This window comes from Callorhinus ursinus, unplaced genomic scaffold (assembly GCF_003265705.2).
Source record: "Callorhinus ursinus isolate GAN/ISIS: 27379988/994484 unplaced genomic scaffold, GSC_fseal_2.0 scaffold61, whole genome shotgun sequence".
Classification (NCBI taxonomy): Eukaryota; Metazoa; Chordata; class Mammalia; order Carnivora; family Otariidae; genus Callorhinus; species Callorhinus ursinus.
This window is the reverse complement of record NW_027397123.1, coordinates 3,425,314-3,554,496: the sequence shown is the minus strand read 5'-3', so window position 1 is coordinate 3,554,496 and position 129,183 is coordinate 3,425,314. Positions and strand designations below refer to the sequence as shown.

Below are 129,183 nucleotides of genomic sequence, written 5' to 3'. Positions count from 1 at the left end.
AAAATCTGGAAAAAAAAAAAAAGACCTGAGCTGAAGGCAGACACTCAACTGACAGAGCCACCCAGGTACCCAGGGTAGCTGGACTTCTTACCTGATAGCTGGCTTTCTACAGAGTGAATGTTCTAAGAGAACCAGGCAAAGCTGCAAGGCCTTTTCTGACCCAGCCTCAGAAGTCACATAGTATCACTCCTGTTGCTGTCTCTCTCTCTCTTTTATTTTTAAAGATTACTTATTTACTTATTTGTCAGAGAGAGAGAGAGCCCGTACACGAGAGAGCATGTACACAAGCTAGAGGAGCAGCAGGCAGAGGGAGAAGCAGGCTTCCCGCGGAGTGGGGAGCCCGACACGGGGCTTGATCCCAGGACCCTGGGATCATGACCTGAGCCAAAGGCAGACGCTCAACTGACTGAGCCACCCAGGCACCCCTCTTTTTCTTTTTTTTAAGTAATGTCTACACCCAACATGGGGCTTGAACTCACAACTCTGAGATTAAGAGTCACATGCTCTTCTGACCGAGTCAGCCAGGCGCCCCAATACAGAATGTTCCTTATGGCACTAACTTGGGTCCTTTTACTCTCCCCATTATACACATTCTCCTCTAATTATTCTTGTGACTTTAATTGCCATCTACCTGCAATTCCCAGGTCTATCTCTAGCCTAGATCCTTTCCCGATTTACAGAGTGGTTGCCAAGAGGACAGCTCCCTGCTTCTGCCTTAGGTGTTGCTTAAGGTACCTCAAAAACCAGGCTGTGCCAATTTAAATTTCTGAACCACAGAATCATGAAGAATAATAAAAATTATTGTTGCTTTAAGCTACTAATTTTGGGATAATTTGTTATGCAGTAAAAGCTAACTGATACAGGATTAAGGAAATGTTTTCTGGCTACCTACAGGCTTTGCAGAAGGGACTATATGTTTCTCACAACATAAATAATCACAATGCCTGATATGATACTGTATGTGGAAAACCCAAAAGACTCCACCCCAAAACTGCTAGAACTCATACAGGAATTCAGTAAAGTAGCAGGATATAAAATCAATGCACAGAAATCAGTGGCATTCCTATACACCAACAACAAGACAGAAGAGAGAGAAATTAAGGAGTCAATCCCATTTACAATTGCACCCAAAACCATTAGATACCTAGGAATAAATTTAACCAAAGAGGCAAAGGATCTGTACTCAGAAAACTATAAAATACTCATGAAAGAAATTGAAGAAGACACAAAGAAATGGAAAAATGTTCCATGCTCATGGATTGGAAGAACAAACGTGAAGATGTCAATGCTACCTAGAGCAATCTACACATTCAATGCAATCCCCATCAAAATACCATCCACTTTTTTCAAAGAAATGGAACAAATAATCCTAAAATTTGTATGGAACCAGAAGAGACCCCGAATAGCCAGAGGAATATTGAAAAAGAAAAGCAAAGCTGGTGGCATCACAATTCCAGACTTCCAGCTCTATTACAAAGCTGTCATCATCAAGACAGTATGGTACTGGCACAAAAACAGACACATAGATCAATGGAACAGAGTCGAGAGCCCAGAAATGGACCCTCAACTCTATGGTCAACTCATCTTTGACAAAGCAGGAAAGAATGTCCAATGGAAAAAAGACCATCTCTTCAACAAATGGTGTTGGGAAAATTGGACAGCCACATGCAGAAGAATGAAACTGGACCATTTCCTTACACCACACACAAAAATAAACTCCAAATGGTTGAAAGACCTAAACGTGAGACAGGAGTCCATCAAAATCCTAAAGGAGAACACAGGCAGCAACCTCTTCGACCTCAGCCGCAGCAACTTCTTCCTAGAAACATCGCCAAAAGCAAAGGAAGCCAGGGCAAAAATGAACTATTGGGATATCATCAAGATAAAAAGCTTTTGCACAGCAAAAGAAACGGTCCACAAAACCAAAAGACAACCGACAGAATGGGAGAAAATATTTGCAAATGACATATCAGATAAAGGGCTAGTATCCAAAATCTATAAAGAACTTATCAAACTCAACACCCAAAGAACAAATAATCCAATCAAGAAATGGGCAGAAGACATGAACAGACATTTTTCCAAAGAAGACATCCAAATGGCCAACAGACACATGAAAAAGTGCTCAACATCGCTCGGCATCAGGGAAATCCAAATCAAAACCTCAATGAGATACCACCTCACACCAGTCAGAATGGCTAAAATTAACAAGTCAGGAAACGACAGATGTTGGCGGGGATGTGGAGAAAGGGGAACCCTCCTACACTGTTGGTGGGAATGCAAGCTGGTACAGCCACTCTGGAAAACAGTATGGAGGTTCCTCAAACACTTGAAAATAGAGCTACCATACGATCCAGCAATTGCACTACTGGGTATTTACCACAAAGATACAAATGTAGGGATCCGAAGGGGTACGTGCACCCCAATGTTTATAGCAGCAATGTCCACAATAGCCAAACTGTGGAAAGAGCCAAGATGTCCATCGACAGATGAATGGATAAAGAAGATGTGGTATATATACACAATGGAATATTACGCAGCCATCAAAAGGAATGAGATCTTGCCATTTGCAACCACGTGGATTAAACTGGAGGGTGTTATGCTGAGTGAAATAAGTCAATCAGAGAAAGACATGTATCATATGACCTCACTGATATGAGGAATTCTTAATCTCAGGAAACAAACTGAGTGTTGCTGGAGTGGTGGGGGTGGGAGGGATGGGGTGGCTGGGTGATAGACATTGGGGAGGGAATGTGCTATGGTGAGCGCTGTGAATTGTGCAAGACTGTTGAATCACAGATCTGTACTTCTGCAACAAATAATGCAAGATATGTTAAGAAAAAAGAAAAAGAAGAAGATAGCAGGAGGGGGAGAATGAAGGGGAGTAAGTCGGAGGGGGAGACGAACCATGAGAGACGATGGACTCTGAAAAACAAACTGAGGGTTCTAGAGGGGAGGGGGGTGGGGGGATGGGTTAGCCTGGTGATGGGTATTCAAGAGGGCACGTTCTGCGTGGAGCACTGGGTGTTATGCACAAACAATGAATCATGGAACACTACATCAAGAACTAATGATGTGATGTATGGTGATTAACATAACAATAAAAAATTAAAAAAAATAAATAATCACAATGCCAGCACAGGGCCTGGCATATTGTATTCATTCACCCATCCATCCACTCATTCAATCACGTGTTCATTTACTCATTCATCCCATAGATATTTATTGAGATCCTGCCATGTTCTAGGAACCTTACTAGGTACTGTTGCTACTGCAGTAACAAACAAAATCCCTGTCCTCATACAATCTAAAGTGTGGTGTTAGTGTAAGAACAATGTACTGGATAATGTAACAGAATGGTTGGCCAGACTAGAGAACATAAGAATTTATAAGGTAGGGGCACCTGGGTGGCTCAGTCATTAAGTGTCTGCCTTTGGCTCAGGTCATGGTCCCAGGGTCCTGGGATCGAGCCCCACATCAGGCTCCCTGCTCAGCGGGAAGCCCGCGTCTCCCTCTCCCACTCCCCCTGCTTGTGTTCCCTCTCTCGCTGTGTCTCTGTCAAATAAATAAATAAAATCTTAAAAAAAAAAGAATTTATAAGATAGAAGCATTGTGTCTCATCAGTTGGATTGATCTCTCATTTATTTGGAGAAAAATATCAGTTTGGAATCGCATCTTACATGATAAAACAAAATAAATTCCAGCTGGATTTGAATAATATGTGTGTGGGGGAATTGCACAGTGAAAATCTAATGGATGTTTTTACCAACAAATACTGAATAACTTCTGGAGGGGGAAAGACATTCTGAACTTCAACATAGTGAGGGGAACAAATCATCAAGGAAAAGACTGATGAATTAGGCTGTACAAAGAACTGAATCTTCTATTTTTTTTAAAGATTATATTTATAAGAGAGAGAGAGAGAGAGAGAGAGAGAGTGGGGGAAGGGGCAGAGGGAGAGGGAGAAGGAGACTCTTCGCTGAGCAGGGAAGCCCGATGTGGGGCTCCATCCTTGGGATCATGATCTGAGCCCCAGGCAGACACTTAACTGACTGAGCCACCCAGGCACCTCAGAGCTGAATATTTTATATGTCCAAAAAGGGCATAGGCAAAATTGAAGTAAATATGCATTAGAGAAGTATATTTGCAACAAAAATGATAGACAATTGGTTAACATCCTCAATGAATGAAGATATTAACAAAATAATGTGAAATTAACATTAAAAACCGACAAATAAAAATGGGCATGGACTATGAATAAACAATTTGTAGAAGAAATATCAATGGCCAAAAAAACATGAAAGCCACATTCACCGAAGAATGTTACTTAAAATACTGGGACACCTCCTTTTGTCTGGCAAATCAGCAAAGATCTTAAACTATGGTTCCCCAAGGCTGAGGACAGTTCGGGGCAATGAGAGACTCCATCCACCACAGTTGGGATGTGAATGGCAATGACCTTTCTGGAGACTTTGTAGCTTGAGTCCAAAGCCTGAAAATATGCCCATCTATTGATCCATCACTGACATTGCTAGGAATTTAGCCCCTGGAAATAATCAAGGAAGTGGGTAAATATTTTACTAAAAGGATTTTCAAGACACCATTTTTTTTTATTATTAAAAAAAAGGAAGGAAGGAAGGAAAGGAGGGAGGGAGGGTAAGGAGGGATTGAGGAAGGAAGGACCAAATGTCCAAGCAGAATTTAACAACATTTCAGGAAGTGTTAAGAATACTCAAAGATTGGGATGCCTGGGTGGCTAAGTTGGTTAAGTATCTGCCTTCAGCTCAGGTCGTGATCCCAGGGTCCTGGGATCAAGCCCTGCATTGGGCTTCCTGCTCGGCGGGGAGCCTGCTTCTCCCTCTCCCCGCTGCTCATGCTCTCTCAAATAAATAAAATCTTAAAAAAAATTAAATAGGCTTTACGCCCCACGTGGGGCTCGAACTCCCACAACCCCGAGATCAAGAGTCACGTTCTCTACCAAGTGAGCCAGCCAGGCCCCCCACTGAGTTTAAATCTCGACTCTGGTACTTACCAGCTGTGTGATCTTGGACAAGTAATCCCATCTCTCCTCTCATTGGCTTGATAGTAATAACTTCTACCTGCATCAGTCAGAATACGCTAGGTTATGCTGTAGTAACAAATGAGCCCTAGACCTTAGTAGACTAACTCCTCAAATTTTATTTCTTGCTCATAGAAACAACCAGATGTCCTCCATGCCATGGCTCCAGCTAGCTTCCTTCATGTGGCACCTTTGTGCTTGTCCAGCTCCCAAAGTTGCCTAGGCAGGGGATGAAAGCATAGAGCATCCTGCACTGGCTTTTGAATGCTACATTTAAAAGTGACGCTCTGGGAGTGCCTGGTTGGCTAAGTCGGTTAAGTATCTGCTCTCAGCTCAGGTCATGATCTTTGGGTCCTGGGATCAAGCCCCACATCGGGCTCCCTGCTCAGCGGGGAGTCTGTTTCTCCCTCTTCCTGCTGCTTCCCATGCTTGTTCTCTCTCTCTCTTAAATAAATAAATAAAATCTTTTTTCTTTTTTTTTAAGTGACACTCCCACCAGCACCTGGCTGGCTTAGTCTGTAGAGCATACAACTCTTGATCTCTGGGTTGTAAGTATAAGCTCCACATTGGGCATAAAGATTACTTAAAAATAAAACAAGGGGCACCTAGCTGGCTCAGTTGGTGTAGCATGTAACTCTTGATCATCGGGTCGTAAGTTCGAGCCCCACGTTTAGTGCAGAGATTACTTAAAAATAAAATCTTTAAAAAACTAAATAAAATAAATTTTAAAATATTAAAAGTGACACTCCCAATATTTCTGTTCACATTTTATTGGCCAAAACAAGTCAGATAACCAAGCCTGAGTTCAAAGGAGTCTGGAAGTTGGTGGAGGGCTTTAGTAAGGCTTTTGCTGTACTATCTCATCGATGGTGCTGACATTCAATGAGAAACTTCACTCAAAACATTTTATTCATTCCACAAATATTTACTGAGTACCTAAGATGTGCCAGGCATGTTCTAGGAAGTAGGTACACAGCAGTGAACAAGACAGGGAGCAGCCCCTTGAGGAGCTAATATTCTAGTGGGGGAGAAAGACAAAGAACTGGATAAATAAACTATACATTATGTTAATAGGTGATAAATGATAAAGGCAGTGTAGGGGTGGGGTGGGGTGGGGAGTGTGGGCCTTAAATCAAAGATCTAAACGGACCTTCGTGAGGCGACTAATATGCAGATTTGAGACACTAAGAGGTGAGGCACTAAGGTGTGGCTAGAGAGGGCCTTGGTAACGGGGTAGCAGCCCTCAAGGGCACCAGGAAATGGGCTGGTTGGGTATTGCTGCACTTGCAGAGCCTTCTTGTCAGTGTTCAGCTGGGAACATCCAGGTTAAGCTGCCAGTAGGGTGGGTTTCTTCTCACTTTCTTAAGAGGGAGGAGGTGAGGTCAAAGAGGTGACAGGACAGATCCCTAGCTTAGTGACCATGGTGAGGACTTTGACTTCTTAAGAGGAGAGAGGTGCAGCCAAGGGACGGCCCTGACCTGACTCAGGGTGTCACAGGCTCCCTCTGGCTGCAGATGGGGAGAGATCATGAGGGCAGGCAGGGGAGCAGGGAGCCCAGGGAGGAGCTGCTGTGGTGTCCAGGACTGGGAGGATGGAGTCTGGACCAGTGCTGGTGGAGGTAGTGGCTGGGCCAGTGCAGGTTTCCTGACAGGTTGGAGTAGGTGTGGAAGAGAGGTCAGGGATGATCCTGGACAGAGGTGCCATCAACCTAGATGGGGAAGTGGGGGAGGGAGCAGGTTTGGAAGTCAGAAGCTCAGTTTAGGATGTGTGAAGTTTGAGACACTTCTAAGATCCCCACGGAGAAGGTGAGGAGAACGCAGTTTGTAGGAGCCTGGAGGTGTCTGGGTGGAAGACAGAAATCTGGTTATTAACAGCCTAGAGATGGAATTTAACCATGTATTTGGTGGAGATCCTCTACGGCATGAGTGGGGTACAGAGGATCCCACTGAGGCTTGGAACTGGCCAGGGCTAAGGGGTCAGGGAGACTGATCTAGGTGACAGTAAGTGGCATGAGATGGCAGCGTGTGTTACGAGAGAGTATAAGTTACAAGCAAGCAACTGCAAGCCTCACCCAGTCTCGGGTGGGGGAGGAGACAGGGAGTGCTTCCTAGAAGTGACTCCTGAGCTGACACCCAAGCCTGAGTACCTACATCACCAGGTAAAAAAGTCAGGAGTGTTCCAGGTCGAGGACACAGCCCAGGCAAAGGCCTGGCAGCCAAGTGAGTCCTGGAGAGGGCAGACAGCGGACGCTTTCCAGTGTGGCAGGGAAGGGTGTGGTGAGAAGGGAATTTGGATGAGTCATCACCAAAAGTTTTGGCATCAGCCATGCCCAGGTTTACACCTGGTTCTGCCATCCTGTGTGACCTCGGGCAAGTGACCCGGCCTCCAGGTTTCTCTCCTGTAAGATCCTGCCTCATAGGCAAGGCTTGTGTAGCAATTCCTTGGCCTGGCTGCTAATGCAGTTTTGTCTGTGGTGATCTTGTTAAATGAGCTATTATCATATTAATTATATTATTTTTTAAGTTCATTGTTTTTAGTAATCTCTACACCCAATGTGGGGCTCAAACTCATGACCCCGAGATCAAGAGTTTCATGCTCTTCCCACTCAGCTAGCCAGGTGCCCCAATACTAATTATATTACTGAAAAGTCAATGCATTAGGGTAGTGGTTAAGGTTACAGGCTAGGGAGTTTACCCTGAGTCAGTTTATTTGTAAAATGGAAATGCTGCATACATCCATTCCATAGGACTGTTATAAGGGCATATGAGGTTATATGTAAAGTGCTCAGGAGAGTGCTTGGCAGTTATTTTTATCAGTATTATCTAAGGGTGAGTCAGTCAACCACCTGAGGAATCCAGGTGGGCTGCAGGAGGAGGGAACATGGGTACAGGCACACAAAATGATTCCTCTCTACTAAGCGTTTACCACTTAATTCTGCAGGGGAATGGGAACCCCTGTTCTCATTTTACAGATTATTAAGTCCTTGCTTAAACAAACCAAAACAAAAAACAGCCTTGCTCGGAGCCCAAAGGATCCCACTTATTAAATAGCAGAGCCAGGATTCAGACTCGAGCTAAGCCAGCCTCCAGGGGAGATTCTAAGGGCCAGACATCCAGAATGCCTGGGAACCAGATTTAACTCCCTCTGAGGAGCCCTGAAGTTTGGAGACTGGAGCCCGAGAGCGAACGATCTCCAAAGGAGGTTTCAGTCGCCATTTTCCCTGCCCGCTCCTGCATTCCCCAGCCCCTACTCCTCCACCAGATCTCGGGAACATCTAGCCTCAGAAACCAGGCCGTGGCCAGAGGGACTCTTCCTGTGCCCAGGCCCCTCTATAGAGATGGGAAGAAGGAGGCGACACTTGGCGACCCTGACTCGGGGTGAAAAGGTGCGGGTGGAGGAGGCACAGGCAACTTTTGTAGGCGGCAAAGTCCCTCCCGCAGTTTGACCGCCATGCGGGTTGCTGCAGGGTCCCGGGAAATCTAGTCTAGCCTTAGCCCCCGCCCCAAATGCGGGCGCTTGTCCCCGGGCTGTGGGCCAAACAAAATTCGGGTCTCCAGATGCTTTGTCGCGACAAGGCTAGGACAGGGGCCGCGTGCCAGGAGTCCCTTTTCCAGCGGACCGAAAACCGCACCCGTGGCCGCATGGAAGCGAATCCACACTGCAACAGTAGGGGGTGACCTGGGCCGTGGCGACTGAACTTCCCCGGGGATTCATTCACCTGACCTGGACAACAGGGGACGAACTCAGACCTCTGGAGTCTGGGCGGGGTCGGAACCCACAGCTCAGGAAACGAGCGGGGCGGAGCCGCGGCGGCCGCATCCCGTTACGTGAGGCGGGCCCGGCGCACGCAGGCGCAGCTTCAGTGCAGGCTCTAGGACCGCGCGGATGCTTGGTGGGCCGCCCCGCAGAGCCTAACCCGGTCCAGGCGGCCTGAGTCACCGGCCCCGCCCTACGGAGCCGGACGCGGCCAGAGGCCCGGGAGCAGCTCGGACGAACGGACCGGAGGACGTGTGAGCGAGGCGGTGAGCGCCCGATCTGGGTTACCCCTGTACTCCGTAATCCCGGTCCTTGCGGCCCCCATATCCCACGAAACCCTTAAGTCCTGATCTCAGGGGTCGCCCAGACCCATGATCTCAGATTTGAAGCCCCAGTCTGTCCGGCACCGAGTTATCCCTCCGCGGGGACTCTTCTACCCTCTGCCTCAGGATCTAAAATTCGAGCCCATGGATTTGAGAGATCCCACAAATTTCTGCCCAGGGTGGGGTCCCCAGAGCCACGATCCTTAGATCCGTTTTCTAAATTATAATGGGAACCCCGTTATCCCGGGCCCCGGAATTCATACCAACAGTCTTAGACCCGAGCCCACAGAACCAGCGGTGACATTGTAATCCCGCTGCTGGGAGTACTCGAAACCCTCAGGCTCACATTCTGGGATTTCCTAAACCGTGCCCCAGAGGCCTCCAGGTGGAGAATCTCTGATCGGCGCCCCTGACCCGCCCAAGACCCCAAAGTCCAGTTCTGGGGCTCGATCTCAGATTCGTGTGCCCAGACACGTCAAAGATGCCTCACACCAACTTGGGCCCCCATCTTGAGAACCCCACCAGACCGGGACCCTTACCCTTAATGATGCCTATGCATAGACTGAGTCCAGGGTCCCTCTAGCTAGACGGAGATCCTTTGGACCCAGAGGGGATTTCAAACCCGATCTTCCGTCCCTATCCCACCCATCCGAGAACTACACTACTCCAGAAGCCCCGACCCCATCCCAAATGGACCCTCAAGCCCCAGCCGGAGGATAGGTTCCCGCCCGGAGGCCACATATTACTCCCCCGAAGTCCAGCTGCCAGAAAGGCGTATTTTTGTGTGGAGGGAGCGGGCTCAATGGCGATGCGGCCTTTTGACCCCTTTTTTCCCCCCTCAGGAATCTTAATTTGCAGCCATGTTCCTGGTTAACTCGTTCTTGAAGGGAGGCGGCGGCGGGGGAGGCGGGGGCCTGGGCGGGGGCCTGGGGAATGTGATCGGAGGCCTGATCAGCGGAGCGGGAGGAGGCGGAGGCGGCGGCGGCGGCGGCGGCGGCGGAGGCGGCGGCGGTGGCGGAACTGCCATGCGCATCCTGGGCGGGGTCATTAGTGCCATCAGGTAAGGCGGGGCCCGAAGAGGGGAGGGGCCTGGCGGAGGAGCATGTCCCGCCCGCATAGATTGAGGTAACCTGGCGGCTGACCTGCAGTCTTAATTAGGCTGGGCTGGGCCTGGGCTGCGGGACCCGCCTGGAGGGGGCTGACCGTAAGGAGGCTGATGGCAGTTCAGGAGGCGGGGCTTGACATGGGCGGAGTCTGACTGTTGAGGGGACGATCTGATGGGGCGCGGCTGGGGTTTCGGTAGGTGGGGCTTAATGCCTGCTTCCAGCTACCCGGGCGACGAACGTTAGGGGGCGGAGCCGATGAGGCTTGGGGTCTCTTCATGCGGGCAAGACTTGCCTTATGGGGGCACCCGCATGGCCGTCGTGGTGGGTCGGTGAGGGGGTGGACCCAGAAGAGGCCGAGGCCTAATGGGATAGGGGAAATGATCTTGAAGGGGCTGGGTCTGTCTGGGAACTGTCTGGATTAAAATAGAAATATGACCTGGTGGAGGTGGAGCAGGTTGTCGTTAGGGGCCTAATTAACCATGGCCACCCCTCGAAGGGGTGGGAACTCATGGAGCTGGGGTGGGGTGTTGGGAAGACACAGGCGTTTAGGAAGCCATAGGATGGAGTCGGTTCCTAGACAGAAGGGACCTGAGGAGGGTGAAGCCCCAGGAAGCTGGGTCAGAGCTTCTATGAAGCTGAGCTGTCGAAGGGGCTGGATCTGTTGAGGAATCTGCCATTGGGCAGGTGTGCCCTGGCAGGAGTGGCGCCTACTGTGGGGTCGGGGCTCTGAGTTTCCTGCCAGGTGCAGCCAGAGCAGCAAAGATAGGAACAGGTGAGGACAAGGACAGATAAGTCAAGCAGAGGGAGAGGTAGGGAGGGTGGTGGGCTGGGGTTTGGGGGGTTGGGGCGCGGGGGCTGCGGTGGTCTTTGGAGGCCCCGCCCACTGGCGCTAACTCCCTTATTTGTCTCCCCTCAGTGAGGCAGCTGCACAGTACAACCCAGAGCCTCCGGTAAGCACCCCCCTCCATAATCAGAGACCCTGCTTCTCACTCCGAGGCCTTTTTCAGCATCCATCATTGTCACTTTGTCCCTCTTACGAAATTCCTCTCATTAAGTCTCTCCCTTGCCATGTCCCCAAACATAGTCATGGATCTTAGCTATAGCCACTGTCCACTGACCATCTCTCATTCCTTTGATCACCCAGCCACCAAGCCCACTCTGACTTTCCCACCTAGGGCTGTCCTGGCCAGGGCACCCCTACCCCACTCGCTCTGAGATCCTCTCCCTCTGTAGCCTCCACGCACCCATTACTCCAACATTGAGGCCAATGAGAGCGAGGAGGTCCGGCAGTTCCGGAGGCTGTTTGCCCAGCTGGCTGGAGATGTAAGTAACCCTGGGCCCCCATCCTTGTCCTAACTTCTCCATGCCTTCCTTTGGGCTGCCCTTGCACACACACTCAACAATGGCAATCCCCAAAGAATCCCCATTCTCCCTCATGACACTCTTCCCTTTTAACCATCCCTGACTTTTCTCCACAGGACATGGAGGTCAGTGCCACAGAACTCATGAACATTCTCAACAAGGTCGTAACCCGACGTGAGTTATTGCGCTCAACATATAGGGCAGGTTTAGAGTCTTGGGCGCTGGGGTAGCTGTGACCTCTGGCCTCTGACTTTCAACCTGTCCCCCACAGACCCTGATCTGAAAACTGATGGCTTTGGCATTGACACATGTCGCAGCATGGTGGCCGTGATGGATGTATCCTTGGGGGCAATCTGACTGCAGCCCTGGGTGAAGGAGTTTTGTGAGAGCACGGTTGGGACAGCCAGGGTGTAGCTTGCACACCCACAAACGTGGACATGCATATATCAGAACACACACCCACTACCACACACCAGGACTTGTGGCAATAAATAGTAACATCAGCTGGCGCGTCACAGCCATGATGTTAAATAGGCAGATTTTTTTTTTTTTTTTTTTTAAGATTTTGTCTATTTGTGAGAGAGAGAGCACAAGCAGGGGGAGAGCCAGACAGAGGGAGAAGCAGGCTCCTTGCTCGGCAACTCGATCCCAGGACCCTAGGATCATGACCTGAGCTGAAGGCAGACACTTAACTTCCCGAGCCACCCAGGCATCCCAAAAAGGCAGAATTGTTAGAGTTCATTTTGTAGGCAAAGAAATTGAGACTCAGAGAGAGGCAATCATTTGTCTGAAGGTATATGAAAAGAGTAAGTGCCAGGATAGGAATTTGGACTCAGGTCTTTTAGGCTTGAGAGCCCAAGCTTATTTTCTTTCTTTCTTTCTTTCTTTTTTTTTTTTAAGTAAGTACTACACCCAACGTGGGGCTTGAACTCAGGACGGGGAGATCAAGAGTCGCATGCTCTACCGACTGAGCCAGCCAGGTGCCCCAAGAACCCAAGCTTATAACTGCTGTAGGTGTGGCCGTATACGTGCACATGTATACAAGGGCACACCGTATAAGTGAAGATACGTGAAGGCATGTTCACAGGAACACACATGCATGTTTGCACATGGGCCAGTCATTAGCTGATCTGGGATACGTGCACGCTCAGCACATAGAGAAAATGTAGACACGTGTGTTGTCATGTGATCACATACATCTGTTGCACAGAGTTCTACAAGCTTGGCTGTGCCGCTTAGCAAGGTTATTGAGCCTCTTTGTGCCTCATTTTGCCTGTCTGTAAAATGAAGTGAATGATAATGGTGAAACTGAATTGGAGCTGCATGCAAAAGGTTTAGCACAGCATGTAGCACATGGTAAGAGGTCTGTACGCATTAGCTGCTACTATGATCTTAGGTAGATGTTCATCTCTGAATCGGTTTCTTTTGCTGTGACTGGGGAATAATACTGGTGAGGCTGGTGTCTTAAGGATTTAGTGAGAAAAGTGATGTTTCTGAGAAGCTTAGCACTGCCTGGCATGTACTAGGTAACTTGATAAATCTTGGCCATCATTATTATTGAGAGTTTATCAAACATTAGCCCCTGAGCTAAGGGCTTTATCTCATTCTGCTTATATCACAAACCCAGCAGGTATGTACTGTCATCACCTGATTTCCTTAGAGTTCTAAGATACCCTTGTTTTTCACATGTCCTGACATTCATGAAATTGAATTGCTATTAAGAATTTTAGGGGTGCCTGGGTGGCTCAGTAGTTAAGCATCTGCCTTCTGCTCAGGTCAGGATCCCAGGGTTCTGGGATAGAGCCCCATATCCGGGTCCCTGCTCCACCTGGAGGCCTGCTTGTCCCTCTCCCCCTCCCCCTGCTTGTGTTCCCTCTCTTGCTGTGTCTCTCTCTGTCAAATAAATAAATAAAATCTTAAAAAAAAAGAATTTTATACATGAGGGCACCTAGGTGGCTCAGTCAGTTAAGCATCTGACTTTGGCTCAGGTCATGATCCTGGAGTCCTGGGATCAAGCCCCACGGGTGGGCTCCCTGCTCATCGGGCAGTCTGCTTCTCCCTTTTCCTCTGCCCCTCCCCCTGCTTCTTCTCTTTCTCGATCCCCCTCTCTCTCTCTCAGATAAATAAAATCTTTTTAAAAAATTTAAAAAAATGCTGGAACTTAAAAAAAATTTTTATAAATGAGAAGTTAGTTACTATTTTTAGGTGAGGAATTTATAGTTTAAAGAAGTTATGGTTATGGCTTATTTTTAATTTATTTTACTTAAAAATAAAATATATATTTATTTAGTAATCTCTACACCCAATGTGGGTCTCAAACTCACGACCCTGAGATCAAGAGTTGCATGTTCTTCCAACTGAGCCAGCCAGGAGCCCCCAAAATCTTAAAAAAAAAAGAAACATGAACTAAACTACGTATGGATAAAAAGAAAAGTCAAACCATATCCAAGGTTTTAGCCTAGACTCCCCTGCTTGGTCATGATCACAGTGCATACAGCGCATGCATCTGGGTATAGTCATTACACTATTCTTAACACCCCTCCACCAGAGTGACACCACTGGCAAGCTGGGCTTCCAAGAATTCAAGTACTTGTGGAACAACATCAAAAAGTGGCAGGTGCGTGGTGACCTCAAACTCAAAAGACCTCAAGCCATGAAGATGCCACGCCCTACGATGTTCAATTGAATCCTTACCTCCCTGTCCCCACAGGCCATATACAAACAGTTTGACCTTGACCATTCAGGTACCATCTGCAGCAGTGAACTCCCAGGGGCCTTTGAGGCAGCAGGTATGGCTGACAGGGATATGGTATGACTGGGGGTGGCATTGGTAAGGCAGCCCCCCATGAGCTGGTCTGAGCCTGAATCCTAGGGGTGGGAGTGGGTCGGGCCTTTTGGCCCCCACACCTGAGAAAGGAAACCATTCTCAGGGTTCCACCTGAATGAACATCTCTACAACATGATCATCCGACGCTACTCGGATGAAGGAGGGAACATGGATTTTGACAACTTCATCAGCTGCCTGGTCAGGCTGGACGCCATGTTCCGTGAGTGACACCCTAGCTCTCTTCCTGGGTGGGAATTTGTCCCACCTCCTTTGGCCAGGGTCTTCTCTGAGCCTGACCCCGAGGTAAGCAATTCCAGGGACAGCAACAGCCCAGTTCCTGCCTTCACGTCACTCACAGTCCACTGGAGGAGAGGCAAATCACCAGACGGTGACTGCTCAGAATGGTTACAGTTGGGATAGGGGAAGCTCAGGGCAGTGATCAGGCCTGGGAGGAGAAGCTCAGGGCCGAGTGGGTTTAGATTTGTTAATGGGAAAGCCCAGTGAGCTATCTGAACCTAGGAGGCACTCGATGCAGACTCTGAGGTCAAGAAGGGCTTCCTGGAGGAGGACAGGTGTGACTTGAGGGATGAAGAGGAGTGACCCCAGGGAGAGAGTGGAGACAAGTGTTGCTGTGGGAACAGCCTGTGCAAAGGGAAAGAGAAGGCAGTGCTTTTGGTGTTTTTTGTTGAACTCAATTCTGAATGCTGGAGAGGGGTTGGGATGCAGAGACATAAGGCTGGGAGGGGTTAGTAGGGGCTGGATTGTGAGGGCTCTCATGAACATGAATGCACTGAATCTTTAAGACCACGGTCAAGTGGGAATTATTGTCCCCATTTTCTGGAGGAGGAACCTAGGGTTCAAGGAGGCAAAACTGCTTGCTCCCAGCCACTCAGCTAGGAAGTTGCAAAGCCAGAATTTGAACTTGGATCTGAGAGAACTGAGTAAAAGGAAGCAGGAGCAATCGGCACGGTCAGGCCATGCAGGGCTGTGAGTGCCATGTTCAGGGGTGCTCCAACATTACTGGGGGCAATGGAGAGCCATAGCAGGTTCTAGGCAGAGGAAGGATGGGGTCAGGTTTGGCTTTAGGAAGATCTCAGCCTCTGGAAGAGCCCAGGGAGGGCAAAGCATTTAAACCGTGGGTAGAGGGGCGCCTGGGTGGCTCAGTCGTTAAGCGCCTGCCTTCGGCTTAGGTCATGATCCCAGCGTCCTGGGATCGAGCCCCACATCGGGCTCTCTGCTCTGCGGGAAACCTGCTTCTCCCTCTCCCACTCCCCCTGCTTGTGTTCCTGCTCTCTCTCTCTCTCTGTGTCAAATAAATAAAATCTTTAAAAAATAAACCAACCAACCAACCATGGGTAGAGAAAAAGGGGCAGGTATGTCAGGGACATGAAGGGAAGGGGGAATGGACAATAAGGGCAGATGATTCCAAAAGTCACTTATGAGAAGGCCTAAGAAATGGCCATTAGATTTACCAGCAAGAGGGCCAGGAGGAACTGCAGTGAGTGCAGTGTCCAGGACACCACATGTGTGGATACTTGAGGGCGGTAACTGAGTTGTTAGAGAGGGAGCAAAGACAGTGTAGACCCTGGTTTGCCTAGGTTTCGCTTTGGGTGGGGAACATGGAGTCAGGTTTCAGGACATGAGTGGGGACTACACCAGACAGTAGGAGCAGGAAGTGGGTGCCCCTATTTTATTATTTTTTTCATATAGATACATAGATAGATAGATTTTTTTTTTTTAATTAAGTAAACTCTACATGCAATGTGGGGCTTTAACTCATGACCCGGAGATCAAGGGTTGCATGCTCCACCAACTGAACGAGACAGGTGCTCCAAGTGCTAGCCACTATTACCATCATCCCATATGTTAGTATATTTTTATCTTTTTTTTTTTTCTTTTTAAGATTTTATTTTTAAGTTACCTCCACACCCGATTTGGGGCTCAAACTCACAACCCTGAGATCAGGAGTCGCATGCTCTACTGACTGCGCCAGCCAGGTGCCCCTGTATATTTTTATCCTAAAAGCCAAATCCCCCAACCCTTTCCCTCTCTAGGTGCCTTCAAATCTCTTGACAAGGATGGCACTGGACAAATTCAGGTGAACATCCAGGAGGTAAGAACTCCCGTTCTGGGATGTGGGTGCCCAGGAGGGGAGCCCTTCCCCTCAGCTCCTTGTACCAACTCAGAGCTTGGGCTCCCTCCCTCCTGTTTTCCCAAAAACCCCTGGGGGGAGAGCAGAGAAAGGTGTCTGCTATTCTTTGGTTCCCTGCTCCTCACCCTGTGCCCTTCCTCTCCCCAGTGGCTGCAGCTGACCATGTATTCCTGAATGGGAACCCCAGACCTGCCCCCTCATCACCTCACTATAGGAGTCACCTTGGATTCTTCCGTCTCTCCCAGGGTTGAGCCAGGCTGCAGTCTCGTCTTCATGGGTCCTACTGACCTTGGTTCCCCCAACCCTTGGCACTCAGCTTCTTAGTCAACAGCCGGGGCCCAACATGTCCCCACATGCCATGCCCTGAGTTACCTGTGGCTCTGAGACACTCCCAACACACCCTGTCCCGAGGGTCACCCCACCCCCGGTACACCCATCCCACACCCACTCCACAACCTGCCTCATGCACCTGTGCCAAACCCAACAGTTACATGGTTTCCACACCCCAAGGGCCCTTCTCTTGGTTCCCGGAGGGTCACTCCAGTCCCTACACACTCTGGCACACCTGTTCACACTTACCACCCTGGCAGCCAAACTCTAGGCCCTAACAGGCCCAGGTGCCCCTGTGCCTTTGTCTGCCTCTGCTCTCAGCCTGCCAGGCCCAGGAGGAAATAAAAGCACCCCGGTTGCTGCTCGGAGATCTGCTTCCTGTTCTGAGCGTCGAGGGGTGGCTCTGTCTCTGTCAGGGGCAGAGGGAAGTCTAGGTCCTAGAGTACGGGGGTGGTTTGGTCTGTCTCATGTCTATCCCTCTTCTTGTCTTTGTCCTTTTTCTCATACTGGATTCTAGCTGAGCTGCAGTCTCATTCTTGCTGAGATCCCTTACAGATCCTGTGGAGGCTGAGACTGGGACCCAGAAGCCTGGGCAATCTGTGCTTCTGCTGTAAGAGCCAGGCCCTTGGGAGGTCTCAGTATTGCACCCCCTCTCCCCGCTCTGTTCCCCAAGGCCATGCTTGCTCCCTCTTGGCTCTGTCCTGAGTGAGTCTGTCCTCACTTACCTCTCCCTCTGTTGTGTCATGGACCATGCTCAGTATCTTCCTTCCCGCCCTTGAGCCTCTGCAAGGAGAAGGGCTGCCTGATACCAGAATAGAGCCCCTCTCGAATTCCAGGACATGATCCCAGATCCCCAAGCCCTGCAAGGCAGCCCAGGGGTACTGTTTGGGCTCCCCAGCCCCTCAGGAGGGCTGAGAGGCAGCAATATCCTATGAGTAGCCTTGTAGTAGCAGTCATTCTCCAGCATGAGGGACTCAGGGCTGGGGCAATGGGCTGTCCTAGTGTGGCGATTCCTTGGTGGTGGGAAGATGGGCGGGGTACAAACAAATGGAGGCCACAGCTGGACTGGGTTCCCCAAAGAGCCAGCGTATTTATTGATGCTTGTTCAGGTTCTGCAAGCTTCTTGGTCTCACTTCTTGTGAGGGAAGGAGGCCCAGCCAAGGCAGTACAGGCTATAGGCGGTACCTAGGGAGGGAGGAGGGTGACAGCGTGAGATCCTAATTGCCTCCCTGGACCCCATCTCAGCTTTTAAAGCCCCTCTGCAGGCTCCTCAATCATCAGTCTGGATCCCAGCTCCAGTTCAGACCCCAGCTCCCTTCCCAAACTGCACTTCAGGTGGAGAATCCCCTAGCCTTGATCCAAACCAGGCTGCCAACTTTCCTCACGGTTCCTGCCTGGGCCCCACACCCCCTCCTGGGACAGAAGCCCAAGCCCTAGGTGCTCCCTCCCTATCTGCTAGCCTGGGCTCCTGGACCATCCCCAAACCTGGCCAGCTCAGAATTCAGTCCCCTCCCTAAGCCCCTGCCCAGCCCCTAGCCCTCTCCCCAAACCTCAGCCTGGGAACCAGACCCTTCCTCACTCCAGCTCGAGCCCGCCACCTCCCCCAACAGCTCAGACGGTGGCTGTCCGGCACTCACCCCCTAGACAGAGCCCCATGGTCACTCGGTACAGGATGTTGTCGGTTCCCCCGCCCTTCAAGTGCACCGGAAGGTCATTGTCCGCCTGGGTGGTGGAGGCATCGGATGAGAAACGGGTACAGGTTGCTCTGTGGACTATATCCCTATATCCCGTCTCCCCCTACTCTGCTCCAGGACCGAGCCTGGGGTCTGGGTTCTTCCCCCTCTCCCCACCCCTGCTCCGCCTACCTGGAAGAGTTTCTGTTTCTCAGCCACTCGGTTCTGGAAGCGGTTCCGGGCGGTTGAGCTGAAAGAGCGAACCAGCGCCTGGGAGACCTGGCGGGGAGGAAGTGGATGGGTATCGGAGACACCTGAAAGGGTGTCCCCAGACGGCCTGGCTGTGCGGGGTGGGAAGAGGGTACGGGCTCTCTGAGGCCGGGACACCGGGACTGCCCTATTCCTTGCGTATGTCTCAAAGGCAAGATCCGAACTGCCAGTGCGAGGAGGGAAGGGCTTCTGCCGAGAAAGGCCCAGAAAAAGGGGACTCGCGCCTAGAGAGTCTGGCTTAGAGGTTTCCCGGTTGTCTAGAGGGTCCTGGAAGAGGAGCAGACCCAGAAGGGGCACTTGTTCTGCGGGTCCAAGTCCCGAGATGGTGGGGTTTTTTTTGTTTGTTTTTTGGTGGGGGGGTTTCCTAGATTAACGGGGGGAGCCCAAGTCCCGGGAATGATCTACTCCTGGATCCGGGTGCCTCGTGGGCTTTCCATACTGCCTAAGAAGTCCGGGGGACGGGAAGCGGTGTTAAGTTCCCAGGGCCTACGTCGCGAGATGTTAAAGGGGCCCTGGATGAAGGGAAGAAGCTCAAACCGGGCCGCTGGGCCATGTTAGGGGTCCCCGGCTGTCTCAGAAGCCCTTGGGTTAGGAGGCGGGCGTGGAGGGTCCCAGGCTGTTTAGGAGGGAGTCCCGAACCCTGAGAGGGGCTCACGTTCCAAGGCCCCAGATCTCGGGATGTTTAGTGAGTCTCGTATTGGGGCGAGGGCTTCCGGGTTAGGTTCCCCGGCCCGGCCCTTGGGGGCCCTCACCCGCAGGGCCCTCATTCTGCGTCCTCCTCCTCGGCCGGAGTCACCTCCCCTCTCGGCCCAAGGACACACAGCGCCCTCCCCTCCCCGGGAATCCCAGGCCACGCCTTCGGCGCGCCGCGTGACCGCCCTGGCCGGGGGGTCTGTGGTGGCGGGCGGGGTGTGGGGGAAGCCGGGCAAATCCGGCTGCCGGATTCGGATTCGTGCAATAGGCGTGCCGAGGGGACGCTCCAGTCCCGCCCCCCGCGCCAAGAGGTCCGAAGCATCCATCTGTTACTCGGAATTTCTGCTGGTGCAAGTGGAGAGAGGTAAATGGAGCCTGGGAATACATTTTTTGGTTTGTTTCTGCGGAGATACTCGTCTGGGGCAAGTGCAGTTCCTCTCCCGGGGTCTCTCAGATCTGTCCTTACCGGAGTTCGTATTGGAGAGCGAGTGAGGGAGCAGATAAAAGGATTCCAGCTTCCTGTTCTATGTACATAGACTGGGTGATTGCACCTCCGAGCCTTAGTTACCGTATCTGTAACGTGGAGGCTAAGTCAGGATCTTCTTCAGAGGTGTGTTGAGAGCATGAAATGAGCTCACAGAACGGCATAACTGAGTTAACAGTTATAATCATGGTAATAACCTGCAAAATTATTGCATAACTGAGCTAATCACAACTGCACAGAAACAAATAAGAGCCCTTATTTTTACTGCTTTCTAGCGGTAGGCTTGTTAAAAAACAAATTTAATTGAGTAAATGTGAATATCTGAAAGATTTTATTAAATGATTCATGAATTGGGCAGCATTTCATCTAGCGAATGTTAGGGAGCACCCTGCAGCTACAGAAAGGGAAAGGTTTTGAAAGGCCTGGGGGTGGGGGCAGGAATTAGCAAAGAATGCATTGTTTTAGGCTAGGTCTCCCTTCTAAGGGGAATGGTTGGGGTTTATGGGATTGCCTCCTAGTGTTGACCAGTAAATTCCCCTTACATTCCTGGGGGTATGGAAACTACAATTAGGTTAGGTATTAAGTCTCGGTTTACTGAAGTGGGGCCTTAGCACAAGTGACTCTCTTGGGCCTGTGATTTTTCTTTTTAACAGAGTTATATATCAAGTATTTTTATACTTAGTTAATTTTCCTTTTACTATGGAAGATTTCAAAACAGAAAAGCAGGGAGAAAGGACCCATCACCTGCTTCAACAATGACCACGATTACAGTGTTTTTCATGTATTTGCCCCATTCAACTCCTTTTTCCCCTTTATTGAAGTATTTTAAAGCAAATGCCAACATCATATTTCATATTTACATATGTATCTCTAACAGATAAGGGCTTAAACAAAGGAAAACCCTGATGATCCACAATTTATAGATTGAATCTTGGATTAGGAAAAATCACTTAAAACTTTTTATTTGTGGGACAGTGGGTGAATTTTTTTTTTTTAAAAGGTTTTATTTATTTATTCATGAGAGACAGAGAGAGAGAGAGAGAGGCAGAGGGAGAAGCAGGCTCCCAAGGAGCAGGGAGCCCGATGTGGGACTCGATCCCAGGACTCTGGGATCATGACCTGAGCCGAAGGCAGACGCTTAACCATCTGAGCCACCCAGGCGCCCAACAGTGGGTGAATTTTAAAAAAAGGTCTGTGGATTAGACAATAAAATCGTGTCAGTGTTAATTTCCTGATTTTGATGATTGTGCAGTGGTTATGTAACAGGATGTCCTTGTTTTGGGGAAATACAGGCTGAAGTATTTGGGAGTAAAAGGTATCGTATCTGTAACTTATTACCTTAAGATGGTTAAGAAACAAATTATATATCTATATTCATATCTATTTTTTTAAAATTTTATTTATTTGACAGGCAGCGAGGAAGGGAATGCAAAATCAGGAGAAATTAATAGATGCTTATTATTTGAAGTCACTAAATTTGGGGTAGTTTGCTACTGACATAGGGACATGCATTTCCACTTCACCCAAGTCCCCACCAACCCCTAATATCTTATACCTATTTCACGTAATTCATATTCCTTGCCCTGTCCTGGTAGGCATTTGAGTTGGCCTCTCATGGGACAGGGCTTGGTGTGGCCAACTGCTTCCAATTTTCAGCATTGTTCCCTACTTCCCCATTCCTAATTCCTGAGGAGGGATCCTGGGTCTCTCACTTCCGTTCACCTCTTTTCCCCGGCTCCTTCACCCTGGTCCAGGCCACCCTGTCTTCTCCGTCCTGGTTCACTGCACCAGTGTCTCTTCTGGTCTCCCCTCATAGATCTGTAGGCACAGAGCTGCCTCATTGTTAAGCAGAGAAAAATAATTTTTCATTGTCTCTTGCCCATGGGCCACCCAGCTACTCACATAGGACAATTGACCTGGCTTTCATCACATTGCCCTAAGAGTAAGGACTAGGGCAGAGAGAGCTGATGCACTTACTTACTTTGAGTTGTTTTTTTTTTTAAAGATTTTATTTATTTATTTGAGAGAGAGAGAGCACACATTTATCCAGGTGAGACATGGGAACCAAGGAAGTAGTAGATTATGCCCATATCTCATACTCACTGGGGAGCATATGCTGTTCACTCCTTGAGTGGAATGGAGGGCAGCATAATTTTCCTTGTTTGAATGGGTATTTTTGTGTGTGTGTGTGATGTCTTGGCTTCTTGTGAATCCATATTTGACTCTGCATTTGTTAAACATGCATACAAAATGACTTGGCTGCATAGCAACTGTCTTGGCTGCTTCCTGTCTTACCCCACCTCTGTGCTCAGTTTGTCACCCTGGAAAACTGTAGCTTTTCTATTTATCCATCTGTTGACTTAGACTCCATTGCATCCCCAGCATCTGGCACATGGGTGGATTTGATAAATATTTGTTGAAGGAAATGTAATCCAAATGTTCTCTCATTTGCTCACTCCCACACATTTTCTTTTAAAGATTTTGTTTATTTATTTGAGAGAGAGAGAATGAGAGATAGAGAGCACGAGAGGGGGGAGGGTCAGAGGGAGAAGCAGACTCCCTGCCGAGCAGGGAGCCCAATGCGGGACTCGATCCCGGGACTCCAGGATCATGACCTGAGCCGAAGGCAGTTGCTTAACCGACTGAGCCACCCAGGCGCCCTCCCACACATTTAATAAAGGAGGACCTCAGTGCTTGTCTTACTTCTATCTTCTAGATATTTCTGAGCGTCCTCAGGGAATGGCCGCCCTTGTGCCACTCATCCACTTGTACCCTGTTATCTGCAGCCGTAGCATCAGTGTTCAGGGAAGAAAATAGAAATCCATCTAGGGATTGAATGCCGGAAAGGTTGGAAAGACTGAAAGAGTGCCTTCTAATCAGGATTGCTACCTAATTTGTGGGGACTGTGCAAAATGAAAACATGGGACCCCTTCTTGAAACAGCAGGGAAAAAAGTGCCATTAAGAATACTAAAATATATTGGGGCGTCTGGGTAGCTCAGTCAGTTGGGTGTCTGCCTTCAGCTCAGGTCATGATCCCAGGGTCCTGGGATCCAGCCCCACATCAGGCTCCCTGTTCAGCGGGAAGCCTGCTTCTCCCTCTCCCACTACCCCTGCTTGTGTTCCCTCTCTCACTGTCTCTGTCAAATAAATAAATAAAATCTTTTTAAAAAATCTATTTAAGAATACTAAAATATAAAGCTTTTTCCTTTTTTTCTGTGATCTCTCTCAACCTGTCATAGTTTTTTGAATCTGCTATTTAATTCTGTGCTCCCTCGGGCAATGGATAACTTCTGGGGTGAGCAGGGAGAGGCATCTGGGGCACCTGCCCTGCAACTTTGTGTATGCCCACAAATGTGCCTAATGACAGCATGTGTCATTAACTAGACTGCCCACTGGCTGCTGGCTTCCCCTCTCCCCACTGGCCACTGCACCAACTCCTTGTGTCCTGGCCAGAGATGGGGATGTCAAACCAGGCATCTGCCCTTCCCATGGGCATGGTGCCTCGGGTAATGCAACTTCAGTGCCAAGAAAAGCCAGGGATCAAAGGTGGGCAAAACATTCTTTCCTGCTGGGTTATCTGTTGAATGTGCCATGGCATGGTGACTGAAGGGGCAGGGCTGACCCTCTGCCCTGCCCTCAGAGGTCATAGACAATGGATGCGTATTGGACCTTGACCCTCCTGATGCCCTTGCACAGGTCCCAGGCCCCAGGGAGGCAGAACAGGCAGCCAAGAGCTTGCCTCAGGGAGGGGCGCCTGGGTGGCTCAGTCGGTTAAGCGGCTCCCTTCTGCTCAGGTTCTGATTGAGTCCGGTGTCAGGCTCCCAACACACATCTTGCTTCTAGGCTAGCGATCCGGGAATGACTGGAAGCATCTAAAAGCTGACCTCAGAAAGCCGTTTGCTCAGAAGTGGCCCCTTCAGGGATGAGGCTGAGAACACACCCCCCCTGTGGCACTGACCTGGAGTCAGGAAGCCCGAATCAAGAAGCTGCTGCTGTCATTGCTCAGATCTCTTTTAGAAATGGTTTTGTCGACTTGCAGGACAAAAGAGCTCAAACTCTGGGTAAGGAGCCAGCTGGGGGATATAAACTATGCTGCCCTGTATTAGCTAGCTTGAAGACTTTGTTGCTGTAACAAAAAGGCGACAAAATACTGTGGTCTAAAGACCATGCCTATACCAACCAATGTCAATATGTAGACCTTTTTGAACAAACAGTCAAAGAAGAAATTGTGACATTTTTGAGACACTTGGAAACTTGAACAATAATGGACTTTTCCTTCAACATTTTAGTACAAAAAAAATTTTCAAAGTTACAGGGAAGGTGAAGACATCTTAGAGTGAACACTCATATACCTAACACCTAGATTTTATTTTACCGTAAACATTTGCTATATTTGCTTTATCATATAACTAGCCATCTATATCTGTATCAATCTATATCTTTTTTGATGTGTTTCAAAGTAAATTGCAGATATCTGTATTCTTCCTCTAGATACTTCCCCAAATGCCTGAATATTTCATTTTACAAATAATTTGAAAATTTTTATATGTGACATGGTTTTGGTGGTTGTGTTAAAAAAAAAAAGTCTATGTTTTAGAAATACATACTTAGGGGGAGCCTGGCTGGCTCGGTGGAGCCTGTAACTCTTGGCCTTGGGGTTAAGAGTTTAAGTCCCATGCTGGATGTAGAATTACTTTAAAAAAATAATTTTTTAAAGATTTTATTTATTTGAGAGAGAGACAAAGAGAGCACGAACCAGAGGAGGAGTAGAGGGAGAAAGGGAGAAGCAGACTCTCTGCTCAGAGGGGAGCCCACCATGGGGCTTGATCCCAGGACCTTGAGATCATGAGCTGAGCCAAAGTCAGATGCTGAACCAACTGAACCACCCAGCTGCCCCCCACCAAAATAAAAATCGTAAAACACACACCCCATATACCTAAATATTTTTTGGTATGATGTCCAGTGTATTAATTACTGCCAATTAACAGATTACCCCAAAATGTAGCAGCTTCAAACAACATTTATTATCTTATACAGTTTTTGTGGATCAGGAATCTGCGGATGGGGGTACCTGGGTGGCTCAGTGGGTTAAGCATCTGACTTTGGCTCAGGTCATGATCTCAGGGTCCTGGGATGGAGCCCTGCCTTGGGCTAACCCATTCAGCAGGGTGTCTGCTTGTCCCTCTCCCTGTCCCTTTGCCCTTCCCCCCACTCATGGGCTCTCTCTCTAATAAATAAAATCTTAAAAAAAAAAAAAAAGGAACCTGGGGATGGTTTAGCCCAGCCACAGTCAACAACTCAGGGCAAAAGTGGGCAGGGACCCACCAGGATTTGCCCTTTGTGGAGGTGGAGGGAGACTGACTCAGACACCCTTCCAGGGTCTAGAACCAAGCTTTGGTGTCACTCTGCTGCCATCTTGTGGCAGGCCTAGAACAGTCGCCCCTCCCACCTGGACCTTCCACACTGATCCTCTTCCATGATGTTTTAGGATTTGATTTTTACTTTTATTTTTTAAAGATTTATTTTAGAGAGAGCGGGAGGAGAGGCAGAGGGAAAGAGAGTCCTCAAGCTTATTCCCCGCTGAGTACGGAGCCCAACGCCTGGGTCCATCTCAGGCCCCTGAGATCATGACCCCAGCTGAAATCAAGAGTCCTACACTCAACCAACTGAGCCACCCAGGCACCCCAAGGACTTGATTTTTTTTTAAGATTTTATTTATTTATTCTGAGAGAGAGAAAGAGCGCACAAGCAGGGGAAGGGGCAGAGGGAGAGGAAGAGAATCTCAAGCAGACTCCATGCTGAGCGTGGAGCCGGACTCAGGGCTCCATCTCATAACTCTGAGATCATGACCTGAACTGAAATCAAGAGCCAGAGGCTCAACCGACTGAGCCACCCAGACTCCCCCTAGGACTTGATTTTTAAAACTTTTAACTTATGGGGCACCTGGGTGGCTCAGTCGTTAAGCGTCTGCCTGTGGCTCAGGTCATGATCCCAGGGCCCTGGGATGGAGCCCCACATCCGGCTCCCTGCTCAGCAGAGAGCCTGCTTCTCTCTCTCCCTCTGCTGCTCCCCCTGCTTGTGCTCTCTTTCTCTGTCAGATAAATAAATAAAATCTTAAAAATGTATATACAACGGGATATTACTCAGCCATCCAAAAAAATGAAATCTTGCCATTTGCAATGACATGGATGGAACTAGAGGGTATTCTGCTAAGCAAAATAAGTCAATCAGAGAGACAATTATCATATGATTTCACTCATATGTGGAATTTAAGAAACGAAACAGAGCAGCCTAGGAGAAGGGAGGGAGAAAGAAAACAGGATGAAATCGGAGAGGGAGACGAACCATAAGAGGCTCTTAACCATAGGAAACAAACAGGGTTGCTGGAGGGGAGGGGGTGGAGGGATGGGGTAACGGGGCGATGGGCATTGAGTACATGTGATGTAATGAGCCCTGGGTGTTACATACAACTGATGAATCACTGAACTCTACCTCTGAAACAGTAATACACTATGTGTTAATTAATTGAATTTAAATTAAATTAAATTTAATTTAAAAATAAAATTTGTAAGTGTGAATAGGGAGAGAAGTCTTATCCCCCTGAAGACTCCAGGGGAACAGTTCCATGTTATTTGTATCTTGTGTGTCCTTCCAGGGAAATTTTACGTGTACATAAAAAACAAAAGCAAAACCCAGCACCCCCCAAAAATATAACAACACCCCCAAAATATACTCAGCTTTCTCAGTCATAAAAGAATAATTAATTCCTGAAATCAGTAGATTCATTCAATAATATTGGTCCTGATTTGAACAAAAAATGTGCATATGTTTTGAACAAACAAAATATAAACATATATATGACCCAATGAGGAAATGTGAACACTGACTGGATATTTTATTGTTTTAATGAATTAATATTAATTGTTTAGGGGTAATAGGGAGTTATCACTTAAAAATGCAACTTTTAGTATTTATGGATGAAATGATAGGATGTCTTGGTTTGATTTGAAACCCATCATGGGGGAAAAGCGAGTGGGAGTGTAGATGAAGCAAGTTTGCTGAGGATGGGTCATAGAAATGAGGAAGTGGGGCTCCTGGGTGGCTCAGTCGTTAAGCGTCTGCCTTTGGCTCAGGTCATGGTCCCAGGGTCCTGGGATCGAGTCCCACATAGGGCTCCCTGCTCGGCGGGAGGCCTGCTTCTCCCTCTCCCACTCCCCCTGCTTATGTTCCTGCTCTCGCTCTCTCTCTGTCAAATAAATAAAATCTTAAAAAAAAATAAATAAAATCTTAAAAAAAAGAAAAAAGAAATGAGGAAGTGGTGTTCATTATTCTGTTTGCTCTACTTTTGTATATGTTTGAAATTTTCCATGATTAAAAATTGAAATATATTTCCTGAGCACCTACTGCGTGCTGGGCACTGTTCTAGACACTACGGATTAGCAGTGAAGGAAACTGAAAAGAACCCCATACATTCATGTAGCTTACATTCTGGTGGGATGATAATAGCTAACATTTACTGAGCACTTAACCAACACTAGACTCTGTTGTAAACTTGTTGGAGTACATATAAGTACATAAATACCTTCCTCACTCTCTCTATTTCTTTATAAGTTGTACTGTATTCCAGTGCATGGATTTTCCACGATTCATTTAACCGGTTAGTTTGCAAGGGTTAAATGGACAAATAGGATTTTATTTAATTTTAATTTTATTTATTTGAGAGAGAGAGCACGAGAGCACAAGCGGGGGTAGTGTCAGAGGGAGAATCAGATTCCCCGCCGAGCAGGGAACCGAATGGGACTCGAGGCTTGATCCCAGGACCCTGGTATCACAACCTGAGTTGAAGGCAGACACTTAACCAACTGATGAGCCACCCAGGTGCAGGATTTTAAACAATATTTGCTATTTTATTTCATTCAAACCACCTTAACATTGTTCTTTTCAATACATTGCAACAATGCTGGTGATTACTTTTGTTTTGCTTGTCTAATAATTTCCTTTGGAGTCCTTGAATATGTTCCACATGTTGAAACATATAATTCCCCCTGTACTTTCAATGCAATCCATTAAGAATGCGAAGAGTAACAGTTAAATGTGTCAGTTTTTGTTTGTTAAATAGCAGCTTTAAAAATATTTGCCAAATGAAATTACTTTTCAAGTAGGAAATGTGTATCTCATTACGGAGTTCAGTTCACCCTCAATTAAATTCAGGATGGTAGCTCCAATCTTTGAACAAAATATGTTATTTCAAAAATTCAGCTCTTTGGGGTGCCTGGGTGGCTGGGTCGGTTGGGTGGCCCACTCTTGATTTCGGTTTGGGTCATGATCTCGGGGTCCTGAGATCGAGCCCTGCACTGGGCTCCGTGCTTGGGATTCTCTCTCTTCCTCGCTCTCTGCCCCTCTCCCCGCCCCTCCCCCGACTCATGCTTTTTCTCTCTCTCTCTCTCAATTAATAAAATCTTTTAAAAAATCAGTTCTTTGATGAGCTTTATTTAAACAATTCTTGCTGCATTTTCAAAGCTACTTAATGAGATTCAGAAGAATCTCTTTGAGTGCCAGAGCTTTGTTATATGAAGAATTGTTCCTACAATTCTTCCAACAATTTAATAGCTCCCCTGGTTTTTCTGGTTATGCTTGTAGGTCCATCACTTGTAATTCCTTTTACAAATTTGCCAGTTTAATGTATACTGATTAACAGTGTCTCTTCCCAATCCTATTAGTGTATTCGGTCTTGTGCATATAAAGTTAAATTTAAATACAGTTAAACCTCCATAAAGGAGTTTTATGTATCTTGCCTGATATGTAACATTAGTGGAAAGTATTGTGCAGCGTGGAGTACTAGTGCTTTAAGGAAATAGACTATCAATTCCATGGCAGACTTAATTGCCTAAAAAAATTGTTTATATTTACAAGAATTGGGGTTCTGGGTTGTTCTCAAATAATAGCCTAGATTTGATAAGATACAGTCTTATCACTGAGAGGTAGAGTTCCTAATTTATCACAGTTGATTTGTCCCTGAAAAATTATATACTTCATTAAATATACCAAAATAAAATAAGAATATTGATTGATATCTTGTCATGCCAGATATAATTAAATACAATAAAAATAAGGGATGCCTGGGTGGCTCAGTCATTAAGTGTCTGCATTCGGCTCAGGTCATGATCCCAGGGTCCTGGGATCGAGCCCCACATCGGGCTCCCTGCTCAGCGGGAAGCCTGCTTCTCCCTCTCCCACTCCTCCTGCTTGTGTTCCCTCTCTCGCTGTCTCTCTCTCTCAAATAAATAAAATCTTTCTTCATTAACACTCATAGCACAATTAAAATATTGAGCTGAGAACTTTGATCTTTTTCTTGCTCTGAAAATATTAGAAAGGCTGAAGGTCCACAGGAAGCAGACTCTTAAGAGGTCTGCATTCAGGATGTTTGACACGTGGTGCTAGGGGATCAGCATCTGTTGGGAGATTGAAGGCAGCAGAGCTGGTTAGGGGCAGAAGTCCGGCTGCAAAGCAACAGCGACATGCCTTTGTCAACCCACCAGGAGCTGTGGAACTGGGATAGGCTGGCCCTACAGAGCTGCCCGGGGACAAAAGGGCTGAGCCATTGTATCTCGACCCTTGGTAGATGAAGGCCATTATTATAGGAAGGGCTGAATGGAAGTTCCTGAAACTTCTTTCCCCTTCAAAGACAGTAAATAGCAAGCAATACTGCATCCTTGAAGGAATTGCATAAAGTAGTTACTTGATAAATTGATACCTTCATTTAATTCACCGGTTTGGCTGCACTATTGTAAAGTTAACCTGATGGTGCTCCCATTGCAGCTCCTGTCCCATACGTAGTACTTCTACTAGAAAAAATCAACATATCCCCACCTACCTGGGCTGCAGCTACTGGCCTGGCCAATGCCTTTTTCTCGATACCAATTTGGAAGAACTACCAGAAGCAATTTTCTTTTACCCATGTACCTTCACGGTGTTGCCTCAGGGTTGTGTCAGCTCTCCTGTTCTTTGATGTAAAGCGGTTTGCAGAAGTCTTGATCAGAAGATCATCCTGGTGCATTACATCGGTGACATTATGCTGACTGGATCTGAGAAGCAGGAAGTAGGAAGGGCTTTACATACCTCAGTAAAACATATACACAAGTGGGTAAGAAACAAACTCCCCGAAAATCAGGGGCCATAACTTCAGTGAAATTTCTTGGGTCCCGTGGTCTGGAGGATGTCAACGTATCTCCTCCCAAGTACATCACCTACAATGAACAAAGAGGCACAAAGTTTGGCAGGTTTTTGGATTGTGGAGGCAACATGTGTGACATTGGAATGTGCTATAGTCACACGTACAACTGCAAGTTCCTAGTGGCAATCAGAACAAGAGAAGGCTCTGTGGAAAGTTGAGGCTGCAGTACAAGCCATTTGACCACTTGGCCTTAGGATCCAGAGGATCCCAAAATACTTGAGTGTTTATGGTAAATAGGGATGCTGTACGGAGGCTCTGGTAAGCACCAGTAGGAGAATCACAAAGCAGACCTCTAGAATTTTGGAGCAAATTACGCCATCTTCTGCAGCTAATCATTCTCCTTTTGAGAAACTGCTTTTGTCTTGCTACTGGGCCTTTGTAGAGACTGAAATCCTGACTGTGGGGCATGAGGTGACCATTCAGCCTGAGCTTTCCATCATAAGCTGTGTGTTGTCTGACCCATCCGGCCATAAGGTTGGGTGTGAGCAGCACCAATCTATCATCAGATAAGAATGGTACAGAAGAGACCAAACTTGGGCACGTCCAGAAGGTACCAGTGAGCTGCACCTGCACAAGCAGGTGGCTCAGATCCATATGGCACCAACTCCTATGGCATTGACTCCTCCATGCCTACGGTCCACATGGAATGTTCCTTACAATGGGCTGACTGAGGAAGTACAAACATGAGCCTGGAAAACAGATGGGTCTGCATGATACGCTGGTGCCGCCTGAGAAGTTGATAGCTATGGCATTACAACCCTACTCAGAGGTAATCCTAAAGGACAATGGTGAAGAATGATTCCTTTCAGTGGGCAGGACTTTGGGCAATATATTTGGTTTTTCTCATTTGGCTGGCTTAGAGAGAGAGCCAGAAGTATGAATCTGCATGGTTTCGTGGGCAGTTGCTAGCGTTGGTCAGGGACTTGGAACTAACAATATTGGAAAATTGGTGACAAGGAATTCTGGAGAAGAGGTATATGCATTGAGCTCTCTGATGAGCACAGGCTTTCAAGGAGGACTTCCATATGAATGCCCACTAAAGAACTCCCGCTGCAGAGGGAACTTCTTAATAATCAGGTAGACAAAAATGACACATTCTGTGGATGTCAGCCTTCTTCCCCAGCCAGCCAGTGCTTTCTTAATGGACCCATGAACAAAGTGGTCATGGTGGCATGGATGGAAGTTATGCATAGGCTCAACAATGTGGACTTCCCTCATCGAGGCTGACCTGGTTAATACTAGCCAGTTAACTGCCAAGTGCTTAATCTGCTAACAGAAGACACCAACATAGCGTCCCTGATAAGGAATCTTCCCTGTAAGGACCATCAACGTGGTGGCAGGTTGGTTGGGCAGAGATTTATTCTCATGAGAATAGACATATATTCTGGAAAAGGACTTGACTTCCCTGCCCATAATGCTTGTGCTGGAGCCATTATAGGTGGACTCACAGAATGTTTTATTCACCATCATGACATTCTTTACAGCATTGAATCTGGTCAAGGAAGTCATTTCACAGCAAAGGAAGTTCAATAATAGTTTCATGCCTGTGGAATTACTTGGTCTAACTACATACCCTATCATCTGGCACTGGCTAGCCCAATTGAAAGGTGGAATAACTTACTGAAGACTCAGTTATGGCACCAGTTGGGAGTCAACAACCTGGAAAGATGGAGTTCTGTTTTCACAGGATTTAGTATGTGCTTTGACTCAGAGACCCTCATATGGTGCCGTCTCCCCCATAGCCAAATACATGGACCTGGGAATCAAGGAGTGGAAGGAAGAGTGGCTCCTCTCATTGTTATACCCAATAACTGGCAGAATTTTTCCTTACCTTCCTGGAAACTTGGAACTCTGCTGATTTGAAGATCTTTGTCCCCAGAGAGAATGCTTCCACTGGGGACACATGAGGATAGAAAGTAGGAAGTTGACCAAGTAAACTGATGACCTTGACACCCTATCTTAGGAAGTCGAAGATCTTTTCTGTCAGGCAAACAATTATAAGTCATGATTAATTTTCACACTGAACTGCATGTTTCAAGAAACTCTGGTGACTAAATGGACTCTAAATGTTCCTTTATTTTCTAAATGTAATCTATTATGTTTATCAACACCGAAACAGTTCTTATCTTTACTTTGAGTACCCAAAACTAGAACAGTCATTACCCTGTACCTCAATGTTTTGTTATTTTTGTGGTTGCAGAGTATCCTTCTCTCTCATTTCAGATGAGATCACAGTGACCCTATCACATCACAGGAAATAATGGGCTGTGAGGATGAGCTGAAGCAGCTTGGGTACTTCCAGTGGGAGGGCTAAGAGATGGAGCTGGTGAGCCCAGCTCCAGTCACATAGGTCCAAGGTTGAGGGGCCAGGGGGCACTTTGTGCTAAATTAGGGAGCTTAGCCTCTATTCCTTAAGTGAGGAAAGACTATTGATGTGATGTGCTTATATTTAATTTTAGATCCAGCTCTTTGGTGGCAGATAAGAGATGATGAGGCCTGAATTAAGGCAATGATAAAAATGGTAATAATAAAAGATAATTATTGATTATACTGCATATTTAGCATAGTAATTATAAATAGTAACATTATTAATAAGAAACATGCACAATTAATGAATATAATTATTAGATAATGTGGTAATGATAATAAATCGTGATAACTGTCCTTGCACCTCCCTCATATTCCCAGTCTCCTTTACCTTGCCCTTTTTTCACCTTAGGACATACCATCTTCCAACACACTGCAGAATCTACTCACTATATGATTCTCTCTTCCCCCGTTGGAATACAACCTCCACAAAGGTGGGGCTTTCTGTCTGTTCTGTTCACTACTGTATCCCCAGTGCCTAGAAGAGTGCTTGGCGTATAGTAGTAGGTTCTCAATAAATATTGTTGAATTGAGTTGAACAAAAAGTAAATGTACTCAGCTTTTACTATGTTTCAGGCATGTCCTAGGCAATATTTACATCATTACAACAAAAGTACTGCCTAGTTACAAAGTATGAAACTAGTTCAAGGTCACACAGTAAGTAGCAGCCCTTGGATATAAACTCAAGAATTCTGGCTGCAGAGCCTATTACTCATTTTTTTTTTAAAGATTTTATTTTTATTTATTTGACAGAGAGAGAGCACAAGCAGGGGGAACTGCAGAGGGAGAGAGAGAAAAGCAGACTTCCTGCTGAGCAGGGAGCCCAATGCGGGGCTCAATCCCAGGAGCCCGGGATCATGACCTGAGCCCAAGGCAGATGCTTAACTGACTGAGCCACCCAGGCGCCCCATGGGCCTATTATTCTAAAGTACCTCTTTCTGATACTCAGAAAAGGGATGTGTGTGTTCCAGATGTATCCTAGAGGAAAAGCAAAGTAGATTTCAGAATTATCAGGGAGAGGGAGGCCAAGGATGGTCCCTGGGTGTCTGGCCTGGGGAACTGAATGGGCAATGCGGGCCACTCACTGAGAGGGAGGACAGTTAGAGGAAATTATGGGACTAGGAATGACTCAGTTTAGGTATGCCTGCAATTACTTAAGTAAGTTTGAGTGATTCCATAATATCAAACTTTCTTTTCTGATTTTAGGTTTTCTATGTGCTGGAAACACTGCTAGGTACACCTTAACATTTAAGTGTTCATGATAACTCCATGATGTACTACTATGAGCTACAAACTGAAGCTTAGTGGGGATAGACTATCCTCATCTAGCTAGTGACAGAGTCCAGACCTGGTTCTAAAACTACTATTTTAAACGTAGAAGATAAGGTACAAGAAGTCTTAGCTGACAGCCTGTTTCTGGCTTGAGAGACCAGGCAGACTATTTTTAAACTTTAAATACATTGTTACACAAGATGTATTAGAAATATGGAAGGAAAAGAGGATTTTTAGAGCTATATGGAAGGGAAAGCGGCATTATAAATATTGTTTTAGACATGACACTTGAGCTGTCTGGGGGATTTCTAGGTGGAGAAGTACTGCAAGCTGTTGCATCATTAATGTCGCTTATGAATCCAACAAAGGTGAACAATCAAACTTTATTTCCAAAATTAAAATATGTAAATTCTGGGGCACCTGGGTGGCTCAGCTGGTTAAGCATCTGCCTTCGGCTCAGGTCATGATCCCAGGGTCCTGGGATTGAGTCCCGTGTCGGGCTCCCTGCTCAGCATGGAGTCTGCTTCTCCCTTTCCCTCTGCCCCTCCCCCTGCTCATGCTCTGTCTCTCTCAAATAAATAAGTAAATAAATAAAATATGTATTTTTAAAGATTTTGTTTATTTATTTGTCAGAGAGAGAGAGAACAAGCAGGGGGAGCAGCAGGCAGAGGGAGAAGCAGGCTCCCCGCTGAGCAGGGAGCCTGATGCAGGGCTCCATCTAAGGACCCTGAGATCATGACCTGAGCCGAAGGCAGATATTTAACCAACTGAGCCACCCAGATGTCCCAAGTAAAATATTTTTTAAAAATATGTGAATTCTTTGGAATGACTTATGGAATTCTCCGTCAGCTAGAGTTTAAGGCATAGTGACTTCTAAGTGTGGAATTTCATATCTATATCTATCTAAAAAATTGTTTTTGGTAAAGGGAAGGTTTCCCACCTCCATCTTCTCCCCACAAAAATGTTCTATCATGTGCCTAATTTATTAACTCAGATTTACTACCTGTTATTACTTATTATTTATTAAACATATATCTGTCTCCTAGGAGCAAAGAAGCAAATACAATTCTCAACACATCAAGGATTTAGAATTATGGTAAGAGTTGTACCAATTCAGTCAATTTTTTTTTTAAGATTTTATTTTTTGACAGAGGGAGAGACAGCGAGAGAAGGAATACAAACAGGGGGAGTGGGAGAGGGAGAAGCAGGCTTCCAGCTGAGCAGGGAGCTCGATGCAGGGCTCAATCCCAAGACCCTGGGATCATGACCTGAGCCGAAGGCAGACGTTTAACGACTGAGCCACCCAAGCACCCCTAATTCAATTTTTTAAAATAAAAACAAACAACAAAGCAACCTTCACATCTCACAATTGCACCTGAAAATTTTCCTTTTTTGAAAAGGAAAGAGAGAACTTCTGGGTAAGAATGTTGTTCATAGGAAAACCTTTTCCTAAATTCCTGATTCTCCGAATACATGTGAGACAACTGTCTCTGCCATCACAGTGAGAATCATAAGTATAAGCTTAAGCCAGATTTAGTATAAAATTTTATTGTCCTCCCTACTAATGGCTCAAGATTATAAATTTCTACTGACATATAGGTATCTTTTTAAATTCTCTTTTAGAGATAATTACTGAAATATTTACAAATATCATATGTCCTAAGTTCTGCTTTCAAAAGGATGCACAAAAAAAAAAAAAAGAATCCAATGAAAGAGGAAGTGGGTGTGGATATGGACAAAGTAAGACTGGTCATGCATTGATGGTTTTTATAGCAGGGTGATGAGAATTATGAGAGTGCACTGTACTTTCTACTTTTGTGCATATTTGAAGTTTTCCATAATAAAGTATTAATTTTTTTTAAAGATTTTATTTATTTGATAGAGCACAAGCAGAGGGAGAGAGAGGGAGAAGCAGGCTCCCTGCTGAGCAAGGAGTCCGATATGGGACTCAATCCCAGGACCCCAGGATCATGACCCGGGCCAAAGGCAGTTGCTTAACCGACTGAGCCACCCAGGTGTCCCAAAGTATTAATTTTTTAAAAACATTTATTTATTTATTTTAGAGAGAGTGTGGTGTGTGCAAGTGGGGTGAGGGCCAGAGGGAGAGGGAGAGAATCCTCAAGCAGACTCCCTGCACAGAGCCTGCCTTGGGGCTCAATCCCAGGATCCTGAGATCATGACCTGAGCTGAAATCAAGAGCAGATACTTAACCTACTGAGCAACCCAGGCGCTCCATATAGTATGAATTTTTAAAAATTTAGAAGCTAGGAGGAAATACACAAAAATGATTAACATGCATATTTGAGTGAAGATACTCAAAATGTTTTCTTACAGTTTTCTATACTCTGTATTCTTCTATTTGAGCATTTTCACTTTTTGTAAGGACAAAGCAAAAAAAATATATAAAAAAAAAAAGATTCTTGGGGCACCTGGGTGGCTCAGTTGGTTAAGTGTCTGCCTTCAGCTCAGGTCATGATCTACAGGTGCTAGGATCTAGCCTCACATCAGGCTCCCTGCTCAGTGGGGAGTCGGCTTCTTTCTCTCTCTGCCCCTCCTCACCGCTCATTCTCACTCTCTTGAATAAATAAATAAATAAATAAATAAATAAAATATTTAAAAAAATATTTTTTTTTAAAGATTTTTTTTTTTTTTTTTTTTGACAGAGAGAGACAGCGAGAGAGGAACACAATCAGGGGGAGTGGGAGAGGGAGAAGCAGGCTTCCCGCTGAGCAGGGAGCCCGATGTGGGGCTTGATCCCAGGACCCTGGGATCATGACCTGAGCCGAAGGCAGATGCTAAATGGCTGAGCCACCCAGGTGCCCTTAAAAAAAAAAAGATTCTTATTAAGCTCTTTCATACCTTTGTTCCTAGCCTTGCCACTTTTTTTTTTTTAAGATTTTTATTTATTTAGAGAGAGAGAGAATGGTAGAGAGAGCATGAGATGGAAGGAGGTGAGAGGGAGAGGCAGACTCCCTGCTGAGCAGGGAGCCCGATGCGGGACTCGATCCCGGGACTCCAGGATCATGACCTGAGCCGAAGGCAATCGCTTAACCAACTGAGCCACCCAGGCACCCGCCTTGCCACTTTCTGTATTAGGACCATGCATTTTACAGATTACCTGAAGAAACACTGATTTTTCCTTTTCCCAGTCTCACATCTGTAAAGCTGTTTATGTACATGAAACTCTGCCCTATCTTGCCCTTGCCCTTGTAGTTTAGGATTCTCCACTTATGAGGCCTTGGGCAAGCTACTTAATCTTGTTGACTCTCAATTTCTTATCTTTTAAAATAGGGGGGAAAAAAGCCAAATCAGAGAGATAAATGACAATTATGCAAATAACAAGACAGAGAACACTGATGAATTCCAGGTACTGTGCTAGGAACTTTATACACATTTATTCCTCTCAAAAATAGCTCTTTTTTTTTTTTAAAGATTTTATTTATTCATGAAAGAGAGAGAGAGAGAGAGAGGCAGAGGGAGAAGCAGGCTCCCAAGGAGCAGGGAGCCCGACACGGGACTCGATCCCAGGACCCTGGGATCACGACCTGAGCCGAAGGCAGACGCTTAACCATCTGAGCCACCCAGGCGCCCTCAAAAATAGCTCTTTTAAGTAAGAAAAATATGACTAGTTCATTACTAATGAGCAAAGGATATGAACATACAATTAATTTATTCCATTAACAAATATTTATTCAGCAGCTACTACTGTTTTAGGCACCATGCTACAAGCAATACCAATGGTCAAGTATGTGAACAAATGGTCATCTATCATAATCATAGTCAAAGGAATGCAAGTGAAAACTAAAGTAACTTTTCCATTTTTCACCCATCGAATGGTCTACATTTAAAATAAGTGCTTTCTGCAGGATTAGATAAATGTGGTGTTTTGGGATCTCTCTGTGTGGGCAGATGCATAGATGCATAATCTTCCTGAGGGCACCTGAGCAATGTGATTAAAACAGCTATCTAAAAATCACCAACCAGAGAATGAAGCACTCCTTGTGATTTGTGGTTTCTTTTTTTTTTTTAAAGATTTTATTTATGTATTTGACAGAGAGAGACACAGCGAGAGAGGGAACACAAGCAGGGAGAGTGGGAGAGGGAGAAGCAGGCTTCCCACTGAGCAGGGAGCCTGATGTGGGGCTCGATCCCAGGACCCTGGGATCATGACCTGAGCCGAAGGCAGACGCTTAACGACCGAGCCACCCAGGCGCCCCGTGATTTGTGGTTTCTATACACCATTTGGGAATGTACTAAAATACCAAAAAAAGCCAAAACAAAAAAAAAAAAACAAAAAACCCACCACTCCTTGGAAAATGGCTACTTCAAGGTGGGAGGCAGGAAATGAACAAGGAGAGCCTGGCACATCTGGTGGCAGACAGCAAGCAAGTGATCAAAGACTAATGGCGTCACACCACAGGACAAAGAAGCCAGCTGGAAGAGGCTCCACCTCCCAAACATGGAACAATTTGAGCATCAGTGAGAGTATAACCAAATTGTATTTAAATAAATATGCTACACACCCCTAAACTTGTAAGTTATCATGGCTGAATGCGAGGGAACCAACTCATTATTTTGAAAACCAATAAAGAGAAAGAAAGAAGCGTTTATCCTGCCTTTCCTTACTATAACATGGGTAACCAAATGGTAGTTAAAGGGAAGTTCTTCTTCATAAAAATATTTTGGCTAATAAAGGAAGAAGAAATAGGGTATCATTTGTAATCCTTAATGGATCAATAGATCAATTGAACAATACTTGCTAACATCATAAAAAGACACCTCAATGTTTTGTCTCAATATCTCAACAAACAGAAACAAAAACAAAGACCTTCCTCAATCTGATCAAGCCTCTAGATACCAACTACCAATTTATAAGAAATACCAAGGATAGAGGAGCATGTTAAACAATGCCATGAGGGGGGCGCCTGGGTGGCTCAGTCGTTAAGCGTCTGCCTTCGGCTCAGGTCATGATCCCAGGGTCCTGGGATCGAGCCCCGCATCGGGCTCCCTGCTCGGTGGGAAGCCTGCTTCTCCCTCTCCCACTCCCCCTTCTTTGTGTTCCCTCTCTTGCTGTGTCTCCAACAAAACAACAACAACAAAAAAAAACAATGCCATGAGGGCACCTGGGTGGCTCAGTCCGTTAAGCATCTGCCTTCGGCTCAGGTCATGATTCCAAGGTAGTGTGACTGAGTCCCACGTCAGGCTCTTTGTTCAGTGGGGAGCCTGCTTCTCCCCCTGCTTGTACTCTGTCAAATAAATAAATAAAATCTTTAAAAAAAACAACCACCAACCAACCAACCAACCAACAAAAACAATGCCATGGGATGCAGTCAGCAAAAACCAGGCTCTGAGAAACCCTACAAGGCAAACAATCTAGTTTCTTCAGAAAATAAATGACCGGGGGAAAAAGGATGAGGAAGAATGGATAAACAGGCTTCAGAGATGTGACAACTGCAATTTCTGGACATAATTTGGATCGCAATGAACTTTTAAAAAAATCGACATTTATCAATTAGAAATTGGAACACTGACCATCAGATCTGGAATGACAGTATTGTTTTTTTTTTAATGTTTGTTTGTTTTTTAAGCAGGCTCCATGCCCAGGACAGAGCCCAAAACGGCCTGAACCCATGACTCCAAGATCAAGACCTGAGCTGCAAACAAGAGTTGGACACCTAACCGAATGAGCCAGCCAGGCACCCCGCCATTTTTTTTAAGGAGTGAAAATCTTTTCTCAAATTGTGATATATTTTAGAGATACATACTGAAATATTTATGGATGAAATTATGTAGCTGGGATTTACTTCCCACTGACATGAGGGTGGGGGAGTGGGTAGGAATACAGATAAAACAAGACTGGCCATTAGCTGATAATTACTGAAGCTAGTGATGGTGGGGCACTAGGGGTACACTGTAAGATTCTGTGTGAACAGAAAGTTTCAAAACTGTATATACATTTTGATCTAGCACTTCCCCTTTTAGGTATTTATCTTAAAGAGATATCACACATATACAAAATAATTTATGTGCAAGGATATTTATTATAGGATTGTTTGAAAGCAAAGAATAATGAAAAAAACTAAATCGACAGGATAAATAATGAAACACATATACTATGCAGCTGTTAAGAATAAGGCAACTATGTATGTATCGGTATGACCCAATTTCAAGGTTTATGGATAAGCAAAAATAGCAAGTATAGAAATTTGTTACCATTTATGTAAAAAAAACTTTTATAAAGACTGTTATGTACATGTCTACACTTAGGAGGCAAACATAAAAACAGGAAGTATATACAAGAACTTGATACAGTCATAAGTACATAGAATAACAGAGTGGGAAGGGTGTGGACATTGACTTATGTCTGTATACCAAATCGTAACTTTAAAATGTTTATCCTGTGCATGTGTTTTAACTATTCAAAGTAACACTTATTAATGTCATAGCTTTGAGCCCCTCCAAATGTACATCCTAATCATGAAACCACTTAAAAATGACACACAGAATACTACTTTCTAACCCTGTGTAGGCAGTGACACATGTAGAAAATACAGGTGCCTTAGTGAATACTCAGGATGACTGAGAAGATGGATGGCTTCGGGACACAACAGGCCTGTTGCCCCTGACACTGCCTGGACTGAGGGGATGCTTCTTGAGAGTCCCCAGATTCATTCACAAGCTCTGATCCAGGTATCACTGGGGTTGGATCAGGGCTCTTTTCCCTATCACTGTCATCTGGAGTGATACCAAAATTCTGAAAACATAACCGACAATAGGTGAAATTCTAGATATTCCATTTAGAATGAGGTTTTTTTTTTTTTTTTAAGATTTTATTATTTGACAGAGAGAGAGAGAGAACAAGCAGGAGGAGCAAGAGGGAGAGGGAGAAGCAGGCTCCCCACCGAGCAGGGAGCCTGATGCAGGGCTCGATCCCAGGACCCTGTGATCATGACCCAAGTCGAAGGCAGATGCTTAACTGACTGAGCCACCCAGGCGCCCCTGAGCTTCTAACTTTAAAGAGACTGGACTCAATTACCAGGGATTTTATTTATATTTATTTTCACAAATGATAATCATCTATGATTTCTTTCTTGGGAGCCATCCTTGTTGAATTTTTTTAAATCATAATTTTATTTAGCCTTGAAAATAAACTGGCAAGCTTCTCTCAGGTATTATCTATCTGTTCCTTGAAGTTTTAGTAGGTTAAACTACTTTGAAGGGGCAGGCTGACTTTTTATGTCCTTCTACAATCATTGATTTATTCAGGTATTCCATATTTTTGTGAACTGTGATATTTTTGTAAAAATCTATTTAAATTTCCAAATACATTAAAATTTTGCATAGTAGCTTTTTAAAAGGAATATTCACCCCTTCCTTATTCATAATGCTAAATATTTTCTTTTCCAGATCAGGGTTGTTAGTTGTCCATCTTATATCGTTAAATAAATAACTTTCATATTAAGTCTACTGTTGTTTTCTATTTTATTATTTTTTGTTTTTAATGATCATTCTTACCACTGATTTGGGTTTATTTCCCTCTAATGTTTAGAGTTGACCATTCATTCAATGTGCTTAGTATGTAACTGGCAACAAGTAGGTGCTGGAGATCCACATTTGGAGAACAAAGCCCTTACCTTCACTCCTTGGGTTGACAGGAACACAGCTTTGGCTATACTGAACTGGTTTTGATGTGTAGAACTTTTTGACTGCTTTTCAAGTTCTACCTGAAGGTGGCTTTAGACCTCCAAATGGGCAATTTCTTTTGGCTACTCTTCTGTTAACTTCTACTCTTGTGACTTTCTAGGTTTAAATATCATGATGACCTCATGATAGTTATACTTGACTGTTTTCTAGAATGAATTATCATTAACAAATGGTTATGAAGGCTTTTTAATACTTGACACATTCAGAAGGCCTCCTCTCACAAGAACTCCTTAACACTAATACTGTTACTAATTAACAATGGTAACTAATATTTATTAAACACAGGCTTTATATAAAATATCTGATAGGAAAACTCTATTGGGTAAGTATAATGATCACTGGGGCGCCTAGGTGGCTCAGTCGTTAAGTGTCTGCCTTCGGCTCAGGTCATGATCCCAGGGTCCTGGGATCGAGTCCCACGTCGGGCTCCCTGCTCTGCGGGAAAACCTGCTCTCCCATTCCCGCTGCTTCTGTTCCTGCTCTCGCTGTGTCTCTCTCTGTCAAATAGATAAATAAAATCTTAAAAAAAAAGTATAATGATCACTGCTTAAAAACAAGTAAGCTGAGGAACAGGAAGACTGCATTATTTGTCCAATGCTATACAGTCGGTAACTGGTGGAGCTGAGATAATGTTAAGTAAGATGTATGTCATGGTAAAAGGCACATTCACAAAATATCTTAATATTAGGAATTCTCAGAAATTTAACACATTTTGAGTGGTGATAGAAAGGTTTTCTATATTCATATTAATATTTTTTCAGCCTAAAATTTTCCGATGCTTGGTAAGCAGTGAGTGTGAGGCAAAAAGAATTCCCACATTTATTGAATTTTCTTCTGCTATGAGTTATCTGATGTTCCATAATGTTAGTGACAAGTGAAGGTTTTCACATTAATTACATTACATACACATTATCTAATATTGAGTCAGGTGTGAACGCCAGGTAAAAGCTCCTACACCCCTAACATTCAAGGCTTTCTAACCAGTATGGATTCTATAGTGTTCAATGAGCTGTGAGCCAAGAATAAAGGCCTGCCCACATTCTCTACATTCATAAGGTTTGATCCCAGGATGAATTCTCTGATGTTCAGTAAGTTGTGAACTACGAATAAAGGCCATTCCACATTCCCTACATTGATAGGGTTTCTCACAAGTATGAATTCGCTGATGATGGGTCAGTTGTGAAACACGAATAAAGGCTTTCCCACATTCCTTACATTCATAGGGTTTGTCACCTGTATGAATTCTCTGATGTTGAATAAGGTATGAACTACGACTAAATGCCTTCCCACAGTCCTTACATTCATAAGGTCTGTCACCAGTATGAACTCTCTGATGTCGTGTAAGCTGTGCGTGTTGTCTAAAGGCCTTCCCACATTCCTTACATTCGTAGGGTTTCTCCCCAGAATGAATTCTTTGATGTCGAGTAACTTCTGAGCTATGAATAAAGCCCTTCCCACATTCCTTACACTCATAGGGTTTCTCACCGGTATGAATCCTCTGGTGGACAGTAAGCTGTGAATGCTGTCTAAAGGCTTTCCCACATTCTTTACATTGATAGGGTCTAGCACCTGTATGAATTCTCCGATGAACAGTAAGTTGTGAGCCACGAATAAAAGCCTTCCCACAGTCTTTACATACATAGGGTTTCTCACCTGTGTGAGTTCTTTGATGCAGAATAAGTTGTGAATGCTGTCTAAAGGTCTTCCCACATTCTTTACATTCATAGGGTTTGACACCAGTATGAAGTCTTTGATGTAGAATAAGTTCTGAAGTACGGCCAAAAGCCTTCCCACATTCCTTACAGTCATAAGGTTTCTCACCTGTATGGATTCTCTGATGTTGAACAAGGTGTGAGGCACGACTAAAGGCCTTCCCACATTCCTTACATTCAAAGGGTTTTTCACCAGTGTGAGTTTTCTGATGCTGAATAAGGTGTGAGCCACGGCTAAATGCTTTTCCACATTGATTACATTCAGTCAGTTTCTCACCAATCTCATTGTTCTGATGTAAAGTGAGGGATGTACGGTGCTCAAAAGCGGGCATGTTTTCATACATGACTTTTACTTGCTTGAAACAGCATTCCTGAGTTACTTGTTGTCTTTCAAATTGGCCTTTGTATTCCCAGCCATCTCTCAAACTAGAGCCATCAAAATCACAGCATTTAAGGCTTTCCATTATCTCCCAACTGAATGACTCTATTTCAGAAATATCTTTTCGTGGAAATTTTTCACACCTGGACTCCAGCTCTGAAAAAGGAAAAAAAAATACAAGCAGTTTTATTCTTTTAAGAGAAAAAAAATTTTATAGCAGACCAGAGAGACAAAATGAAAATCACCTTAAAAAGTGAATGGCTTATGTAAGTCTCCAATATTGCTGTGCAATTTCTGAAGAGCACATGAAAGCACAAATATGATGAGGGCTCATATGGTGCCAGAAGGGAGCAAGAAAAGAAATTAAGCTGGGGTTTCTCAATTTTATAAAGATTAGAATCATCCAGGAAGCCTGTTAACAATATAAAGGTCTGAGACCACCCCAGACTGAATCAAAATCTACAGGAGTAGAGACAAGGCATATGTGTGCATATGCTTGCCTATATATATCTATACATACTTAAAAAGTATATACATATATTAAAGATATGGTATGAGGTTTCTTTTTTTTTTTAAGATTTTTATTCATTTATTTGTCAGAGAGAGAGAAAGAAAGCACAAGCAGGGGAAGTGGCAGGCAGAGGGAGAAGCAGGCTCCCCGCTGAGCAAGGAGCCCAATGTGGGGCTCGATCCCAGGACCCTGGGGTCACGACCTGAGCTGAAGGCAGACGCTTAACTGACTGAGCCACCCAGATGTCCCTATATATATTTAAATTGAGGTAAGATTCACAAAACATAAATCCCCCCATTTTTAAGAGTACAATTCAGTAGTTTGCAATACATTCTCAATATCATGAAACTATTGCCACTATCTAGTTCCAGAACATTCTCATCACCCCAGATAGAAACCTTGTGCCCGTTAAGGAGTAATTCATCATTTTGCATTCCCTCCAGCCCCCAGTAATCACTAATAGCAGAGAACCATTAATTCTGTCTCTATGAATTTTCCAGTTTCTGGGCACTTCATATAAATAAAGCATGTGTGTGTGTGTGTGTGTTTTAATTTTTTTTTAAAGATATTTATTTATTTGAGAGAGAGAGAATGAGAGACAGCACGAGAGGGAAGAGGGTCAGAGGGAGAAGCAGACTCCCTGATGAGCAGGGAGCCCGATGTGGGACTCGATCCCGGGACTCCAGGATCATGACCTGAGCTGAAGGCAGTTGCTCAACCAACTGAGCCACCCAGGCGCCGTGTGTGTGTGTTTTAAGATTTATTTATGTTAGAGAAAGAGAGAGAGAGAAAGTGGGGGGGAGGGGCAGAGGGAAAGAATCTCAAAGTAGACTCGCCATTGAGTGTAGAGCCTGATGCGGGGCTGGATTCCATGACCCTGAGATCATGACCTGAGCCAAAACCAAGAGTTGCATTGAGCTACCCTCATGCCCCAGCATCTATATTTTTAACAACATGATGCTGATGCCAATCAAAATGAAAATCCCTGTTTAAATTTTTCCATAGTCTTCTCATTGCATTTCCAAAGTCACTGGAAAAATTCCAATAAATTCCAAAGTCACTGCCCTGGTTCACAGGCTCTTGGCAAAGCGAGTCCCTGCCTACATTTGTTGTCATTCTCTTTCAACCAAGGATAATACATCTTCATATTGAACACTGTCTCCTTTCCTCTCTTAGGTACCATATCACAGGGCTTTCTAAAATAAATGTAGGTCTTTTCCATCTTAGATCTCTCATCAGGTTCTTCCATCTATCAGGAATCCTGTCCTGGGCTCTTTGTATGGCTGCTTTTCTCATCCTTCAAGTCTCAGATTAAAACTCACATTTTCAAAAATGTTTTCAGGCCTGATTCTCTCTTCCACATCTTGCCCTAGCATATAATAAATTTTTAATAATGGGTTGTTCAATGAATAAATATTGGATTCTAGAGACAGACCAATAGAACACAATAGAAAGGCCAGAAAAAGACTGAAGTTTATATGGAAATTGAATTTATTATAAAGGTGGTATTTCAAAGGGGAAAAGGATCATTTTTGTAATAAATAATGTCGGGGCAACTGGATACTCATTTGGAAAAATAAAAATGTATCCATATATTACACCACCATATACCAGAATAAACTCCAAATAGTTTTAATGTTAAAAGAAAATAGAAACCATACAAATACTAGGAGGAAACATGGTAGATTACTTTATAACATGGGGAAACCTAGCAATGAAACAATGACTCAAAATCCAAAAGCAGGGTGCCTGGGTGGCTCAGTTGTTAAGCGTCTGCCCTTGGTCCAGGTCATGATCCCGGGGTCCTGGGATTGAGCCCCACATTGGGCTCTCTGCTCGGCGGGAAGCCTGCTTCTCCCTTTCCCACTCCCCCTGCTTGTGTTCCCTCTCTCATTGTGTCTCTCTCTATCAAATAAATAAATAAAATCTTAAACAACAACAACAACAAAACAAAATCCAAAAGCAACCAAAGCAGATTGGTAAATTCCAGTATGTAAAGGTGCAAAGCAAAAAAAACCAAAAAAACTTGTACATGAACAAAAAACAACAAAAGTAAAATCAAAAGACAAATGACAGAGGAAAATACTTGAAATTTATATCACAGTTAATGGAATAATCTTCATGATTTACAAAAAGTTCTGAAAAGTTTGAGAAATACCCTCAAAAAATTAAACATACAATTACCATCTGATCCAGCAATTCCGCTCCTAGGATATACCCCAAAGAAGTGAAAACAGGCACTCAAAACACTTGTACACCATTGGTCACAATAGCATTATTCACAATAGCCAAAAGGTGGAAAGAACCCAAGTGTCCATCAACAGGTGAATGGATAAATGGAATGTGGTATGTACATACAATGGAATATTACTCAGCTTTTTTTCGTGAAATTCTGGTAAGTGCTATAACATGGATGAGCCTTGAAAACATTATGCTAAGTGAATTAAACCAGATACAAAAGGCCACATATTATTTGACTCCACTTACATGAAGTACTTAGAATAGTCAAATTTATAGAGATAGGAAGTAGAATAGAGGTAATCATGGGCTAGGAGAAAGGGAAAATGGAGAGTTATTGTTTAATGGATAGAGTTTCTATTTGGGATGATGAATAAATTCTGGAAATGGGTAGTGGCAATGGTTGCACAACACTGTGAATGTAATTAATGCCACTGGATTATATACTTTAAAAATGGCCAAATGGTAAGTTATATGTGATATTTATTAAAATAAAAACAAACTAAAAACCTAATTAAAAGCTTCCCAAGACCCCAAGAACTACAAGCACTTAGAAAATACACCAACTAAGAAAAGAAAAAGAAAAAAAAAAAAAAAAAGAAAACACACCAACTAAATATCCTGTATGGAATAAACAGTAATGGGCTTCCTAGCAATAGAATATAGAATTCCAGTGGAGTTATACCATATACACTTTTAATTTATGCATATTTAATTATCTGTGTTCAAAAAACATATACATCCACGGGGTGCCTGGGTGACTCAGTTAAATGTCTGACTCTTGATTTTGGCTCAGGTCGTGATCTCAGGGTTGTGAGATCAAACCCCGCATTGGGCTCTGTGATGGACATGGAGTCTGCTTAAGATTCTCTCTGTCTCAAAAAAAAAAAAAAGATTCTCTCTGTCTCCCTCTGCCCGCCCCCACTCCCCAACTCATGCTCACACTCTCTCTTTCTCAAAACAAAAAAACCATATACATCCACAGTGAAGGAAACAACAGAACTAAAAGGCAACTTATGGAATGGAAGAAGATATTTGCAGATGACATATCCAATAAAGGGTTAGTATCCAAAATCTATAAAGAACCGATACAACTCAATACCAAATAATCCAGTTAAAAATGGGCAGAAGGGGCGCCTGGGTGGTTCAGATGGTTAAGCATCTGCCTTTAGCTCAGGTCATGATCCCAGGGTCCTGGGATCGAGACCCACATCAGGCTCCCTGTTCAGCAAGGAGCCTGCTTCTCCCTTGCACTCTGTTTGTGCTCTATCGCTCTCTCTGTCAAATAAATAAATAAAATCTTTAAAAAAAATAAAAATAAAAATGGGCAGAAGACAAGACATTTCTCCAAAGAAGACATACAGATGGCCAACAGATACATAAAAAGATGCTCAATACCACTTATCACCAGAAAAATGCAAATCAAAACTACAATGAGAAATCACCTCACACCTGTCAGAATGGCTAAAATAAATAACACAAGAAACAACAAATATTAGCAAGGATGTGAAGGAAAAGGAACCCTTGTGCACTGTTGGTGGGAATACAAATTGGTGCAACCCTTGTGGAAAACAGTATGGAGGTTTCTCAAAAAATTAAAAATGGAACTACCCTATGATCCAGAAATTGCACTACTGCATATTTACCCCCAAAATACAAAAACACAAATTCAAAGGGATACATGTAAGTGAAATAAGTCAGAGAGAGACAGATACCATATGATCTCGATCTCACTCATATGTGGAATTTAAGAAAACAAATGAGCAAAAGGGAAAAAAAAAAGAGAGACAAACTAAGAAACAGACTCTTTTTTTTTAATAGATTTATTTTATTTTATTTTATTTTTATTTGACACAGAGAGAGAGTACAAGCAGGGGGAGCGACAGGCAGAGGCAGAGGGAGAGGGAGAAGCAGGCTCCCTGCCGAGCAGGGAGCCTGATGCAGGGCTCGATCCCAGGACGCTGGGATCATGACCTGAGCCGAAGGCAGACGCTTAACGGTCTGAGCCACCCAGGTGCCCCAGAAACAGACTCTTAATTGCAAAAAACAAGTACCAGAGGGGAAGGTGGGTGGGGAGATGGGAGCAATAGGGAATGGGGATCAAAGAGTACACTTACCATGACGAGGAAAAAAAAATGGTTAAAAAAAAAAGCCAGCCTCCCAAAAAACGCAAAAAAACCCTAAAGCAAACCCATATACAGAGTGGTAAGCAGAATAATGATTGCCCCCTCAGGCCCCAGCCAAAATGTCCTAATTGCGGGAACTGTGAATATGTTCTATTACACAGCAAGGGGGAATTAAGGCTGGAGATGGAATTAAGGTTGCTACTCCGCTGACAATGAGATGGGGATTACCGGGGTGGGCTCACTGTAATCACATGGGTCCTTATAAGTGAAAGAGGGAGGTAGGAGAGTCAGAATCAGAGAGGGAGATTTGAAGATGCTATCCTGTGGGCTTTGAAGATGGATATATATATGGTTCTCCTTCTAAAGAAAGGATGCAGAGGGCGCCTGGGTGGCTCAGTGGGTTAAGCGACTGCCTTCGGCTCAGGTCATGATCCTGGAGTCCCGGGATCAAGTCCCGCATCAGGCTTCCTGCTCGGCGGGGAGTCTGCTTCTCCCTATGACCCTCTTCCCTCTCGTGCTTTCTATCTCTCATTCTCTCTCTCTCTCAAATAAATAAATAAAATCTTTAAAAAAAAAAAAAGAAAGGATGCAGAAAGGAACACGGCCCTGTAGACACCTCAGTTTTAGTCCACTGAGATGCATTTTGGACTTCTAATCTCCACAAGTGTAAGATAATCCGTATTGTTGTAAGCCACCAAGTTTGTGGTACTTTGTTACAGAAGCCACAGGAAAACTAGTACACACAGAAAGAAAAACCTGAGTACTTTATTGATGTATCTATCACACCTGTTCAATCTTAACCCTGGAGTCTACGCTCCCATGGAAATGTAGGTTAAAGTACAAAGAAAAGCCAGAAGGTTGCTTCCTGGTTTTTGAGCTTTGAAGTGCAGATGTCTTGGTGATTTAAAGCTGGTATAGGTGCATGGCAAATATAATTTTGATTATTTCTCAAACATGGGTTTTCAGTTATATCTCTAAATCAGGGGTTGGCAAACTTTTTCTTTTTTTATGATTTTATTTTTTTTAATTTTAAGTAGGCTCCACACTCAACAAGGAGTTTGAACTCACAACCCTGAGATCAAGAGTTGCATGCTCTACCGACTGAGCCAGCCAGGGGCCCCATTTTTTTTTTTTTTTAAGTAAGCTCTACATTCAATGTGAGGTTTGAACTCAAGACCCTGAGATCAAGAGTTGAATGCTCTACCAACTGAGCCAGCCAAGACATCCTGGCAAACTCTTTAAAGGGCCAGATGGTAGGGATGCCTGAATGGCTTGGTTAGGCATCTGACTCTTGGTTTCGGCTCAGGTTGTGATCTCAGGGTCGTGAGATCGAGCCCTGCATTGGGCTCCACACTCAGCAGGATGTCTGATTGAGGATTTTCTCTCCCCCTCTCCCTCTGCCCCTCCCCCTGCTCACACTCTCTCTCTCAAATAAATAAATAAAATCTTTTTAAAAAAAATCTTAAAAAAATAGAAGAATAGAATTCTTTCTGGGGAAGACAGCATTTCACTTAATTGGAGTTCAAGGCTAGTGTTTTCTAGCATCAAAATTGATGGTAAATGTTCATCTGTTGGTGCTGATCAGTAATGAGATTTTATGTGTTTATTTAATCTTTTGTAATGTTTCATACAGGTATCAATGCCAAATACCGATATCAATCCACAAACATCATTTTAATTTCGTATATGCAACCCTTAGAAGGCATTTACAGAATTCAATAGGCTCACAGGCCATATAAAAACAGGCGGCAGGCTGGATTTGGCTGACAGACCATATAGTGTGCAGATGACTGGTTTATATCTTTATTGTTAGTGAGGATTAATCCCTAATTTATGAAATATTGTTAAGAATAATAATGGTATGAAAGAAGAATTCAGGATCATTAAGACAACATTAAAACAAAATCAGAGTGGGTTAACCAACTGAGCCACCCAGGTGCCCCAAATCAAGATATTTTCATGTGGTCAAAACCAGAATTTGTTGGGGCGCCTGGGCGGCTCAGTCGTTAAATGTCTGCCTTCGGCTCAGGTCATGATCCCAGAGTCCTGGGATCGAGCCCTGCGTTGGGCTCCCCGTTCGGCGGGAAGCCTGCTTCTCCCTCTCCCACTCCCCCTGCTTATGTTCCCTCTCTTGCTGTTTTGTCTCTGTCAAATAAATAAATAAAATCTTTAAAAAAAAAAAACTTAAAATTTCCTTTTGTGTAGGTCTGCTCAACAAATGCTGTTTTTTGTTTTTTTCTGTAATGATTTTATTTATTTGACAGAGAGAGACACAGCGAGAGAGGGAACACAAGCAGGGGGAGTGGGAGAGGGAGAAGCAGGCTTCCCGCCGAACGGGGAGCCCAAGGCAGGGCTCGATCCCAGGACTCTGGGATCATGACCTGAGCCAAAGGCAGACGCTTAATGACTGAGCCGCCCAGGCGCCCCAAGGGTGTTCTTTAGAGAGAGAAAAAAATAATCCCAGATGAAAGTAAATAATAATGATAATAACAGAGAAGTTGTGGGGTATTCAAAGTATTCAAGGATTAAGTATTCAGTATTCAAAGATTCCAGTATCATCCAGCATGTGCTAATTAATAATACTTGATAATCTTTACTTAGTGGTCACTCCTGTGTGCCATTGTTCTGGGCAGTTTCACATGATTAATTCCTATAACAATCATAATAATAACTACATGAGGAAGGCTCTGTTTTTAACTCATTTGCAGAGGATAAAACTGAAGCACTCTAGAGAATTTAAGCAATTTACCTAAACTCACAGATCTAGTAATTGGCAGAGCCAAGATTTGAACTCAGTCTGATTCCCAAGTAGTGCCCTTAGCCACCACGTGACCCTCTCTCTCAAACATTTAGAGAATAAATGAACTGCTGAATTGGGTAAAGTGAGCTGTTTTAAGAAATTAAGTATTTTTTAAGGGATGAAGATACTTGTGGGAAAAAGGATCCACAGTACAGTTAAAAAGGCAGCCACTGAGGAAGAAGGGAGCATGTCCTTTTTTGAAATGGGAGGAATCCAAGCAAGAAGAAGAGAGGGATTAATGGGGGTAAGGGCAAGGTTCCCTGGGGATCGGATGCTGACAAGATCTTTGCTCTTCGTGTCTTCATGTGGCAGGCTGTTGATCGGCAATTTTCAGTATGGCTTGGAGGGAAGCTTCTCAACAATAACTCAAGCTACTGCTATCAGTTGACTCACCCAACAGCTATTATTCCCAATGACCTCTCCCAGTGGATCACCCCTCACTCACCTGGACACCATGGTCCTGTCATATCATTTGTAATCATCCAGGGTTCTCTCCCTTGCTCCAATAAGGAAATGACATCAGGCTTAGAAATGGAAAGTCCTGTTTACAGGAAAAGAAATGGAGCATGATTGTCCTGTTCCAAAATTCAAACCCAGTCCCTTGATCACCAAGGAAGAGAAACAATTATGAAGGAAGGAGTAAAGTTTGTCCAAAGGATAGGTGCCCATGGAACTACCCATTTCCACTTCCATAAAGCACAAACAATTCCCTTGGGAGCAGAGAGCAGAGCAGAAATTCAGCCAGAAACCTGTAAGTCTCCCTAGAAATTCACCATGAAGATACCAGAAATTCCAGAAGGCTAGTCCTGAATCATTTAGAGTAGATAACTATGGTGGTCATTCTCCATTTGCTCTCCTCCCTGCTCAATCCATTCCTCCCTGTTCTTGGTCCTGCCCCAGACAGTTTACCTGTAAGGACTGTATTATCCTGGCCCCATGGTTTCTCATTGGGTTTGGCATTATGGAAAGCATCAGCAGGAGGCCAGTGGGTAGGATGAGAGAGTTCAGAGTATTTATCCCTCTCCCTCCCTCCTCTGATCGGGGAGTTCTGGAAATGGCTACAGTTGCTGCTGGGCCCTTCTGCATGACTCCAGCTCTCACCATGGTCCAGTGGCAGTTTTCCCTCTATACCAGAGGTGATAACAACCTTCCATTGTTGTAGTCCCTGGGAGCCTTGTTTCCTGTCTGGCCCTGCATTACACAACATCCTTACCTAGTGAGACCAAGTTACTGAAGTTCTCCAGAGTCACATCCCTGTATAAGTCTCTCTGGGCAGGTTCTAGGCACTTCCATTCTTCCTGAGAGAACTCTATGGCCACATCCCTGAATGTTACGAATCCCTGAAATAATAAACCCATGCATTACTAGTAAATGAAAGGACTTTTATTTTTTTCATTTATTGTGAAAATTTTCAAAACATTTCACAAAAGTATACAGAGTAGGATAATGACCCCCATAAAACCATCGCTCTGCTTCAACAATTAACATGACTTTGCAAATCTTGTTTTATTTCTTCCCTTCTGTTTTTTTCACCCCTGTTGTATTTTGAGGCAGATCCTACATAGCAAATACCAAACATCAATGTATTTTACCTATAAATACTTTAGCAGCTAACAGATCAGTCTTTTTTTTTAAAGCATACCAACCAGAATACCATTATCATACTTAATAAAATTGACAATTATTTCCTAATAACCAGATCAAGTTTCAAATTGCCCCAATCTTCTCAAAAGTGATATTTTTTTACAGTTGGTTTGTTCAAATCAAGATTCAAATTAGATCTACACATTGCATTTAGTGGATAGGTTTCCTTAAGTCTAGAATCTATAAGAGCCCCCAGAAACCCTTCAGAAAGTTTTATTGCTATTTATTTATTAAATAAACATTTGAATCAGTAGAATCTCTCACATTGTTGGGTTATTGCATCTACATGGAATGGTTTAAGATGTTGCTTTACTTCCATACTTTGTGTGAAAGGGTAGTTAGATCTGGAGGCCTGATTCACATTTTTAGAGGGGCAGGAATATATCAGATGTGGTGCTATGTACTACCTATCGCATCCATCAGGAGGCACATAATAACTGGTTGTACCATTTTAAATGAAGTTAAAATTGATGAGTAGGTTTAGGTTTTGATAATCTGACTCATCCAGGAAAATGTCTGAAAGATGGAAAGAGAGGAGATGGAGAAGGGCATTGTAAGAAGGAGGTGATCAAGCAAGCAAGCAAGCGAGCGAGCTAGGGCGGGATGCCTATGCCATGAAGGTAGTATAATAAGTACATTTGACTAGAGGTTTACATACTTTTGAATATTCCTGTAGCTAGAGCTAAGACCTCTTTCATACAGCAGGACTCTTCTATTTCCTAGAAGGGTCTGGGAATGAACAAAATCTAGCTAAGTGGGATCTTACAAATAAACAAAATAGCATATACAAAATACACAGCAAACAAGGGCCTTGCAAATAATAAAGTCTTTTAAAAATTTCTCCATGGAGATAATGAAAAAGATAGAATCCAAAATGTCTTATAAATCTCTAACTTAAAATACAGGCCTTATAGAAATTTTAAAACTATCCTAAAGACCCAGGTGCATAATTAGTTGGAGGATCTCAATCAGGGTTTTCCCTTCCCCTTCAGGCATTTGGGATCATGCAGGGGATGGTCTGGTTGTTAAAATGTTGGGGGAGGTTGGCTGGGATTGGGACTTTGCATCAGGAATGTTGTGTCCTGGTTTATCTGGGCCATGTACCCAGGACAGTCCCATACAATAAAGAACCATACTGCTGAGAATGCCAACAGTGTCTCCACCAAGAAGCAGTTTGTTAGATATCATGAGCATATTTTTTATGATGGCAAATTTTATAGTAAACACAGGGATTTTTATTTGCTGTATAATGATGCACCTTATGTCCTGGAAGATGTAATCATCCCCTTATTTGGGAGCAACTAACTTAAAATCTTTAACGTTTATTATGTACCTGTTAATTATCTATCATTCTTCACTGTCCACTTTTCCTTATTCCTGAAATAAGAAAGCCGATGGAAGGTGTACCTCAGTCACAGAAATATGGCTCACAACTAACACACATTGGTCAACCTCAAAATGGACAATTTTATGGCTGTCTCTCATAAATTCCCTTGCAAGACCAAAGAACTTTCTGTAACCAAAGTTCCCACAGTGCCCAATCTGAAGGTCTCATAAAATAGGAGATGTCACCACACACTGAGACCAAGACCAATCACTCCAGCTCTGACCATGTGTACACGGCAAGGGTGGGGAGGCTTCTAGTGCAATCACCTAGGCTATAACACCTATTTAATGCTTCTCTAAGCTCTCGAGAAGGTAAGGAAAATTAAATCCCAGAGCTAACAACGATAAAAATACACACCACAAACACACGTGCATTGAACACAGAGAGATAAGCAAATATGTTAGCAGGGGCCACACTGAAGTCAAACAATTTGGGGATTAACCTTAGTATGGGGCCTAGGACACATACCAAATGGAATGAGAGCCCATGACCCTCACTTTAAAGCTGGGATCCTAGAAGAGCTACTCTCTCTGTGAAATGGTAGGCTCCAATGAAAACCTTGTTGGAAAAAAGTAACAAGGAACCTTCTGCACTCCAGGTGAGAAAAAAAGGATTATCATTAATGATACCACTATTACTACTAATAATCATTTCCCTTGCCCATCTACAACCCAGGGCCTACTTGCAAGGAAGCCTGGAATTTAAAGTAACATTATTCATGCAGTTGGAAGAAACCCCATGTGAAAAATTAGTGTGCCAAGTCTGAGAACACTCATAGGTGCAAAACCTTTCTGAAGATAGGCATTCTCTGCCCAGTTCCCTAAGGACTACCACATACTAAATTAAGTCAACTAAGACAATTCAAGAGGGAAAGATCAGTCTTTTTAACAAATAGTGCTGGGACAAGTAGATATTCATATGCAAAAAAAGAAGTTAGACCCCACCTCATACCATATATAAAAATTAACTCAAAATAGGTTGTAGAACTAAATGTAAGGTTGTAGAGCTAACACTACAACTCTTAGAAGAAAACATAGTATGACTTCATGACCTTGGTCAGGCAGTGGGTTCTTAGATATGGCATCAAACACAGTAACAAAAGGACAAACAGTTAAAATAAACTTAATCAAAACTAAAAACATTTGTGCTACAAATGATTCCATCAAGAAAGTAAAAATCCCAGGGCACTGGGTGGCTCAGTTGGTTCAGCATCTGAGTTTTGATTCTGGCTCAGGTCATGATCTCAGGGTTGTGAGATCAAGCCCCACTTCGAGCTCTGCGCTGGGTGGAGGAACTTGCTTAAGATTCTCTCCCTCGGGACGCCTGAGTGGCTCAGTCAGTTAAGTGTTTGCCTTTGGCTCAAGTCATGATCCCAGAGTCCTGGGATCAAGTCCCGCATCGGGCTCCTTGCTATTCGGGGAGCCTGCTTCTCCCTCTGCCTGCAGCTCCCCCTGCTTGTACTTGCTCTCTGTCTACATCTCTCTGACAAGTAAATAAATAAAATCTTATTAAAAAAAAAAGATTCTCTCCCTCTCCCGCTACCCTGCTCCACCCCCTCCATTAAAGAAAGAAAGAAAGAAAGAAAGAAAGAAAGAAAGAAAGAAAGAAAGAAAGAAAACATCCAAATCAAAAAACTAGGAGAAAATGCTTGCAAATCTTATATCTGATAAGGGACCCGTGTCCAGAATATATAAAGAACTCTTGCGATTCAACAACAAAAAAGACAAAACAATTAAAAACTAAGCAAAGAATCTGACTAGTGATTTCTCCAAAGATCTACAAATGGCCAAAAAGCATATGAAAAGATGTTCAATACCACTAATCATTAGGGAAATGCAAATCAAACCTATAAGAGGCCACTTCACATCCTTTAGGATGACTATTACCAAAAAAACAAAATAACACATGTTGGTGAGGATGTAGTGAAATCAGAACCCTTTTACATTGCTAGCAGGAATGTAAAATGGGGCAGCTACTTTGGAAAACAGCTTTGACAGTTTCTCCAAACATTAAACATAGAATTATGTAGGTACAGAGAAATGGAAACATATGTCCACCTCCAAACCCTGGTACACACCAATGTTCACAGTAGTGTTATTTGTGATAGCCTAAAAGCAGAAATAACCCAAATGCCCATAAACTGATGAACTGAAGAATAAAATGTGGAATATACATATCCATGGAATATTATTTGGTGTAAAAACAAACTACTGATAAATGCTACAACATGGATGAAGCTTGAAAACATACTATGTGAAAAAAGCCAGACATGAAAGAGCAAATATTGTAAGATTCTATTCATGAAATGTCCAGAATAGGCAAACCCACAGAGACAGAAAGTAAATGAGTGGCTGCCAGTGGATGAGGAGGAGACATTGAGAGAGACTGTTAATGTAAATGGGATTTCTTTTTGGGGTAATGAAAATGTTCTAAAATGGGTTGTGCTGACGGTTGTATAACTCTATAGTAAAAACCACTGAACTTTACACTTACGTGGGTGAACTTCATCATATGTAAATTATATATATAATAAAGCTGTTAGAAAAATTTATTGAGGACCTCAAAGAACTGTTAATGCTGGGTATATCTATCAATAGTTACATTAGAAATTAAAAGTGAGAGATTTAAAAATACTAATTAATTTATTAAAATAACCAATAATAAACCTGTTACATGTTAAGTAATATACATTTTAAGAAAAATAACTATTGTCAAAAAATTTAATAGCTTTGTTTTATGTTTTTGCAATCTCTTTTATGACTGGCTGAATAAAAAGTTGGATTTTCACATCTACTTCTACATTCAATCTGTTGGGATAACACTTATTATATAGCTTCTAGGAAACTCCACTGTACACTCATTGGAGAATGTGACTAAAAAAGGCAAGTAACATTTTAGTATTAACTCCTGAAAGGATGTCAAAGTCTTCCTGGACCATGCTTTGAGAACTGCTAATCTAGTGCTACACAACTTAACATGAATGATTTGTAAACACATGTGTTGAATGAAAAAATCTGGTAAAAAATATAGAGTATGATAACTACAAAAATTTAAAAACAAAAAACTCAATAGTATGTTGCTTAGTAGCATTCATTCATGGTAAAACTATTATAAAAAATCAAAGGACTGATTGACACAAAATTGAAAGCAGTGATTACCATTGGTGGGAACAGTAATGCAATGTGGGAAGGGATATGATCTGGGAAGGGAATGCAGGCTGCTCAGATGGTATATTAATCTGGGTAATGAGTACATTGATACTTTATTATTTTTTACACCATATACATGTTATAGATATTTTTTTAAAAAACATTTTATTTATTTATTTGACAGAGACACAGAGAGAGAGGGAACACAAGCAGGGGGAGTGGGAAAGGGAGAAGGAGGCTTCCCGTGGAGCAGGGAGCCCAATGTGGGGCTCGAACCCAAGACCCTGGGATCATGACCTGAGCAGAAGGCAGACGCTTAACGACTGAGCCACCCAGGCGCCCCTATAGATGTTTTTTTATATATTCTTTGGTAGTATGAAATGTTTTATGATTTTTAACGAGGGAGTAACATTTAAAAATAGAACAGAAACCACCTAGATTAATGGAAAAGATCAAAGTTATCTCATCTCTGGCCCCACTCAACCGTGGTTCTGATAAGAGGGGAACTCTCATATTTCTCTTAAGGGAATATATTTCTGCTCCACTGGTAAGAGCACTGTGTGCCTATGTCTATACTGCTGGAGAAGAGAGAGCCACTCATCTCTGGAATGGAGGAACTGGGAGCAAGAATGGGGCTCAGTGAGACAGGGAAGTTCCAGGATGAAGAACACACATGTTCATATGATTTGAAAGGAAGAGAGATTATTTCAAGTATAGAGGAAATTCAACTTACCTGTGCCATGGCTTTTAGAACTACCTGAGCTGCTCTGATTTCTTTAGATTCTTCTCTTGGACAAAGGCAGAGTCCTAAAAAAGCAGAGTAGGGGGAAAAAGGGGAAATCTCTCATAAACTGAACTTACCTGAGCACTCCTAAACAGAGGACCTTAAAATAACTGTACCCAATGTCCCTGCTTTGCTTCCCTTGCCCTCCCCCTTGTCCCACCACCCAACACTCATATCAATAACTAAAGAGTTAACAAAACCCAGCCCCTCCTGAAACTCTAGGGAAACAAAGATAGTCAACAAAGATAGGCTCCAGCAGTCACGTAGAATCTAACCGCCTCAGCAGGAGGGATTCCAGTCTGAACAGTTCTCCAACTTGCTGATGCTAATTTAAACTCTATATGGGGCCTAGATGGCTCCCACCTATTCCAAGCTGATCTTCCTCTGCAACTGCTGCAAGGAGAATCAAAACTCAGACTTGCTCACTTTACCCGCTAAGGCTGAGGACAATACCCACAGGCTAGCAGCATAGCATACCTGTGGAGGTCAAACCTTGAGAAAAAGATATCCCTAAACAGTCTTCCAGCTACTCTGGGCTCAACAGGCAAAACCTCTTGGGTACTTCCCTGAATCTTTTTTTTTTTTTTTTTTTAAGATTTTATTTATTTATTTGACAGAGAGATAGAGAGCACAAGTAGGCAGAGTGGCAGGCAGAGGGAGAGGGAGAAGCAGGCTCTCCACTGAGCAGGGAGCCGGACATGGGGCTCGATCCCAGGACCCTGGGATCATGACCCGAGCTGAAGGCAGCCGCTTAACCGACTGAGCCACCCAGGCGCCCCGGTACTTCCCTGAATCTACTTTCTCCTTTTTTTTTTTCTTTTTTTAAAGATTTTATTTATTTGACACACAGAGAGAGTGCACAAGCAGGGGGAGCAGCAGGGGCAGCAGGAGAAGCAGACTCCCTGCTGAGCAGGGAGCCCAATGTGGGACTGGATCCCAGGACCCTGGGATCATGACCTGAGCGGAAGGCAGATGCTCAATTGACTGAGCCACCCAGGTGCCCCTACTTCCTTCTTCTAAGTCCAGAAAGGAATACTACCTACACCAGAGGCTTAATCAGAGACTCCAAACGTGGCTGGACTTACCAGACAGGAGCAAGAAAATCACAGTAAATAGGTATCTTACAAGCATATCTGCATATCCAGAGTATTGACTTGAATGGGAACTTAATTTCTAGAAGCCTCTTGGGCCATCACTCCTAATTTTCCATCTAAGCCTCCCTTTCTGCTTTCCTGCAGAACATCACTTCCTCACTGGCTGGTGTTTGCTAAGGCTGGAGTTCTGTGGAAAATTGCTTCAGAGTAATGAGAACTCAGGGGTTTTAAGGAGGGTGGTAAGGCTGGTTCTAAAGAGGTGCAAGAAGCTTCCTATGGTTTTTGGGTTGGTGGGTCAGAAGGAAGACTAACTGGGCGCCTGGGTGGCTCAGTTGGTTAAGCGACTGCCTTCGGCTCAGGTCATGATCCCGGAGTCCCGGGATTGAGTCCTGCATCGGGCTCCCTGCTTGGCGGGGAGCCTGCTTCTCCCTGTCACCCTCCCCCCTCTCATGTACTCTCTCTCTCTCATTCTCACTCTCTCAAATAAATAAATCTTTAAAAAAAAAAAAAAAGAAGGAAGACTAACTTACTCAATGGCAGTGGTGTCAAGGAAAATGTCCTCTAAGTTGTAGAATATGAATTGGGACTTAAAAATCAGAGAATTTTATTAGGCAGAAAAGGTACAGAAGAGTATTCTGATTGATGAAGAGCAGTGACAAAAACAGTGGACCAAAAGTATATGGTGTATTTGTGGAGGAGAGAATAATTTGGAATGACTTGTACAGTTTGGGGAAAGGTCTAGACCAGTGCTGTCCAACAAATCTTTCTGCGATGATGGAAATCTTTGTATCTGTACCATCAATAATGTAGCCATCAGGGGCGCCTGGGTGGCTCAGTTGGTTGGGCGACTGCCTTCGGCTCAGGTCATGATCCTGGAGTCCCGGGATCGAGTCCTGCATCGGGCTCCCTGCTTGGTGGGGAGTCTGCTTCTCCCTCTGACCCTCCCCCCTCTCACGTGCTCTCTCTCTCTCTCATTCTCTCTCTTTCAAGTAAATAAATAAATCTTTAAAAAAAAATAATGTAGCCATCAGCCACATGCACTAAGCACTTAAAAAATGCCTAGTATGATTTTTCCTGAATTTTTAATTAAATTTAAATTTAATTAGTTCTAGAATCTAGAGGAAGATAATGCTAGAGATGGTATCAGGGGTAGGCGAATGAATGAAATAAGATAATAATGAGGGCAAAGACCAGGTCTCATCATCACTGTGACTGGCACTTGCCATGGTGTCTGGAGAAGGGTCCAGTGAATACTAACTTAAATATAATTTATAATATATATAATATATAATATATATAATATATATAATATAAATATAAATGTTTGTTTTTCACCCAGTAAGGAATGGAAGGCCACTGAAGAATTTACAGAGGGAAGTTATAGGGCCAATATGGCCAGATTCTTTTATTGGAGAGAAGCAAAATTGGAGTCAGAGAAATCAATTGGAAGGTGCTTATACTTTTTTTCAAGTAAAGAACCTGACCCAGGATAATGAGGGTGGAAATAAGGAGGAAGGGTATAATTTCAAGATAAAGAGAAGTAAAATCCACAGGCTCTGGCACCTGATCAGATATGGAGGCAAAGAAAGAGAGAGGAATCAAAAGTTCTTTCAGATTTACTGAGCTCCTACCTCAATTGGCATGGTTCTAGGTGTGAGGAAGATAATAAATCCAGTCCCTGTCCCAGTGGATCTCACATTATAATGGAAAGAGACAACAACAAATACTGATATACTGACACTGATATTCCTATTTTTATGTCAGATGGCCAAAGTCCTGTGGAGAAAAATTAAGTAGGGAGCTTCGGGGGAATGAAGGTGGCCGAAGAAGGCTTTTCATTGAGAAGGTGATATATAAGCACAGACTGAATAGAGTGAAAAATGCAGATATCTAAGAGGAGTGCATTCCTAGTATAGGGAACAGCAATGCAAAGGCCTCCAGGTAGAAGCAGGCTTTCTTTGATTAATAAAGACTGGGGTGGCTGGAATGGAGTGTGCAAAAGAAAGAGGGTCAGAAGGTCATTTGGGTGAGAGACGTAGCTGGAAGATGAATCACATGGGGCTTGGGCGCCATTGTAAGTACTTTGGTTTTTTTTACTCTTGAGTAAGACAGGAAGCCACTAAAATGTTTTAAGACAAGGGATGGCATAATCTGATTTACACTGAAAAGGATCACTCACAGAAAGTGAACTAAGAAGACAAGGGAGGAAGCAGGGAGACAAGTGGAAGGTTACTGCAATAATCCAGGCAAGGAGTGAGGGGGGCTTATACTAGGGTGGTGGTGATAACTGACCAGATTAAATATTCTCTGAAGGGAGAGCTGGCAGGATTTGCTGATTTTAGGTATAAAAGCAAATAAAAAAAAAAAAAGCCATGATGACACTAAGCTGTTTGGCTTGAGTAACTGGAAGTATGAAGTTGTCAATAAACCAATTATGAGTTCTGTTTTAGACTTCAGTACTTGAGATTACTACTACACATCACCCACGCAGTGGGCTGTAGTTTTGTAAACGTCCAACAAGGCGATGTTAGCAGAAATTAAACCAGGTGTGTTCTCCGATGAAGCAATTCCATAGCTGAGACTATCCAAAAGATGTGTGGGGGCTACAGGATGGACACACTGCTGACATTGGAAACAACTTGGAGAGAACTTAAAAGGAGGATTGGTTAAATAAATGAATTACAGTATATGAACACAATGGAAACAGTTGCCATAAAATGAACAACACATACATTTGTTGATGTTAAGATGTCAAACAATGGTGGGCGGATAAGGTAGCTAATGAAACAGTATGAAAAAAAAAGAAACAGTATGTATAGTGTAATCCTATTTTTTTTAAAGATTTTATTTATTTATTTCACAGTGAGATAGACAGCACAAGTAGGCAGAGGGAGAGGGAGAAGCAGGCTCTCCGCTGAGCAGGGAGCTGGACGTGGGGCTCGATCCCAGGACCCCAGGATCATGACCCGAGCCGAAGGCAGCCGCTTAACCGACTGAGCCACCCAGGCGCCCCAGTGTAATCCTATTTTTATAGGAAAAATATACATATGTTCTATATATGCATGTGTGTGTACACATAAGATAGACTGAAAGGATTTTCAATTACATTTTTCAACATTTGTCTCTAGGTGTATATCTATGAAAAGAATCTTTGTTTTCTCTATATTTTCAAGTTTTCCCTTAAGCATATGTTTTATAATCATAAGTAATAGAATGTATACCTTCCTCTTCATTGGGGGGGTTAACTATAAAAGGAAATACGAATGGAGTGATTCATGAATGACAGTGAGGTGCTTTTGGGAACTTATATGCTGAAGGAGCTTTATTTCCTCCATTTGTTCTAGAGCCTTTGGGAGGCTTGTTCCCAAACAGTAACTTAAAGCTCCTGACTTTGCACAGAGAAAGTGAGCTTTCACATGAAAATCTTCCATTTTCCTTAGTCTCCTCACTCACCTGTGCACAGACTTCTTTGTCAACCCTCAATCCAGGATATCCTCCTTGCTCCAAAAAGAAGTCACACTTAATTTACAGAAGCAACTTCCTACACACAGAAAAAGAAATGGGTCTTACCAAGTGTGGTAGACATTAACTGAATTACTACTGTTTCACCATTATCCTGTTTTCCTCTCCTTTGGGGCATATAGATGGCATTTTCCTGACCCTTGCAGTCAGGTAGGGCCATAAACTGGTTTTGGCCAATGGAATCTGAGCTAAGGTGATGTGTGTTCCTTCAGTCTGAGGCACTGGCAAGACTGCACAATTCTCCAGTCTTTCTATTCCCTGATGTGGTGGCCAAGGGGACTATGTGTCAGATGGTACAGCTATAGGTTGATTGAGTCTGCTTTGGTCTGGGACCCTGCCTATACTGATGCACATTAGACATGTAGCATGATCAAGTTAATAAGTTATTTTGTTAGCCACTGAGATTTGGGGGTTGTTTGCTACTACAGCATAACAGCCTGTCCTAACTAATAATCTAATTCAGCTATATTCTGACGATATAAAAATTCAGATTCTGGCCTGTGGTTGATGCGAGAAAGAACAATTTTTTAAAAAGTCAGAGGAAGCTTCAGAAATAATAGAACAGAACTGGTTCATTTCCAACTCTATACACCTCAAAGGGATTTTTCACATTGTGTGAAATCTTTCATGTTGTACTAAATTTTAAGGATGTAAACATACATTTTTCCAGTATAAACATCAACCAAAATCATTACAAGGAGAGATACATACATTCTTAGGCAATATTCAGCATCCTAAGTAAGACAAGAGCAGATAGGTTAAACAAATGAAAGATTTCTATAGAACAGTAATTCTAAGTACTCACAAATTTAGTAATTAATACTTAATAACATAAAAATGTTTAAGATATGATTAAATGAAAAAAAAGCAGGTTACAAAACAGTTGGGCATCATGTGATCCTATTTGTAAAATATAAAGATATATCAATACAAACAATATAGACAAATCAGATGAAAAAGGTCTAGGAAGTTTTATCCTTAAAGATTACTTTGGTTATCTCTGGGTTGTGAACTTCAATGTTGCTAGTTTTACTTAAGTGTATGTTTTTCAATAACTATGCATTATTTTTTAAATTTTTTTCATTTTTTTAAAGTTTTATTTATTTAAGTGATCTATACACCCAAGATGGGGCTCAAACTCACAGCCCTGAGATCAAGAGGCATGTGCTCTCCCAACTGAGCCAGCCAGGAGCCCCAATTTTTAAATGATTTTTAGGTTCTCTTAAATGTAAGCTATTCCCAAATAGCAGATGAAAAAGAAAATACTTACTTTTTTTTTTAAAACAATCTTCCCTTGAACATGAAATAATAGCTTAGAATATTCTAAAAACAGTTATAGTTTCACAGAATGGCTTTTGTTTTTGCTTTGTCAGCTCCTAATAGTTGCAAACTTCTTGATTTGGTAACTATATTCACGTGTGCTGTAGTCGAGCCTGGAAAAAAATGAAAAGTCATTAGGGCCATGTCCTAGTATAAGTGGTGCTTCGTTTTAGCTCTTCTTGTCAGATGGGTCTGTTATGTTTCCGTACTTGCTCCACTATTCTCCAAACAGCTACAAACTCATTTTGCCCAATTGGATACACTTTGGATTTCTGATGATTAGAATGAAAACTGCAAGTCCTGTATAGGACTCAAGAAAACTAATTTCCCTCCACAGAGCTCTTATGAGATCAGTTTGACTTAGACATGACATGACAATGACTGCTCTGGTCATACAAGTTATCTCCCTCTTACGAATTCTCATAGCATACTGTCAGGGTAAATAGTGCCCTATATCATCCTTTATTTTGAACATTTGTATACTAGTATTATCTCACCTATTACATCATTTGCACTTTAAAAGTAAATACAGAGGTGCCTGGGTGGCTCAGTTGGTTAAGCTCCAACTCTTGATTTCAGCTCAGGTCATGATCACAGGCTAGTGAGCCTGCTTAAGACTCTCTCCCTCTCTCCCTCTCAAAAAAAAAAAAAAGGTAAATAGAGACTATAACTTTTATTTTTAAAAAATTTTTTCCCTTACATAATCTCATCCTCTAATGTGGGGCTTGAACTCACAACCCTGAGGTCAAGAATCACATGCTTCACTGACTGGGCCAGCCAGGTACCCCAAGACTACAAATTTTATCTTATTTATTTATTTTTAACTTATTTTTTTAAAGATTTTATTTATTTATTTGACAGAGAGAGGGAACACAAGTAGGAGGAGTGGGGGAGGGAGAAGCAGGCATCCCGCCGAGCAGGGAGCCCGACGCGGAGCTTGATCCCAGGACCCTGGGACCATGACCTGAGCCGAAGGCAGATGCTCAACGACTGAGGCACCCCCATTTTTAACTTTTAAAAAAGATTTTATTTATTCATTTGAGAGAGAGACACAGAGAGCATGAGTGGGGGGAGGGGCAGAAGGAGAGGGAGAGGGACAAGCATACTCTCAGCTGGGCCCAGAGCCCGATGCAGAGCTTAATCCTAGGACCCCAAGATCATGACCTAAGCCAAAGTCAGATGCTCAACTGACTGAGCCACCCAGGTGCCCTTCAAGACCATAACTTTTAAATAGCATTTTGTCTCCTTGAGTTCTAGATCAGGATTTTGCATCTCTGCAAATTCTCTTTTCTTAAAGATTTTATTTATTTATTTGACAGAGAGAGAGATAGTGAGAGCAGGAACACAAGCAGGGCGAGTGGGAGAGGGAGAAGCAGGCTTCCCGAGGAGCAGGGAGCCCGATGCAGGGCTCGATCCCAGGACCCTGGGATCATGACCTGAGCTGAAGGCAGATGCTTAACCGACTGAGCCACCCAGGAGCCCCGCATCTTTGCAAATTCTTAGTAAATGTCTAATTCCCAAAGGAATTCATTATAAAAAATATATGAAGTGGTATGCACAAAAATAGCTCATAACTGAATTACAGAAATATAAATACTCTTTAATAGACAATAAAATGAATAAATTAATATTTATTAATATTATTATTTATATTATAAATTAATCTTGATAATGAAATACTATATAGAGATTTTAAAATACAACAGTACTGGGGAGGCTGGGTGGCTCAGTAAGTAAAGCATCTGACTTCAGCTCAGGTCGTGATCTCAGGGTCCAGGATTGAGCCCCGTGACTGGCTCAGTGCTCAGCAGGGAGTTTGCTGTCTCTCTCTCCCTCTTCCTTTGTCCCTCCCCACCACTCGTGCTCTCTCCCCCCCACCCCTCTCTCAAATGAATAAATAAAATCTTTAAAAAAATGCAACAGTACTATGGTCAATGCATTATTAAATGAGGCAAGCAGGTTACAGAATTTATATATTATGTGATATCCCTCTATAAAATCATACAGAAAAAATATTTGAATTATATCCATCAAAATATTAAGAATATTTCTGGATGAAGGAATTTTTAGCAAGTTTCTATTTTTGCATTGTTTATGTTTTTCATAATAAAAATCGTAACAATATTGTTTCCATTTAAAAATAAATAACCATAATGGTAGTTGGTATTTATTTTCCTGGCAGTAGGAAAATTATGAGCAACTGAGAAAATGTCTATGACACGAATAGGGACAAAAAAGGAAATTAGTGTGACTGAAAACCAATAATAACTAAAAGTTCTTTAACAGTCTTTTAAATGTTGACTCATATTCCCTGGTACATTGATATAGCCTCATTATCAAAAACATTCTATGAATGACCAATTTTTAGGAGAGTTCAAATTAATAAGGCAGTGTATGCAAAGCAGAAAGCATTGTTGTCAGATATAAAGGGAATTTCTTCTCTGTTCAATCACTAATCAGATTTTTGGGTGGGGTCTTTGCAAAATTTGAGCCCTTTTTAATTTATCATTTTGTTTATGACATCCTTTTCATTGTTCTGATTAACATTTTGTAAGCATATTTTTTATTAGCTGGATATGAATGTAATATGAATGCAATAGATGATGGAACATTTCTTCTGCTTCTCTATTGTTGGTTGCAAATTTTGGACATCTCAAAGGCTATTAATAGGTATCACTGTCTTAGATTTTAGACCTGTGGTTCTAAATTTTCAGGGGTCTTGAATCTCTTTGAAAATCTTATGGAATCTTAAACCTTCTTCAAAGAAAAAAATCAAATGAATAAATACCTGCAAAAATTGTGCATAAAATTTCATAGAGTCTGCAGAGCCCTGACGTCTAAGGGTGGGGACGAAGACCTTATTTAAAACTCTGCTATAATGACTAACTCACAAACATCAAGTACTACTAACTATATTTTTTTATTTCTCATAATTTATCAAAAGCACAATAAGAATTTGGCTTGAAGCAAATTTAAGACTACCCAAAACCCAAAATGCCCCCAAATCAAATTAGATCTAGTCACTGCAACAAACTTTTTTTTTTCTTGAGAGTGAGCAGGAGTGTGGGGGTGGGGCAAAGGGAGAAGGAGAGAGAGACTCTTAAGTAGGCTGCACTCCCAGTGCAGAGGCCAGTGTGGGGCTTCGATCTCACAACCCTGAGATCATGACCTGAGCCAAAACTGAGTTGGACACTTAATCGACAGAGCCACCCAAGCACCCCCACTGCAACAAACTTCTATCCTATCCAGACTTCTGGGATGTGGCTGTACCAGACATTAAAATATACTGCAAGGCCTCTATAATTAAAACAGTAGTAGTGCATAAATAGATGGTAGTAGTGCATAAATAGATGAACAGACCAGTGGAGCAGAAGAGAAGGCCTAGAAATAGTACCAAGCATATTTGGAAATTTAGTATATAATGGAGATTGATGGCATCACAAGTTTTTAATAAATGGTGTTGGGAAAACTGGGTAGCCATTTGAAAAATATAAAATTAAATCCATTCCTCATACCATATACAAAATTAAGCTCCAAATGTATCAGAGATCTAAATGGAAAAAGATGAAACCATACAGGTATTAGAAAAGAACACAGGTAAATTCCTCTTTAATCCTGGGGTTGAGAAAGTCTTTCAAAGTCCAGAAGTAATGAAAAAAATATTGGTAAATTTGACTACATAACATTAAAAAAAAATTGAATGGCAAAAAAAAAACAAACCCAAAAAACCAAAAAACCCACCATAAACAAAGTTAAAAGACAACTGACAAACTAAAAGAAAATACATGCCCCATACACCACCATGAAGGACTAATATCCCTCATATGTAATGAATTCTTAAACATTGAGACAAAATACTGAAAGAAAAATAGGAAAAAGATATGAACAGATAAATCACAAAATATATGTAAAAATGGCCCTTAAGCATATGAAAAGATGTTCATCAACATACTGGAAGTCCTAGCCAGAGCAGCTTTAGGCAAGAAAAAAGAAGTAAACGGCATCCAAGTTGGAAAGGAAGAAGTAAAGTTATTTCTGTTCTTAGATGACATGATCGTACATGTAGAAAACCCTAGAGATTCCACACATACACACACACACATCTGTTAGAACTAATAAATTCAGCAATGTTGTAGGATACAAAATCAACTCACAAAAATCAGTTGCATTTCTACACAGTAATAATGAAATAGATCTCTATTTTTTTTTAAAGATTTTATTTATTTATTTGAGAGAGAGAAAGAGAGATAGAGAGCACGAGAGGGAAGAGGGTCGGAGGGAGAAGCAGACTCCCTGCTGAGCAGGGAGCCCAATGTGGAACTCGATCCCGGGACTCCAGGATCATGACCTGAGCTGAAGGCAGTCGCTTAACCAACTGAGCCACCCAGGCACCCAAAAACAATTCCACTTATGATAGTATCAAAAAAGGACAAAATATTTCGGACTAAACTTAACCAAGAAAGGAAATGACTTACACATTGAAAACTACAAAACACTGCTGAAAGAAACGGAAGAAGACATAAATAAGATATCCTGTGCCCAAGGACTGGAAGACAAATTCCTATGTTGAAGCCTGAACACCTACTGTCACTGTATTTGAAGACAGGAGCATTGTGGAAGTAATTAAGATCAAATGAGTTTGTAAGGGTAGAAGTAATTAAGATTAAATGAGTTTTTAAGGTGGGGGGTCCTATTAGTCCTATTAGTATGCCTATAAAAAGAGACACTAGAGAGAACTTGCTTTCTCTCTCTCTCTTTTCCTGTGAAGATACAGCAAGAATGTGGGCATCTGCAAGCCAGGAAGAGAGCCCTAACTAGAAACCAACTATGCTGGCACCCTGGTCTCAGACTTCCAGCCTCCATAACTCTGAGCAGCCTCAGCTGACCAAGACAGTTATCAATACTACCTAAAGGGATATACAGATTCAATGCAATCCTTATCAAAACCCAATGATGTTTTTTGTAGAAATAGAAAAGTTCATCCTAAAATACACACAAAATCTGAAGGAACAGTCTTGAAAAAGAACAAAGTTGGAACACTGAACACTGTTCATTGGAACAAAGAACACTGATTTCAAAACTTATTACAAAGCTACAGTAATCAAAACAGTGTGGTACTGCCATAAAGTCAGATATCTAGACCAATAGCATAGAATGGAAACCCTCACATACGTGGTCAAATACTTTTCAACAGGAATAGACAAGACCATTTAATGGGGAAAAGGACAGTCTTTTCAACAAATAGTGTTGGGAAAACTGGATATCCATATGCAAAAGAATGAAGATGGACCACTACCTAATACCATATACAAAAATTAACTCAAAATGTATCACAGATCCAAACATAAGAGCTAAAACTATAAAACTCTTAGAAGAAACCATAGGGGAAAATTTTCACAATATTGGATTTATTAATCTAATGATTTCGTGGATACGACAAAGAAAGCAAAGGCAACAAAAAGAAAAAATAGGTATGTTGTGGACTTTATTAAAATTAAAAAACTCGCGGGCACCTGGGTGGCTCAGATGGTTAAGGGTCTGCCTTCAGCTCAGATCGTGATTCCAGGGTCCTGGGATCGAGCCCCACGTTGGGCTCCCAGCTCAGCGGGGAGTCTGCTTCTCCCTCTGCCTCTCTCCCCTGCTCATGTTCTCTGTCTGTCTCAAATGAATAAATAAAATCTTTTTAAAAAATTAAAAAACTTGTGCATTAAAGGACACTATCAACAGAGTAAAAAGACAATCCATGGACCGGGAACAAATATTTGTAAATAATGTGTGTAATAAGGGACTGATATTTATAATACATAGAAAACTCTTATAACTCAGCAACAAAACACAACCCAATTAAAAAATGGGCAAAGGACTTTTCTCAAACATATTCAAATGGCCAAAAAGTACATGAAAAGATCCCCAACATCACTAATCATCAGGGAAATGCACATCAAAACCACAATGAGGGGTGCCTGGCTGGCTCAGTCAGCAGAGCATGTAACTCTGATCTCAGGGTTGGGAGTTTGAGCCCCATGTGGGGTACAGAGATTACTAAAAAAATAAACTTAAAAAAATTCACGAGATACCATTTTACACTCATTAGGATAGCTATCATAAAAATATTTTAAAATATAAATATTTATGTGTGTGTATATATATATGTGTGTAACAAGTGTTGGCAAGGATGTGGAGAAACTGGAATCTTTGTGCTTTACTGGTTGGAAAGTAAAATGGTTTAGCATCTGTGGAAAATGGTATGGTGATTCCTCAAAAAATTAAACATAGAATTACTATGTGACCCAGCAATTCCACTTCTGGGTATATGCCCCCAAGAAGAGAAAGCAGGAATTTGAACAGATATTTGTTAACCAATGTTAGTAGCACTATTATCCACAATAGCCAAAAGGTGGAAGCTAGAGGGAAGGGAAATGGGGAGTTATTGTTTAATGGGAGCACAATTTTAGTTTTGGAAGATGAAAAAAGTTTTGGAGATGGATAATGGTGATGGCTGCACAACAATGTAAATGTACTCAATGTCACTGAATGGTACATTTAAAAATAGAGTGTCCAATTTTATGTATGTTTAAATTTTCTGTATATTTTAATGTATATTCAAACATAAAAAACCCCAACAAACTAATGAAATTGGTTACCTACAATGAGTGGGAACAGTGTGGAAAGAATGGGGTAATAGAATTGGGAGAGAAGGAATGGTGGAGGAGTGATTGGGTAGATCTCTTGTCTAATTATGGGTTTTAGGGGTGCCTGCGCGGCACAGTTGGTTAAGCATCTGACTCTTGGTTTCAGCTCAGGTCGTGATCTCAGGTTTATGAGATCAAGCCCTGAGCTGGGCTCCAGCTCAGCATGGAGTCTACTTGGGTTTCTCTCTCTCCCTTTCCCTCTGCCCCTCCCACCCCACCGTGTGTGTGTGCTCTCTCTCTCTTTCTCAAATAAATAAATAAATAAATAAATCTTAACAAAAATAATTAAGGCTTTTAGAAACATAGAAATGTTTCCTGTACTCAAAAAATAATTAAAATCAACCAGGATGTATTGTGTAAATCGAAAATAAAATACAAATAGTAACAAATGAACGAACTATATTACAAATGAGTAACATTGCCATACAGGAGGGTGTGAGGAAAACTGTATTTTCACTAAGACTAAAAATAAAAATAACTGTATGATGTATGAGAGTGTAGGTTAGCAATTTTTTTTAATTTAAAATCAGTTAACATATAGTGTATTAGTTTCAGAAGTAGAGTTTAGTGATTCATTAGTTGCATATAACACCCAGTGCTCATTACATCAAGTGCTCTCTTTAAAGCCCATCACCCAGTTACCCCATCCCCCCACCCACCTAGCAACCCTCTGTTTGTTTCCTATAGTTAAGAGTCTCTTATGGTTTGTCTCCCTCTCTGATTTCGTTTTATTTTAGGTCAGCAAATCTTAAACTACTTTCTACTTAGGACTGAGCAAATAGATAAATAAATATATTGTGGTTAATAAGAGTCAACTTTTTCTTTAAAAAAGATTTCATTTATTTATTTGAGAGAGAGACACTGGGGAAGGGCAGAGGGAGAGGGAGAAGCAGGCTCCCTGCTGAGCAGGAAGCCTCGCACAGACTGATGCCAGGCCCCTGGGATCATGACCCAAAGGCAGACGCTTAGCCACCCAGGCATCCCAACAGTCAACTTTTTTCATTTTCTCAGTCAGAGAAAGGAGTTACCAAAAAATAAAAGGAAATGGAGAAGGCTGGAATAAACCCCCTGGTATTAAACTGGAATTAGAGATAGCATATGAAGCAACGGATTATCAGTATATTCATACCAATAGATACAGACGTGTGTGTGCGTGTGTGTGTGTATAGATATGTATACTTCATAGCTGAGAGTACCTAGAAGCAATGAGTGTATCTTAATTTGGTTTCTTTTTTTTTTTAAGATTTTATTTATTTATTTGACAGAGAGAGACACAGCAGAGGGAGGCAACACAAGCAGGGGGAGTGGGAGAGGGAGAAGCAGGCTTCCCGCGGAGCAGGGAGCCCGATGTGGGGCTTGATTCCAGGACTCTGGGATCATGACCTGAGCCAAAGGCAGACGCTTAAGAACTGAGCCACCCAGGCGTCCCCTAATCTTGGTTTCTAAATATCATTTTCTACTAAAAGGAGCCAGTGTTCCCTGGGAAATGTACATGTTCCAGAACTGGGGCTGGGAAAGTGTAAACAGAAAGAGTTAGGGGTCCTTGCGGGGGGGGGAAAAAAAACAGACACACAGCTTTCTTGATATAAGAAAAGTCATTTTAGGCCTCTGGCCATCTTGTGAAAGAATGTTAAGAACAAATGGCCACTATCAGGCCAGGAGATAACCTAATCATACCAGGAATGACAAATCAGCAGTAAAATTCAGAGCTGATTAAAAAATGAAGACTGACCTGATGTACATTGTTGAATTATATTTGCAGGATCTAAACCCCTTTGAGCACTCAGATACCAGACCAATTGGGGCCAGACAATTGATGATGCTGTCCTTTACTGGCCCTCATGACTTTGACACGGAGTCAGTCATTTTAAGATGACTTTTGCCTCTGTTCCACGCTGAATTCCCCATTGTACAAGCCCCTTTGTTAATACATATGTACCCTTAGCTTAAAACTTCCCCAATTCTTTTGTTCAGGGAGACACTGCTTTAGGGAAGATCCCTGGTGTCCTCCCTTACTTAGTGCAAGAAAAACTCTTCCTATTCTTTGGCTGGTTTTGTCTTTTGGCTCCACACCCACCAAGAGATAAACCCAGTTTTGGGTAACAAAAGTACAGTATCAGCTTGGAACATCTCATGGTGCCAGAAAATATGGCAGTACTAAAAAAAATAATAAAGGGGGCACATTGAAAGTATACAGGAGTCAACTTAAAGGAGTTCCCAATGGCCAAATCTGGGGTAATCTGAGCAAAGACAGAGGGACAGTAATGAATTGTAACCTACAGAAAAAAAAATCCAATTTATATATACATAATTTAGTAAATAAGTGGGGGAGAAGGAAAATCTCCTAACAGTAGGATCCTATTTAATAAATGTAGAAGGAAGGATGGAAATTTAAAAATCACCATTTGGCCAATAGCCTGTAATAACATTTTCAGGCAAAAATTAATGAATGTTAAGATTTGCAGGTGGAAGATGAGAAGTTTAAGGTATTTCTCCACAAGACACATGTTAATTATAATGGGAAAAATAGTGACTTTGCAGTGGAGAAATTGGAAGACACCACTTTAACCAAGTGATTAAAGTTACCACTAATAATGAGGCAAATTGACCTCTTGGATCTCCTGATATGATGTACTGAGAAGAACACATCACTTTAGGGATATTCTTGTCCCAAAAGCATACTCTGAATTTAATCACAAGGCAGCATCAGACAACCTCAAATTGGGGAACATTCTACAATGCAGAATTTACAAAATAAATGGCTAGTACTCTTTACAAGTGTCAAGGTCAAGTAAGACAAAGACTGAGGAACTGTGCCAGATCAAAGAAGGCTAAGAAGACTTACTAACTGCAACATATGATCCTGGATTGGATCCTCGTGCAGAAAAAGGACACTACGGGACATTGATGAAATTTGAATAAAGTTTGTATATTAGTTAGTAGTAGTGTATCAATGTTAATCTCCTGGTTTTGATCATGTACTGTGATTATTGAAAATGGAAACATAACCATAAAATGGTAAAATGGGGCAACAGGTTAAGAATATATGGGAATTCTGGAGTGTTTGGCTGGCTCAGTCAGTGGAGTGTGCAACTCTTGATTCTGGGTTTGTGAGTTCGAGCCCCATGCTGGGTATAGAGATTACTTAAAAATAAAATCTTGAAAAAACAGTATATGGGAATTCTATTTTTGCAAGAGTTTTAAGTCTAAAACTAATTCAAAATGAAAAATTTTAAAAAATCTATTTTTTAAAAGATTTTATTTGAGAGAGAGAATGAGCTAGAGAGAGAAAGAGAGAGAGAGCATGAGGGGGGGAGGGTCAGAGGGAGAAGCAGACTCCCTGCTGAGCAGGGAGCCCAATGCGGGACTCGATCCGTGTGGGACTCGATCCCAGACTCCAGGATCAAGACCTGAGCCGAAGGCAAGTGCTTAACCAACTGAGCCACCCAGGCATCCTGAAAAGTTAAAAAAATTTTATTGAACATTAGGTGTGCAGGAAGTAGGGGGTATATGGACCTTTCAGTTCACCTAAAGGGCTCTCAATAATTTACTCCAATGGCAATATACTGCAGACCAGGTCCTTTGGGGGAAGAGAAGTTAGGCAAGAAGTTTCAGAAAAAGAAAAGAAAAGCACATCCTGAAAAACAAGAAGGGTCTCAGGGAAAGAAGAAAAACTGATATATCTTGAGCTTAGCTTTTGGATGTTCAATAGCAATTCTTTCCTTTTCCTCTCAACATCTTCTTGGAGAAGACTTTTAAAAAAAGGAATTGTGAGTAAGCAGAACATTTTGATCTCCACACAGGAGACAGAAGTCAAGAGAAGACTGGACATTATGACCAATCCCAGTGTCACAGGTAAAGGTTGAGGCTATCACTATCCAGGGCCACAGTCTGTTCTAACTTCACAGATTCTGCAACGGTCAGTATACTGGAGTCACAGGCACCTCACATCAGCACACTGGGTGGGACACAAATGGTCAGTGTCACACAAATACAACCACACATCCACTCTTGAAACACACAAGGACAAAACTACACAATCACAGACATCTCCAGGCCCTTATACACAGTCACAATCTCACACCCACTAAAAAGACATACACAGTTACTCAATTCTACTCACCACCATGATTCGCAGAGTTACTCTCATATAATCACAGCCTTTCCAAACCAATATCCACAAATGTCTCACACAATCACAATCACATACCCACTTGGGGGACACACATAATGGCTGGCACTCCGGCCCACCCAACACCAACCAGTCATAACTGAACATTCACTCTGAGACAGTCACACTCACACAGGCAAAGAAAGACACGTTACACTTAAAAACAGCACCACACACAGCCACCGTTTCACAGACACACTCCAAGGGACACAAGAGGGATACACACGCATTGTCACCACACAGTCACAGACACACAACTGCACACAATACCACACGCGGCTACAATATTGTGCAACCAAAACCATACGCTCACCTTGGAGACATGGAATCATAACCGCACAGACACCCGCACTCCCAAGAACAAGGCGTACAGTCACACATACACAACAGAGACACAGTCACAGTAGCAAGGACCTCACACCCCAACACACAGTATCACACATGGTTACACAAACACAACCAGACTTACACCCTGGAGCCAGGCGGGCACAACCGCACACCCAGTCACCCACACCTGGTCACGCAGCCACAAAGACTCATTCACAACCCGGCATCCTCAGCCGGCTCCCGCCAGCGCTCACAGACCGGAGGCTCTGGACACGCCCCGTCCCCGCCCCGGACTCCCAGACCCCTCACCTTCTGCCTCCCCTTGGTCGCGTCCGGGTCCCTGTGGAGCTAACGATCTCGCCACGACGTCAAGAAAGACGTAACGTCGGGCCACGGTGGCCTCTGGGAAACGTAGTCCAGAGCCAGACCAGACACAGATAAGATGGCGTCCTCGTACCTCCGAGCCTGAGTTTGGCCGTTTGACACTGCGCCCGGGGGAGCTTCAAAGACGAAGTCCCTGCTCCAAACCTCCCACCAGGCTTGAGCTGATTTTCTTCTAAAGCAGGACGACTCACCCTGAGAGCCCCATAATCACTGGAAGAGGCAGCCAAGTTCGTGTGGGACAGAGAGCTGACCAGCAAAGCCTTAAGGGAAATGTAGTTCAAGGCCGGAAAAGCGGCGTTGCTGTTGACAGAAGGTAATCAAATACCAGCCTGGGCCGGGCCACGGTGACCGTGCGGGCCGCGTCGCGGAGACTTCTGGGAGTGCTCGCTCGCCCTCGGAGTGCGCAGGCGCAGCGCGCCGAGTGGACATTTTGGTCTTTGTCCGCGGGTCAGTCCGGCCCCTGGGTCCACGTGGCGCGAAAGTAGGAGGTGGGATGTGGGCGTCTTGGGCCGGTCGGGTCGGGGAGGTTGAAGGGGAGGATTCTGGATCTGTTGGGGCGCGGTGCGGGGATGAGGAGTGGGTTTAAGAGCTTCTGGCCTACATGTGGGGTGGGGGTGGGGGTTTCTGAGGAGGGTTCGAGCGTGTGTGACCCTGAGTTTGTACGTAAGTTTGGATGTCGGAATTATTGAGTGAGAAACTGTGGGTGCAGGATTGTGTATGGCTGCATCTGAGAGGAAGATGTAGGAGACTAGCATTGAGGTAATAATATCTGAGCCGCACTTCCCTTGTCGAAAGTGCTGATAATAACGGTGCCATCTTCGTGGAGTGTTTTTTATTTGACTATTTGAAGGGGGAAAAAGCTACGTGATAAATGATTTAAAAGTGAATTTTTATATCAAAACATTTACTTTTAATTGGAGTAGAATGCAGATCACCGTGGTTTCTTCTTTTTTAAGCAAGCAAGACTATTTCGAAGGCACTTTTTGTTCGTGGGGGAGCTTGAGACGATCTCAGATCTCCTGATCTTCAGGGTATTTTAATAGGGCTGCTGCTAAGTCCTAGATTAAATGCCGACGTTGCACTTTGAGCAACAGCGTCATATAGCACAGAAAACCCAGGATTAGAGTCAAGGGTTTGGAGTTCTAGGTTAGGCACGGTTATCCTCGTTCTTTGAAGAAAATTTAGTTGTTGCAATGTTTATTTATTAGTCTGACCTAGTTTCTAGATGTCTGACTCCTAAATGAATCGAGGTATTTCCAAGCTGAATGGATTTTGTGAAGTAATAAAGACCGTTACTCCTGTCTACAAAGATGCTTTTTTTAAGGAATCCCACAGTCATCCCAACAGAATCTTAAATAATAAGAGTTAGAGTAATTGGGTACCAATTTAATATTTACAAATCAACAGTCTCCAAATAAACAACAGCCAGTTAGAACACATAATAGAAGAAAACTATTTACAATAGCAATAAAAAAATGAGAAACAGTATGCAAAACTATTAGAAAAGAAATTTAAAACGTGCTGAGTGTTATTCACATATTAATTAGATACACCATGTTTTTAATAGGAATACGTCATAAAGAAGCGTGTGCAAATAAATTTATTAATTCAGTGTGATCGTAATAAAAGTACAGTTTTTGGGGGAGAGCGGGGTAATTAGATAAACTGATTATGCACTTCATATGGAAGAATAAGCTAGAATAGCCAGTAAAACTGTGAAAAAGAAAAGCAGTTGGGTGTTGGGAGGTGGGAGGCCAGCGCTAATGTTTTTTTGTTTGTTTAGTTTTTTGTTTTTCAATTCCAGTATAGTTAACATACAGCATTATATGTTTCAGGTGTACAATATAGTAATTTAACAACTGTATATATTATTCAGTGCTCATCAAGACAAGTGTACTCTTAATCCCTTTCAGTTGTTTCACCCATCCCCCTACCCACCCACTTCCCCTCTGGTAACCATCTGTTTGTTCGCTGTAGTTAAGTCTGTTTTTTTTGGTTTGTGTCTTTTTTTTTTCCTTTGTTCGTTTGTTTTGTTTCTTAAATTCCACATCAGTGAAATCATATGGTATTCTGTCTTTGACTTATTCGCTTAGCATTATACTCTCTAGATCCATCCATCTAGTGGTAACGTATTTTAAAATATAAATACTTAGAAATTAAAATTGTATTGGTGTTAGCATGAAGCAGGCAACATCTATAATTACAAATGTATTTTCTTTTTGGTGTGGCTATTTCACATCTGGTTATTAATCCTGCAAATGTACCTGCATTTGCATGAAATGATACAGGTATGAGGTTGCTCATTGCAGGTATAGGTAAAGATTAGCCATCACTAGGAGATTCGTTGAATAAAATTAGGTCCATCTATACACAGAATAATACACAAGTCTACAAAAGAATGAGGAGGAAGCTTTTTGTATATTGACTCTGAAATAATTCTAAAATGTATTGTTCAGTGAAAAAAGCAAGATGCCAAATGTATGGTATGCTTCATTTGAAGTAAGAAGAGGCAGAAATAATATATGTTTGAGTACAAAAGATAGGCAAGAAACTGATAAAAGTGGCTATCTGTTTGGGGTGGTGGTACCGGGATAGGTAGGGCAAAGGCAGATAGCTTTTTTTTTTTTTTAAAGATTTTATTTATTTGAGAGAGAGTGATTCATGCGTGGGGGTTGGGGGGCAGAGGGAGAGGGAGAAGCAGACTCCCTGCTGAGCAGGGAGCTCAATGGGGGGGAGGGGGGGCTCCATCCCAGGACCCTGGGATCATGACCTGAGCCACCCAGGTGCCCGGACAAATAACTTTTTATGTTGGTTTTCTAAGTATATGAATTTAGTATTTAAAAGTTAAAGGTTTTTTTTGTTTGTTTGTTTGTTTTTAAGGAGGACATAGGCCATGGAGCCAGACTACCGTTAACTCAGAAGTCTGCCACGTTGTACCTGGATGTACTTAAACCTATGCCTGTTTCTCATTTACTAATAGAGAGAAAATAATAGTATCTAATTCATGGGGTGGTTGGTTGTGCAGATTAAGGAGTTCTAAGTTCTAAAGAATAGTGCCTGGTATGTAGTAAGTACTTGATAAATGATAAATAGCAGTATTATTAGTATCTGCAAAATAATAGTTCCTTAGAAATAGTACAGCCATTTGTACTATTTCTGGTAGATATTTCTGAAAGATTCATATATATATAGATGTTCTTTTTTTATTTCCATGTTTAAACTTTTTTTTTGACATTTCCTTTTATAACTGGAATGAGGAAGTTAGATTTCTGTGTTCAAGTTACATTCATCTTTAGAAACCCATCATTATCTTTTTCATGAAAATGTTCTTTGATTTCTGTGGTTACTTTCTCATGGTTGTAATTCAGAACCTCTGATCATGTTTTTTAAAAATCCCAATTGTTTTTTTTGTTGTTGTTTTTTTCTTTCAAAGATTTTATTTATTTATTTGACAGAGACAAAGCAAGAGAAGGAACATAAGCAGGGGGAGTGGGAGAGAGAGAAGCAGGCCTCCCGCTGAGCATAAAAATCCCAATTGTGACTGACTTTTGGCCAGAGTACATCAGAGATGATCTTCAAATTGCATAACATCAGGAGAGACATCAGTAGTGATTATATTTTTCCCTTTTTGACCAAAATGAAATCTTTATGATTTACTTTGGTACCATATGAATGTTCATTCCCCATTGATTTAATGGATGGTTTCAACACTGATAAATAATCCTTGGCTAAATCAGCTTCTTTAAGGGTTGGAAAGTGGTGATTTCCTAGTTTTTAAAATTCCTTTTACATTTATTTGATTGCAAACCTCAGATTGTTTCAAATTTTTCTGACTTGTAAGCATCATTATAAAGTTGTGTTCTAGTAACTAAAACTAATTTTCTTTCTGATACTCATATTACCACAGTTTTAGCTGGTGGACATTCCTCCAGTCTGACTCCTAGTTCATTTTGACTTGCTGCTGTTTAATTTGAAAACTTTCTTGCACTCCAGGCCCATCTTCTGTCTTCCCTCTTAGCCTTCGAATTTGCCATTTCTCCCAAGGAGCTCTGGTTCCTTTTATTGGAGAATGGTATTAGAGCCTAAGATCTGGGTGCTGATGTTCTCTCATTGCTGCCCCAGTAATTTTGTTTCAAGGCATTTTGGTGATAGAGCTAGAAAATCCATTTTAAAAAAATCATGAGGTCATATAAGTATTTCTAATTTGATTTAAATTTTATGATATTTTTATCTAATTATTAGCTCCTAATTGTATTTCATAGTAAAAATTTTGAAACATGTTCACATAAATGCTTATTTTCTTTGTTTTATCTTTCAATATAAGGAAAGTGGTTTCACAGTAACATTACTGGTATTAATAGTAACCATGAACATACTTTATCATAGGAAAAATTTGTTTGTAGCTATTTTGTCCTTAGAGTGCATCCCACTAAAGATGTATAGTCAATTCTCTGTTCTAAAGTCTAAATCCTTTCTTTAGGGAACTTTGTTACTCAAGTTAATGTACAGTTGGGAATCCAACTATACATTGTGTGTGTGTATATTTATATATAAACAATATTTGTTTCAATTTGTTTTCAAGTTCAGGGACTGCTTGTTAAAAAATGAATTTGATTCTTTAAAGACTAACTAATGGGGGCACCTGGCTGGCTCAGTTGGTAGAGCATGCAGGTCTTTATCTCGGGGTTGTGAGTTCAAGCCCCACATTGAGTATCGTGATCACTTTTAAAAAATTTAAAAATCTTAAAAAAAACAAAAACAACACATTTTTAAAAATGAAAAGAAACTATATATTTATGTGATACAACAACAAAAGAAATAAAACTCACAGTGATACCTCATCTCATTCTGCTTCCCTCACCCAAACCATTCTTTGTCCCAACCAAGTATAGTTTCTTTCCATGTGTCCTGGAGATCTCCTTAATCAATATTACTATTTTTTTCTTTTTAACTGCTATATAAATAAGATGCCATTGTGTGTGTTTACCATAGTTGATTCAGTTGTTGGACTTCTGTTGTTGGACATTTGGGTTGTTTTCAATCTTTTGCTGTTACTAATTGCAGTAATGAATAATTTTTTACCTTTGTCATTTTGGACTTACGCAGGAGTATCTCTAAAGTAGATTGCCGTAAGTGGAATTGCCCATATAGCTAGGTACTTAACACTCTACTAGCAGTGTACAAGAGCACCTTCTCTGCTAGAATCTTACCATTAGAGTATAGTGTTACTATTTTTTTTTTTTTTGCCAAAGGCATAAGTGAAAATTAGTATCTCAATGTAGGTGTTATTTACATCTCTTATGAGGGAGGTTGATTATCTTCCATATGTTTAAGGGCTTCATGTATTTATCTGGGAACTATCTGTTCATATCCTTCTCATTTTTCTGTGGGGTTCCCATTTTCTTCTAGTAGCTGTACATTAGAAAAGTTAGCCCAAGTGAAATGAGTTGCAATTTTTTTTCAAGTTTAAAAAATTTGTTTTGACGTTCATTTTTCTTTTTTATATTTAAAAATTTGTTTAAATTTGACCCTGAGATCATGACCTGAGCCAAAATCAAGAGTCAGACACTCAACTGACTGAGCCACCCAGGGGCCCCCTTGCTTATTTTCCTTTTTTTAAAAAGATTTTATTTATTTATTTGAGAGAAAGAGAGACCATGGTTAGGCAAAGAGGCAGGCAGAGGGAGAGGGAGAAGTAGGCTCTCCGCTGAGCAAGGAGCCTGATGCGGGGCTTGATCCCAGGACCCTGGGTTCATGACCTGAGCCGAAGGCAGCCGCTTCACCGACTGAGCCACCCAGGTGCCCCGCTTACTTATTTTTCTATGTAAACTTTAGAGTTAACCTGTCTGGTTCTCGGGGGAAAAAGCTTATTTTTATTGGTATTGCACTAAATTTATACAATAACTTAGGAGAAAGGGACATTAGATCTTTATGATGTTAAATACTGTCCATGTACATGATATGTATTTTATTTATATGTTCCAGTTTCCTTTTGGGTCCTCTGGAGTGGTTAAATTTTTTTTCATACAGGTTTTAGACCTTCTTACTAAGTTTATTTCTAGGTACTTTATCTTTTGTATTGCTGTTTTACAACAGTGTCATTTGTTGTGGTATATGAGAAAGTCGTTGATTATCTATAAATTAATTTTATTTCCAGCTTAACTTACTGAATTATTGCTTATAATTATATAATACTTGAGACAGCATCCTTATTTTTATTAGAATGTTTTGTTTTTGCATTGGATAAGATGTTGACTTCTGTGGTCAGATATAGATTATGATTACCTATATATACATGCTGCCTGCAACTCTGGGCATGTGAGTAGAAACAAAAAGTTTAAGGCTGAAGCTACCACTGTGCCTCAGATGAAACAACCAGGAAAGATCACATTAATCAAGGAAAACAAAAATCCCCCCAAACTCTAACACTGCAGTCTTTAAAAAAAAAATCAGGCAGAACAAAATAAGATGTCCATTCTTGTTTTTTTTTTTTTTTAAGATTTATTTCTAAGTAATTTCTACACCCAGCATGGGGCTCGAACTCAGAACCTTGAAATCAAGAGTCACATGCTCTACCGACTGAGCTAGCCGGGCACCCCAAGATGTCCATTCTTACTTTGTTTTCTTTTCATTCCCTCCTTTTGAGTGACCTTTTTTTCACTCAGTTTCTCTATCATTGTATTCTTTTTTTTGTAATTTCAAGTTTTTATTTAAATTCCACTTAACATATAATATAATATTAGTTTCAGAAGTAGAATTTAGTGGGCACCTGGGTGGCTCAGTTGGTTAAGCGACTGCCTTCGGCTCAGGTCATGATCCTGGAGTCCCGGGATCGAGTCCCACATCGGGATCCCTGCTCAGCAGGGAGTCTGCCTTTCCCTCTGACCCTCTTCCCTCTCGTGCTCTCTATCTCTCATTCTCTCTCTCTCAAATAAATAAATAAAATCTTTAAAAAAAAAAAAAGAAGTAGAATTTAGTGATTCATCACTTAACCTATAACACCCAGTGCACATCACAACAAATGCCCTCCTTAATACCCATTTAACCCACCTCCCCTCTAGCGACCCTCAGTTTATTCTCTATAGTTAAGAGTCTGTTTTTATCATTGTGTTCTTTATATTGCTTTCCTTGCTTCTTAAAGTTCTAAAAATTCATTTTGTTTTCATTTCTTTCTTTGTTGCAGTATTTTTCATGTGAGTTTACTCAGCTGTTTGAAAGTTGTGCCGTTTGCTTTCACTGTTTTTCTTGTAGTATCTTTGTATGGATACAGACAAATTATTTTGTTTACTCATATTTGCATGAGATAGATTTTTTGAGACCATTTTCAGGAAAAAGGAAACATAATAGCATTCTGTGCTTCAGAGTTCATGTGCCTCTTCTAGAGTTTAAAGCAAAGGAGTTGAAGCCGACTTCTATCTCCATCTCCCTGTTTTCCCCTAATTCTTCACAGTACTTGGCCTTCCAGAATGATACATTCACTTTTAGAAGTTACTGAATCTGGGGACACCCTACTCCCAAGTACTTTTTAAGCATACTCCTGCTTTCCCCTCAGTTCTTTTCTGTTTAATCTAGGTCTTGTTTTATTAGATCCCTTTTAGGTGAGGCCTACTCATTCAGTAAAGAAATATTAGCTGCACGAATCTGAGCTTTTTAAGTTCTTGGAATCCTTCAAAGCATTCCCAGTTCTTCCTGGGCTTCTTTGCAACTTCCTGTTTAGGCCACTTGTGGGTCTGCCTTTGGTACCTGGAGTTTGGGAGGGATTTTTTGGTCCTAGTTTTGTTGTTCATTATTAGACTCAGTTGCAACAGTTCTCACTCACTGTCATTCTGAGAATGAATATTTGCTAATTATTTCTGAGACCTGTTATTTCAAAGACTGCTCACCATTATGTGGCCTTTCTTGTTGTGCCTGCCATACGGTTGTGGTCCCTGCACCATGTCTACTATTTTGGGTGTTTGGGGCTACACTTAATATAATTTAGAGTGAATGTATTCTCTCTGCTAGTTTTACAAAAGATAATAGAGTGTGTATTAGCTGCCCACCACCCCCATTATTCTTGATATTTTGTATAGTTTTCAGAAGAAGTACTTGAAAGATTCAAAACTAAGCAGCCACCATGCTCCTTTGAAACCTTTCCTTGCCTCTTTGACTGTTGGGTGTTCCTAGGATTCTGTCCTTGATTATCTTCTTCATTACTGTGTATATTCTCTAAGCAGCCACAGGCACATTCCACCTATGTCTTCAGCAGCACTGATATTCTCACAGCTGATAAATTCCCATTTCCTTCCTGGGCTTCCTAGGCCTATTCTGAGCTTCTTACGTATATGTGCAGTTGCCTAATGGATATATCTGCCTGCATGTTACTCAGAAACCTGACACTCTGGATGTCCAGAATATCAAACTTGATCTCCTTTCCCCTGCAGAGTGTCTTCAGCCAACTCACTTTCTCCTATTTCTGTGTACATTACTGTTTAAATTATGTTCTAAGCCCTCCATCTCTGCCACACCCCAGCACAAAAATTGGTGACCAAGCTTTTTCAACATACATAGTAGATAGTGTATATATGTATAAGTAGTAACTCAAGTTTTTAGGATTTTGCTTTTTTTTATATGATTTCAACTTTATAGAAAAGTTGGATTAGTTCAGAAAGTCCCATATATCCGTTACCCAAATTTACCATTTACGTTTTGGTTTTTTGCTTTATTTTTCCTTCTTTCTTTGTCCAAATATTTGTGTGCATAATTTTTTTTAACCATTTGAGACTAAGTTGAATACATTCTTCCTTTATAAGTATTTCAGCATGAATTTTCTAAGAACAAGGACATTGTTTTTCATAACCATAGTGTAACCAGAATCAGAAAAAATTTTTTTTTAAAGGTTTTATTTATTTATTTGACAGAGAGACAGCAAGAGCAGGAACACAAGCGTGGAACACATCATGACCTGAGCCGAAGGCAGATGCTCAATGACTGAGCCACCCAGGCGCCCCAGAATAGGAAAGTTTTTAACATTGACACATTGGTATTATTTAATACAAAATCCATATTCAAATTTTGTCAGTTGTCCCAATAATGTCCTTAAAAAAATTTTTTTTTAAGGATTTTATTCATTTGTTTGACAGAGACACAGCGAGAGAGGGAATTCCACAAGCAGGGGGAGTGGGAGAGGGAGAAGCAGGTTTCCCATGGAGCAGGGAGCCTGATGCGGGGCTTGATCCCAGAACCGTGGGATCATGACCTGAGCCGAAGGCAGATGCTTAACGACTGAGCCACCCAGGCGCCCCTACAGGACATTTCTAATACATAGTTTAATCAGATTATAATACAAAGTAAATGTTAGTACTCCAGGAAAACTTTTTGCAACTTTATTCCTGAATACTGTGAGAACAATTTCTTATGCATTGTATCCTGGTGACTTAGTTCTGATAGGCCTCCACTACTCTTGTCATAGATGTGAGTATTAAATTCATCCAGGAATAAGGGCCATGGTTAAAATCCACTCAGGAACCTATGTAGGAATGTGGTGGTACAGAACAGTAGCAACCAGTAATGTAAGGTATGAACAGCTTTCCTATGTAAGTGAAATTCTGAGAAATAATTCTCTCTTTTTTACCCCATTTCTCGATGTGTGGAAACTTAAATGGTTTAATGGGTATGGCTTTGAAATTCAGGTTTCAGATAGTCTTAGTCCCTTTGCTTATTATAATTGTGTGTGATTTAATTTCTAAGGCAAAAGGTCATTACTTTGTTCTTTTTCACAGGACCGCTTCCTTGTGTACCTGGAAACTGCCCCTGCCTCATCATTCAGAAGGCCTGGAGGCCCCAGGGCTCAGCCTGAGTTCTAGGATGGTACTTCGGCCCCCAGCATTAACATTCTAGTGCTGTGTCATTTCCCCAAAAGCAGGTTATAAACTGACCAAACTGTATGTGATCCTCTGTTGAGTAAGAAGACAGTCTGGATGGTGGAGAACAAAGTGGAGAGGAAATTTGTTCAGGTGAGTGAATGGCAAGGCAGGTCACAGTTGTTCAGGCAGCACTGATACCTTTGAAATACTCAGGGATGTTTTCTTATAGTCCCTAGACTTGGAGTATTTACTTGGTATGAATTCTTTAGATACCTGAATTACATTTACAGTCATCATTTTTTCTGCTTCAGTACTGTATTATTTAATCAGATTTTTTAGATGCCCCTCTTATCTCCATTCTGGCTGTCAGCACTTCACACTTTATTTGTATTACCTCAGTGTGATTGTTCTCCGTTTCATTCATACCTTCAGTCTCATACCTCCCAATGTGTATAGACTTTTTTCCTCATGCATTGTCTTTTATAGGTCTTAAGTCTATATATTGTCTGACATTTAGGTTCCTTTTTATTACTTGCCACCTTCTTTCATTCTTTCAGTGGTTAAATGCCTCTGAGTTACGTTTTACATCTGTAATCATGCTTTCTCTTGTCTTCTTATCCCACCTTCTCCCCCATTACACATCAACCAAGCCTCCCTTTCTCTTCCACCCCCATATCCCTCTTTCAGAAGTTGTTGCCTTAGCAATCAGTTCTGCCCTTTTCTGCTGTATGTGCATATAAATGTTACAAGTCTGTGCTTGGTTTTTAATATAATAACATGAGCTTGTAAAATTGTTGAACATCGAGGTGTACAGTGAAAAAGTCTCTTAACTCTTACTTCAGTCCTATAGATTTTTTTTAAAGATGGCAGTCATTTTTAAGAGTTTCACATGTAGCCTTCTTGAGGTAGTCTGTGAATAAACCAGGATATGTTATATATCTATGCTGTAAATATGAATATATACGTATGTAAGCCCTCACTTTTCCTTTTCATATAAATGGTAGTATGTATTCTGTTGGGTCCATAGTTGTTTTTGGTTTTTTTTGTTTTCTGGGAGAGACTCTTATCAACACATTTTATTTGACCTGTCTCCTATTTATGGACATTTAGGTTGTTTCCAGATGTCTGCTTTTGAATACATAAGTGCATATATACTTATTTATATTGCTTCGCAGAGGTAGTGTAGATACAACTATATAGTAATTTATCCTAAGTGGAAATTCTGAGTCAAAGTTATGTTTATTTATAGACTTGACAGAAATAAGCATGTTCTCAAAAGTAGTAAACCAATTTACATTTCTCCCGACATGGTATATTCATATAGTTGACAAGCATTTATTGAATGATATTATTAGGTACCATTTCAGTTACTAAGGAGATGTCGTTGATTAAAGTTTTCAAAAATTCCTTCCTCCTGAGGAAGACGTGCTGTGAGTAAATAAGTAAAAATATATATTCTATCAGATGATGGTAGTGCTCTGGAGAAAAATTAAAGCAAGGAAAACCAGCATAGAGAAGGCCAGTTGGTGGTTATAATCTTAAGTCAGTTGATCAGGGAAGGGTCTCACTAAAAGCATGACATTTGAAAAAAAGATGTGAGGCATGTAGTATTTGATGGAAGAGCATTCAGCCAGAAGGAACAAAAAGTGTTAAAAGCCCTGAGGCTGGAGCTTGCTGTTTTAGAAATATTGATCAGGGCAGAGTAGGCTGGCGCACAGTGAGCACAAAGGACAAAGAACAGGTTTGGTTAGATAACAGGCCAAATCAGAGACTTTGGCCTTTATTTTGAGTGATTTGGGAGACCATCAAAGGGTTTTGAGCAGAGATATGATAAGATCAGAATTATATTTTGGCTGCTGTATAGAAAATAAGGTATAGGAGGCCAAGGCTAGGAGATTAATCAGAGGCTATTGCAGTAATCTAGGTAAGAAAATGGTAGTCGTTGAGCTAGTGACAAGTCAGATTCTTAAGATATTTTATTTTTTTAAAGATTTTATTTATTTGAGAGAGAAAGCAAGAGAGAGAGAGAGAGAGAGAGCACGAACGGGGGAGGGGCAGAGGGAGAGAGAGAAACAGGGAGCCTGATGTGGGGCTCCATCTCAGGACCCTGGGATCATGACCTGAGCTGGAGGCAGACACTGAGCCACCCAAGTGCCCCAGATTCTTAAGATATTTTGAAGAAATGGCTGACAGGATTGGCTGATAGATCGAGTTATTTTTATTTATTTATTTTAGGTTGTATTGTTTATAAGAGGAAGAGGAATCACACTGATAACTCCAGGGTTTTAACTAGAAGAGAAGGAGTTAACATTTCCTGAGATAGGAAGACTTCAGGGATTTTGGGAGATAGATCAAGAGGTTTGTTTTGGACTTGTTGATTGTGACATGTCTACTGATCATTTAAGTGCATATTCATATAGGCAGTTAGATATACAAGTCAGGAATTTAGGGAGATAGAGAGTTGTGACCTTCTGTTTTGCCGGACTAATAATAAGCTGCTTTATTTACTGATGGTGTCTCTGTATTTCCTTGCTCGGTCCTACTTTCCCTACCATTTAGGGATGCTGGTGGGTCCCCCGAGTCTTCTGTATCCAGCCTACATTCCTGGATTCTGTTATTAAAGACAAGAAGGTGATGATTTGGCCCCTGAGGCTGTGCCTTATGTTTTCGGAGCGCATTGTGCCTGAGAACTCTTCCTAAAAACAGCAATGGCAGCTGCCTGCTAACAATCCTCATAAGACGTTAGAATTATAGCTACTTCCTACTCTTCTCAACAATGCAGTTTTCCCTTTTTTTTCCCCTATTTTTCTTTATCCTTCACAGATGTGAAAAGTGGGCAGAGATGTTATTTTACCATTTTAGAAGAAAGAATCTATTTATGTCATGTGAGTCACCCCTGTAGGAATTCTTTTGCACTTCTGCTTGATTGGTGCCTTGACCTGAGATACTGCTCTATCTTTCTAAGTGTTTTCTTATCTTTTGCTTTTATTTTTTTTCTCTTTTTCCTCTTACTGGAGGTGGTTCCTAGAGCACTGCATTCTGCCTTTCCTCTTTTTCTTTATAAATTAAATCCCAGAGACTCATTTTTTAAAAAGATTTTATTTATTTGAGAGAGAGTATGTGTGCGCCTGCGTGCAAGTGGGGAGGAGCAGAGGGAGAGGGAGAAAGAATCTGAAGCGGACTCCATGCTCAGTGCGGAGCCTATCCCACAACCCGTGAGATCATGACCAGAGCTGAAACCAAGAGCTGGATGCTTAACCGACTGAGCCACCCAGGCCCCCCAACACCCATTTATTCTGAAGTTAGAAGTAACTCTATAGTATCAGTTTTTATTTTTCCGGCCTTTCTGTCTTGCCCACCATAATTTTACCTGTTTATAGGATACAACTGTCTGATTTGTTTCATTCTTTTTGTATCACTGAAGTCTTTAATATTACCCAAATTGGAGATTTCAGCTCATTATTTTCAGGTCCAGAGAGATTACCTAAAACCAATTTCATATTATGTCTGGATTATTTATTTTCTCATGATCCTTGAGATATGGTCAGCCAAGGCTTTAAAAATATATACTTTAATCTTATCAAGAGAAGACATATTAACTAACCATGAATATAAATGTGAACATATTTTCTTTATGAAATTCTTTGAATCTTGGCTTTTGATTACAAATTGTTCTACCTATTCAGGTCTACTTACCATTTAAACATGTTCCTCTTTTATTGATCTCCCCTTTGACCATCCTGTTTCACATTTTCATGGAAATTCAAAAGTCCTGAGTAAGTTGTCTTACATGTTTTTATATTTTGGTATCTGGAGTCTATATTATAACCTGTTGAAAAGAAGGCCCATGTTCTGTCTCCCGTTTTGATTAAATATGAGATACTTATTAACCTATGAATTGTGGAAGGATTGTTATTGATCAATTCTTCTTTTTCAGTTTTTTATCTATGAACATTTTCAGATTTAAAATCTGAAAGATTACACAGCATTCTCCCATATACCCACTATGTAGATTCAATACTTATTTTCCTATGTCTGTTTTATACGTGTCTGTCTCTCTGTATGCATATTTGTATGTGCTGAAACGTCATGACACCTCACCTCTAAAAAATTAAGTATGCATTGTCTAAAAATAATGGCATCACTCTACATAACCAAAATATCATTACTCCTTAGATGGATTAGCTATAATGCCCTAATATGTAATAATTAGTCCATATTTAGATTCCTCATTTATATCCAAAATACTTTTATAGCTTTAAAAAAAAATTAAAAAAAATTTTTTTAAACTATACCCAGTGTGGAGTACAGCTTTTTTGTAAAATTCCAGAATCCAGTCAAGGTTTAGACTTTGGATTTGGTTGTTGTCTTTTTAGTCTTTAAAATCTAAATTGTTCTCTCTCTTCCTTTTTTCTCCCATGGTATTGCCCTGGCATTTAAAAAATTTCTGCTGTCAGCCATTCAAAGAAAAGAGAAGAGTGACTAATACAATCCAGCTTCTCAGGTTATAGTTAGGATGTTAAGACAGCTATATACAAATTTGGTTTAAAGATCCTTAGTATGAAACATTTTAGGAAAAGTGAATCTGATTGTAATTTAGAAGTTCAGGGAAGGTTGTTCATAAGTAAGAGACAAGATTGGAGAAATCTTTTTAGGACCTTGTTATTGGAGCTGCTCTCAGGAGGTTCTGTAGATTCTAAGATGGTCAGAAAATTGGAGGGGTCAAGTTAAGCCAAAGAAGGACATGAGGAACATAATATGCATAATTCTGATTCACTGATTGCATAATTAATAAGCTTGACAGGCTCTTCTTCAGGTCTGGTGAATTTCTTTAAAATCTGTTCAGAATGCTCTTCTTCCAGATACCTGTAAGGATCACTTTCTTCTTTTATGTCTTGAATCTTGCCTTCTCAGAGGCCACTCTATCTAAAATTAAAACTCTACCCTTCTCTGATCTTTTTTCCATAGCACTTACAGCTTTTTAAGAAACCATCTCCTTTATTTATCTATCCACTAGAGTGTAATCTTGAGGACAGCTAATTTTGTCAGTTTTGGTCAATATTGTTTATCCCTAGAGCTTAGAAGTGTGCTATGCACAGGGTAAGGAAAGAAGGTATTTATTGAATGAGTAATGAGAAATGTTTTGAGTAGCAGTTCTCAGACTTCCACTTTTTTTTTATGATAGCTTTATTGAGATATAATTCACATAACATAAAATGCATCCTTTTAGAGTGTACAATTCAGTGGTTTTTAGTATATTCCCGAGTTGCACAACCATTACCACTAATTCCAGAACATTTTCATCCCCACAAAAGGAAACTTAGTACCCATTAGCAATCACCTTTATATTCTTAAAACTTGAGGACCACCTGGATTTTAAAAATTTTCATAACAAGTAAAAGATCTGTATGTATGGTGACAGATGTAAACTAGACTTGTGATCATTTTGCAGTATATACGAATAACGAATCCTTATGTCGTACACCTGAACCTAAAGAACGTATGATGTTATATCAATTATACCTCAATTTCAAAAGGTAAAAAGAAAAAATAGTTAATGGTAGGGGCCCCTGGATGGCTTTTTAAAAAAATAGTTAATGGTAAATTTTATGTTCTGTGTTTTACCACAATGGAATATATAAACAAACATGAGGACCTTTTGATTTATGTGGACTTTAGTGATATTTGCCTTATTTAAAAGAAAAATTGAGAAACTTTAAAAAATGTATTAAAAAATAATAATCCCATTACTTGTAAACTTAAATTATATATTTTTTAATTAAATATTTTATTTATCTGACAGAGAGTGGGAACAAAAGCAGGGGGAGTGAGAGAGGGAGAAGCAGGCTTCCCACTGAGCAGGGAGCCTGATGTGGGGCTCGATCCCAGGACCCTGGGATCATGACCTGAGCCGAAGGCAGATGCTTAACGACTGAGCCACCCAGGAGCCCCTTAAATTATATTTCATTCTTTTTTTTTTTTAAGATTTTATTTATTTATTTGACAGAGAGAGACACAGCGAGAGAGGGAACACAAGCAGGGGGAGTGGGAGAGGGAGAAGCAGGCTTCCCGCTGAGCAGGGAGCCCGATGTGGGGCTCGATCCCAGGACCCTGGGATCATGACCTGAGCCAAAGGCAGATGCTTAACGACTGAGTCATACAGGCTCCCCAAAATTATATTTCTTAATAAAAATAATTTTCCAGGGACACCTGGGTGGCTCAGTCAGTTAAGTGTCTGCCTTCGGCTCAGGTCATGATCTCAGGGTCCTGGGATCAAGTCCCACATCAGGCTTTTTGTTTGGTGAGGAACCTGCTTCTCCCTCTGCCTGCCGCTCCCCCTGTTCATGCGCTCTCTCCCTCTCTCTCTGTCTCTCTCTGACAAATTTAAAAAAATAATTTTTCAAAATGAGAAAGTTTAGTGAGAAGAGTGGCAGTGTTTGTCATATCTGTATCTTTAATGTCTGGTTTAATAGAAGACAGCTAGATTTCTCATTTCTGCTGTTGTAACGTTATTTTGGTTGAAGTATATGAAAAAATTGTGACTTCACACAGATGTAGTTAGAAAGGGAGAAATATTTCAGTAGCCTTTTCAGATAGTTGTGGATATTCTTTGGTACTACATTAACACCTGATAAATAATTTTTTCAAAATTAGCTGCAATATAGAATTTGAAACTCTGTATTTTTTTGTTTTCTTAGGTAAAATATGTTGGTCTGTCTTAAAATTTGAGTGGGTCTCTTGCCAATGCATGACTTTTGAAACATCATGTATTGGTCAATTGAGTTATACAGATCTTTCAAATATTAACATATCAAAGTCTTTTAAGTATTGGGACATATCAATCTCATGGTGAAGGATACAGATTTTCCAAAATTTTAATTTTTGTTTGAAAACTCAAATTTTATCATTGGCCACAGGTACTGTCAGTTGTTTTCCTTGAAATGATTCTCACTTAGGGGTTCTGTCTCAAGAAAGTACCTGCCAAATAATACCCAAGTCTGAATAACCATAATTTGTAAGGCAGTCATTTATTAATTTATTCAAGTAAATCAGTAGTGCTCCATGAAAAAAGTGAGTAGTTTAGCTCACAACTTAAATGATTTAAGACATCTTTTTTGAGACAACTATTATCCTTTCATGTACAACAGAAGTATTTGTGTGGATGTATAGAATTTTATTTATTATACTTGTTTTCTTTCATGGAATTTATATTTGTCATACTTTTGTTTGCTTGGTTTTCTGTATTTAGTGCAGACTCCATAGAATAGTTAAAAGCCCTCTAAATACTAGTTTCCACATGGTCAAAGGCATTGAGAAATTTTTTTCCCCAGGGAGATATACCTGCAGAATTTTTGTCCTTCTGCTCTAGTCAGAACTGGCTGTGCTTTGACCTGATGGCTCTTATCTTGTAGTTTTTCATCAACGTTATCAAAGACTTTTTTTCATTGTTTTCCCTATGTTATATCCCCTTTCTTGGATTCTGTATCACCTTCTCTGTCTACTAATTTGGTGGAGCTCATCTAGTAGTATCCTGAGAGGAAAGGTGCATTGAGATAAATTTTTTTTAACATTTGCATATCTGAAAAATGCCTTTGTCCTATTAGATTGGCAGGCTAAGCTTAGAATTTTTCCTCAGAGTTTTGTCTTTTAGCTTCTCATGTTTCTGTTGAGAAATTTGCGACATTCTGATTCCTGTTCCTTTCGGCGATACATATCTACGTGTAGTTGGGTGATATATATGTGTGTGTGTGTGTACATATATAATAGTTTTTTTTTTATTTATGGCCTCTTTTTTCTTTTGAAATGTCATGGTGATACATGTAGGTATGCATCTTGTTTTCATCATGCAAGGTACTAAGTGTGCCCTTTAAGTCTAGAGATTCATGGCTTACAGGAGAGGAAGCTTTTTTTTGTTTTGTTTTTCTTTGAGTATTTCCTCTAATCAGTGTTCTTCTTTTGTTTTCTGGAACTTAACTTCACTCAGCTAGTATGTTACCTGGTTTATGCTCTGAATTTGTCTTTTAAAAAAATTTATTGGGGCGCCTGGGTGGCTCAGTTGGTTAAGCGACTGCCTTCAGCTCAGGTCATGATCCTGGAGTCCCGGGATCGAGTCCCGCATCGGGCTCCCTCCTCGGCGGGGAGTCTGCTTCTCCCTCGGACCCTCCCCCCTCTCATGCTCTCTCTCTCTATCTCATTCTCTCTCAAATAAATAAATAAAATCTTAAAAAAAAATTTATTGAGGGGGCGCCTGGGTGGCTCAGTCGTTAAGCGTCTGCCTTCGGCTCAGGTCATGATCCCAGGGTCCTGGGATCGAGCCCCACATCGGGCTCCCCGCTCCGCGGGAAGCCTGCTTCTCCCTCTCCCACTACCCCTGCTTGTGTTCCCTCTCTCACTGTGTCTCTCACTGTCGGATAAATAAAATCTTTAAAAAAAAAAAATATTGAGGTCTAATTCACCTACAACATTATATTAGTTTTAGATGTACAATATAATATTTTTTTCCCTAAGACTATTTAAATTCAAGCTAGTTAATATATAGTATATTATTAGTTTCAGGGGTAGAATTTAGTGATTCATCAGTTGCAAATAACACCCAGTCCTCATTAATCAGGTCCCCTCCTTAATGCCCATCGCCCAATTACCCCATCCCCCCACCCACTGCAACATAACTGATGCTTGTATATATTATGAAATGATCACTACAGTAACTCTAGTTAGCATCTGTCAACACACATGGTTAAAGAACTTTTTTTTCTTCCAGTGAGAACATTTAAGAACTACTCTCTAACAGCTTTCAAATATGCAATACGGTATTCCTAACTGTAGTTTCCATGCTGTACATTACATCCTCATGAATTATTTTATAATTGGTAATTGTACCTTTGACCCCTTTCACCCATTTTGCCCACACCCCAACCCCACCTCTGGCAACCATCAGTATGTTCTCTATCTATGAGCTTGGTTTGTTTAAGATTCCACATAGAAGGGCGCCTGGGTGGCTCAGTTGTTAACCATCTGCCTTCGGCTCAGGTCATGATCCCAGGGCCCTGGGATCAAGCCCCGCATTGGGCTCCCTGCTCGGCCAGGAGCCTGCTTCTCCCTCTCCCACTCTCTCTGCTTGTGTTCCCTCTCGCTCTCTCTCTCTGTCAAATAAATAAAATCTTTAAAAAAAAAAGATTCCACATATAAGTGAGATCATACATTAGTTGTCTTTTTCCTACTTCTTTCACTTACTGTAATATCCTCAAGTTCCATCCATGTTGTTGCAAATGGCAAGATTTCATTCTTTTTAATGGCTGAATAATACTCCATTGTATGTATGTACCATATTTTCTCTATTCATCTGTTGATGGACATTTAGATTGTTTCCATATCTTGGCTGTTGTAAATAATGCTGCAGTGAACATGGGGGCACATATATCTTTTTGACTTAATGTTTTCATTTTCTTTGGATGTATAACCAGAAGTGAATATGGTTAGTTCTATTTTTAATTTTTTTTAAAAGATTTTATTTATTCATTTGACAGAGACACAGCGAGAGAAGGAACAGAAGCAGGGGCGTGGGAGAGGGAGGAGGCTTCCCGCGGAGCAGGGAGCCTGATTTAGGGCTCGATCCCAGGACCCTGGGATCATGACCTGAGCTGAAGGCAGATGCTTAACGACTGAGCCACCCAGGTGCCCCTATTTTTAATTTTTTGAGTAACTGGCATTGAATTTGTTATCTTTTTTTTTTAATTTTATTTTTATTTTTATTTATTTTTTAAAGATTTTATTTGAGAGAGAGTGAGCAAGAGAGAGCAGGGTCAGAGGGAGAGGGAGAAGCATACTTCCTACTGAGCAGGGAGCCCAACGTGGGGTTTGACCCCAGGACCCTGGAATCATGACCTGAGCCAAAGGTAGACACTTAACTGACTGAGCCACCCCGGCGCCCCTAAGATTTTATTTTTAAGTAATCTCTGTACCCAACATGGGGCTCAAACTCAGAACCCCAAGATCAAGAGTCTCATGCTCCACCGACTGTGCCATCCAGGTGTCCCTGAATTTGTCTTTTTTAAAGCTTCTTCCGGGTCGCCTGGGTGGCTCAGTTGGTTGGGCAACTGCCTTCGGCTCGGGTCAGGATCCTGGAGTCCCGTTATCAAGTCCCATGTCAGGCTCCCTGCTCGACGGGGAGTCTGCTTCTCCCTCTGACCCTCCCCCCTCTCATGCTCTCTCTCTCTCTCTCTCTCAAATAAATAAATAAATAAAATCTTAAAAAAAAAAATTCTTCCGGGAAATACTTGTCACTTGGGCTTATATTTCATTGGCCAAACAGGTTAGCTGGCCATGCCTGAGTTTGCTGGGTGAAGTACTATAATCCTTCTCCAGTAAGATGACCCTGTTAATTAGTGAATAATACAGTCTAACTTCCCACTCCCCATCTTAATTTCTGAGGAACTTTTTGTTTCTTGCTTACAGAACTGGATTATTGTTTCACTGATAAATATCATCTGTCTGATTGGTTTTAGGTTTTGTTGTTATCTATTGTTCCTTACCTATATTCCTCAGACATTCTTATTTTTTCTTTTGATGTTGATCTGTCTTATTGGTAGGGGTTCCTCAAATGTGTGTGAAATATTGGCTGCAACCATATTTTAGACTGATCCACTAAAAGGTGATCACAAGTTCTTTCATGCCTGGTTGCTTCTAGTTATCTGGTAGGTTTCAGTGAATCAAAAATAGAATGCCATGGGGTGGGGTGCCTGGGTGGCACAGTTGGTTAAGTGTTTGACTCTTGGTTTTGGCTCAGCTCATGATCTCAGGGTCGTTAGATCGAGCCCCGTGTCAGGCTCTGTGCTCAGCAGGGAGTCTGCTTGAGATTCTGTCCCTCTCCCTGGGCCCCTCCCACTCATTCTCTCTCTCAAATAAATCTTAAAAAAAAAAAAAATGCCTGGCTGGCTCAGTTGGTGGGCGTGTGACTTTTGATCTCGGGGTTGTGAGTTCAGGCCCCATGTTGGGTGTAGAGATTACTTAAAAATAAAATCTTAAAAAAAAAGTTGGGGGGGGAATGCCTTATGACCAGGGTCTCCACAGAATGATTATACTGCTTTACTCACACAAACCCTGGTGTGTCCAGGTCCTTTGTTTTGACCAAAAAAAAAGAGAGTACAGGTGGCAGATAACATCTTGGAGGGGTATCTACTGAGGTTTTTCATGGGCTTTTCAGGTTTTTCAGAGAAGGAGCCTTTCATACCTGGCTCACAGGTATATATACCTGATGGCCAACCCTTTTTGGCATGAGCTACAGACTGTCCTGGAGGGCTCACCATGTTATGTACAGATTTAATCCCATTGATTTCAGTGTAGCACCTCTCCCTTGTCATCTATTACTGGATGTCCCTGAGCCTGGAGTTTCTCTGATTAAATTTCTGCAAAGAATAATTTCCATTTCATACAAAGGAGTGGTCCTACTGGGAGGGTAGTGCTCCAACTGCACTTTATATAATCTTTTTTTCAGCTACCATCCTTTATTCCTTCTTTTGAGGTACTTGATTCTCTTCATTTCCTTAGTCTTTCTGATATTTTGTGGCATCAATTGGTTTGACATTGGCATGTTCTGCAGTATCTTTATGTACTTAAACTTCCTCAGCTCTGCTGTGTTGAAAATCTTTTGTGTGCTCTTATGTTATCAGGAAATTTGTTAATGTCTGTGTGTATTGATGTCTCCAGTCCTGCCCATTTTTTCTTGTGAACTTCTACCATTTTCCCTTTTCTTGTCTTTACTTGGAGTTTTGGAAGGAAGCAGTTGTTGGTTAATTCCTTTCCTTTTCTTAGACATCCTGGGAGACTTTCTCAATTTTATGTCATCTTTTTATCCTACTTGTTAATTCCTCATTGTTGGTTACATTCAATTTGCTGAACTAAGAAATGGGAAAGGTTACTTTTCAAGAGTAATCCTTAAGCTCTGTGTGCCCATGAATGTTAATTTTCTATGCAGATATCCTCCACAAGCATTTCCTTCTCGAAAGTTATTTGGTGACATTGGTCATGAGGATTTTTTCATACTGTGAGGCGGACTTCCAGAGTTCATCCCAAAAGCACAATCCAAAATTTTATTATTAGTAATGGGAAAACTCATAAATAATGGTAACATAAAGCTAATATTATCGAGTGTTTACCATTTGTCAGCCACAGTACTAACCACTTTATACCTTAACTCCTTTAAATGATGATTCTTTGTACTCCGTTTTAGAAGAAGCCTGAGAAGATGATGAGCAGATAGAGAGGCAACAAGACTTGGGAAGGAAGTTGCATCCATCTCCAGTAAAGACTGAGGAAAAAAAAAAAAGCAGTGAATATAAGAAAATTGGAAAAATACTTTCTTTGATCTCAGACATTATATCTTTTAAGGGCAACATCTTTTTCAACTTACCTAGAAAGAATTTGAAACACAGTTTAGCTTATAATCACAAGGGAAGTTGTGTAGGAAAGAATCATCAACTTAATTTAGTTTGGAAATCCTGCCACAGCTTATTCTTTATGGTAATAACCCCCTTTGAGTGTAAGTCAGTGTGGAAATGCCTTCAGTTAAAAAAGTTTGAACCCCTTCTGAAAACAGAGCATTCATACTGGCGAGAAACCCTATGAATTTACTGAGTGTGGGAAAACTTTCACTCACGTCACACCTCATTAAATGTAGAAGTCAGGCTGGAGAGAAACCCTGTTCTAAGGAATACTGAGGAGCCTTTAGCTAGATGACAGATCTCATTGAGCAGAAGAAAATTTTTACTGGAGAGAAACCAGTGATAACAAAACCTCATTGAGCATTAGAAAATTTATACTTGGAGACAAAGCTTGTAATGTACTGTGTATTATAAAGTTTTCTCTTGAATTTTATCCCTTTACATTTGAAAGGTCATACACACAGAGAAGCCCTTCAAATGTAAGAAATGTGGAAATACCTTCAGCCAAAAGTAAATCCTCATTCATCAAAAAATTCATACTCGAGAGAAACCTTGTGAATGTGGGAAAGCTTCCATTCAGATGTCACACCTCAGTCAGCAGAGAATTTGTAGTGGGGAAAACCCCTTTGCCTGTAAGGTATGTGGGAAAGTCTTCAGCCACAAATCAAATCTCACCGAGCATGAGCATTTTCATAATAGAGAGAAACCTTTTGAATGTAATGAATGTGGAAAAGCCTTTAGCCAAAAACAGTATGTCATTAAACATCAGAACACCCATACTGGAGAGAAGCTTTTTGAATGTAATGAATGTGGAAAATCCTTCAGCCAGAAGGAAAACCTCCTTACCCATCAGAAAATTCACACTGGAGAGAAACCTTTTGAGTGTAAGGATTGTGGGAAAGCTTTCATTCAGAAGTCAAACCTCATCAGACACCAGAGAACTCACACGGGAGAGAAGCCTTTTGTATGTAAGGAGTGTGGAAAAACCTTCAGTGGCAAGTCTAACCTTACTGAGCATGAGAAAATTCATATTGGAGAGAAACCATTTAAATGTAGTGAATGTGGAACAGCCTTTGGCCAGAAGAAGTACCTCATAAAACATCAAAACATTCACACTGGAGAGAAACCCTATGAATGTAATGAATGTGGAAAAGCCTTCTCTCAACGAACATCACTTATTGTACATGTGAGAATTCATTCAGGTGATAAACCTTATGAATGCAATGTATGTGGAAAAGCCTTCTCTCAAAGTTCATCTCTTACTGTGCATGTGAGAAGCCATACAGGTGAGAAGCCCTATGGTTGTAATGAGTGTGGGAAAGCTTTCTCTCAGTTCTCAACCCTTGCTCTGCATTTGAGAATACACACAGGTAAGAAGCCTTATCAATGTAGTGAATGTGGGAAAGCTTTTAGCCAGAAGTCACACCACATTAGACATCAGAAAATTCATACTCATTAAAAACCCTGTAAATATCTTAAAAATTGGAAAGCGTTCATCAAGAATTTAAGCCTCGTAGCACATCAGAAATAATCATGCTCAAGGGAAATATCACAAATGAGGAAAACAAAAGCGATAAACGTCCTGGACACCAGGGAATATATACTGAAGAGAAAGACATTTGTATGATAAAAATCCTGCACCCAACAAAAAAGCTGATGGTGCAGGTAAGGCTGAAACTTTAGATGCATTTCCGCTAAAATTGGGAATGGAAAACATGCTTCTTATTGCTGTCTGCATAGATCTGGAGATGTTCACCAATAAATAAGTTGTAAGTATTGGAAAGGAAGAGACTTTTATATTGATTTAGCAGAACAGAAGAGATTCTGGAAATACCTATGCATTTATTAGAATTTAGAATATGATAGAAATGACAATGGGAGGTGAGAAGATAATGAGACTATGTGAACAATGATTTGGAGGTAATCTGTTCTCCAGGGAAAAAAAAACATGAACTATATACACCAAGGTAAGATACAAGAGGATAAAAGCAGGAATATGAAAAAGCTATATACTGAAATGGTTATGACCTTGGGAGTAGGGAAACATTCCTTATAACAAGTTCAAGAATACCTAGCAATTCTGAGTTTGTATGCTTAGGAAATATATACCAGTCTATTTACTGTGGCATGATTTGTAGTAGCCATAAGGTGGAAACAACTTAAATGCCCATCGGGAATAAAATGGAAAATACTTAATGATGAAATACTGTATATCTGTAAAATTTAACAAGTGAGATCAACATGTATTACAGATAAAGATCTCAAAAATAATGTTGAAGGGGGAAAATGAAGTTGCAGAATAACATATATTACAATGACATTTTTGTAAATTTTGAAACTTTTCTCACAAAATTCAGTACTATGTATTGGTAATGGATACATATATGTATGTATGTTTTTAAAATGTTTTTGAAATGGATTGGAAGATACAGACCAAACTCTTGATAGTGGTTGCTTGTGAAGAGTGGAGAAGGGAAAGGGGATGAGTGTGGGAGGGATGGGGTGGGGACTGTTAGAGGGGACTTCAATTTTATATATAAACATCCATTTCTCTTAAAAACTAAAAAGACTGCAAGTAAATATATCAAAATACTGGATAATTCTGGATTGTGGTATATGGATATCTTGTCTTATTTTTTGTACTTTTCTGTATTTTTAAATTTTCTCAAAATTAATAAGAATGGGGGTGAGGATGGGAACACTGTACCTGTAGAAATCATGTTCTAATGGATTCATTCCCAATCAAGTACTAAACTTTTTATAGAAAATATTTCTAAAATTTTATCAATGATGAGTGGGTGGACTTGCTCTCTATGTAATATGAAATTATCTATTTTATTAAAATTAAAAATGACAGCATAATTCAAATCTGTTTTATTTTTACATGTTGTGGTGTGCACTGTATGGTCTGTCTTTACATTTCTAACATTACTTTGCAACATAACACTTGAGCTTAGAAATTTTTAAGAACTTTTAGTTAAATAAGTGTACATGCACATACTTGATATAACTTGTCTTTTTCAGATAGACTGATTTTGGAATACCAATTTTGCTGTCCTATACATTTTCATGAGAACAGCTTAAGTTTTGGGGGAACCTGGGTGGCTCAGTTGGTTAAGCTTCCAACAATGATCTCAGCTCAGGTCTCCCCTCCCCCCTTAAGATTTATTTATTTATTTTAAAGAGAGCGGTGGGGTGCAGAGGAAGAGGGAGAATATCTTCGAGCAGACTCCTAGGTGAGTGTAGAGCTCAATGCAGGGCTTGATCCCCAAACCCTGAGATTATATCCTGAGCTGAAATCAAGAGCCGGGTTCTTAACCACCCAGGCACCCCAAATCTTAGTCCTTTTTAATATGAAGTCCCCCACCCCCCTTTTTTTATTTTTTAAAGATTTTATTTATTTATTTGGCAGAGACAAAGCGAGAGAAGGAACACAAGCAGGGGGAGTTGGAGAGGGAGAAGCAGGCTTCCTGCTGAGCAGGGAGCGTGATGCGGGGCTCAGTCCCAGGGCCCGGGATCATGACCTGAGCCGAAGGCAGACACCTAATGACTGAGCCACCCAGGTGTCCCCCCCCACCCCCTTATTAAAAAGGATGTTCTATATTTATCTACTGAGGAATTATACCGCATGTTTGTACACCATTTTAAAGTTGCCTCCATTTTATCACCTGTCAGTTAAAAAAAAATTGTATATAAAGATTTTAGTCCTAAAACATTTTCCTAAAGTATTTTTTTCTCCGTAATCTGTCTTGCTTCACTTAACTCTTAACTCTGCTCCTATGTTTGTGCAGCTTTGGAGTCAACAGAGTAATTAAAGCCTGACCCTAAGACAAAACCAGGGGAATGCCTTATGTGTTCACTGGCTATGGCCTAGGACTCCTCCCCCACAGAGCAACACTGGTTGTATCGACCCATAGAGGAAAATTGAATCTGAAGTTCAGAATTGTTATTACTCAGCATGTCAGGAGGTGGGTGATCTGAACCCCCAAGTACGTCTGTCTGTCTTCATTCTAATTGATAAGTGACTTGACAGTTAGACACCTGAATCATTAGACAAGATTTGTAAGATAAATCTTGGTTAATCCCACATTGCCTGGATAAACAGTGCTACTGTCTGTAATACCCAAGCCATGTAATGGCCACAAAACAGTCTCCTTTATTTATATATTCAAGCACAACAAAAAACCTCTAAAATGTCCTAATTATCAGTCAACCTTATATCTACCATTTAAGGTATTCCTTAGTTGTGTCTGTTATGTAAGCAACACTTTCTTTGCTTTCCTTGATTGCATATGTGTTTCAAATTTAAGGTGTTCTGTGTCTAAAATACTAGCACCAACACAAGCTATTTTGTGAAAAAATCTGGCTTTGTGATGTTACTATTTTCCACCAATGAATAACAAATGTGATTTTGTCATACAAAGTAATGATAACATAAGCTGGCATTTAGCCTTACTTTTTTTCCCCATAGTGTTTTCATCAAAATCAGTGATTTTTTTTTTTTTAAGATTTTATTTATTTGACAGAGACACAGCAAGAGAGGGAACACAAGCAGGAAGAGTGGGAGAGGGAGAGGGAGAAGCAGGCTACCCGCCAAGCAGGGAACCCGATGCGGGGCTCGATCCCAGGACTCTGGGATCATGATCTGAGCCGAAGGCAGACGCTTAACCATCTGAGCCACCCAGGCGCCCCAAAGTCAGTGATTCTTAAACTTCAGTGTACATTAGAGTCACCGAAAGTGCTTGTTGCTTGAGCTTTACCTCCAGAGATGCTGATTCAGTAAATCTGAAGTGCGAGCTGAGAATTTGCATTTCTAACAAGTTCCCAAGTGATGCCGGTGCTATTGTGCCAGGGACCACACTTTTGAGAACTGATAATCTAAACCTTTTTATCTTCAGAACAGCTCTATTAAGTAGTATTCATATTTTTCCATGTCTTAAAAAAAAAGTGACAAGCTTAGTGTTTTACATCTTAGTGGGAGAGCTAAGACTATTTCAGTGTAATAGATCAGAGAGAAGGCTCTTGCAAACTTTTTTTTTTTTTAAGATTTTATTTATTTGACAGAGACACAGCGAGAGAGGGAACACAAGCAGGGGGAGTGGGAGAGGGAGAAGCAGGCTTCCCGCTGAGTAGGGGGCCCCATACGGGCTCGACCCCAGGACCCTGGGATCATGACCTGAGCCGAAGGCAGACTCTTAACGACTGAGCCACCCAGGTGCCCCTTTTGCAAACTTTTTTGACAAATACTTGCTTACCACCTATTACATGCTAGATATTAGATACACAGTATCAAGACAACATGCTGCCCTTTTGAGATTTTACTAGTGCTCCTGTCGGGGGTGAGGAGTTGTTACATTTTTCATTTTGTGATAAACAAGGAAAATAATGCACTAGTAGGAAGGGAAAGTTTTGTGGGATGTGGTTGAAGATACAGATATGGAGCATAAGATGTAAGGATCATAGGTCGTGTTGAACAAAGGCTTGGATTTTATTAAATGCAACGAGAAAATGAGTATGGCAGTGATATGACTAACATTTTGACACTTGCTCATTTGATGCTTTTGAAGAGTGGATTGAAATGGGAACGAGTAGAGGCAGGGTGACCATTTTAGAGTTGAATAACCACTGACATGAGGTGATAGAGGTTAGGACAGAGATGTTTCATTGGAGATAGAAAGGGATAAATCTGGGATTTTTTTTGGAGGTGAGCTAACAGGACTTACTGAGGTGCATGATAACAGGAAGACCTCAAGCACAATGCCAACTTTTTTTAAAAAATATTTTATTTATTTATTTGAGACAGAATGAGAGAGAGAGCACACATGAGAGGGGGGAGGGTCACAGGGAGAAGCAGACTCCCTACTGAGCAGGGAGCCCGATGTGGGGCTCGATCCCGGGACTCCAGGATCATGACCTGAGCCTAAGGCAGTTGCTTAACCAACTGAGCCACCCAGGCGCCCCACAATGCCAACTTCTTAAACGTATAACTGGTTAATTAAAGAATGTTGAAGGCTATGGAGAAGCATTTCAGGAGGGAAAATAATCATTATGGTACATTAGATTTGAAAAGCTTGTTTGATACTATGTGGAAATAAGAGACCACTCACTAACTTTGGAATCAACCTTTTAGATAGTGTTAGGTGATAGGATAAGATCACTCAGGGAAAGTATGTGTTTAAGAAAACAAGAAAGCTTAGTTTGGAGCCTTGGCACTCCGATGTTTAGGAGCCATGTAGAAAAAGGGAAAGTGGCCAATCTCCTGTGCTAAGGAGAAAGGATATCTATAGAGTTTGGTGTCTCAGAAGCCAAGAGAGAAAGATAATCGTTCTGTTGACAGCTTCTACAAAATTGAGTATGATGAGCACGTGATGTCCTTTAGGTTTGGCAATATGTAGGCCATTGTAGACCTTTTGAAAAGCCTGTTCGGTGGACTGCTGGGGTCCTAAACCAGACTGGAGCAGCACAAGATAAATTGGTAAGAGTTATAGCTCTGTTATCAGCCTACCTGCTATTATTTTTTATTATTACTATTTTTTTAAGATTTTACTTATTTGACAGAGACACAGCAAGAGAGGGAACACAAGCAGGGGGAGTGGGAAAGGGAGAAGCAGGCTTCTCGCAGAGCAGGGAGCCCGATGCGGGACTCCATCCCAGGACTCTGGGATCATGACCTGAGCCAAAGGCAGATGCCTAACGACTGAGCCACCCAGATGCCCGTGCTACTATTTTTGAGGCTTTCTGCAAGTTTTGTAACATTTGTGCCTCAGTTGCCTTTCCAATAGTGCATCATCATCTCATACAGTTGTAATTAAATAATTAACATTAAAGAAAATCTTAGTACTCTGTACATAATAAATGCTCAATAAAGGTTTATCACTATTAGACTGAGATAGTGAACAGAGATAGGAAGAGGTGACAGCAAGTATAGAGTACTTGAGATACCTTGCTGGAAGCCCAGAGTGAGTCAGGTTGAGGCAGATGTGAGATTAAGGAAGGGATTTTGGCTCTTTATTTTTGGTTTGATATTAAAGATAGAATATATAGAGTATATTTATAAACGGATGGCAACGACCCAGTAAGGTAACTCAGTACAAAATATTTGAGTGGCTAAGAGAAGATGAGCTATTGCGTAGCTGACCCAGCTGGTGGCTGATAGGAACTGGCTTATTTTATCTGAACAGGAAGGAAGAGAATATGAGCATCAGTGCAAGCACATCTGAAAATATGGGAAGAATAAAAGGAGATCTTATCTGATTGTATTTTCTCAATGAACTATCAGATAAAGTTGTTTAGTTAGAATGAAAGCTGGAATGTGTAAGATTTGAGGAGATAATAGGAGGTATGTTATACTTAAGGGTGAAACATGCTCATGGATCCCCAATAAAATGAAGGCTGTTAAATTTTTCATTAAAAATCCCCTTTTCGGGGCACCTAGGTGGCTCAGTCATGGGGCGTCTGCCTTTGGCTCAGGTCATGATCCCAGGGTTCTGGGATCGAGCCCCGCGTCGGGCTCCCTGCTCAGCGGGAAGCCTGCTTCTCCCTCTCCCACTCCCCCTGCTTGTGTTCCCTCTCTCACTATGTCTCTCTCTGTCAAATAGATAAATAAAACCTTTAAAAAAAATCCCCTTGGGGCGCCTGGGTGGCTCAGATGATTAAGTGTCTGCCTTCGGCTCAGGTCATGTTCCTGGGGTCCTGGGATCGAGCCCCGCATCAGGCTCCCTGCTAGGCAGGGAGCCTGCTTCTCCCTCTGCCTCTCTCTCTCTCTGACTGTCATGAATAAATAAATAAAACATTTTAAAAAATAAAAATAAATCCCCCTTTCCTCATCAAACAATCCTCATTTCATACATCCCTAAAATGTATCCAGTTTGAACCCTGGGTTTTATGGAGTTGACCAAGAACATACTAATGGTAACTTTTCTCCAATGATTTCAGATGTTACCGCATTTGAGAAACCTCAGATAACCTGCTAAATGAAAGGGAATTAATGAGAGTTTGTTATTGAATGAAAGTTCTATATAATTAGATTATTCTCCTACAGAACAAAAAGATAAAATGCAGATGGTTGGAGGAATGAACTTTTGGGCAAATCTTCATTAGCTGTAGAATTATATGGAGCCAGGGAATTTTTGGCAATGCTACATCAGGAATCTTGGAGGTAATAAGTTGATATGTGAGAAGAAGAAAATACTGGAGACCAGACACAATATACCAAGGGTTAAATATTTATGCAAAAAAAATTTTCAACATAAATATCTTAAGGAATAGTGACTATGCAACATGTTAATGTCCACTTTGTGGAGTTAACAAAAGAACTAAAATTTTGAGAAGCACGGGCACCTGGCTGACTCATTCAGTAGAGCCTGTGACTTTTTTTTTTTTAAGATTGAGAGAGCGCAGAGGGAGGGAGAGAGAGAATCCTCAAGCAGACTCCCCTTTGAGTACAGAGCCTGAAGTGGGACTCAACTTCACAACCCTGAGATCATGACCTGAGCTGAAATCAAGAGTCCATCGCTTAACTGACTGAACCACCCAGGTGTCCTGAGCATGTGACTTTTTTTTTTTTTAAGATTTTATTTATTTGTTTGAGAGAGAGAGAATGAGAGATAGCACGAGAGGGAAGAGGGTCAGAGGGAGAAGCAGACTCCCTGCTCCGAAGGCAGTCGCTTAACCAACTGAGCCCTCCAGGCGCCCCTGAGCATGTGACTCTTGATCTCAGGGTTGTGAGTTCAAGCTCCATGTTGCGTGTAGAGTTTACTTAAGAATAAAATTAGAGGGGCGCCTGGGTGGCTCAGTCAAGCGTCTGCCTTCGGCTCAGGTCATAATCCCAGGGTCCTGGGATCAAGTCCCACATCGGGCTCCCTGCTCGGCAGGAAGCCTGCTTCTCCCTCTCCCACTTCCCCTGCTTCTGTTCCCTCTCTCGCTGTGTCCCTCTCTGTCAAATAAATAAAATCTTCTAAAAAAAAAAAAGAATAAAATTAGGGGCACCTGGGTGGCACAGTCAGTTGAGAGTCTGCATTCAGCTCAGGTCATGATCCCAGGGTCCTGGGTTCAAGTCCTGCGTCGGGCTCCCTGCTTAGCGGGGAGGCTGCTTCTCCCTTTCCCTCTGCCCCTCCCCCCTGCTCCTGTCCTCTCTACCTCTCTCTCTCAAATAAAGTCTTAAAAAAAAAAAAAGAATAAAATTAAAAGGGAGCACCCGAGTGGCTAGTCAGTTAAGCGTCCGACTCTTGGTTTTGGCTCTGGTCATGGTCTCAGGTTGTGAGATTGAGCTCCGGAGCCCCGTGTCAACCTGCCTGAGATTCTCTCTGTCTCTCCTGCCCCTCCCACTTCTCGTGCTATCTCTCTCTAAAATAAGATCTTAAAAATAAAATTAAAAGGGCACCTGGGTGTCTCAGTCGTTTAAGCATCTGACTCTTGATTTCAGCTCAGGTCTTAATTTCAGAGTCATGAATTCAAGCCCTGTGTTGGGCTCCATGCTGGACGTGGTGCCTACTTAAATTTTTTAAAATCTAATTAAAAATAATGAAGTTTTGAGAAGCAAACTTTTATGAGCAAGTTATTAGGTTAAAGCACTCTAAGGTCCTTTTATTTCAAGAGGATGGCATACATATTGTCTTAAGTGTGCATGTTAAACTAGCCAGGGTAGCCACTAAGAGGGAGAGGCAGCAGGGAAAGAGAACTTCTAAAGTAGAAAAAAATGGAATGAGAAAAGAACCAACCCAAAGAAAGGCAGGAAGGTGGAAAAAAAAAATAAGTAGAAACCACAATGAATACTTGAAATAAATCTAAATGTATCATTAATCCCAATAAGTGTAAATGGGCTCAACTTCTCAGAATCAAAGATTGTGAAAGGATGGGTTTTGGGGTTTTGTTTTTTTTTTGCTTTTTGTTTTAAAGCAGCTATATGCTGGGGCGCCTGGGTGGCTCAAGAGTTAATCGTCTGCCTTCGGCTCAGGTCATGATCCCAGGGCTCAATCCCAGGACTCTGGGACCATGACCTGAGCCGAAGGCAGATGCTCAACCATCTGAGCCACCCATGCGCCCCTTAACTTAAGTTTGTAATCCACATGATATGTTCTCATTCATCACTGTTCCTTACCACTGTGAAAATATCTGTGAGAAGAGGACTGGCCAATTGGGTAAGTTTTCCATGCAGATGATGATGAACTAAAGATAGAGGAAATTGAAAAACGAATGTAAGGTTTTCAGCGAATGAGGAGTGTTTGTATTCTAGGGCTGCCAGAGTAAAATACCACAAAACTTAAAACAAGCCATCAAGTTTGTGGTATTTTGCTATTCTCGCCCCATTCTGGAGGCTAGAAGTTCAGAACCAGTAGGTGTGATCTGGGTCATGCCCCCTGTAGTAGGGAAGAATGCTTCCTTGCTTCTTGTGGCCCCAGGCATTCATGGTTTTGTAGTTTCATGGTCCCCTCCCCCTTGGCTCCTCTGTCTGTCTGCAAACCTCTCTCTCTTTATAAGGACATGAATTATTGCATTTAGGGCTTATTCTGATGCAGTATGATCTCAACTTTATTACCTCTGCAAAGACCCTGTTTCCAAATAAAGTCACATTCATGGATACTAGTGTTAGGACTTAAACATATCTTTTTGGAGACATAATCCAACCCACAACCTGGAAATCAGTAAACCTAACTGAAACAGCAGTTTCTGTGAAAATAAGCTTAGATACATAAGTCCTTAAAATTGCCAGCATGAGTTTGAGCAAATCTAGCTGGAAGGCATCAGTTTCTTTAAAAAAAAAAAAAACCTTAGATCCATGAGTTTTTCTCAAATCTATATTCCCAGAATGAGTTTTGAACATTACAATATTTCAAAACATAGGAAGGGGTGTTAACATGGGACATAGCTCTCACTGAAGGACCTTCATGGTGAGGATGAGGGATACAAGTGTGTAAGCAACAAGACAATGACAACTGGGATCCATGTGAGGCATGGGGAATGAGCAACATCAACTCTAGCAGACGATAGGGGAAGAGAAATCCTTAGGAAAAGCTTGGCTAAGTTAAGGCAGAAAGTGGAGGTAGAACTTTTAGTGTTGAGGTTTAGCACGTATGCAATGTTTGTGATATGGTTGGCAATTTTAAGGGCAAAATGAAACGATAGGTCCATACAGTCGTAGAGGGGAAGTGTGAGTTAGGAAAGTTGACTACAGTGGCTATGCTGACAGGTCTGAAAAGTGGGGGTGCAGGGGCTTCACAGCTCTGTTTGGTTGGCTTTCTTATGTAAAGTCTCTGAAACACTGCAGTCACACCCATCTTTTTCACCTGGAACCAGAACAAGTTTTAATTTTTCCTAACTTCATTTAAGTGTAAATGGTTAAATGTCTGGTTGCCTGGGTTACTGAGATAATTCATGGATTCCTGTCAGATACATAATCTAGGAAGGAAAGGGCAGGAGAAGCTAAATTGTCCTTAAAGATTTATTTATTTTAGACTACACGAGCAGGGGGTTAGGGCAGAGGGAGAGAGAAGGGGGGAAGCTGACTCCCCACTGAGCATGGAGCACGGAGCCCCTCAGGGGGGCCCTATCCCAGGAACTGAGATCATAACCTGAGGTAAACCAAGAGTCAGACATTTAACCGACTGAGCCACCCAGGTGCCCTGCAAAGTTTTTAAGATGATAGAGCCATATAGAATGTGGTCATTGGTAAATGCAATCTCCACGTATCTCCCAGAGAAATCTAAAAGATGGCTTTGGTTATCTCATTGCCATTCAAAGAATAAATGTTTATAATTCTTCAATTCTTTTTTTAAAAGATTTTATTTATTAGAGAGGGAGGGAGAGAGAGCACAAGCAGGGGGAGTGGCAGGCAGGGGGAGAACCAGTCTCCCCGCTGAGCAAGGAGCCTGATGTGGGACTCAATCCCAGGACCCTGGGATCATGATCTGAGCCGAAGGCAGATATTAACAGACTGAGCCACCCAGGTGCCCCTAATTCTTCAATTCTTATAAAGAAAAATCTGAATTCCTTATATCATTATTCAAGTTCTTTCATGTTTTGTTCACTTTCTACTTTTCCAGTTTTACCTATCACTAATTTAAAGCATGTGCTTTATATATTAACTAAAAATAGATTGCTGATGGTCCCAGATCTTGCTTTGCACTTTTCCACATTACCAACTTTTCTTAGCTTTTTCCTCTGCTTGGAATGTCCATCCATTATAATTCTTAATTACCAGCTATCAAAATGTATTTGCCATCAAAGGCAGAGTTTGTAATAAAGGCTGTTATTCTTTTTTTTTTTTTTAAGATTTTATTTATTTATTTGAGAGAGAGCACATGAGAGGGAGGAGGGTCAGAGGGAGAAGCAGACTCCCTGCTCAGCAGGGAGCCCAATGTGGGACTTGATCCAGGGACTCCAGGATCATGACCTGAGCCAAAGGCAGTCACTTAACCAACTGAGCCACCCAGGTGCCCTCAGCTGTTATTCTTCCATTGAGCCTTTCCTATTCCTGCTTTTGTACACTTAGAGCTCATAGGTGTCTAAATAGTAACTACCAATAATTGAGTCTTTAATATTTGCCAAACACTGTTCTAAAAACTTCTAATCTATCAAGTCTATGAAGTGTGGTCACTCATTTTCATTTTACAGATGAGGAAATAGAAATTTACATAGCTAGTAATTAACCATTAGTTCTTAAACCATTATTGTAAAAGAGCATCTTTAGAGATGAAAGGGAAACTCAAGACTATTCCAACCCCTTTATTTTATTTTTTTCCAACCCCTTTATTTTATAAGTGAACAAACTGAGACCAATACAATGAAGCAATTTGACTGAAGAACTATAATTAGCATAATGACTAGATAGGCAAAGTACCAAATTAATCTTAACAGCTTAGTAAGTTATCACAAGATCAAGAAAAATGACACTGAAATTATGAAAGGGAAAAATATAAAAATAGACCTAGAATGTCCTCTATATAATAGACACATAAAAGGGCAAGAAAAGGACAGATGTACAAGGTGGAAGTAATAAAGCAAAAATGGAAGATTCCCTGCCTCAGGGAGGATTGAGTAGAGGTAGTTTTCCCTGTTTCTCCTAAGTACAAATAAAAACCCTGGATGCTTAGAGAAAACAAACGTAAGATTTTGAAAGTGGAAAGAAGACAGAGGGTTGGGACCATGGGACCTAAGGAATAATATGGTGATGAGATTCTTGGAGGTTTTTTTTTTTTTTGCCTCATATGTCACACACTTGGAGCTGAAGAAGTTGGCAACTCTGAAATGCCAAGTGGTGTAGACAGGAAAAAAGCCCCAGCAAAAGCCTGCTCTCTAACCAAAGAACAAGGAAAGCGACAGCTTAGTAAGACAGGAAACTTTTTATTTATTTATTTATTTATTCATTTATTTGACAGAGAGAGACACAGCGAGAGAGGGAACACAAGCAGGGGGAGTGGGAGAGGGAGAAGCAGGCTTCCTGCTGAGCAGGGAACCTGATGCGGGGCTCGATCTCAGGACCCCGGGATCACAACCCGAGCCGAAGGCAGACGCCTAACGACTGAGCCACCCAGGCGCCCCAGACAGGAAACTTTTATATAGTGACTGCTCTACTCCAGGAAAACATCATAGGAAAAAATGGGCCCTGCCCATACCAGTGAGGACTGCATGGGGAGCGTAGATTTCCACACTTGCCAGGCTATAAAAAGGTTCTCCAACCCTACCTTCCCTTCACAGAGGTGGTGTCAGAAAAGGATACCACCCACACCGGGTGTGAGACAGTACCCCTCCCTTCCGTGATGTCAGTGTAAACCATTTGGAGAGGTGAGACTTCTCCCCCGCTCCGACTCAGCGGTAATGAGGTACCCAACCTCAACCTCCCTACTGGTAGTGTGAGAGAGGCCTACAGGGAAGTCAGGAGTTTCACCACTGCCCAGTGTTAATGAGGCAGCACACATCCCTATAGTGTCAGGTAGAGACCACCTGGGAACCAGTAATGATACAGTCCAATCTGTCCCAGCCAGGGAGGTTACCAGTGGATGCCTAATGGAGAGCTGGAACTTTTGTCCCTGTTCAGCAATAACTAGGAGCCCTTCCCCTTCTCAGGTATCAAAGAAGCCTGAGTGGAGAACCTAGACTTCTACCCACATTTGGCAGAGACAAGGTGGTATCTCTGCTCTCTCAGCCATAACAACGTCAGAGGAAGCCAGCTAAAACTGAAGGTTTAAATAAGATCTAGTCTCATAACATAATGCCCAAAATGTCCACATTTCAGTAAAAAATCATACCCAAACCAGAAAAATCTCAACTCGAATAAAAATCAATAGATGTTTTGTCATGAGCCTAAAACTGCTTTAAAAAATAGTCTATCAAAAATATTAATAGATGGGGCGCATGAGGTGGCTCAGTCGTTAAGCATCTGCCTTCAGCTCAGGTCGTGATCCCAGGATCCTGGGATAGAGCCCCGCATTGGGCTCCCTGCTCCGCTGGAAGCCTGCTTCTCCCTCTCCCGCTCCCCCTGCTTGTGTTCCCCCTCTCACTGTGTCTCTCTCTGTCAAATAAATAAATAAATAAAATCTTTTAAAAATATATTAATAGAGGGGTGTCTGGGTGGCTCAGTTGGTTAAGCGTCTGTCTTCGGCTCAGGTCATTATTCCGGGGTCCTGGGATTGAGTCCCACATCGGGCTCCCTGCTCAGCAGGGAGACTGCTTCTCCCTCTCCCTCTGCCTGCCGCTCCCCCTACCTGTGCTCTCTCTGTCAAATAAATAAAATCTTCAAAAATAAAAATAAAAAATACCTTAAAAATTAACAAAAAATATTAATAGATGCCAACACAGATGACAGAGATCTTACAATGATCTGAAAAAGCTTTTAAAGCAGCCATTATTGGGGTACCTGGGTGGCTCAGATGGTTAAGCGACTGCCTTTGGCTCAGGTCATGATCCCAGGGTCCTGGGATTGAGCCCCACATCGGGCTCCTGGCTCCTGGCTTGGCAGGGAGCCTGCTTCTCCCTCTCCCTCTGCCTCTCTCCCTGCTCATGCTCTCTCTCTCTGTATCTCTGTGTCTCAAATGAATAAATAAAATCTTTAAAAAATAAAAAAATAAAGCAGCCATTATTAACATGCCCTAATTAGCAATTGTAAAAACACTTGAAACAAATGAAAAATAGAAAGTAAAGTTCGGCAAAAAATGGAAGACATAAAGAGAAGTAAATGGAAATTTTAGAATTGAAATATACAATAACTGTTATAAAAAAAAGAAAACGATGGGCTCAACAGCAGTATGGAAAGTACAGAGGAAAGATTCATTAAATTTTTTTAAGATTCATTAAATTTGAAGACAGACAATAAAAATTATTCAGTCTGACAGCAGAGAGAAACTAGACTGAAAACAAAACCTCAGATAAACAAACGAAACAGAGCCTTAGAGACCTGTGAGATTATAAGAAAAAATATAATATTCCTGTCACAGGAGTCCCATAGAAGGAGAAAAGGAAGTCAGGGCTAACTAAGTAGTTGAAGAAATAATGGCTGGAAAATGTCCCAAATATGGCAAAATACATACATCTATAACCTACAGATTCAAGAAGCTGAGCAAAACCCAAACGGGGTAAGAAAAAAAAAAACCCAAAGAAATCCAAGCCAAGACACATTATAATCCAATTTCTGAAAACTAAATATAAAGAAAAAAAATCTCGAAAGCAGTGAGAGAAATGACACCTTACTTATAGAAGGAAAACAATTTGACAGCAGATGGCTCATCAGAAATCATGGAGAAAATGGCACAACATTTTTCAAATGATGGAAGAAAAAAACTGTTCAACCCAGAGTTTCCCTGTTACCAGCAGCAGTGAGCCACAGACCCCAGTTGGGCATGAGGGTAATCAATCAATTCACTTGGAACCATTCTGTTTTTCACTTTCAGTACAGTATTCAACAAATTATGAGATATTCAACATTTTGTTATAAAAATAGGCTTGTGTTTGATGACTTTGCCCAACTGTAAGTGTTCTGAGCATCTTTAAGGTAGGCTAGGCTAGGCTAGGGGCGCCTGGGTGGCTTGGTCATTAAGCGTCTGCCTTAAGTTCAGGTCATGATCCCAGGGTCCTGGGATCGAGCCCCATATGGGGCTCCCTGCTCCACAGGAGGCCTGCTTCTCCCTCTCCCACTCCCCCTGCTTGTGTTCCCTCTCTCTGCTGTGTCTCTCTCTGTCAAATAAATAAAATCTTAAAAAAAAAAAAGGGTAGGCTAGGCTAAGCTGTGTTTGATAGGTTAAGTGTATTAAATGCATTTTTGCCTTATGATGTTTTCAATTTATGATGAGATTATCTGGATGTAAACCCATCACAAGTCAAGGAAGATATCTAAGTTCTCCCAGTCCATGTAGAGTTGATATTTTACTACTTTAAGTAAAATGTAAGCCTCACAACCATAAAGTCCCTTTAAAATCTCTATGTTTAGTGTTATATCTATATACACTGACAACTCTTAAAGGGATGAATAATGTTTTTATATTTATCCAGGTATGTACCACTCTTGTTGGTCATCTTTTATTTCTTAAGTTCCAAGTTTCCCATTTATTTTTCTTCAGCCTGATGAACTTTAGCATTTCCTTCAAAGTAGGGATATTGGCAATGAATTCTCTTCCTTTTCCTTCCAAGAAGAAAATTCATCAAGGTATTCACCAAAGGTATTCTCCAAGAACACCTTTATTTCACCTTAATTCCTAAAGGATATTCTCACTAGAGAATTATTGATTGGCAGTTCTTTTTAAAAAATATTTCTCAGAGAATGAGAGAGGGGTGGGGAGGAGCAGAGGGAGAGAGAGAGAATATCAAACAGACTCCCTACTGAGTGCAGAGCCTGAAGCAGGGCTCAATCTCAGGAAACATGAAATCATGGCCTATGAGATCATGACCTGAGCCAAAATCACCAGTCAGTTACCTAACTGACTGAGACACCCCGGCGCCCTGGATTGGCAGTTCTTTTTTATTTTTATTTTATTTTATTTAAGATTTATTTATTTATTTGAGAGTGAGAGCACAAGCAGGGGGAGCAGCAGAGGGAGAGGGAGAAGCAGACTCCCCTTTGGGGCTTGATCCCAGGACCTGAGCTGAAGGCAGATGCTTAACCGACTGAGCCAGCCAGGTGCCCCTCTGATGGATATCTTTAGACAATATATAGTTGGGCATTTTTTTTTCAATATAATTAGAGAAAATCTGCCTTTTATTTGGTGTATTAGGATCCTTTACATTTTTTAAAAAAAGATTGAGAGAGGGAGAGCATATGCAGGGGGAGGGGCAGATGGAGAGGGAGAAACAGACTCCCTGCTGAGCTGGGAGCCAGACATGGGGCTCGATTCCAGGACCCCGAGATCATGACCTGAGCCAAAGGCAGACGCTTAATCGACTGAGCCATCTAGCTGCCCCAGGACCCTTTACATTTAATGTAATTATTGATAAGGTTAGATTTAGGTCTATCATTTTATTATTTGTTTTATGTTGGTCCCTCTGTGCATTGTTTTTCTATTCCCTCCATCCTGTTTTCTTTGGATTATGTGAATTGTGAGATAGTAAAAAATATCTATTTGGTCTCTGTCTGTAGTACCTACAGAGAGCTCCTAAAACCCTTGTAATTTCTTGAGTGACAGGGGTGCTAGAAGCATCTTTTGTTCTGATGAGGTGACTCTTGCTGGGCTTCTAGATAGCTGCAGAATGGGGGCTGCTTACTAGGAAGACCAAACCATGATTAGAATCTTGGAACTTTCAGTCCCACCCTCTCGTCCTCCAGGGAGGGGAGAGGGGCTAGAGACTGAATTAAGAATCCATCATGCTTCTATGATGAAGCCTCCATTAAATTCCCTAAACTAGGGGGTTTGAAGAGCTTCTGGGTTAGTGAACTGTCGGGTTTGGCCAGCAAACCCTGCGACGGCAAATGAAAGGGATTTCTCCCAACACCTTAGTAGGAGAAAGGAGAGGCCCGAGGGCCAGATGCTCTAGGGGCGAAAGGCCTTGAAGCCAACCTCTGTCTCTGCTTTTATTGTGAGTTTAATTAACACACCACGTGCAAGGCAAAGAGTTCGTGAAGTACGTGACCACTACAGGTGCCTGTATTTAAGCATTTACTCCCTGGATGAGACCCTTGAGCCGAAGTAAGAATCCGGCGCGTTCAGCCAAGAAACTTCAGAGGACGCCCAGTATTCTGGGCACTCCTCCTTTGCTTTTCAATTAGTCTCGTCCAGGGAGGCATATACAAGTCAGGTTTTATCTATCCAGGCACTGTGAATCCACTCAGTGAATATACCCATGTGCTGGGAGGGTAGTACACCCCAGCTCCACAGGAACAGAAGCTCTTGCACTCAGGACTCTTATAAACCTTGCCCTGTGTATATCTTCAACTGGCTGTTCATCTGTATCCTTTATAATAAACCTGGACACATAAGTAACATTTTTCTGAGTTTCCTGAGCCATTCCAGCAAATTATTGAAACTGAGGGGGGTGTATATGGAAACCCTGGACTTTGTAGCCAAGTTGGAGAGAAATGTGGGTACCCTGGGGACCCACTACTTGAAAATAGTGTCTGAAGTGAGGACACTCTTGTGGGATTCAGCCCTTAAACCTGTGGAGTCTGACCCTAAATTAGTGTCAAGGATTGGACTGAATTATACCAGTTGCTCTCCAGAGTTGGAAAATTGATTGATGTGCGTGGGGGGAAAACCCTACACATTTGGCATTAGTTGTGTTGTGAGTGGAGAAACAGTTTTGCATTAGAATACATTTTACATTTGAGTTTATGTATTGTCTGTTTGGCTTTATTTCTTTGTATTTTTAAAAGTGGTTCCTCTAGGTATTACAACATATATTCTTGTGTTGTCACAGTTTACTTAAAGTTAATATCTGACAACTTCAAGTACAATGTATAAGCTTTAAAACCTCCCCACTTCATTTTACAGCTGTCATTATGTACTACATCTACATATAATGAAAACCCTACTAGACAATGTAATACTTTTTTTTAAAAAAAAGATTTTGAGGGAGAGCACAGAGGGAGAGGGAGTGGGGGAAGCAGACGTTCCACTGAGCAGAGAGCCCGACGTGGGGCTCTGTCCCAGGACCCTGGGTATCATGACCTGAGCCGAAGGCAGACGCTTAACCGACTGAGCCACCCAGGTGCCCCATGTAATACTTTTTGAAGTTATACATATTTTAAATAATTTCAGAAGGGAAAAATAGTCTCACACTTTCCCAGGTATTTACCATTTATGTTGCTTTTTCTTTCTGAAGTTCCAAGTTTCCCCCTTCTTTCATTTCTCTTCCATTTTAAGAATTTCTTTAGCAATGCTTTTAGAGTAGGGTGCTGGCAATGAATTTTCTTAATATTCCTTCATCTAAGAATGTCTTTATTTCACCTTATTTCCCAAGATATTTCCACTGGTGTTATAGATTGGCACTTTTTTTTTTTTTAATCAGCACTTTAAGCATACTGCTTTCCTGTCTTCCGGTCTTTAAGGTTTCTGATGGGAAATCCACAACCATTTGAATCATTTTTCCCCTATTTGTAATGTGTTCTTTTTCTTTGGCTGCTTTCAAAATATTTTAAACAATTTGATGTGTCTGGGCATGATTTTGTGTTTATCCTGTTTGAGGTTTACTGAGCTCCTTGAACTTGTAAATTTATGTTTTCCACTAAATTTCAACCATTATTTTTTTACATATTTTTTTCTGCATCAATCTCTCCCTCCTCAATTTCTGGAACTCCAATGACACAAATTTTAGAGCATTTGCTCTTGTCTCTCAGGTTGCTAAAGGATCTGTTTTGTTATTGTTGTTTTTCAGTCTTTTTCTCTCTGTTCTTTGGATTGCATACTTTTTTTTTTTAAGATTTTATTTGTCAGAGAGAGAACACAAGCAGGGGGAGTGGCAGGTAGAGGGAGAAGCAGGCTCCCCACTGAGCAAGGAGCCCGATGCAGGACTCGAGCTCAGGACCCTGAGATCATGACCTGAGCCAAGAGCAGATGCTTAACTGACTGAGCCACCCAGGCATCCCAGATTGGATACTTTTTATTGATCTTCAAGTTCAAGTTCACTGACTCTCCTGTTATCTCCATTCTGCTATTGAGTCCATCTAATTTTTTTTGATTCCAGGTATTATATTTTTCAGTTTTAATATTTCCCTTCGGATCCTTTTATAGTGTTTGTCTTTTTTGAGAACTTCTGTATTTCCATTCAGTTAAAGAGTCAAATGTAGCATAGTGTTAACTGTCTTAAAGTCTTTATCTGATAATTTGTCTAATAATTCTAACATTTGAGTCATCTTATTTTTTTTTAAAGATTTTATTTATTTATTTGACAGAGACAGAGATAGTGAGAGCAGGAATACAAGCTCGGGAGTGCCGAGCAGGGAGCCCGATGTGGGGCTCGATCCCAGCACCCTGGGATCATGACCTGAGCCAAAGGCAGACACTTAATGACTGAGCCACTCAGGCACCCACATTTGAGTCATCTTGACTTTGGCATCTGTTGGTTTTTCTTTTCCCTTGATAATTGACCATATTTTCCTGGTTCTTTTTGTATCAAGTAATTTTTGGATTATATCCTGGACATTTTAAATATTATCTGGGACTCTGTATTCTGATAAAATCATATATATATGTGTGTGTGTGTATTATATATATATATTTAATATAATATAATATAAATTTAATATAATATATATATATTAAATTTAGCAGGCAGTATACCCAGTTAGGTTCACACTGAATGTTCCGTTTAACCTTCTGTGGGTCATGGATTCAATATCAGTTCAATTTTCAAAGGCTTTACTGTACTGCTTTGGGCATGCCCACACATATGCCACTCTAAGCTTAGTCTAGGACTTGTGTAGTGGTTTATATCACAGCTCACTTCTCAGAGCCTCTATTATGCTTCTTTGAGTCTGTTCCATTCCTGTACAGCTTGAGAGGGAGTATGGGTCTCCTACCAGTTCATTCAGAGTCAGGGGATCCCCTTCTCTAGGTCTCTCATCCAGGACTTCCCCCCCATCTATGACTGCCAGGGGCCACTTTTGCCAGTCCTCAGGTTAGGAAGAGTGGGTTTCTGTCAAAGTTTTGGTTGTCCCCCCTCCCCCAAGCTGTCATACAACTCACCTTGTGGTGAGGTGTCACAAGTAGAGAAAGAAAAGAATAACATACCCCTTTTGGACCCTGTGGGCCTCTTGGTTCTGCTGACAGCTACTGTAGTGGCCCTGCAGCCTCGGGACCCGCAGTGATGGTGTTGGTGCAAAGTCCGTAGAGAAAAAAAAGAAAAGAGAAAAAAAGGGGAAATTTCACCCCACTCCCATTCAGGAGCCTCTTTTTTTAGTCCTCTGCCTAGAGAGAAGGGATTTCGCTTACAGCTTTTGCTGTTTGCACCAATTATACAGTTCTGGGACATGCCCTCCTTCCAGGCAAAACCAGGAGATGGGGAAGAAAAATACCCCAGCTAACATACCTCTGCATTGTTCATTCTTCAAATTTTTATCCACCCCCCCTTCCACTTGCAATTATTTACATTTCTGAGTCCTTGGATGGTTGCTTTTTGTACCCTGTCCAGAGTGTTAAGTAGTTGAGTGTAGTTATTGGATACTCTGTAATGGCTTTATTTCACGTTGGGTAGTAGTGGAAGTCAGCCATCCCTGATGCTTTGATATTGTCTAATTACATGCCTTAGAACGGATCTTTTTCATTCACTAATGCTTGGTACTCCATGGACTTTCCTCTTATTGACTCATGTCTGTCAATTTTAGGACATTTTCTTGTATTGATAATTTTCAGTATTTTATTTCCTCTGTTCCCTTTTCTTAAATTCCTGTTATCCTGTTCGGTGGCTAGAAAACTGAAATTCTAATTCTCTTATTTGACTTTTTTTTTTTTAAGATTTTATTTTTAAGTCATCTCTACACCCAACCTGGGGCTCAAACTCATAATCCCGAGATCGAGTCCCCTGCTCCACCTTTGAGCCAGCCAGCCGCCCCTATTTTATTTCTTCTTATTTTTTGACCCAGTTTGAAATGGAGCCTCTCTCATTGCCCCCTACAGATGTAATGTATCAATATTTACGCAGAGTCATAGGGTCTGTCGCTAAGGATCGCACACTCTCCTTTGAATCCCTATGGCAGTTGCCTCCCTCCACTTCCCATGACCACAGCCTCGGTTTAGAGCTGCACGCGTTTTCCCCTTCCCTGGGAGTACCGCAAGTCTTCGCAGCGCACTGATTCGCTTCCAGGGGGCGTGAATTGTCCCAGCCGAGGGAAGAGGCTCAGTTCTGGGCGGAGGGGCCTGCTGGGCGCGGGGACAGCCACTGCAACGTGGCAGGTGCCGCGGAGAGGATAGCAGGCCAGGCGGGCGAGGCTGGCTCCACTCACGATTCCATTTCACAGGGTCCACCGCGCCTCTAAGTGACATCTAGCCCTGGCCTCCATTTCCTGGAACCTTCTCCTTCTCGAGGCCACCACCTGGCCCAGTTCGTGCTTTGGCTAAATCTCTGGTGCCCAGGATGAGTGAAGTCAGGGTCTCCTCACGCCCCGCAGTTCAGGGCAACTCCCGTCTCTGGGCCGAATCTACCGCCCAGCTTGGCGCGGTCCGCGGCTTTCGGGGCTCCGGGCTACGTTACCGAGAAGCCTCTGTGCCCAAGGCTACTCTCTGTCCCAGATCCCTCGCCTAGGAGCCAGGCTGCGGCCTCGCGGGAGCTTCGTTTGTGCAGTTTGAAGCCGGCCCAACAGATCCTGGAGAGGCGGTCTGTAAGGGAGCGCGGAGCCGGCGGCGGGGATGTGCGTGCGCGCGGGGGTCGGGTGGGGTGGGGAACTGGCTGGCTGTGTGACTCCTGCATGATTGTGACTGCAGGATTATGCGTGTGACCATTTGTGACGACGTGGACTGTGTGTGTCTCTTGTCTGTGTTATTGACTATGTATTGGAGGGGTTGCTTTATATCTGTACTGTTCCGCTAGTGGAAGTGTAGTGTGGTACGGCTGTGTGAATGGGATTGTATGTGACTGCATGCGACCATTTGTGTTATTTATTCTGGTAAGGGTTTGGAGGTGAAGGGCGGTGGAGATGGTATGAGCATAATCTCCATACCTGGGGTTTATTTTTGGTTTTTACGATTTTAAAGATTTTATTTATTTATTTGAGAGAGAATGAGATAGAGAGATCATGAGATGGGGGGAGGGTCAGAGGGAGAAGCAGACTCCCTGCTGAGCAGGGAGCCCGATTTGGGACTCGATCCCGGGATTCCAGGATCATGACCTGCGCCGAAGGCAGTTGCTTAACCAACTGAGCCACCCAGGCACCTGGTTTTTAAGATTTTAAAGTAATCTCTCTACATCTAATGTGGGGTTCGAACTTACAACGCCAAAACCAAGAGTCGCATGCTCCACTGACTGAGCCAGCCAGGTGCCCCATTTTTTTTTAAGATTTTATTTTTATAAATCATAATTGTGTCTCAGGGATATATGTTGGTTGGATTATGACAGCGTGATAGTGTTTCTGTGGATCTTTGAGAATGTGTGCAACGTCTATGTGGCTGTATGTCACCATTTGTGTTACTGAATGGGTAGAAATTTGGCTGGGAATGGACTGGGAATGAGGAGGCTGTCCTCATTTCATTGTTTCTAATAATGATGGGGGTTTGTGGCTGTGTGCTGATGCTTTTGCGTCTCTGTGAAGGCGACTATGAGTGTGGTTACCCTGTGTCACAATATAAGAGTTTGGCTGTGAGGCAAGTGGGTGTGGGACGTTTCTGTCTTCATTTCAGTGTTTCTGGGATCTCTATTGGCTGTGCAATGGTACTTTTGGGGATTTTGAAGACCGCGAGGGAAGTTGTGAGCATTTGACCATAGGAATGTAACTGGCAGGGGATGGGTACAAATTCTTATTTCTGTGTTTCTGGGATTGGTATTAGTGCCAATCCCCTGTTTTTCTCCCAGGCCTGTCCCCTCACATCACAACAGTGCCTCAGGCGAGCAGGACCTGTACAGTTTTCTCTTGGCATCTCCAAGCCGTATCCTATTAGGAACTGTCACAGTTTGGGCATTATGGGAGTGATGTGCACCCAGAGGCTAACTGTGAGTGTTAGATTTCTAGAAGGTTCTGACTGTGCGGTCTCTGCTGCCCCTCTACCCTCTCACCTTATAGTGACAGGAGAGTTTCATAGAAATCACCCCCAAGGAAGAACATGAGCCTAGAGTAAAATTTTCAGGTGAAGAGTCTCCATGCTCTATACCAGGTCTTAAAATGAAACTTAGAGTTGGAGGTTTCCACCAGTTTAACTCTGGAATAGGAGGAGGGGATCCCCTACAGCCTCTGAATTGCCCTACCTTGGACCACCTTGTAGAGGAATTTGGTTCTTGTCTAATCCTGGGAGGGCCTGCTTGCCCAGATTCCCTCTGTGGGTCTTTGACAAGTGGGGAAAGATTGAGGCTGTGATTTTTCTGGGTTACTGTGGGTTACAAGCAGGGGCCCATATTTCATGATTCCTTCTCCTATTTCTGCCCATTTCCAAGAAAGGTGCCCAGAGGACAAGGAAAAAAATGGTGATCTATAAACTCTGAGGTTAGTGGCTGTTTTCTTTCCTGAAAGTGACTTCTTATTTTTCAGAGCATGAGAGTGTTTGTTTTCCTTCTCCTGAGAATTCTTAATCAAGATCTATTCAGTAATTTTTTCCCTAGGTGTTCCTGTCAGAGTGAATGATGTGCTGTGCAATATGGTAGCCACTGGCCACAAATGGCTATTGAGCACTTGAAATGTAACTGATCAGAATTGAGATGGGCTATAAGTATAAAATACATTCAGATTTCAAAGACCTAGTAGGAAACAAAGAATGTAAAATATCCTATGAATAATTCTTTTATATTGATTGCATGATGAAATAATATTTGAAAATATTCGATTAAATGAAGTATATTATTAAAATTCATTTTATCGGGCGCCTGGGTGGCTCAGTTGGTTGGGCGACTGCCTTCGGCTCGGGTCGTGATCCTGGAGTCCTGGGATCGAGTCCCGCATCGGGCTCCCTGCTCGGTGGGGAGTCTGCTTCTCCCTCTGACCCTCTTCCCTCTCATGCTCTCTATCTCTCATTCTCTCTCAAATAAATAAACAAAATCTTTAAAAAAATTCATTTTATCTTCTGTTACTTTAAAAAATATGGCTATAAGAAAATTTAACATGTATGGCTTGTATTATGTTTTTATTGGACAGTGTTTAGGTGGACCCCAAAAGTCCAGTTCCATCTTAGGAGGAAAGAATCTATATTTTCATAATATCCACCAAAGGGAGTCTAACCTCAAAAGATTTAGAATGATTTGTTTAGAATCAAAAACTATGTAATACCTGGGAATGACCTTTAACTTTCAGTGATTTTACTTCTGGATATTTTTTTATGGATATACTTAGAGATAAGGAGAATTATGTAGTATAAAGACCTGGCCCAGAATTCACATACAATAATAGATAGAGTAAATCATTCTGCATCCACATAATGGAATAGCATGGGGCTCCTACTCATGACCCTGAGATCAAGAGTTGCTCTCCTCCAACTGAGCCAGCTAGGTGCCCCTCAATATCCTTTTAAGTAGGAAATAGTATTTAGGAGCCAGAACCTAAGCATCTTTACTTATTTCTATATTTAACTGTATATATTGGAAACCACGAGTTCACACTGATTCCTCTAATTTCATTCTAACACCACAGTATTTATTCTAGTTTTTCCCTTCTCAATATTTGTAACTCCCTTCTCCAACAGTGAGAAACCATGAATCCATACTGATATAAAAAATAAATATATTGAAAATTTGATGAATGGAATATTTACTTACATACTCTTAAGCTTTCTTCCTTAGCTAAGTCTGACAGACACCACCTTAATTTAATGATCTAAGTGAATATCATCAGTAATGGGACAAGTTGTGTATAACGTGATACAATACACTGAGAACGTAGTATTACTTCTGTGACCTTCCCACATAATCTGAATCTAATCATGAGGAAGTATCAGGCAATACTAAATTTAGGGTTATTCCACAAAGTAAGTGGCCCATAATCTTCAAAATTGTCAAATTCATGGAAGTCAAAGAGTACTGAAGAAGTGATTCAGATGGAATGAACTAAGGAGACATATGATATTGAACTCATTTTGCCATGAAGGACATTATTGGGACAATTGGCAAAATTCATATGGTATGTTTGAGGATAGGTAATAGTGTATCAATATTAATTTCCTGATTTTGATGGTGATGGTTGTATTGTGTCATATGTGAGAATGTCCTTGTTTGTGAGAAACACACTCTAAAGTATTCAGGTATGGGGCATGTCTTTCCACTGTACTTCCAACTATTCTGTAAGCTTGAGATTGTTTTTTAAAAATTACAGTAAAATGAAGGCCCAGCCTTCATCTTTCCAGTTCTGAAGTTCTCTTGTTCCCAGACCCAGCCATGTTTTTTTTTTTTTTTCTTAAGATTTTTATTTATTTGACAGAGACACAGCGAGAGAGGGAACACAGCAGGGGGAGTGGGAGAGGGAGAAGCAGGCTTCCCACCGAGCAGGGAGCCTGATCTGGGGCTCGATCCCAGGACCCTGGGATCATGACCTGAGCCGAAGGCAGACGCTTAATGACTGAGCCACCCAGATGCCCCCCCAGCCATGTTTTTATTCCTGGTTCTAATTCTGTTTTCCAAGAAGGAAATTTTTATTATTATAAGATGTTATGGAAAAATCCTTTTTCTTCTTTAGTTCTTCATGGGAGATGAGGAACTCATGTTTTTTTTTAATAATTTGTTTATTACCAAGCCTATAGTTTGCTTTGTATTTCATAAACATTGTTTTTTGTTTTTATTTATTTTTTTTAGAGAGAGAGCAGGTGCACAAGTGGGGGTGGAATGGGGTGGGGAGAGGGTGAGGGGGAGAGGGAGAGAGAGAATCTTTTTTTTTTTTAAAGATTTTATTTATTTATTTGACAGAGAGAGAGACAGCGAGAGAGGGAACACAAGCAGGGGGGTGGGAGAGGGAGAAGGAGGCCTCCCGCCGAGCCTGGGACATGGGGAGGAGATAAAATCTTTCAGCATGTCCTCTCTGTGTCCCGATGACTATTCTCTGTGCTACCTTACCTGTTTCTCTCTCATTTCAAAAAGGGAGGTGCCCTTGTTCTTCCCCAATGGACATCCTTTCCCAGTCCTTAAGTTCTTGTTCTTTTTTATTTGCTCTTTTGCATTTATTTATACTTATGTGTTTTCATCCCTCTCAAATACCTACTTTTTAAAAACACTTCTGGGGCACCTGGGTTGGTTAAGCGACTGCCTTCAACTCAGGTCATGATCCCGGAGTCCAGGGATCGAGTCCCACATCGGGTTTCCGGCTCAGCAGGGAACCTGCTTCTCCCTCTGATCCTCTCCCTTCTCATGCTGTTTCTCTCTCTCTCACAAATAAATAAATAAATAAAATCTTTAAAAGAAATAAAAACACTTCTGATCATTTTTCTTACGGTCCAGTGGCTTATTCTTTTTTTTTCATGAGTTAATTTTGATTCAGCAATCCATGTATTCATTTATTCACTCATTTTTTAAAGTATCCATTTATTGATTTTTCTAATTCATGAAAGTCTCTTCTAGGGTCTTGTATGAGAAGAAATAAAGCATAGTAAGAACCAGGCTGCTGGGGTTTGATTTCTAGCTCTTATCATTTGCTAGCTTACCTTGGACAACTTGCCTCAGTTTCCTTATCTGGAAAATTGTGATTATGATAATACCTGCATCATAAGGATCCAATGAATTAATATATAGAGAGTATCATTAAAATTTTTTTTGTATTTTTTCAGTTTTAAAAAGATTTTATTTATTTAGAGAGAATGAGCATGTGAGTGGGGGGAGGGGCAAAAAGAGAGGGGAGAGAGCATTTCAAGCAGACTCCATGCTGAGTGTAGAGCCCAACACAGGGCTTGATCTCATGACCCTGAGATCATGATCTAAGCCAAAATCAAGTGTCAGACATTTAACCAACTGAGCCACCCAGGTGCCCCTCTGATTTCAGTTTTAATAAATTAGTTGAGTAATTTTACATAATAAGCAGTTAGAAGTTTTCAGAAATATGTTCTATTAGAAAAAGATTTTTCTCCCCTACTAAAAAACAAAACTGCATATAACTGAATCTAACAATTTTGAGTAACTACCAAAACTTCACCACTATAAGAAGCATTGGTATAAGCAGCTAAGAGCTATAACTTAATTTTTAAAAAATTGACACTTCAGGGGCACCTGGGTGGCTCAGTTGCTTGTCGGCCTTTGGCTCAGGTCATGATCCCAGGATCCTTGTACGATATAAGGCCCTGCATCAGGGTCTCTGCTCAGCGGGGAGCCTGCTTCTCCCTTTCCCTCTGCCTGCTGCTCTGCCTGGTATGCTCTCTCCCTCTGTCAAGTGGATAAATAAAATCTTTAAAAAAAATTGACACTTCAAAAATCATATCACTGATGTCGAAGACAAAGTTCTTCCAGGATTCAGAAGAAAGGGACAAAAGAAAACCCATGGATACAAATTTTAAAACATAGGCATGAAAAATACAAATATAATCAGAGTTGGGTAAATCTTAGAATTTTTTAGAGAACAAAACACAACAAAGAAATGGTTTGGTGTAAAAACTGTGAATCAAAACATGGTACCTTAATCAGTTTCTGAGCAAATATTTAATGGTCATTAAATACAAATGATAATATAATTTAAAATCTTTGGGGTCACTAAACAAATACACGGTATGAATCTTCTTCCACCCCAACTAACATCACCACATCCACCACCCTGTTAGACCAGTTTTGGAAAATCAGAATTCTTTCAACCACAGCTGGTGTGAATGCTAGTCCATCCATCTGTCCCTCTGCTCCCCTTTGACATATGACTAATTAGAAAATGAATGTGTGGAATGGTCTTTGAGGGGCGGCTGCAGACTCTCTGGATTTCTTGAACACAGCCCCTCTGCCTGTCTTACTGCACTCTCCAGTGCTTGGCTGAGCTCCTGTGGCCACACCAGGGCATGGCAGTACGTGGTGGTAAACTCCTTCTCACACAGTTAAGTGTGAGGAGCGAGGAAGGAGGAGGTGCCAGACTAAAGAAGTTCCTGGGAAAGTGTTGTGTGGAGGAGGTGGCCTGAGAGGTCTGCTTTCTTTCTATGACAGAGCAGGAAGCTGCATATGTATCGAGGCCAACACACAGCTGGAAGACAGGATCACTTAATAAGGACTGGTATTTACTTATTTACTTAAAAAAAGATTTATTTATTTGAGGGAGAGAGAGCATGAGAAGGGGAAGGGTAGGAGAGACAAGCAGACTCCCCACTGGGCGTGGAGCCAATGCAGTGAGGCTCAATCCTAGGACCCTGGGATCATGACCCGAGCTGAAGGCAGATGCTTAACTGACTGAGCCACCCAGGCACCCCCCAAAATTCTTTCAAAGTTTATGGTTTGTGATGTTCAATAAACCTAACAGCTTACAAAAACTTATCAAAAAATACACCTTTAGTATCTGATTGGAAATGGAGACCACTGTTACATTATTTCTATTGGTAATATAAATCCACCTTTTCAACTATGAAGAACTTCACAAACACAAAAAATAGCAAGACAAATATGTGTATTACCACCATATAGAAGTAAAATATTTTATGTTTCTTTGTAGTTTTTATTTATTTATTTTTAAAGATTTTATTTATTTGAGAGAGAGAATGAGAGAGAGCACGAGAGGGAAGAGGGTCAGAGGGAGAAGCAGACTCCCTGCTGAGCAGGGAGCCCAACGCGGGACTCAATCCCGGGACTCCAGGATCATGACCTGAGCCGAAGGCAGTCGCTTAACCAACTGAGCCACCCAGGCGCCCTCTTTGTAGTTTTTAAATAACATATACATATTTAGATGTGAAGCCAAAATCTCTGTAACCATCACCCCATCCCATTCTTCTTCCTTGTCCCCAAATCACCATCACAAATTTAGCATACAATCATCCAATCCTTTTTTATACCTTTCCATACATATCTATACCCATAACCAATGCACAATCTAATGTTTTATTCCAGTTCCAGTTAGAGATATTATTATATTATGTGCATCATCTGCCCTTTGATTTGTTTTTCACTCAAGATTATGGTTTTTAGATCATCCTTATTAATCCATATAGATATGGTTTGTTGCAGTAAATTGCTGTACATTATTCTATCATATAAATATAACACATTTTATTCAACTTTTACCTAGTGACAGGCATTTCCAATTCCTTCCACCCCCAATATTTGGCTGCTAGAAATCATGCTAATAGTTTTGCTGCCAGAAATCACACTGCAAAGAACATTATGGTACACATCTCTCTCTATTGTATTGGAGTTTCTCTAAGGCATAATACTAAAAAAAGAAATTTTGGGGTGTTTTGAGGTATACTTTAGGAAAATCTATTCAGGTTTACTAAGTCATTTTCCTAAAGTTTCAGATTTTTTTTTTACAGCGGATTTTTCTTTTTTCAATGTACGATATAAGGTAGGAATCTTTTTTTCTACAGAGAAAGGCAATAATCACCCAAAACACTGTTTAATTAGGTCATAATTTCTTTACAGAATTGAATTGTATGTAGGGTTCATATTCCATTCTATTAACCTAATATCTATTAATGCATATCACAAAGTTTTAATAATCATAACTATATAAAATTATATATGAAAATATGTATTCCTTTTCAATCCTTATACTTCTTCATTTTATTGCATTGGCTCTGGTCTCTAGGATTATACTGACTTGTGATATCAGGCATCCATGCCTTGTCTCTGACTTTAATGGGAATGTTTCCAAAGGTTCAGCATTAACTATGATGTTTACTGGAAATTTTGTTGGACTCAGGATTTTCATTATATTAATGTTTCTCCTCATAAGAATGTTCTGATATCTCGTATTTTGAGCTCCTGCTAAAGGCTTTCCTACATTCATAATGTTTTACCCCACAATTAATTCTCTGATGTGTAGGAAGTGTAAGTTCCTACTGGAGGCTTTACTATCAAGGCATTAATATTATCATTAATGAGTATGAATTTTCTG

At 41.7% G+C, this 129,183-nt stretch overlaps 5 protein-coding genes and 2 pseudogenes across 16 annotated transcripts; 4 read left to right on the top strand and 3 right to left on the bottom strand.

Annotated features, from left to right (window-relative positions):
- Positions 1 to 8,924: 8,924 nt before the first annotated feature.
- On the top strand, positions 8,925 to 17,280 carry CAPNS1 (calpain small subunit 1). Its single transcript, XM_025854573.2, has 11 exons — positions 8,925 to 9,078; positions 9,978 to 10,195; positions 11,158 to 11,191; positions 11,475 to 11,564; positions 11,720 to 11,777; positions 11,875 to 11,939; positions 14,152 to 14,220; positions 14,314 to 14,392; positions 14,534 to 14,650; positions 16,485 to 16,543; positions 16,730 to 17,280. Exons 2-11 carry the CDS (start codon positions 9,996 to 9,998, stop codon positions 16,754 to 16,756), a joined length of 798 nt encoding a protein of 265 aa, XP_025710358.1. The 5' UTR covers positions 8,925 to 9,078; positions 9,978 to 9,995; the 3' UTR covers positions 16,757 to 17,280.
- A 698-nt stretch (positions 17,281 to 17,978) lies between these two features.
- Positions 17,979 to 19,761, bottom strand: COX7A1 (cytochrome c oxidase subunit 7A1). The gene is made up of 4 exons (XM_025854588.2): positions 19,608 to 19,761; positions 18,778 to 18,864; positions 18,550 to 18,634; positions 17,979 to 18,097 (listed from the first exon to the last, which is right to left on the bottom strand). Exons 1-4 carry the CDS (start codon positions 19,620 to 19,622, stop codon positions 18,042 to 18,044), a joined length of 243 nt encoding a protein of 80 aa, XP_025710373.2. The 5' UTR covers positions 19,623 to 19,761; the 3' UTR covers positions 17,979 to 18,041.
- On the top strand, positions 19,518 to 74,960 carry LOC141371223 (uncharacterized). Of its 5 annotated transcripts, none has more exons than XM_073885364.1 (2): positions 19,518 to 19,912; positions 74,772 to 74,960. In XM_073885364.1, the coding sequence occupies exons 1-2, from the start codon at positions 19,534 to 19,536 to the stop codon at positions 74,825 to 74,827; spliced, it is 435 nt and encodes a 144-aa protein (XP_073741465.1). In that variant the 5' UTR covers positions 19,518 to 19,533; the 3' UTR covers positions 74,828 to 74,960. The 5 variants fall into 5 exon arrangements, with proteins under 5 accessions (XP_073741465.1, XP_073741466.1, XP_073741464.1 ...); XM_073885365.1 differs by lacking the exon at positions 74,772 to 74,960 and adding an exon at positions 39,495 to 39,630; XM_073885363.1 differs by lacking the exon at positions 74,772 to 74,960 and adding an exon at positions 32,987 to 34,332.
- LOC141371214 (uncharacterized) lies at positions 30,286 to 31,066 on the top strand (annotated as a pseudogene).
- Positions 40,751 to 75,916, bottom strand: ZNF565 (zinc finger protein 565). Of its 2 annotated transcripts, XM_025854495.2 has the most exons (8): positions 75,776 to 75,916; positions 64,227 to 64,389; positions 63,668 to 63,690; positions 62,888 to 62,975; positions 58,290 to 58,363; positions 52,590 to 52,716; positions 51,822 to 51,917; positions 40,751 to 43,857 (listed from the first exon to the last, which is right to left on the bottom strand). In XM_025854495.2, exons 5-8 carry the CDS (start codon positions 58,296 to 58,298, stop codon positions 42,587 to 42,589), a joined length of 1,503 nt encoding a protein of 500 aa, XP_025710280.1. In that variant the 5' UTR covers positions 58,299 to 58,363; positions 62,888 to 62,975; positions 63,668 to 63,690; positions 64,227 to 64,389; positions 75,776 to 75,916; the 3' UTR covers positions 40,751 to 42,586. The 2 variants fall into 2 exon arrangements, with proteins under 2 accessions (XP_025710280.1, XP_073741427.1); XM_073885326.1 differs by lacking the exon at positions 52,590 to 52,716 and having other exon boundaries at positions 62,888 to 63,690.
- A 108-nt stretch (positions 75,917 to 76,024) lies between these two features.
- Positions 76,025 to 100,997, top strand: ZNF146 (zinc finger protein 146). 7 transcript variants are annotated; one of them, XM_025854555.2, is made up of 3 exons: positions 76,025 to 76,163; positions 85,612 to 85,845; positions 97,925 to 100,997. In XM_025854555.2, exon 3 carries the CDS (start codon positions 98,716 to 98,718, stop codon positions 99,592 to 99,594), a length of 879 nt encoding a protein of 292 aa, XP_025710340.1. In that variant the 5' UTR covers positions 76,025 to 76,163; positions 85,612 to 85,845; positions 97,925 to 98,715; the 3' UTR covers positions 99,595 to 100,997. The 7 variants fall into 7 exon arrangements, with proteins under 7 accessions (XP_025710340.1, XP_025710344.1, XP_025710343.1 ...); XM_025854559.2 differs by lacking the exon at positions 76,025 to 76,163 and adding an exon at positions 76,250 to 76,338 and having other exon boundaries at positions 98,587 to 100,997; XM_025854558.2 differs by lacking the exon at positions 76,025 to 76,163 and adding an exon at positions 76,250 to 76,338 and having other exon boundaries at positions 97,928 to 100,997.
- Positions 100,998 to 127,836: 26,839 nt separating this feature from the next.
- The window catches only part of LOC141371222 (uncharacterized), a 6,486-nt pseudogene continuing 5,139 nt past the window's right edge, over positions 127,837 to 129,183 (bottom strand).

Excerpts from the sequence above, each read along its gene's own strand:
- CAPNS1 (XM_025854573.2), top strand. The coding sequence starts at position 9,996 with ATGTTCCTGGTTAACTCGTTCTTGAAGGGAGGCGGCGGCGGGGGAGGC. Across the intron at positions 11,192-11,474 it reads AGTACAACCCAGAGCCTCCG|CCTCCACGCACCCATTACTC; the intron begins GTAAGCACCCCC and ends CTCCCTCTGTAG. Across the intron at positions 14,221-14,313 it reads ACAACATCAAAAAGTGGCAG|GCCATATACAAACAGTTTGA; the intron begins GTGCGTGGTGAC and ends CTGTCCCCACAG.
- LOC141371223 (XM_073885362.1), top strand. The coding sequence starts at position 19,534 with ATGTTTAGTGAGTCTCGTATTGGGGCGAGGGCTTCCGGGTTAGGTTCC. Across the intron at positions 19,913-29,852 it reads GCTGGTGCAAGTGGAGAGAG|CTCCTGTCCCATACGTAGTA; the intron begins GTAAATGGAGCC and ends CTCCCATTGCAG.
- COX7A1 (XM_025854588.2), bottom strand. Across the intron at positions 18,635-18,777 it reads AGAAACAGAAACTCTTCCAG|GCGGACAATGACCTTCCGGT; the intron begins GTAGGCGGAGCA and ends TCCACCACCCAG. Across the intron at positions 18,098-18,549 it reads CATGGGGCTCTGTCTAGGGG|GTACCGCCTATAGCCTGTAC; the intron begins GTGAGTGCCGGA and ends CTCCCTCCCTAG.
- ZNF565 (XM_025854495.2), bottom strand. Across the intron at positions 51,918-52,589 it reads CAGTAACTTGGTCTCACTAG|GACTTTCCATTTCTAAGCCT; the intron begins GTAAGGATGTTG and ends TCCTGTAAACAG. Across the intron at positions 43,858-51,821 it reads GACAGGACCATGGTGTCCAG|AGCTGGAGTCCAGGTGTGAA; the intron begins GTGAGTGAGGGG and ends TTCCTTTTTCAG.
- ZNF146 (XM_025854555.2), top strand. The coding sequence starts at position 98,716 with ATGTCACACCTCAGTCAGCAGAGAATTTGTAGTGGGGAAAACCCCTTT.